Raw genomic sequence first — 144,179 nt, forward strand, 5'->3', positions numbered from 1 at the left:
CTTACCCAGCTCCGGCAGCGCCGTGCATCTCTCACAAGGCACCGCGCTGCAAACAGGCTTAGAGGAGCAGGAGGAACTTGGGCTCTTGCTGGCTCCCCTGCACCCCTCCACCCCGCTCAACTCCAACACAGACATCTAGCTGTTTTCCCGATTGTCACCCCACTGAGCTCCGTAACCAGAAGGGCCCAGGTAAGCACATGCCGGAGCAGGTCACACAATCTGGCAGACGAGACAGCGTTAACTGCTCCTGATTTTAGAATCATAGAATTGCTTGGGTTGGAAGGGACCTTTAAAGGTCATCTAGCCCAGCTCCAGCAGCACTGCAGGGCAGCAGCACACAGCAGCATTGAAAGGCTGGGTCCCCTAAATAGCTGTTGGGCCACTGGAGGAGGAATTGGAGGAGGAATTGGATGAAGCTGTGTGAAAAGGGGTGGGAAACATCAGCCAAGCCTCGGTGGTTTCAAAGATGCCCCATTTGATATGTTTAAGAAGGATGATGAGGGGGAAACAGGCATATCAAATTAAAAAACACAACTTTTCAACATTTCCCTCATTCCTCAGCCCTTTTTAGACAGTGAATGTTTTTATCTTTCAATAATGCTAAAACTTATACTGAAACTAGTGCTTGATGCAAACCAGATGGAACCTAGCTCCTCCAGTGCCTTGTGGAACCTCCTGCACCTGCGCAAGGCAGAGGTGATTTCCACCTTTACATATGTGGTTTTCTGTCCTCGTTAAGGGCACAGCTATGTGGCTGGGTGCTGTAAGGTTGCAAGCGGTGTGTGGAAATAGAAATACCCAGCAATTTAGCAGGGAGAAGTGCTAATGAGAAGGTAGGGCTGCCGCTGCACTGACACTCCAGGTATCGGAAACATTGGGATGCTTGGGATATGAATTCCTGCATCTTTCCTGTGAGTTTAAATGAAGACCCTGACTGGTTTAATTTCTCTAACAACCAGCATGATAGTACCAATACATGTATTTATTGGTTTAATAACATCTCCGTTCCTATTTCACCAAGAAGACTTCACTCAGTGGGTGTGAAGAAAGACAAGGAGGTCATTTAGTATTTCACGTGAAAATAAAGTTCATTGCCCGAAGCAAACAGCAAATGAGGAATAACGTGTACTTGCTTCCTTTACCACCTCCTGGCGTGCTGGTTTGGCTCAAGCTGTAAATGCCAATGCCATTTCAAGTCCTCCTGCTCCCTACCACGTCGGCTGCGGTGGCTGTAGATGGGCTGCGCTAAGATTTTGCCTGCTTTCATCATCCCCACCTAAGCAGCGCCATATTCGAGGAGCAGGCTCTGCATGGCATGAAATAGCATCGCAGAATGCTTTGGGTGGGAAGGGCCCTTTAGAGCCCACCCAGCCCAACCCCTGCAGTGCCAGGGACAGCTTTAACCAGCCCAGGGTGCTCAGAGCCCCGTCCAACCTGGCCTGGCATGTTTCCAGGGATGGGGCCTCCACCGCCTCTCTGGGCAACCCAGTGCCTCACCGCCCTCATTGTAAAAAAATTTCTTCCTTATATCCAGAATACTGCCCAGTGTCAGCAAGAATATAGCAACCTGGTGTTTAAGATCATCCTCCACTAAGTACTTAGAGACCTTTTCTTCCCTAGGCTCCCTAAATGCTTTATAAACATTTATAAACAGGCAGAGTGAAAAATCAATGCAGAGGTACTGTGGGGAGGAAGAGACCGAGCAGGGAAAGAAAAGACAAACTCAATGAAAAATGAAATAGTGCCCACATGTTAGCTAGCATCAGCCTTGCTGTTCCAGCGCTTTTTCCTTACTCCTGCCTATCCCAGGCTTTCTGCGCAGGAGGAAAACAACAGACGTTTTGTAATGACCAACTGAAAGAAACAACGTGGTTTTAATAACGGGACCGGTTTTTCCCCCTCCCTTAAGCTAAGATTAGGTTTGGAATCTCAAAGATGGTTTGAGAGTTCTGCAAATAACTTCATCCTGCAGCCCTGACTGCTCTTAACTTAATTACAGCCTGGCTTGGAGCCGCAGGGCTGCCCCCAGGATCCACTGGGATGTTTCGGTACGTCCTGCAACATAGAATCATAGAATCATAGAATTGTTTGGGTTGGAAAAGACCTTTAAGATCATCCAGTCCAACCATTAACCCACACTACCAAGTCTACTCTAAACTAATCAAGGGTAGACTAGACTAACATTAACGCGAGCAGACATCCGTGAGAAAGCAGCGGATGAACACCGGGCCCGGAAAGCACAACTCGCCGGCTCGCTGGGAAAGGGTGCGCATGGCACAGCTCAGCGCCGAATCGCGTTCCCTGCCTGCACCCAGCTGCCTGCGCGGGCAGGAGAAGGCAGCGTTGTGCGGTGCGGTGACGGACGGGGGCACTGCACCCCCGCGCATCGCCGCCGGCAGGTCCCTCGGGCTGGAAAAAGCAACTTTTTGGAACAAACCATTTGCCCTTTCTGTTCCTTGTGTTTGTAAATCAGTATCATGTCCTTGCGAGGGCTTTGGTTAAGGGGGAGAAATCTGCTGCCAGGTTACTGAGGGCTTTGAGTTCCTTGGTCAGTCTTAAGCAGTAAGAATTCATGATCAAGCAGTGAAAATTAATTTCATTGCTTAAGAAAGGCTTCCACATGTTTATATATCCGGGTGCTTTCCCCGACCTCTAATCGGAGGCTCCAGTTACCAGCGTTAGTGACTTCCCATCAGACATCCACTTCGCTTACTCCAGTTATTTCCCGAGAAGGGGATCCCGGCACGGGGCAACCTTTTGGCTGAGAAGCAACTTCTCAGGGGTGTTTTTTATCCACCACAGAGTATTTCCAGTGCTGAGACTGCTGTTCTGATGCTGCAGGGGGGAGCATGGAAACACGGAGAGGCAGAATGACCCCCGCTTGCGCTGTGGGATGGAGAATGGACTCCAAAAGGGCCGTCTCCCTACACCATCTGAGCCGCTGAAAAGCAGGACTAAGACTCCATGAAATCAGTAGGACTGTACAGGTGTACAACGGAGATAAGATCAGTCAGATCCCGCTGCAGCCCTGTTCTGCTGCCTGCACTTCTCAGGTGACTTCAGAGACTTTTTTAAAGCATCGTAAACTTAATAACCCAGCCATACGAAGCTCAGAACCCCTGCACAACCTGGACAAGGCATGTTCCTGCCCTGACTTAAGCTGCTGGGAGTTTTATTTCTGCCGTCAGCAGGATCAGCAGCAGACCCTGCAACGACACCATTTGCTAGGACCGTGCTCGATGCACCTTGCCCAGGTGCTGGATTCTGTGTAGCCTAACACAAACACTCTTATCTCCCTGACTCTGGCAGGCTACTAATAACAAGTTTATACAGTTCATCTTAAACAAATATTGGGAAAGTCAGTCCATACAAGGTCTGCTAAATTGCAAAGACGTCTGTGCAATTGCAATGGATGACACAGTGTTGAATTATACAAAGGAAGAGGTCAATGCCAGGCAGGCTATTTCTCAGAGCAGATTGCATGGAGGTCTCATTTAACACTGCCAACTCTGAACATGTGCACTGTATAAAGCAGAGCTTTTATTGTTCTATCACAGGTCCCTAATTTGGCTCTAGGAGCCATCTGCTGATTTAATAGGGGATCTGGATTGTTAGGGATTTTTTTTTTTTTCTTTTCTTCATTCTTATAAACACCTAAAGCTTAGGCATTTAATAGAGAAAAATATTGCAGTGAGATAATCCTTTGTGCGGTAAAAAAGGGGAGAAATAAATGTGTTCGGCTTTGTTTAATTTTGTCTCCTAAGCAACCAACATATTGGATATTGTTGGTACCAAACCTTAAGTGTGTGAAAGTCATTAAAGCAGCCCTTCCAAGACTGCTGCAACCGTATTATTAGGAAATTTTAGATAAATTACACTGTCAAGACTGTTAAGTATCACCTTGTGCTTTTATCAGCCACTAATTAAGACTGAAACAGAATGTTAATGCCCGTCTTTACTTCAGCTAAACAAACATAGATAATACACACAACGCTACCTATATTTAGACAATAGGCACAGCACCCCCTATACGCATGTTCTTCCTATATTTTCCCGTGCATGCCTACATGATCATTAAGGCCCCGCCGTTGCTAGAATAAGAAGCCTTGAAAGGGTATTTCACCTACTAGGCCCCATTACCAAGGCTGGTGACATTTCCATTTATCTTCCAAGGCAACAATTTTAAGACCATGCTTCTGGATGAGCACGACGGGAGAAGTGAGTTCAGCCGTTCACCAAGCCCCAGCGCTGGATCTCTCCACACCGATGATCCGCTGGTGTGAATCTTCTAAAAAAACCAGAGCTGTCACAAATGGGGTTGTTTATTCTGGAGAAGAGGAGGCTGAGGGGAGACCTCATCGCTCTCTACAACTGCCTGAAAGGAGGTTGTAGTGAGGTGGGTGTTGGTCTCTTCTCCCAAGTAGTTAGTGATAGAACGAGAGGAAATGGGCTCAAGCTGTGCCAGGGGAGGTTTAGATTGGATATTAGGAGAAATTTCTTCACGGAAAGGGTGGTCAAGAATTGGAACAGGCTGCCCAGAGAGGTGGGGGAGTCCCCATCCCTGGAAGCATTCAAAAAACGGGCAGAGGTGGCACTTTGGGACATGGTTTAGTCTAGTCTACCCTTGATTGGTTTAGTGTGGACTTGGTAGTGTAGGTTAATGGTTGGACTGGATGATCTTAAAGGTCTTTTCCAACCTAAACAATTCTATGATTCTATGATTCTATGAAATGGACACTGGCCCCCAACTTGAACAGGAGCACCAGAGCAAACCCAAGGATTGCACAGGACCGCTCCAACAGCTCAAGCTTTGCAAACGCCAGGGATAACCCCCGTAAGGCACTCCCCAAACCTGTCCCCCCCTCCCTCACTTGGGTACCAGGGCCTGTGCGGTCTGCAGCCCCAGCAGCTCTGCTCCGCATTATTCAACGCGAGCATTTCTGGTAAGATAAATGCCTGCAGCGCACGCTGCATAGCAACTGCTCCTCGTGAACCCGGGCAGTAACTCATGAAACAAAAGGTCTCCTCCTGCTGCTTGTCCTGTGGTGTCCAGCTGTGCCCAAGAAAGGAGTCGGCCAAGGAGCCCGGACCAAGAGGTCTGAAGCAAAAGGCTTTCCTACTGCCTGTGAGCCTCCACCCATTATCACAGTGTAATCACATGAGACTGTCACACCCCCGCTCCCCTCAATAATATTGCTTGCCCCCAGCTCAGTCTTTGTCGACAATTTGCTCCTTTCACAGCAGCCATCTGCTTTTGCTTAAAAACTTGGGTTGTGTTTGCGTGCTGTCAGCCTGAACCGTGTGTCCTGCCCTTCACAGCTGGACGTGCATCATTCATGCTCCCACTTGCAATCAGTGCGGTGCAGTCTTCTTCACTCGCACAGCAGCTAACCAGAAAGGGGAGTAAAAGCTGTGTGAGAGAGGCAGGAGTCAAGCCTCCTGAGATGTCTCCTCCATGCAGAAGTAATGTCTTCCGCCACCACCGTTTCTCCTCCTTGCCTGCGTTTCATCTTTGTAGAAATTGTAGAATCATAGAATTGTAGAATCGTTTGGGTGGGAAGGGACCTTAAATGGCTAAAAGCCCCAAGTCGGTCCCTAACGAAGCTGAGACCGAGTCACTCATTCAACGTCTGTCCATGGTTCAGGTGGACATTAGCTTTCCAGCAGCAGTACGGAGTGAAGGCTTCATCCGATGCAATATTAACGCAGCGCCGCTGAAATCAGCCCACCTTCACCAGGGCTCCAATTCAATCACATTCCCTCATTTATCAAGAGTCTTGAACAAACATTTTATGCAAAGGTCTCGGATTTCTCATTTCAAGGGCTGTGAATCTCACAGGCAATTCAGAGAGTACAGAAACGGGTTAGAGGTAATTACCTTTAGCTGGGTTGCACCTCAATTCCCTTCCGAATCCAGGGCAAGGAATGAGCTGGCAGCTGAGCACTTCCCCAAGACATTTTGCACAAAATCAAAGGCCGTTTCACTAGTCACATGTGTTGAAGCAAGGTAGTATGAATGACCACTGGACGTGACAGTTCACCTCGCCACCAGAATCTCTCGAGATTTACTTCAGTAAACAGGTTTTACCCTTTATTCATGCAGTTGTTTGCAGGTCAGACATGTTTATCTGGGTTATTTCCTTGATTCAAGCTAATAGGTAGGAGCACAAATAAGCAAACAAATTAAAAAAAAAAAATTAGAGACCTAAAGCTAGCATGTTTTTGTTATAGCAGTAAAGATGAGAGAGAAAACAATTTACCAACCAATTTACTGAAAAGCTACGGTACATCTCCTGCTACTTGCATAATGGAAAGTGCTTTGAAAATGGGTTTCCAGATTTCTCATTTGTGGCGTGTTATGAGCACACGTGGATTTAATATCATGGGTGAAATTGTTAATTAGACAAGAAAAAGTGTGCCTTGGGTTCATAATATCTTGCGATCCCATATGATTCCTTTTCATTCCTAGTCTGTGGTTCAGACAGAGAGACCTGAAGCATTTCTGGGGGCCAGGTGGGAAGAGGATCCATCTTATCCAGCACCTGAACACATCCTAGTTCAGGGAAAAGGGATTAAACTAGTGATGAATTATGCCCTGAATGAAAGCAAACCTTTTCAGGTTCACTCAAATGTAAATGGTTCTAACTAAGAAAACCTGAATTTCGCAATGGGACAGGTGTCTCACAAGATGGCTTGGACCTCTCGGATGTGACTGGGAAGACAGGATTTTCCTGACAGCTCTGTCCTGCTCTTGGCCCAGCGACAAAGGGATATAGTGGAAAATTAGCAGGTGACTGAAGGATAAAAAAAGCCCAAAGTAATTGTGCTCATCCCTACTCTAGAATGGAAAGCGTACTCTCCGCCGCAGTCGTCTGGGGCAGCCACAGCCTTAATCATCACTAATTATCCTATAAGGCATCATTCAATGGAGCCGGCAGACCAGCAGCAGATCCCTGACTCCCAGAATATGATTGAAATATTGAGGCCAAAGAGTCACTGCTGCTGCTTTGTGCGACAGCAAAAATCACCCCCTTAGCTCTGAGATAGACACAGCTTTGAGACAGGTCCACGCAGAAAATCCTAAAGCGCTTTTCCTTCTGGTGGTGTGGATTGCAGAGAACATGACCTGGAAAGAAAAAAGGTGAGCGAAGGGGCAAGATGCTCACACTTTGCAGGGGTTTAATTCCTGCAATGAGCAGACACGAAGAAGAAAGCCAGAAGGAGAGGTGGGAAATCAGGGGAGAATCAAGCCTTAGCCTGGCAGCTGGGTCTGTAGGTATGCAGGGATAGACCAGAGAAAGCCTGATGCAAAAGCTGGCACTGCATTCTGGCACTCTGATTGACCTCTTACAGGAGATAACTTAAGAGTCTCTCTGTTTTTGTTCTCTTAAATACACGTACAGTCTGCTCCAGCTGCTTGGCTCCGGCGCTAGCTCATGGTGCCAAGCCAGACATATTTGGCTTTGCTACAAAGTTGGCTCAGCCTTCAAATAAACCACTGCTGTATTGTCGTTATGAAACGGGAGCTCTCGAGTGATTTCGCTGGAGAGGTCTCCGAGCCGCGATACCAGCCGGTGCTGGGGTGCTGAAGGCGGCTCAGGAGCAGCAGCGGGCCAGCCGGAGGCAACAGGCTGCCGGAGAAAAAAACCTTCATTTTCAGCAAGTCGTTTATTCCCCCGTCTCGCACGATTTGTGACGCACAGAAAGCAAGCAGTGCTTGGACAATCTGCATATCAAACGTGACAACCCATTAGAGTTTGGGATCGTTCTAGTTTACTTCAGGATTTTTAGGATAATACTGCCCGAACCTATGGCTGCTAAGACTACAGCTGAGGTCTCTGATGAGCTTTACGCGGGAGCTCTGCTAATTCATTCACTTGGTTAAACTTGCGTCATCCTTCAAGGCCAAGATCAGCAGCCAGACTGAGCAGAGCGATGGGAAGGAGGTCTCTCCTATTGCTACCATTACAGTTAGGATAGCCTAAGCACAGGACTTTGGTATTTGCATTGCGTTCATGATCCTCTCCTACTCTCGGTAGGATCACGCCTTACGCACTGGTAGCACAACTTCTCCCTTCTGCTTGGCGTGTGCTAGACACGAACCATGCTGCGAGCACCAGCCGGCTGCAAGAAATCATGGGGCTTGGGCTCCGGAGAAAGCAAAGCTCCTCCTGGCATCCCAGTGCGGCAGTTCTGCGGAGAGCACAGCTCGCCCCAGGGCATGCCCACGGTGGGAGATGGGAACCTTGTGAGGTCTGGCTGCAGGAGCACCGTTGGGCAGCATACACCAGGAAAGCAGAAGCGGAACAGGATCAGGTTAGAAACATTTGCCATAAGCCAAGAGAGTGATCTTGCTTTCATCTGCTGGCAGAAACTGTGACAGCTATGTACAATCTGCCTGATTTTCTCTAGCCCAAATAGTCTTAAAAATAGTAGTTTAGCTTTTAGGGGAGCTGGCCCTAGAGAACAGAAAGCTTGCTAGACAAAGCAGTGGCCATGGAGGAAGACTCCCCGCTCTCGTTCTTCCCATCTCTTCAGCATAACAGATCCAGAAAAACAAACACATCCATCAGACTGTTCCCCTGAAGATGGGAAACGCCAGGAGGGAGGGAGGGAGGAAAAAAGCGAGAGACATCGTTCTATTTTTAAACACTTGAGAATGGCTCCAGACCTACTGAGAGTGGCACGGAAAGCACTTCGGAAAAATCACCCAAGCACACGTCCAAACTCCCACTGACTCCACCGCGGGCTTTGCACTCCACCAGACCAGGCAGGGATGGGTTTTTTTCTGGTTTTTTTCCTTCTCGCTGGGCTGGCTCACGTCCCCTGCCAGCCCACAACCCAGGCAGGGAATGACACCGGCCGGAGGCTGCCGCGCTGCCCAGCCCGGCTTCTGCTCGCCCCGCTATCTCACCTCTGGGCCCCGTACAGCGACACACCTCCATTGACCCCACCTGCTTGCCCCTCCTCCTTCATTTCGCCTACAAGCCCTGTGAACCTTGCCATTCCTGCTGCAGATTCCCAGCAAATGGTGCGGCAGGGAAAGAGGAGACGGCGGAGGAGAAGGAGGTGTGTGACCGGCAGAAGCCTGGAAAGGATGGACTCGCGCTGTTCTTCCCAGCTGCTCAGGGCTTGCTGGCTGGAAATCAAGGGTAAAATCCTGAGCAATGTCAAAGGATTCAGCATTTTTATTCACTTCCTTATATTGCCAACATTATCATTACAGTCTAACAAAAATTAGGAGAAACTTGTTTAAGATCTGAGAGGAGGCTTTTTGAATCACGTTCTGGGATTTATGCAGGGTTAGGGGCTAGAAATGATGACTGAGTTATGGATTTCATCAAAGAATATTCTATTAAAATGAAAAATGAAATAACTATCCAGATGCTAATATAAAACAGGTGTTAGGCTTTAAACATGATAGCATGTACTGTTTTAGCCACATTACTATTATGGTTAAGACATACTGTACTGATTACAGCTTTAATTTAATAAATGTCAGCGGTGCAGAGCATCGTATCCTTTATTTACACATGGCATCCTTCCTGTGCAGAAGAAAGAAACCAGAAAAAAACAAAGGGACTTCTACCAAGTGAAGATCATAGAATCATCGAATCGTTTAGGTTGGAAAAGACCTTTAAGATCATCCAGTCCAACCATTAACCTACACTACCAAGCCCACCACTAAACCAATCAAGGGTAGACTAGACTAAACCATGTCCCCAAGTGCCACATCTACCTGTTTTTTGATCACCTCAGATTAAAGAAAGCTCTGCGCGATTTAAGGTTTTAACCAAAAACGTGATGCGCTGCTGAACTAACGGCAACGCTGTACTGGGTTCAGTGGGAGTGCTGGGGGGCAGGAGGGCTGCAGTGACTGTCAGCATCTGCATTCCCCTTCTCCATTCCTTTTTTTTTTTTCTTCAGTTTTGGGAGGAACAGGGCAGGAATCATGTTCAAAGGAGAACCCAGAGCTTGTGGAACACAGCGCACCACCCGCTTAGGTCAAGGGGAAAAGGCAAAGACACGAAAATTTAAACGAAAAGGAATGTTCTTTCACAAAATTAGGCAAAAAGGTGTCATGAAACCATGATGCAGTGGATTTAAAAAGAAAAACAAAACCTTGAGAATCCTTGGAAGCTCTGGCAAACCTTAAAATAAAAAATTACATGATAAGAGGGGAAAAAGAAAGAACAAGAGAACGCACAACTACTTTGAAAAGAAGCCAAGTCCTGCCAAGGCGTAAGTTTAATCCTCGGTAGCCTTCTCCATATGTACTGACCCCCCAAATAACGCTGCCGTTTGCTAGCAGGCACCGGATCCCCGCAGCAGACCACGCTAATGAAATCAAGCTCACGTTTACTGCAGAGCCGCTCGGCAGGGTCAGCCAGCCCGCCGCATTAGGGAGAGAGGAAAGGTTGATAGCCACTCCTAATAGCGTTCTGGAAGTAATGTTTGCACAGACCGTACGGACAATAGCAATAACATTCTATTGTCTCTAGGTTTTAGAGCCACTAAGACTAATGAGTTCATTTATAGCCCTGATGGAAGTAATTAAATCTGAAAATCAAAGCACAACATTCTTGTTTAGTGCTCTTTGAAACCAATATTCTAATGGAATGCTATCAACAGCTAATTGAAGCACTAATCTTGCCCAGGGTTGGGCCCATTGCCCGGATGGCTAATATATCATTTTCTAGTCTGGCAAGCAACATACTGCACTGGCTGGCTAAAGCTGCGATTAGATATATCTGTATGATACAATGGAAGCATAAGAACATTTCCGATCAATATTTTGATAAAATTGGCATTTAGTGTCAATCATTCGATAAACTTCTTGCTGAAGTACAAGGACGTGTCCTTGACTTTATAAATAAAAAAACCTGCTGCCTTACGCAGATAAAAGTTCCTACCGACTGCACGGGAATGGCGATACAGAAATATTAGCAAGATAAATACCCGGTGACAGGTATGAGGACAACCGGGAAGCTAAACAGCTTAATTTTCCTCCTGTAGTTGAATAAGTTAACAAAAAAAGGTCGCAATTTTCTGCCAAAACAATGTCCTTTCTGCAAGTTTTTGCATATTGTGTGCTCTGTCAGAGGGAGGGGTGCAGGAGAGCGCGGTCATGCGTAAGGTGTATCTGACAGGGAGGTCTGATCGCTCGTACAGACAGGAGGATTCTCGTCACTTAAAAATCATTAGAAGGTGCCTTCTCCCCCTGTGCTTGGGATGCAATATTCTGCTATTCTCAGAGTTGGAGGTTAAAAGTATCAGGGACCGTGTTACCAAATTTTACATGCAAGCAACATGACTAATGTGATATCAAATTGTAAACAATTTTTTCCTGGCAGGTTCTTAATCCCTTTTTTTTAACTTAATAATGGGACAGTTGTTGGCGTCTGCTTTAGATGTTCAGCAACTTTGGCCTCTCTTATCCTTTTCCCCCCTGCCTGCACATTCAGGTATTTTCATCCAATTGTATGGTGTTTATTCAGCCAGAGTCTCAGCTGGCGTAAATCAGCACAATTCTGCAAACATCGGCGGAGCGGTGCCAGCTCACCCCAGCCTCAAATGGGCTCCCGAGCGTTTGGTGCACTCGGAAGCAGGGAGTCCCTGAAGCAAGATAACGGGAAGGACATCCTTAAGGTGCCCAGTGATCTGTGTCTGCACTCTCTGAAAATGCGGTTTGAACTTCAGCCTTGAACGGTGAATAAAGAACTACTCGCAGCACATGTTTTTTTTCCGGTCAAGCACTGCACGAACCCTGAAGTTTGCGGGCAGCACGGATGCTGTTAGGCTGCTGTGCTTGCGCATGCTGCTCACACAGCGTTTGAACCTGTACAACTGTCTGGAACCTGTACAACTGTCTGTGCAAGCACCCAGTCCCCTCTAGAAAGCATAAATAACCTCAAGAAGATCCTGGTTTATTGATATTTTTTCCAGCGGGCTGGTCAGACAGAGGATTTTGAAAGTTCCAGCTATTTGTAAGTACTAAAGAGGATATGGCTTAATGCCAGAAGTCCAAATGCAGCACTGTCTGGAGCCCTAGCAGGAGGCAGCGATTGCTGCCTATCATGATACAACGCTATCTTACTTGAGAAGACAAGGATCTTCCTTGAGAAGTGAAAGAGAACTAAACAACTATGTTAACCTATAACTTTTTTTTAGTATGTATATCAAATATTTGGTATTTCTGGCCCTCTACCCTTAATACACATTTTGTGGATTTACTTTCTATAATATAAGCTTAACACTTACTGCTAAGCACGATTAAGTATTTTCTTGAGGTGCCTCAGAAGTGGTATCATCCAAGACTCCCTCAAGGACAGGAAAAGAGAGAGGCAGCTTCCAAGGACTGTTCAGCCCATCTAAGATCTCAATTGCCCCTCTCTCCGCCCCTCCCTTTCCCTCCACTGAGTCTGGGAACAGCTGAGGACAAGAGTTTCCCAGCTTACGCATCACTACATCCAAATTCCAGGTGCACTGAAAATAAAGGTTAAATATGATTCTTGACCCTTAAAAACTCAAGAGCCAGCAGGTGAAAGAGTCATGCTCAGTGCACCAGAAGGAAGCTTTTTTTTTCCCCAGTGTATATCTCAGAATCACGTAAACACACAGAAACAGCAGCAAATTACAGCTTTGGCATTTTCTAATACCTCAGACCAGATGCCCTGTAAATCTGGCATAATAGACCCAAGCCAATGTTGTCGGACGGCCCAAAGGACTTCTCGCTCTGCTTGTTCACTTTGTACACGGGTACTTTCCACCACATGAGGGATCATCCAGACCGAAACTGCAGGCAAAGAAGAGTAAAGTCGGCATTAAATTCCCATCATGCGCTCCACTTCTTAAAAAGGAAACGAAATCACGTGCCCACACTTGACTGGGGCAAGACGGGCTGGTAGGGCACGGACCTGATATTAATGACTGCGGAACCATGTTTTTCAGTGTAAAGGAAACCCGAGAACTAAGTGACGGGTTTAGCAGTCAGGGATGTGATCCTGCTTCTTCAAGAGCCCTACGAAAAAGAAACGGAGAGATTAACATCTCTGGTGGATTCGAGCTGCTGGGAAGCCATTTTCAGCAGGCGTAAAAATGACCCCGTAAAGAGTCTTTTAAAATGTTTGCTTTACAATCCATTCTTTTCTATAGATTTAAGAGTGGATGCAGATGCAACAGGTACCCAACATTGGCATCGTTCCCCAGAAGCCTTTTGAAGACGTCAGAGATCCATTGGCTTTTAATGGCAAAGCACGTAATTGTCTCTGCTCTATTTTGAAACACTGTGTTACCGGGACACATTTCCTATTACTTTCTTGTTACCATCTCCATTTAAGTTCTTAATTGGGCAGAATCATTTCACTCAAGCACGGAGAAGAAAACCCACACGCGCTATTTTTTTTTTTTAAACAATAATTAAAAAGCGTGGCGGGCGATCCTTCAGCACAAGCTCAACACAAACACGTATTAAAGCCTGCCTTGGAATCTACGCCATGGGTCGAACTGCCAGGTGAGGTGCGAGCAGGGCTGGTGTTAGGAGCCAGCACGCACGCGTGAGGCTGGGTGAGGGGAGGTGTTGCACAGCCACGCTGGTGAGGTGGCGATGGTAAGCCCCCTGGTGATAGCTGTTAAGAGTAATGAACTTGACCTTGTCAAAGGCCGTCGTTATTGATAATAACAAAGTTCAACAGCATTATTCTAGGATTTCACAACTGTTAACCTTTATTGCTGGAGGGCTAACTGTGACCTTCCTTGTGTCTCCTTCACACCTAATTATGTTTCCCTTGTAAAGAGATAAAAGAATGTTTGTATCAGTGGGGCATCTTTTTCTGCAGCCGAATGAATTCATGAAAGAGTGAGATTGTTAAGAGAGAGACAGAGAGAGGGCCGGGGGTGGGGGGAATACAGAAAAAGGCAGGAGGCATTAATAGACTTTAGAATAAAATCCTGGCAGATTCAAATTGATTCTGCTGCCTGAGAAAATTGAGTGCAGAGGGAATTAGATTTATGCACTGTTAAATGTAACTGCCTGGCAGTATCCATACAGAAAGCTGTTAAAATGGTAATCTTTAGAGATGTATGAAAATTGTGTGTGAATAGACCAATGAACCATCACTCGGAGCATGCCTCTTCTAGCCGAATAACACAAGACAGTATTATTATTATTAATAATGTATTACAAACACTATGCATTATGTATGTAATTTAATCACAGTATCTAAATGTATAAACAACAGCACAGGCACTCGGTAACTTTTTTGTGCTTGTGGTTATGTATTAACTTTGCCTCTTTTAGGACCCCCTGAGGAAAAAGTGAGGGCTGCTGGCAACCTGGTCCAGCTTCTCACCAGTCAAGCCGGGGTCCCTCGCACCCGGCGTGGGAGAGCCTGGCTGGGTGCAAGGGACCGTGATGGGCTGCTCCTGATGGGTGTCAATGGGTGTTTGGTACTGCAAGCGTGCGCTCGGGGCAAGAAAGAATCATAGAATCACAGAATCATTCAGGTTGGAAAAGACCTTTAAGATCATCCAGTCCAACCATTAACCTACACTACCAAGTCCACTCTAAACCAATCAAGGGTAGACTAGACTAAACCATGTCCCAAAGTGCCACCTCTGCCCGTTTTTTGAACACTTCCAGGGATGGGGACTCCCCCACCTCTCTGGGCAGCCTGTTCCAATGCTTGACCACCCTTTCCGTGAAGAAATTTTTCCTAATATCCAACCTAAACCTCCCCTGGTGCAGCTTGAGCCCATTTCCTCTCGTCCTATCGCTAACTACTTGGGAGAAGAGACCAACACGCACCTCACAGCAAAAGGGCCTGAGAAGGGGCTCCTTTCAGCCAGGCAGGCCAGGCAGATGTGGGCAGACAGCCGAAGTCTGTCTGATGGGATTTTTGTTGTTGTTGTTTTACCCTTCTCAGCTAAAAATACCTGGTTGATAAACCTTCTAAAGGCTAATTTCTAGCAAGAGGCATGGACAGCACACCAAGTCAATGGGAGTTTTGAGTTCCCATCAAGGAAGCTGGGAACTAGTTTCTAATAAACATATCCATAGCTCAGACTGAGGGCAAAAATCAAGCTAGAAATAACTTTTTGATTCTCCCATTTGAATTCAGATCTGTGGTTCTTATATCAGGCTTATCTCTGGCATCAAAGCAACTCTGAGTGAGACGATGTTACCACTGATGATAGGGACAATCACTGATTGATCTTTCAAGATCTGATTTAGATTAGATGCTGCCCTAGGCTCTTTTTATAACTCTAATGGCTGTAACTTTGCTCTACCCATATTTGGAAGTGCACTCTCAGTAGTAATTGAGCTATTTCAGAACAGAGAAAGTCGCTCTTTGGTTCGCGCTTCATCCCATCAAGCACAGAGGGCCGTGAAAAGTTGTAAATCCAGAAATACTTCCAGGTGAGCCAGACAGTTACTTCCTTTGGACCTCTCCAGTGCCAAGCTCGAGCTCCTCGCATACTTTCTTCTATTGAGAAAATGTCATTTCTACACAGAGCAGTTAATTCACTAATGCTTTGCAGAGAAGCATAGCCGTTTCCCAGGTCCAACCCAGTAAACCATCAGCTAGTACCCAGGGCAGGGGTCTGAACAAAGCCTCGCACATCCCCAGCCAGCTCTCTTATTTGCCAGCTGCGCGGTTATCTTGAAAGGCGCGCTTCATGTTCGTGTTTCATGAGCACTATTCCAGTTTTGTTCCAGTGTGAATACCAACAGAGTCAGTCATGTGGAACTTCTGTTTTTCAGCCACCCTGATGATGGCACTGATGCACTAGCCAAGAAGTAAGACAGTAGAGTCAACGCGCCAGCCTGAATGCTGTGTCCCTATCCCTGCCTTGCATGCAGTAGCATGCTGCACTTAACATTCATACGGAGTTGTACTGCCAAATGGCTTCTCCAGGTGTTCTGCTTGGAGTCAGTAGGAATCCTCCTTACATATATCTGTAGTTTACACTGCCACAGCAAAACACAGTAAACTGGCATTTGACCAGCGCACCGAGGGGAATCTCAGCACCTACCCATAGGGCCACCACATCCCACACGTGCACCACACCGGTTCCTCTGTGTTTCCCACCCTGTTTGGTGCTGGAGTATCCAAGGTTCACCTCCATCCTAACACTGTGCACAGGCACCAAGAAGTACAGGATAAACACGCAGAAACAGAGCATTTGATAAAACAGCACGGACCAGCTCAGCGTGGTTCACTTGCCGTGACCTCCCAGACTGCCCCCCACCACCTGCACAGCGAAGCCACACAGCCGTACCCACTGCTGAAAAACAGTAATGAGGACAAAGTTTCAGCTACCATGAGATCATTTTCCCTCCCCGGTTGATTTAATTTTCTCTAGTTCTTATCTTCATTCTTTATGAGGCAGCACAGAAAATAACTTGCTCAACTTGTAACTGAGTCACCCACAGCAGTTTTCTTCTGTGCCTTTGAAAAATAGGTATAGCCCTGTGCATTTAGCTAGGAACATAATTCATGGATATCTTTCCAACTGAGCTAAAATGTGATTAATCTGTGTTGCGCTCACGCAAACTAGTAGAGGATTTTAATCTCCAGCAGGCGGGTTTTTCATTCTACTGTGTTTTAGTAAAGGACAACCCTCTCTGGTTGCAGAGCAGTTGTGATATAGGGAATTCCTTTTATGAGAGCTTTCGGAAGCTCTGAATATAAAAATATCATCAAATCCACACATTGGTTGGATATGAACCGAGACATATTAACTTCAAAAGGAGGTGCCTTGTTTTAAGCTATTTAAAGAGCTGGAACTAGTGAAAACACTCGCTGATTATCCGCAAGCGCAAAGCATCAAAGCTGTGCAACAGCCTCCTTTTCTTGGAGAGTCTTACACTGCTAGGCTGGCCCAGCTCCTCATAAGGGAATTTAAAATGCAGGAAGAGCCCTTGATCTTCCCATATTTGAATCCCATATATAATATAGGACTTCAAGAAAATCTAGTCAACATAGGCACATGCATGAATTCCCTGAACTTAGGTATAAATCCCAGGAAAGCCAGTGGGGTTGTTATCTATGATGATTGTAAGTAAGTTCACATTTAGTCTTAGACACAAGAGGAACCAAGGAATACCAGCTCTGGAGTATTAGCCTTGCCAAAACTGATAATGTAAGAGGGGCCTGTGTAATTTTGTGTCTCATCTCTGAAAAACGCTGGCATAAGGAACTGAACAGACGGAAGTAACAAAAAATTAAAAGACCGGGCAACCTGCAGAGAAACGCCATTCCTGCCCAGCTCCCGCCCTCACCCGTGGCTGGAGTATGCCCTGAAGTAAGGCTCTTTATACCCTCCTCTGGGAGAGACAGTACCTTATCTACTGCATCTGGTTCCATTCCAGGAACTCCAGAGTCAACACACTCCATCACGCTTCCTGAAGCTGCTAAGCTAGAGAAACAGGAGTACACTACCCACACTTTGTCAGATAAGGAATGAACTTAATAAGCAAACAGAGAAAGAATTTTGTTTTCAAACGTCTTGGAGGGAGCTATTCAATGTGTATTATAAACACAGAAAACTATCAAAAACTCTTGGTTTCTTACTTCAAAAGTATCCAAAATGCTTTCCTGGTTTAAAAAGCTGGACAAGCTGATAAAAGGCTGTCTTTTATGGGCTATAGACTTGACTAAAGATATATTTTCATGCATATTTGTGGAAAAACTTTTGGAAGAGGACAGAGAATTAGGGTCACAAGTCCTCACAATTACTGGCATTTCCTGCATGGGGATTCTTCGACTCTTAGAATCATAGAATCGTTTAGGTTGGAAAAGACCTTTAGGATCATCCAGTCCAACCATTAACCTACACTACCAAGTCCACACTAAACCAATCAAGGGTAGACTAGACTAAACCATGTCCCCAAGTGCCACCTCTGCCCATTTTTTGAACCCCTCCAGGGATGGTGACTCCACCACCTCTCTGGGCAGCCTGTTCCAATGCTTGACTACCCTTTCCATAAAGAAATTTTTCCTAATTTCCAACCTAAACCTCCCCTGGAGCAGGTTGAGCGCCTTGCTATAGACCTCTGTAAGGTGTTCCGCACAACCGTCCTGCCTACACCTTGGCCAAGCAGCCAGCACTAACCAGGTGCAGCGTAGGTCTGGTGACAGGTCTAGATATGCAAGCTCATTGTCTTGCTTCATTTGCAAATAAAAGGGAAAAATGTCCCCAAACTAATTGCATTAACAGCTTTTCAAACAATCAAGAGCAGCAACATTTTACATGCATTTCAGGTCAGCTAGCAGAAGCAATGCAGCGACCGCTCCATCGAGGCTAGCAGAGCAGCAGGATTTTTAAGGATAAACAGTCAGTTTGAAGGCACAGCTGATGAAGATCCCAGCCACACAGTAGGATGCAGTTTTGAAACCTGAATGCTCACAGCCAAAAAAAAGCCCCAAACCAGGCAACGAGAGAAGAAACTCAAATACACAAACGTGAACTGGAAGTAGATTCCAGAACTGAGGTTAAGACCAAGACATCCACTAAAAGAAAAACTACCTCCACAAACAGGGTGATGGAGTGCTCGCTCAGAGGCCAGCGCGCACTCATTTTTCAGGTGGAAACGCCACTGTTCAGAATGGCCTAGAAAAGGAAAAAGGAGTCGAAACCAAGGTCAAAACATGAGTATAAAGTCACAGTGCAGTGAAAGCTACCCCGTCTCTGGCTTAGAGCATCCTACTCCAGGGCTGAGCACGGTACAACACGGCAAACCGCAGCACAAGAGCATCTGCCCCGTATGTACCACGCCGATGCTCTCACCGGGGCGAGGGCAGCCTCCCCAGACCTTCCCGAAGGCAGGCACAGCTGGATGAAAACAAGCCACAGGGAGGGGGGCATTTTGTTTAGCGTTTCATTTTTGCGGAGCAGATGTTTCCTGGGCACCACAGACTCCTGCTTTAATTTGCCTTGTTAATAATACGGAGCAGAAAACCCTGATTAACAAAATAATTAACAAGCATGTGAAGTCTTTTTTTTTTTTTTTTTTGTAGTATGTTTCATTGTAGCAGATACTCTAAGTTGACTCTTTGAACTGGAGGAAAAATGGGGGTGTGCTTGAAGCACTAATATATCTTGCTCAGCCAAGCTGGCGAAGGGCAGAAATAACTTCAGTCCTGGAGGAGACCCCAAGTCAAGGCAAGCGCTGCCTTATGCAGGAAGAATATTCGGTGCCAGGGGATGGGACAGAAGCAGCCTCTGCCGCTGCGTTGCCACCGAGGCACCCAGCCGAGCTCTGCCACGGCGTGGGAAGCACCTGCGCACCCATCACACGCGCCATGGCCAGAACCAGCACGCGAAGAGCTCCTCAAAGCACCTGCCATGCTGCAGTTCAAGGTCACGAGAACCCAAGCGGACGCTTGGGCTGCCTAAGAATATATGGGGAATAAACTGCCCTTCTCCCCTGCACGTCCCTCCTGGACTCTGGGGTCAGGAATTACCCAGCGCTGCCCGCTCGTGCCTGCCGTAATCCCCACCTCGAATCAACAGGAAAAGCAAGTGCTCTGGGAATGTACTCCAACTGGTTTACTGCTTAAATAGGCATATGCAATAATGTGCTGAGAAAAACGTATGGGGAAAATATTCTTCCGTATATTGCTCTGTGGAGATAAGTATGCTAGCAAAAGCAAGCGTTATGTTTTATTTACCAGGTCGGCTCATTTTCAGGCTAGCTTTCTATAACAAAAGGGTTTAATAATATTGGTGAAAGCCAGAAAGATACCTATAAATAGGACCAGGACCTGTCTGTGGAACTTTTACATGAAACTTTAATGGCAAGAGAAATAGCCTTAATGTATCGCACTTGGCAAATTCTTTATTGCATTTCTGCCTACGCTAACTTAGTGTGAAAGTAGGCAGCAGAATCTAGAAGAGATTTCTTTATGTGTTCATGACTCAGTTTTGTTAAGCCTTCTCTACCCAAAGCCTGGGTCCTAGCCCCTGTATTACCCCTCTTGCTCTGCCCTTGGATCCAGGGAGCGGGACAGCAGGAGAGCTGCTTGCCGACACTGGCAGTCACCTGCGGACTCCGTTGCCATCCTCTTCCAAGCACCTCTGCCTTCCCCTAGGTCAGGGGCAGCTGGACACTCCAGCCAAGCAAAAGGCAATATTTTCTTCAAATGAAAAAAAAAAAACCCAAACAACCCAGCTCACAGCTTTCTCCAGAAGCCTTCGTTCCCACCACAGTGACCAACTGTAGGGCTCACCAACGCTCTGCCTCTGGATGAGGTTCCCAGCAGGTGGGGTTGGTGAAGGATGCAGCTGCCCTATAGAAGCAGAAAAGCCTTACGCCCAAGCCATCCGCTATTTCTGCATTTAGGCAAACCTTGGCCACACGCAGCGGCTCTTGAAATGAAAGACCCATTCATTTCCCTTCATCCGTTCAGGTGGCCCTTGCTGCATCTATTTACCCAATCTCCGGTCTATCGAAAATGCAATCTATCTTCCAAGGCTTTACAGATTTTACCTACGTGCCCTCTACACATATACTGCTACATGAAAACAAAAGGGATTTAATTCTGGGCACTTCAAACGTTGCATATAGCCCATCAGGAATTTCAATTTAAAAAATATTTTTTCATAAGGAACAGTAATTTCTACTACGAATTCCCATTTTAATAATTTCATTTATGTATATTACATATCAATTACCAAATATTGATACCAAGTATCATCGCTTTAATTACTTGTGACTAGTAATTATTTTAAGTGCAATACCATAGACTGCAAAGCCCTTTGTCTCTCCTTCCTCTTCAATCCCTCCCTCTTTAAATCTTTGCAGCGCGTGTAATAAAAAAGCAGCGTGCCTCGCCTGAGATTGCTCAGAAAGAATCCAGACCCGCATTTCTATTACTGGCTGCTGTGCATGTTTATATGGATGTCTGAGAAAGACTATAAATATCCCTACCTTTTAGTCATTTGGCTTCCTAGAACTATACAGGAATATTTCTGGTTGGTGCCACCGCTCATCTGTCAAGCGCCTCAGTCAGTGTCTTTATGGCGTGCGTGTCTCTAGTCCCACAGCTCTCGTCTTCCCAGAGGTTTTATTTTCCTTTAGACGTGCCCCTAGAGAAGGCAGTAGAAAATGTCACATATCCCAAATTGCTTTTACTACTCCACAGTCCTGTAAAAGACCGGAATTTGCAAAGGGAGCCTAAGGGAATTCAGCACCCAAATCCCGCTGATGACAAATGGGTTTGGGAGACCAGAACTCTCAGCCTGAAGGAAGATTGCGGTGTTGCTGAATTCCCAAATATTTCAGAGCAGAACCGATAGCATTATCATGTCAAGTAATAACTAGCAAGGGGAAGGGCTGGGCAAAGCATGTTTTCAGCCGAAATTTTTTTAAATTACACTGGAAAGAACCGTTGCGGAGGGGCTGGGAGGGCTGTTCCAGGTAGGAGCAACGGGAGCAAAGGGTGACACGCTGCCAGGGGATTGTGTATGAGGAATGAGGAAAGGCCAGGGAGGGGGAGCAGCTCCACCCCACCTACGGAGAAGAGACTTGCCACAGCTAATGTAAATCTGGCTGGTGACAGCTCAGATGAGAATTTCTCCTACCTCTCCCTCATTCATGATCTTATTTCAGGATCAGAATTACAGACTGTCACTATGCCCACAGCGTTTAAAAACCAGCTCATGCTTCAAGGAAAATCACCTCCACAGCAAGTACACAAACAGACGCTTCGGATCTCAGGCAGCCTGAGAAGAGGCAGGCGAGGGCGATGGCTTGCTTGGTTCAAGAGGTGTTTGAATCTTGTGGCCAGAGAAACAAACCCCTCGGGTGTCTCTCCGCAGCATCCTCTCTATAGTTTCTCCTCTCAGAGATGACTTAATTCTGGGCTTAAGCTGCGCCAGGGGTGGTTTAGGTTGGAAATTAGGAAAAATTTCTTTACAGAAAGGGTGGTCAAGCATTGGAACAGGCTGCCCAGAGAGGTGGTGGAGTCACCATCCCTGGAAGTGTTCAAAAAACTGGTAGATGTGGCACTTTGGGACATGGTTTAGTCTAGTCTACCCTTGATTGGCTTAGAGTAGACTTGGTAGTGTAGGTTAATGGTTGGACTGGATGATCTTAAAGGTCTTTTCCAACCTAAACGATTCTATGATTCTATGATTCTGCAAGTGCAAAATCACCTGGTAGTTCTTCTGTCCTCAGTGTCTGAGGACTAAGCCACCGATACCTGTTCTCCTCTGCAAGAAGAAAAATCCGGCACCCCTGCCCATCTGGGCACCGCAGCTTGTGCTAACACCCACCCAGTTTCGTTTCCCCAGCCGTTCAGTCAGCGCAAAACCTCATCTGCAGCCCTGCTACTCAAACTCTCTATCAGGTCCTGAACGTCCAACTCCATCACTTCTCGCTGTCACGGTCGGTGGGCGTCTCCTAAACACGGGCTGGTAGCTGTAACAGCCCTGAACCCGAGAGCGCCCACAGCCAGCCTGGGGAATCCGGCTGCTACCCCGACGCCCTCCCGCTTTCGTGGCTTGACAGAAACCTCTGGCTGGAAATCATCACTCGCTGCTACACACCAGGGCCAGGCGGTGTTTACCTAATCTGCAGACCAGGCACATCCACTCAGGGAGAAAAAAAGAAAATCACAGGCAATTTGTCAGAGCATTAGCTGATAATTCAGACAGAAACGTTAGATCTTGAGGCACAGCTCCGGGCTGCAGGGGAAACGTTATTGACTCTGACAGATCCCTGATGACATATCCACTCCCTCTCCCAGGGGCAAGGCTACATTTAGATACACTTAAATTTTCATTCAAATTCCAGATTAACGCTGCAAGTGGACAGCAGGGAAGGAAAGGGAGAGAGGTTGGTGGAGGAAGAGGGAGCTTGCATGGTTGGGGTTCGGCTTTTCATCCCACCTCTGTAATTGTGGCCTAATTATTTCCTTGAAAACTCATTGACTTCACCATGGTAATTATTACTCGAGCTTAGAAATAAATATTCCTTCTGCTCAGAGACAGCCGTTCCTGCCTACTTAATGCTACTTATCCGCTGTAATAGCTCAGATTCCAGATTTAGACAACACTGAATTCTTTCGAGACTTGATCAAATGTTTCACAGCTATCTTCCCATCACCTTTGGCTTCCCAGCCAGCTGCATTTATTCATTGTCTCTCAGGCAGAGATTTTAAGTGCCTTCAGGTTTTGGGTTTTTTTTTTTTTTCCTTCTTACATGTATTCATAGCATCCTGTCTTCAGCCTTCAATGACAGCTGTTAAGTAGCAAATAATAGTAATAATTGGGCTGCAGTTTTCAAATTTGGGAGCCTAAGGAGGAGGTGCATTATCGTTGAGCATTGCTCTGCTCCTAATTCACTCGAGTTGCCTTGAAAACAACACACTTGTGGTCATATTTAAGCACCTAAAGAGACAACTTCAGTTTTGGAGAGGCTGAATATTAATTTCAATAAACCTTGGGCCTGACGCCTCTGAGCGTCGGAACAACTTCTACCCGTCTTTAAACATATATCCTCAATTAGGTGGCTTGCTTGGACATCTGCATGTGAAAATATTGCCTGTTTCTATCTGGAAATGATGTTTATGTGTTTCATTTCCCTTTATCTCTGTTTCCACACCACTCAGCGCTAAACCTCAGTTCGGTGAGTACATTTAATATTTCTCAGCTTTTGCTTCACGATTTCCTTCAGCCAACAATTCTGCCATGAGTGGCAACACGTGATCCCAGATTCAGCTGCTCATGCATCCAGACACATTCCTCCACCGGGCAAGTGAAACACAGGCCACGAACAGCATTCACGCGTGCGACTCGTTTGCTGACCACTGGCAGTAGTAGCAATTTTGGCAGCAAAAGCACACACCTCCGGGGAAGGCTTTTCTCCTGCTTTACCTCAAGATAGGGAGGTGACTAGCATTGGAACAGGCTGCCCAGAGAGGTGGTGGAGTCCCCATCCCTGGAAGTGTTCAAAAACCGGGCAGACGTGGCACTTTGGGACATGGTTTAGTCTACTCTACCCTTAACTGGTTTAGTGTGGACTTGGTAATGTTAGGTTAAGCGTTGGACTGGATGATCTTAAAGGTCTTTTCCAACTTAAACGATTCAATGATTCCATGACTGCATAAATCTCTAAATGCCTTTCTCAGCTTTTCCAGATTGTACTGAACCCGCCAGCTACCAGGTTCACAGGGAATATGCTTGCATTGGTAGTCCTCATGGTTGCTTTTTCATGTGGCTTCTTCCTCAAAAATTCAGGACACTGGCAGTTTTTTATTCAGCCCTAGGAGAAATCTCCTTGTTTGATGGTGGTTTTCTTAACTGGACTTGACTTACGATGGGTTCTGGGTTTACAAAAGATATCTTTTTCCACCATCTCTTCAGGGGAAAAAAGCACCTTGCGTCTGATTCTTCATCAGAATTGGGCAAAGTTTTGCATACAATTTGTTTTTTTAAACACATGGTTTGCCCGCCCACTTTGCCAAAATTGAGCCTGGTTAACATCAAAACTTTGCAAAGTCTAGCATAACCTTCATGAGATGCGCTGCACGGTGGTTCTGATATCACTGAAAGCACCTACCTTGGCCCACCTTACATTTCATCCTTACCATTAGACCAGACTACCTTTCAGCCTGTATATTCCTTTCACTCCTGCCCAGGTATTTCCACTGATCTTGGGAATGTTGTGCATGGATTCAGCTAAGAGCCGCTTGACTTTTGGCAGGTGACCAGACCCAGCTGCTCTGGTGGCTCTTAACGCATTTAAAATGGCATAAAAACTCTGCTGAAGCAAGCACAGGTGCTCCCAAAGCATCACGTACCGATGAATCGGGGCCACAACGAGCACGAGGGAAACAGGATCCCATTTAATCCGGGACATGAATCAAGGCCACAACAAGCATGAGGGAAACAGGATCCCGTTTAATCCAGGACATGTGCAATAATTTAAAGAAGACCCTCTTACATCCCAGCTAGCATACAGGATGCATCTGTTAACTTTTAGCACGCTAAAGGTCAAAGACAATGAAAAAACCCAGACCCCGCGGAGGTTAAATCAGTGCCTCGTTTGACAGGTAACTGTGAGCCATTAACCTTTCCACTGGCACTCGCAACGAAGAGCTGGAAGATAAACACATTGGGTAGGGAACAAATTGGTTCATTCAAATGCTATTAATGTGCGTGCCCTTGGAGGCCACGTTTATGCTTTTGGAAAATTACACATTCACGCATAATGAAGTGAGATATAGCTCACCGATTACCAACAGGGTGCAAAGCCCACAGTAAGGATTTATAGCAGGTGCCTAATTCTCTAAACATTTGCAAATTAAGTATTTACCAGCGTAATGCTGGCTATTTTATTGCCAGTTTAAGTTACTGTCATTTGAGCTTTTTATTTTGCACTGAAACTGAGCTGAGCATTTAATACCTATGATGTGTAATTTATTCAAGTATAATTTGGTGATGTTACAGTGGGAATTAGGGCAATACCCAGAGACCCTAATTATGATGCAACTACAGATAAACATGGGAAGAAATCCTCTGTCCTAAAGAACTTGTACTTAGCTGACAAAAACAGATCAAGATTGTACCACACACTGCAGAGCGGAGAAACGTTGTGAAGAGAAATTTGAATGAAAAAAATCCAGGCCTCCTGCCCTACACACCTGGGCATAAAAGTAGATTCTTTTACCTGCTCATGGATGACGGGCAACCCTGGGCCTCAGCGTTACTGAATACAACCACCAAGTACACCCCAGCTACTGAACTAACGTGTTGCCTTGGGAAGCTGCCACAGCTTACAAGTGAGCTAATGTAAAGATTTCAAGGAATACTGAACAAAAAGAGCATGCATGAAAGGTGAAAGTACAGCTAAAGGAGGCTATGCCAACTAAATATTCCTATTGCATCTGTTTCCCATGGAACATTCAAGGAAAATACGGGGGTTTGCTCTGGGGTGAGTTCATAAGAGAGATTTTGCACAGCAGCAAAGGAACCAGATTTCATGACCCAAGAGATCCCTTTCAGGCTAATGTTACTGTGAAAACACATTTTACACTCTGTGTAAATGAACATAAGCATTTCTGTAAGTCACACAAGCAATTTACACAACTTTTTTCCATAGAAAGACTGTTATTTCATACGGCACCATTTTGCTAAGCTATTTCGATGAGGAAAAGCTCCCGTGACTTCTGCTGAAAGACCACCCCTAGGTCCGAGGTGAAGGATCAACCCCCAGACAACTCATAGCCCCTCCCTGCAGGTAGCACTGGGAGACAACAGGAACAGCCCAAAGCTAGAGAGGTGTCACGGCCACCCGGGTGACCTGGTCTGGACGATGTACAGTGATGTTTGTGCCCAGTGCCCTCATTCATTCCCCACTAGTCGGTGGGGTTTATCTTGTTTAACCATTTCCCCAACGCTGCACCACGCGCAGATTGGTGGGCGTACCTGGAGGAGCACCAGCTCATCCCCAAAGAGGAGCTGCCGGTTCTCGACCAAAACCCAACTCAACGTCTCTAATATTCCCCCTCTCCCACCTCCCGCCGCAGCTGCTGCAGCCTGGCTGGACCACGGGAATGGGCTGTTTGCTTTGGAAGGCGCTCAATTCCCCCCGCAGCTCCGTCTACAGCCGAAGGAGAGCATGGATAGGCGGTTCATTCAGCTGTGGAATGGCTTTAAAACTCAACGTAAATGACTCCCAGGAGGAGGAAAGGATGAAATGATTCACATTGGTATTCTCCTCGCAGGTGGAGGGAGCACGTCTGTTTTTCTCAAAGGGAAGGAGCAGGATCTCCCTCCCTGCCCGAGCAGCCGGTGACATATTCAACCTGTCAACCTCCTACTCTGGATCCGCTGGCCAGCCCTCCGGCTGGAAGCTAAATAATTTCCCTGCCTCTCCCCTTCGTGTTTTGAGGAGCTTTAGAAAGAGAGGAAGAGAAACGGTTACTCATTCATTAAAAATGTGGCTTTGAACCAGGCCTAAAGTGTTATTCCAGGACTCTCGTAACAAAACACGTAAAGGCCGCTGCTTTTTCGCTCTGCTGAGCATCCCTGGCATAAGAAGCTATTGCTCTTCAGGAGATGTCTGCGTGTGCGACAGACACTACTGCACGTCCAGAGCAAAGTTCTCCACTGTGGCACCTGATTCAGCCAGCCCTGGTATAGGTCTTAGCAGAAACTACACGCTGTTAGGTACGTGGAGAATGAAACTGCAGGGCATTTCTTGGATATTTAATTCCCCAGTTAGGTTTCTCTCCTTAGCGAGGTTTCCAAGTGCCCACAGGAGTTTCCCTGAAAATGAACACAGGTATCAGGCTGAAGTGGGCTGTGTGAAGCCAATTCCTCAGGCAACATTTGGACATTACCCGATACAAGCACTCCTTCCACCAGCTCCCACGCCAGTGCCCACTGCTGCTGGATGCCAGCGGTGTCCTAAGCAAATTAACTTAAGGGTCATGACTTAAAGAAGCAGATCTTCAGATATGAAATCTCTCTTGGCCAAGCGCAAACCAAAATAGTAATTGCCTTTTGACATTGCCCAGACACATGGGAAAGCAGCAGACTAGTCTTTGCTGCACATAAATACAGGTCCTGTGAATCAAGGTAGAAAAATCTGACACCTTGCCTACCGTAGGTTTTTTAAAGATGAGGATCAACTAATCCAGATGAATTCATGCCATACCCTGGGAGCCACTCAACACATTAAGTATTTCTGGTCTGCTGGAAAGTGGATAAAATGATATCATTATGGGAAAACTGCTAATGCACAGTGGTTCAGGAAAAAAGAGAGGAGGGAAAGAAACCAGATAGGACTGGAACAACTACCAAGCACTTGAGCTGTTTTCCAGCCAACACTTACTGAGAATGTATTTTCAAGTGTAGCAAGGGATGCTGTTAATAATTGGTGAGTAAGCCCTGATGCTAAGTGCTGCATATAGGTTTAGAACAATTGACATTTGTAGAGGTTAAAATGGAGATTCTTCAACCATAAGATGCTACTTCTTTTTCTTCCAGAGATGCTGAAAACCCATAGCTACAATGACAGATTTAGAAGAGCTGTTAACACCACAGCAGCATTTGAAAGCATCTATTTTCCTGCGAGAAGCTAAGTGGGGAAGCACACATAGGTATCTAATTGTTTTCCTTAAACGAACAGTGCTGCCTTTCCATTCACTGTCATGAATTCCCCTCTCCTGGGAAAGACAGAAATAGAAAGGCAGGCAGAATTTTCAATGTTTGAGTTGAATTTGGTGACAAACGGAACAGGTCAAGGCCGTGTGACTTTGAAAATCCCATCCTTTATCTGGGGCTGAAGCCATGAGAGAAAAAAAAGTGGAGAGATGGAAGACACAAAGTGCTGTTCCACTCTTCTGAGATCAAAACAGATCTCCATCCACTAGCGGAAAGCTCATGGACTATTAACAGGCCTCACGCACCTTCCCACATTGATTCAATATGAAGCATTTCATTCCCTCTTTTTAAATAATTCTCGGTTTGAAATTGTTCTTACGTTACTTCTTCAGACTGTTTTCCCTTCTGAAGGCATTATTTTCACCTTCTTGTCGCTTTTACACGCATTGTAAGCTTGGGATGGTAAGGCACTTGAGTTTTAATTACAGTGTGCTATAAAGACACAGAGAATTCTCTTATCTTCTCATTTTTTCCATTATTAATCCAGATTTTCATGGAACTTCTGTATGAATTCATGAAATCATCTCACTAAACCACAAAACATTGACCTGGGGGGAAAACTTAAAGTTACAAGTGTTAAGTGAAGTATGGGCCATGCATCAATAGAAGAGCTCTTGCAGCGAGGCCAGGTCAGGTCCGACAAAAGTGAAGGATCCATACCAGAAGTGCTGGTGATGGTGTCTGTCTTCACTTTCAAGATCTCTCTTTTATCCTTGCAGTGTTTGAAGATCTTCACAAACCGAGAACACACTGAAGTCGAAGACCTGGTTTTGGCATTATTTCAAACCACTTTTACTTGTTTTACTTTCAGGATAGATACAAGCCCAGATATCCAGCAGTACCCAACAATTTTGCATATTTTCAGTTCTAAAAAGCCTTCTTTGTCAGACACAGGGTGCTCAACACTCGTGACATCCCATCCTGATGAGATGATCAAGTTGGGCCACTGAAATCAGTATTCACTAATCATTTTTGAAAAGCGAAGGAAGATCTTACAGCCAGCACCATGCTAGCAAGTGGAGAAGGAAACTTCCTTCACGCAGAGAGCAAATACTTAAAACTGTGCAGTGTATCGATGGCTACAAACATTTTTATTAAAGCCCTCCTCCCTTCAACTACGTGAGTGTGCAGTCACGGCTTCTCACCTGTACAAATATTATTTCTGAATGTAGTTAAGCCTATGCCAAGACTCTCTTGAGAAATAAGCCTAGAGGAGCCAGTGATTTGTCACGCATGTCCTGGATGTGTTTATAGGGAGTCTATACATGAAGCAAAAGTCATACATAAGCACATGATTTTGCACAGAGATATGAGAAGATGTGGCCAGATACCCATAAAAACTACACCAGACTGGAGCAGACAAGCTCTATAAAACTTCTGAGGAGGTAAGGATGTGGTCTTGGAAAGACTGACAGAAAACTATCACGGAAAGAACCTTTCTTCCTAAAATATGACTTATTTGAGACTTGTGATCATTCTAACCTTCCAGACTAAAAAGATGAGAGCTTTGAGGCTGGCAGAAAACTTGGTCTACCCTGTATTTATTTTCACTTTTTGCAACACAAACCTTTGCCCGCTGAGAAAGATACCTTTCTCAGAACCAGAAGACATACGTTTATTCCCAGTCATGCTGTACTTGGACTTTTCTTGTGCATTTGTTAAAGAAACCTGCTTTTATTTTAGATTACAAAAGCAACCTGAGTGGAGGCGGGACACTCATAAATTGGAGTGAGCGTGCATTGAGGTGATCAGACAGAAAGCACCCTAGGCTGGAGATAAAACAAATGACCTGTGGTGATCCATCCCCACGAGGTTCTGGACCACGATTCCTCTGTGGGCGATCACACGAGAGAGGTCATTCCTCCCGTCCGCAGAGGGAGACAAACACCTGTGAAACTCAAAAGCTGAAAACAAGCTTCCCGTGAGAGCAGAGGGAGGACGGATGAGTCTTAACCCCAAACATACAGCCAGGGAATGCCAGCTCCTGCCACAGCCTCATGGGATTTCTCCATTAGGAAGCAGTGCCCCAGGTTCAACCCTGCTGATGGGAACCCAGTGCCAAGTGAAACTCAGAGCTGCCCAGGGGCCAGGACGGCACGGGGGCTTCACGGGACCTAAGTGCCTCCTCCTCGTTAGCATCATCTGAGATGAGGGCCCCATCACAACCCTCTCTGCTGGGCCTGCTGGCCTCGTTGCCATCATTATTGCTGAGATTTGCTGTCAGACTGTCAAGAACCGAAACCAGGATTGGCTCACCTACCATTTACAATCACTTGGCGTCCCCTCCTTCGGCTGCTTCGTGTTTGCCCCCAGCCAGCACGCTTCGGCTCGGGATAAGGGTGTTGTTTTTAATTGCCATTTTTATTCTTTCGTTCAAAAGCAGCTGAAGGAGGAAGCAAAGTGCTGGTGTGCGCTTCCTCCCGCGGCCGCAGGTCACCAGCCCTGCCGCAGCACACCCAACGCCACTCATCTGAAATGCCTCAACCCCGCTGCCTACAGCGAGGCACAGAACTCAAACACATCAGGGTACAAGGCGGCGCTTAGGAGCGGTGAAAGGCACGACTGACGAGCGGGAGCCCCGCTCCTTCCCAGTGTGCACGCTCCTTCCCCTCCAGCTGAACAACAGCAGAGGAAACCTGTAGGAGCCTGAATGCAAAACAACCCCGCGCCGCTGAAACAAAGCCAGATGTGTTCGTGTGAAACAGAGACAGTTGTCAGCCCAAGCGCGGCTCACGACGGCAGAATTACATCTCTTAATTATTACCAGCCTGGCTCCCCGAATGTTCGCATTTTTTCACAGTTACTAAATAAGTTAATCACTCTATGAACATGGAAATCTGCAGATGCCTTTGAGGCTTTGTTAACATAGTGCCTAAGCCAGCTTTACGCTCTCTTCTAATCCTCTTTAAGACAGTATGAGACAGTGAAGTAGCCTATAATCAGTTTTTAAGGTTATAGACAATATCCCCACTCAAGCTGGTTGCCTAGAGCAACAGTGCAGAAACTGAATACTAGCAATGAGATTGGATTACTTGCCTTGTTTATTCATCCATATATATTTATCCTCTGCTCTGCCTACAGCAGAAGCAGGGATTTTTGTAGCCTGTGCCACACACGTCCGGATGCAGAGCAGAATTTATGTAAAAAAATGCAGACAGGCTTCAAGAATTAATCTCGTTCCATTTCTGATTCTCTCCTTTCCCTCTCCACCTCAATACCTGCAAGTTCAAACCACTCCCAGAATTAAGATTGCTTGCACTGTCTCAGCAGCAATAGCAGTCTTCCCACTGCTTCGCGTCTACGTGGAGGTGGAAAGCCCTCTTCCATGAGCACTGGCATCACCAGCAACATTTAGGCACCCACAACCGCCTCCTGAGCTGCTGCGCGCTCACCGGCAGCCTGGGATTTCACCTTCAAGGAGGATCTGTCCCAGCCTGACCTAGGGGAACCCCCAGCTACCATTTGCATACAGCAAATCGCTCTGTATTTGACATCCACTGGCGAGAGCTCAGCCCGTGTCCCTGTTTCACTCAGTTACAAGCATTCTAACTTCATCTTCTTTCCTTGAAAAGCTGGATTTTCCCTCTGGCCAAAACCCACTTCCCTTTTGTACTTTAAGCTTAAGCATAGTTTTAACCAGAGTCAGAACAACTCGTCTATCCGTTCTTGCCTGCAGTAGCTCTTGAGATTGACCTGGTGTAACCGGTGTTAAATCCAGGGTCTTCCTTAGAAAACAAGGCGATACAAAAACCACGTTACAGACGACAGACGCATAGCAATGACGCTAAGACTGCAGGCAGCGACTGCCCAGTCGTTACCAACAAACTTCAGAGGTAGCAGACGGCTCAAGAGTAATTCAAGCAGCATCCTGAACACAAACAGCCTGCGGGCTTCCCCACACCTACAGAAGGTGCAGTGCAGAAGTTCAGAGCAACCTACAAGAAGGTCAAACCACGCTGCTGTGGACTGGCTTTCAGGAAGACTGACTCCTACTGCAAGAATAAATTTCAGTGGGGCTTTTGGTATTCCATCAGCCTCTTTGAGAATCCCAAAGTGCACAGAGAAAGTATATCCTAAGACTGCCACGCTTCTCCTTATCCGAGTCTTCTTGCAGTTCACACCTTCTGTATCAAACTTAACCAGTCTCTCTTATGCATAGGCAAAAATACCTTCTTGGAGCTTTCTCTAACCTCAGCCACTACAGAAACCTCAAAATCAGCCATTAACAGTAAATCTGAAAGGATCTTCTTCACCTCTCGCATTCCCAAACTTCCCTGGAGCTCGGCTGTGTTCAGTGGCCAAGCCGACCTACAGAGCTGACCTCTGCTACGCAGTGGACATTGTTTATCAGAGTAGCCTCTCAAAGAAAAAACACTTCACCCGATTTCCTTCCACAACTGGAGCATCGCATCCTCAGGCAGCCCCGGTCCATGACAGCTATGCTTTATTACCCCTCAGCTCACGGGGGCTCTGGCGTTTCCAGCTCTTGAGGGACGAGGGGCTGTGGGAAGGTAGACCAGGTCTCAGGGGAACCGCCACACATTTTTTTAACGTAATCTGGGACGTGTCACTTTGTAACTCAGTTCTTCACCAGTAAAATGGTGTATTTGTTCAAGAAAAGAGATTAGAGGTTTGACAGATAATAAATTTGCTGAGAAACTGAGTTTTAAAGAGATCTCGCTGAACGGCAGATGAACTTGGCAAATGGTTGTTACTGAAGCCAAGAGGGTGAGGGGAGGGAAACCTAAAAAAAGAGTTCAAGATATTGCATTTCAGGACACTCTTAAAATGAAGGGCCTCACTTTGGGAAGGATGAAGTGTATCCCTTCAATATTTTCAAAAAGAAACTTTATGGCTTTTCAGTTTGAAGTTTGTTTTTTTTTTCTCATATTAAAAGTCACCTAAATTAAGAGGAAAGAGGAAAAACAGGAGTTAAAATAACCCCAAATAAAGCCAGAACATTTCCTTTTGGACCTAACTGGACATTTCAGGTTGACCTGAAATGAAAGTTTTGTGGTTTTCGTTTCACTGAAAAAAATGAAACCAAAAATATCAGTCTCAAACTGACTCGAACCGTTTCTCCCCACACCTCCTGCCTTGAAACCCATCTTTGGTTTCTCAGCTAGCAGAAAAGACGAGTAATTCTCACACATTATTGCTTGATTTCTTGCACTCTTCATCCAGCTGGTGACACAGAGCCTAAGCTATTTGGGCCCCTCTACCACGGGCCTCTACAGTGTCTCCCACGGGGGGATCCTACGCCGCGTACCATCTCTCCGCTTTTCCCAAATCCTCAGAAAACGAGCATCGAACGATGGGAGACCCCCTCCTGCCCCGTGCCCCCCGCAGATGGCACTACGAGAGCATCCGAGCCCCCCGCAGCCAGGAGGAACCTCCGCATCCTCGGCTCCCGGCGTTATCCCCTGCACTCAAATCATTTCCTTGGCCTACTTTCTACTTGTTTGGTTTGGGTTGGTTTTTTTTTCCCTCCCAGAGAAATTATTTATCGTAGGGATTGCCAGCGCTTAATAAACATCCCTCCAAGAATAAATTTGTTTATCTAAGGTATTTTATTATGCTGCCTCAGATAAAAGAGAGGGGGAGAAAAAAAAAATCCTCCCCAGAATATTTTTGACTGTGCAAACAGTGGAAGAGCAGTGTCCTTGAGCACAGTTTTCAAAGGGGAGGTTTGTCAGAAGCCATTTCAGCTGTTAAGGAATGAGTTATCTTCCAAATGAACAAAAAGAGGTGGTGGCATAGGCGCCGGCAATTGATCCAGTGTGACAGAGACAGATTTAGGAACCTCAAAGCATTTTGTTCCAGGGGCTGCGCTGGCTGTCCTCCTGTTTCACCTTCTGTTGTCATCCAGACTCGGTGGCGGGGGGAGGAAGATGGAAGCATTTTAAATTCAGGTTGCACAGGTTCGAGCAGCAACGCGAGACAGCGGGTCACGGAAAATCAGGACTTCTGTCACTCAATCCCACGGCGGTTTCTGCCTCTGCCTCATCCCCCTCCTTTCGCTGGCAGAGGAGGCTATGTCTCTGTGCTGATGAGCAGCGCACGAGCTTGCAGATCTGCTACAGCAGTCAAGCTCCCCACGCCACAAAGTCATCGAGAAACACCAGCTGGGTCCCTGGCACGAGCAGCCCTGGGCTGTGCAAAGAGATAATGCAGTGAAAGGAATGCTTATTAGAAGCAGGAAGCCTGGCAGTAGGATTTCTCATCCCAAACACAAGGTTTGCAGCAGTGTAAATAATGCATGTCTGAAAATTAGTTGAAGTAGGTTGGGGGGGGGCGGGGGGGGGAAGAAGGAAAAAAAAAATATCACACTCCAATGCTCTCCATTCAAGAGGAGTTAGCTGCTCGTAATGGGCCAGTATGGAAAGAGGGGCCAGTAATTAAAACCTCATCTTCTGTTGCATGAGACTGTCCTCGCAAGAGACAGAATATTTCCCAAGTTGTTGGACCCAACCCTTCAGTTTCTTGCCCAAACCGCATGGCGTTGCCCTGCCTGTCACACGTATGGCAAATCCAGTACCTTGGGTCAGAGCAGGTCACCCAAACGTGCGTTGGGCTCTCCCTCCAAGAAGACACCTGGAAAACTGCTGCCCTCTGCTCCCAGGGCTCCGCGCCTGCTCGGGACGGGGCAGCGCCGGCCCGTTTCCCGGAGGATTCACATCATTCCCAGCTGGCAAAGCCCTGCTTCGGGTGCTCCAACCACTCACAAGTCACAGGTAGGGAGCAGGAGGTGGTCTGCCAAAGCTCTGAAAAGTCTTCACTGAATGGGCGCTTTCAGCCTGCAGAGTTCTGAAAATCTACCAGACCTGGCCACTTCCCCCCTTGGTGACTGATGGAGGGGAGAGTCCTCGGCTGCTGCAATCACCCACAGCAGCCCCCCCGGGGACTCGCAGCCCAACCCAGCATTGCACGCCAAAGCCCTACAAAGAACCCAAAACGCCAGCAGACGTGCAGGGAAGCTGCCCGTGCTGAGCTGGGCAGGCGCAGTCCTGCGGGCACCGAGGAACGCGGCCGGCAGCAGCACACCCGCCACGGAAACGCAAAGGGCGGGCGTGAAATGCAGCGAACTCACGCGATCTTGAGGGTTTGCAATCGGTTTTGTCTCTCTTTTGGGTGATGGGATTTGCCAGTGAAGTGTTATGCCCCGAACGTCGCTGCTAGGAACCTACTTTACTTTCCGCGTGTTGTTGCTGGAGTATAACCAACCTACAGCCTAAGCAAAAACAATTAAGATGGAGCCTTTTGAATTCCCTATCTCCACCCAATAGCAACCTGAGCACTGTAGATATAATCAGCGTACCGGAGGCCAGTGGCTCCCTCTGACTAGTCAAAAGCAATTTCATTACCAGCAGCAATTCAAGCAATGAGTCGTCCCCTTCAGATCTATCCAAATTCCAGCTCCCATTGAACTCCCCCCTACCTCAGCTGCAATCTTCCCCCTAAATCTAATAATAATTCCACCAGCAATAAAACACAGCCACGCTGGTAGAATGCTTCCTTGCTAAAAAGCCTCTGTGCACATCAACGATGATCTCTGTGAAGCTGTTACAGTGAAAAGAATATCCTAAAGAAAAAGAATTCTGAAAAACCTGCATCTTTTTCCATTTAATTTTGATCACCATGGCTGACTCCCAGCTCCTCTGTCTGAGTGCACGGGCCTTTGGAAAACACTAGATATCGTGAAAAAATGGTCCCTAAGGAAAGCTAAGCACTAAGCCAGTGATTGTCTCAAATAATCACCGTACGCATGAAAACATACATCTTTCTGCACACGGCAGCAAACCTTTCACTCCTGCTGGACCACACATACGTCTTCACAGGAGTTTTCCAGGAACGAACGCCCATCCAAACACGCAGGATCCCACTGTCTGCTCCACCAGGCAAGAACACGTCTTCAACACGGCGGCTGGTAGATCTGTCAGCATTACAGGAATTAAAAGCTCTGACTCCATCGCAGATGGGGCCTCCAGAGACTAAAACTCCTTATAGCATGGGAAGCAATTTGACTCAGAAAATACAGAAACATCCCCATCTGGCTTCCTGTCTATCCTGACCCAAACTTTGGATGCCATTCAAAAACACATCAGGGATCTAGAAAACTGCTGGAGCTGCCTCTTTCACATTGAAACAAAACGTCCATTCAAAACATGGCACTTCCAGTGCAGATCCTGGGAAATAAAACATTATCCCATTTTTTTCTAGAGGATGAAGTTCCATGAAAACCAAATGGGGCCCAGGGAGCTTTTTATTTAAATGAGAAACCTATGTTTTTCCTCTTTAAAAACTGAAAGATTCAGCATAAGAAAGGAGAGAGGTGTCGCACCTTGTAGGCAAGGCAGAGTATCTTTCTCCCACACTAAGTTATGACCACTTTGGCTTTTTCCCTGGCTGTACGTGTTCACTAGATCCCAATCCTTTTTGCAGCTAGATTAAAAGTATTGCGGTTGGGAAGCTCTTTTCAGCGGGGTCACATCCTCTGTGGAGTTAACCCATTCAGGCTGTCCTTCTCCTAAGGACCGAGGAGCTCTTAATGAAGACTGCATAAAAATGGGGCAAAGCCCCTCCAGGTTTTGCTGTACGTTTCCAGCCAGAAAGGAGTAAGTCATGGAGGCAGAGGATGCGCCCGATGCCAGAGTCAGGCGAGGGTTACGAACCAGCTTTTGTATTTTTCTGAAGGATAGCTGGACCCTGGCGTTAACGTATGATAAATGTTAATGAATCCGATCAACAGAACTACCCAGTCCATCAGCCACACCAAGCACGCCAACGTGAGACATCACAGGCACCGGTATAAACCAGCAGCAAAAATACTAACTAGAATACCAAAACCCCTATGTATACAGCTAAAGAGAAGCACCTGACTTAGCTCTTCGACTGAATCAAGCCCCATAAGACTTAGCAAGGCGAAGGCACATTTTAGGATGTATTTACTAACTTCCCTAGATATTTAGATTAGTCTTGAACATGCTGCACTTCATACCCTTCAAGTGAGGCTGCACTGCATTTTGTATGGCTTGCATCACGAGGCAGAGCTCCCTGAACTAAAATTAAATCCACACAGAGCCCTTTGCAGTCTCCTCTCCCAGGGGGGTTCTATTGGGATGGGGACTTTGCTTGTGTCTCGTTTTTGAATGGCACTCAGCATAAGGAAGCCTTTTTCCAAACTGGAGCTTTTCCTGGGCAGGAAAGCACCTGGATGGCATCTCAGGAGGCTGCATTCAATTCCTGGTTACCTCAAGCCTCCCAAGCAGCCACGAGCAATTTTATGTCTATGTTACTGCTCTGTAAAATAGCGGGAATAGCTCCTCCCATGTCCTTTGCTCATTTCTGTTAAGACTGAGCTGTGCCTGGCAAAAAGCATCTCTGGTGATGGGTAGTTACAGCATCTGGAACAACTCACCTCCCCCACTTCTGTTGAGATGCTTTTAAGATACAACTGAATCGCAGTAGCGTAACTGAGTTCATTTTCCACTTAAAAGAGAAGTCTCTCATCACAATAGGGGAAAGCTTTGTAATGAATGCGCTTCCTATGCTATTTGATAAAAACAGCGCTCAGGGAAATTCGTATCATAATAAATACACGTGTTAAAATGCCATTTATAGTTATTTTGCAACGAGTTCAAAAGCAGAGATTCTAGCATTGGGATCGGACACATTTCATAGCGTAGACTGTAGTTAACGGAGTTGTAATCAGAAGATAATTTTGTGGGGTTTGGAAGAGAATATGGCTTACCTCCTACAGGTAAAGAAGGAACAAAACCACCTTAGTTTGACCGTGTCCACCATCGCCAAACAGCCACCGTGAGCTGAGCAAGCTCTTTTAAGTTTTTTTTCCCTTATTTGCTTCGGGAGCCTGGTCTGAATTTTTGATTTACAGCGGTCAAGTGCAGATTTTTTTGCTTAAGCAGAACAAACAAAACAGTAATCTGAAAATTGCTCAGTTAGTAGAGTCTCGCAGTCAGCAGAGGTGTAGGATTGCTCCTCGTTCGCTGCGGACCGGTTGCCTTACATGCCCCTACAGTGCTCTGTATTGAGTACAGTAATTACACCGCTTCCTTCCCATCTGGGATTCAGGCCAAAGACATTTTACCAAGTAACAATGCTTTCTCTATTCGCCCTCTTCAGAACGGAATAGCATTGTTTAGTTTAAGTGGGCTTCCAGCCAGAAGCAGGTCAATCATAACAAAGCCCTGACATTAAGATAAAGGCTAAAACTATGCTTTATGAAAAGTATCCAACTCTTGACAGTTGGCACTTGAGTGACAAGTTTGCACTGGGGGCGTTCCATGTACTTAGCTTTTGTAATTTGGGTAGTGTTCGATTTCACATTTGTGTTTATTTATTGCAAACCACAGAATCACCTCCAGGTTTTCTCAATTTTCTCTCAAGGAAAATACAATGTTCTATTGCAATTAAGTAAACAAAGTTGGTTTTAACATACACTTTAAAAAAACATTGGTTTTGAAGCCTGCCAGTGGCTCAGCTTGTTTACAGTTCGCGGTCTCAGGCATTTTCCCTGTGGTTCTCTATATGGTAATTTTGCTGCAGAAAATAGCTGGCATTGTCTAGTCTCCTTTTTTGGTGATGTTTGCAAGGAAAGCTATCTCTAATAAAGCTGTAAGGGTGAGACTGTCCTGCCAGCTATCACACACCTACAGATTAATACCGCTTCTTCTATTTCTATTTTTCTTCCCTAAAACAGCCCCCCTTGACATTTGGTCTAAATTACCCCTCGTGCTTCCCCTCTGTGCTTTGATACACACTGCTTTCCTATCAGTTCTCCAAGTCTCTGATATCTACCCTAGTATCCTCTAGAGCACCGGTTTCAAGTTCTGCTGTGTCTCATCTTTCAGGCTTTCCATAACTGAGCATTTTTTTGCTCTTTCAGTGTAGGACTAGATAACCCTTCCTGGCTCATTTTCCATCCACTCTGATATAATGGGTTTCGAATCGAGGTCCAAGAGAGGAGGACAGTTGCGTGTTTAAGACCCTAGACTGGAGCTGGGGAGGTTCATAGTCCCCACTTTCTCATTTAACCTCAAGCACATCACTTGACGACACCGTGCTTCCATTCCCATCTATAAAAGAGGACAATCCTTTTCTTTATGCCACTTTTCTTGTTGTTGTTTTCCTTTCTTGGCTATTTAGGAGGTAGGGGGTTATACAAAGCCCAGCACGGTGGAGCCCCAGGGTGATCTGCGGTTTCCAGCCGGTAGTGTAATAAAACTAACACAGTCCACTTGCCTCTTGCATCCTTCCACTGATGTTATGTAGCTGTTATGCTTTCTGATAAACACTCTCGCAGACAGACGGAGCTGTGTCAAGTTAAAATGTTCACGAAGAACGCCTCCTTCACTGGTTACCACGTTGTCACTACCCTCCTATTGCCAAAAGGGCTTATCTTAAGAATCAGTATATATTTTTGAAAGATGAGAAGAAGATTTTGCGATACACAGCATACTGGCCAAATATTTAATATATCCCTTAGTCAAAAATTCCTCTGTTGCCTCTCATATAATCCACATTTAAGTATTCCCTATGCACTACATGGTCTAATTTTTCCCTCCACAGCCAGTAAAGGAAGAATTAATACCTTGACGTGACAGTCAAAGACACACTGAGACCCAGATTGCTAAAAAGTTTAGGGGCAAAGTCCTGCTGATGTCAACTGTCTTGCCCAAGAGCTGCAGCTAAGCAAGAAAATGGTAACAGCTCCCAGGAGTCCCCCGGACCGCCACTGCACGGCACCTCTCCTGCCCCTCGGCAGTTCTCTCTTGAAATATTGCAGGGTCTAGTACTCAAACCAAAGATGTTAAGGAGAGAGAGGTACTGCTTCTCATTATGACGAGACGGGAGAAAACAAACAAACAAATTTCCAGGCACCGAGTCTGTTCAGACCTGTCAGATAAAGACATTTTTGTGAGCTTGTCAGATTTTGGTAACTGCTGTCAGCTGATTTAATGCAGGACGGTATGTTTCCCCACAAACCTCACATCTCTTATACCCTTAAACCACTGTACTAGTAATTCACGTTTAATAATTTATTCCTCCCCCTTCCTGGAAATCTGGAAACATATTAAAATATTCATTTGAAGTATGTATGTTGAGGGAGGGGGGAAGAGAGGAGAGGAGGATGATCGTGTGTGCACTAGGGACATCAGACAACACCGGGAACTGCGGTCTTGGGAGAATTGCACTTTCCTGTCTTGCACGCGTCTTTCATCAGCCATATCATTATCATCAACAGCCTTTGCACAGCCTGCCGCGCTGCCAACGTTCACTAGTCTCTGCTTGCTCCCAAGCAGGCACAAATCTTCATCACAGAAGTCACCCTCGTACTAACCGAAAGCCCTATTGACAGCATGTGCTACACGCAATCTAGAGAAATCAAATCACCCTTCATCTCTGCGTACGGATCCTTCCAGAGGCTGGGCAGGAGCGCGTTAACGAGGTTGTACGTGATGCCTTGGATGACTGCAGCTTGTGGCACACTGCGTCTTGTCTGCTGGCTTTAGGCTCTAAGCTAGTTCAACTGGTTTCATGTGTCAGAACTAAAATTAACTCACGCACGCTCACAACGTTATCTTAATTTGCTAAATTCTACAGTTCAACCTAGATTATCCCAACTTCAATTATCCCAAACTCCCTGGTATTCAAAACAGGGTCAAGTCTCTTGACATCCGTTAAGTACATTGAAAATTCCCTCAGTTATCAGAGACCTCATTTATATGAACACGTTCCATATCCCCAATGGTTTTCATATAATTGAGACTGAATGTCAGTAAGGTTTTGATTTCAGGATATTTTCACTGATAATTGAAATTTCCAGAGATAGCAATTATTTCACTCTATTATTTTTTGCCTCTTTTTTTTTTTTTTTCCCCTGTCCTGAGAAATCTATTTTATTAAACGTTCACATTCTGACTAAAAACTCCTTTTGACATCCCACCAGGCACTTCCAGACCTTCGACATCACCTGATTGCAACACACGGCACTGCAGGAGCTCCTCGAGGCCCTAAGCGAGCTCGGAGTGAAGCGCAGAGGAAGACGATGCCTCGAGGGACTCCTCAAGCGCTCCTTCGTTGGGCAGCGAGGTGAGAGTTAGAGGTGGGCTCAGATCCATCACAAAATTTACGGTCATACCCAAGCTCAGTCTAACTAGCTGACTGCACCTTGAAGCAACTTCAGCTAAGCACCAGGGATGTAGTTAAGGTCTCAAACGTAGGTTTGATATTTGAACCTCAACCCCTGGAATATTAGGCCAGCGCCTTGCCAATGACCACTCTTCTCTACGCTTAACGGAGATGCTACCCAGTGTGAGCAGAGGGTAATGTCTGACTTCCATCTCACATTCTGAGCAGGAAGAGATTCCACGGATGCCAAAACAATTTTTCTGCAGGTAAATGTGGACAGAGTCCACCTCTGTGTTTTTGACCAGTGAGACAAATTTCACTGGATATATATCAAAATGTGTCCAAAGCTAAAATCAACAGCAAAAAAAAACCAACCCAACAATTAATATGAAATTCAAATACTTATGAAATACGAGGCTTACATAAATATTGCAAATCAACTACTTTGTATTACAACTTATTAAAATTTACATTCCATGCTTATTTAACTAAAATAAGATACATTGCAATCAGTATAGGTAATGCAAAGCCTACATTTTGCACAAAATTCAAATGTTTTCAGCTGGTTTAGCATTTCACTGTTGCAACCCATTTGCATAATGCATGAACTGGAGATATTGATGTGGTGAGCACGTCCCTGGCAGGACTTATCTGTGAATGTGAATTTTGGAGCCGCTCGCAATGAGCAGAGCACGTCATTCACTGAACTACCCCTGCTCCTCACGCGTGATGCCATCAGGCCCGGGATGGGTCTGCAGAGCTGTGCGTGAGCACGATGCCAGTGCCAGGGAAGGGTTACATGCAGGTTTGAGGAGCACCAGCTCTTCACCATTTCCTCACCTACATCCCTAGGGAAAGAATGGGTGCTGTATGGATCTACCAGAATTAGAACGGGCGCTCCCTCTCAAACCGGCTCATGATTATGCAGACAGATGCCTGTCTTCATAACATATCATACAGTCTTTTTAGGTTTCCAAAGCTCTGAACACAACAGCTGGACATCTCTGAGCGAACAGAAAGGCAGTTTGACTTGTAACACACAGAATTCAGTACAAAGACCTCGCACGTGGCGCGATGCTGTCCTGTAGCCGTTCAAGGGATTAGGCTGTATCTCCGGTCATCCCGCGCAGAGCCTGAGCAAGCCCACTAGGTACACACCACATGCGAAGGGGCCGAGGAGGACCACAACATTGCACGGGAGCTATAATGAAACTCCTGAATACAGTTTATAAACTATTTATATAAGGAAGCACAATCTAAAGTGCTAACAGATAACTAATGGCTGCAGTAATACATTCTTAGTCAAAGTTCCCAGACAGGTCACAAGGCAGAAGATGCACGAGGTTGCTCATCAATATTCCTTCACCTCTACCTGCAACACCTGCTCCTGATGCTTAGAGCACACGCATTGCCGTATCTGTAAACGTTATTATTCCTTCCTCACTGGGACCTTTAGCAGTGAGCTTAAGCATTTGGTGAGTGAAAGATTGCCATAATTATTGGGATGGAACTGTGCTCTGGAAACTGCTTTTTTTATTGCATGCTGTGTGCATGAAAAATATGTTCCACAGCAAACTGAACTATAGCTCCAAATACCAATTCATGCGCTTAAACATACACATCTGTGTATCATTTAACTAACTGCTAGCTTTAGCAGAAGCAACACGGTATTAAGATATAAGAGCTGGTAAGAGAAGGTACTGGTATCTCAACATGAAATGATTTGGTGTGCAGAGCACAGACCGGAGGTGATTGCGCAATGTGCTCTAGTCTACCCTTGATTGGTTTAGAGTGGACTTGGTAGTGTAGGTTGATGGTTGGACTGGATGATCTTAAAGGTCTTTTCCAACCTAAACAATTCGATGATTCTATGATTCTATAAGAAGTCACCACCCCTCTCATCCTGATGCTCATTATTTGTTGGTCCCGTATCCAGGTTGAGAAGGGGTGCAAAGAGCGGAGGAGCAATGCTGTGCAATCTACGAACAGTCTGGGCTATCTTTCAGCTCACAGCAATTCCAGTTGATACGAAGTTAGTACCCTATTGACAACCACAAAGAAGTCCTCGTTAGCAGTGTTCCGGAAGATGAGTGTTCTTCTGGCTTACAAAATCTTTGGTTAAACATGGCTGCCTCATCTAAGCAAAGAGCCTTGGGATAGTGAATTTGCTTGCCCTGTGGGAGGACAGCTCATCCTTCAGTATATAAAAAAAAAGAACAAAATACAGGGACGAGAAAGGAAGCAATAAAAGCAGAATATTAACAGCAACAATAGAAAACAGACAAGGAAGGTTGAAAAGGTCTCATGAGGGACTCAGGCCCAGGAAGTTTGGGGAAGGAGAAAAAAGGACTGGCTGCGCTCTTGTGACAATCGGATCCCTCTTGAACATTGAGTCGACCAACGTCAGAAGAGACAAACCATAACGCGTCCTGCTTCTTGGGCTTAAGATATAAAGCTGCCTTTGGGCATCTTCCGTAGATTTGTCTAATTATTGGATTTCTTATGCTTTAAATAAAACCAAGATATATTCAGAAATTCTTGGAAGGTCCATTTAAAGGATCCCAGAGCTACACTTGCAAATTGACTTCTTCAGAAGTATTTTGGGAGAAGGTGTGTGTTTTGGCGTTATCCTGAGGAGTTAAACCTGGATCTCTGAGAGGAGGAAACACCAGAAAGCATCCTTGTGAAGTTCTAGCAGCTGAGAATTCAGACTTCTGCCTTCATCATGTACCCAAAGTCACAAATTTCCAAAAAGCAAGTGATACAGAGAAGAGAATTTTCCTAAATTTGCACATTTCAGACAACACGAGACATTCATTACTCACAGGGGGAAAAAAGCCTTTTGGATGATTTTCAAGACATGGTGTCAGGAGGGGAATCCCAATCTGTCCCTTTGAACTGGAAAACACCCATGCATTCAACAGCACTTGACTGGAGAAAGAATTATAGCAACAGATCCTGGCAGACAGCAAATCTGGTTTGGATACAAATTACACAGCAGGGTGGCCAGGGAGGAAGGGATACTTTCCTCCACCTTAGGTCAATCTTCAACACCTTGCCCTGATAAAGCTAAAATATATCTTGAATTGCCTGCTTTCATAGGTTTTATCAAGCAAAGTTATTTTCCGCCAATCCGCAGCTGCACCAGCAGGAAGTGAGCAGCTCTCCTCACCGGCCCCATGTGCATGCCTACAGTAACCACATTAACCGCAAAGCATGTTTTTATCTTGTTAAGCCGCTAAGCTCTGAAGTGTTCCGTTTAGTATGGTAATAACAAGGCTGAGTGATAAAGCTTTTAGTGGGTAGAGAAATACCAGCCAAGATCTCCTGTGAAGGGGACATGCAGTGTTTTCTTTACACGGATTCTTCTGGACACGCCAGCACAGAAATAAATCAAATTCCATACGCTAGATAACACCCTGGCTATGAGACAGACCAACAAAAGCTCAGAATTCAGCATTAAAGGGATGCTGTTAAGCAATTTAGGCCAAGAAGTTGACCTGTCAAACCTGATAAGGATTATCATCTAGATATTAACCAACCAATAAAATAAACCACGCTATTTAGGTACTCGGTTGTTTTTAAATAAAGCGAATATATTGTCAGTATCTGCAGAAAGAAGTTTTTTTTTCCTGTTTTGGTTCTGCATGAGTAGTCCCCTAACGAAAATAGAGCAGTAAACGCACCCACCCGATGTTCTGCCCCCACCCTGCTCTCTGCCAGACGCACAAAACAGTCATTCTATCTACCCAAAATACTCTCGCCATTCAAATTAGGAGACTGGACAAGATCGTCTCACTATAAGGGTCTTTGGGAGGATCACGTGAAAGAGTTTGGGGCTTGAATAACTTCAGTGGTGTCGCTGCCTTTCCCGGCGCTTGGGCAATCCACGTCAGTCCTCTGCTCCTCCGCTCCTCCTGGCTGCCAAAGATCCACCTCCACTTTTCTTCTGTCTCCAACAATGGTGGAGCAGGTTGCTCTTCAGGATTCAGATCTGTCTACTGGTCTCATCAGTGTAAACTGCTTTTCATTTTTTGAAGGCCTCACTGATTGGAAAGTCCCATTATAGATCAAAGCTGATGTTCACTTGAGACCCAATTTAAACTAATGGAAAGTTATTCAAATATCTACAGGTGACAGAAACCAGACTTTAATAATCACTTCTATTGCTATCGCACCCCTCCGCTTCAACTAGCCTGCTTCATCCTGAGGCAGCTACTCGCAGACAGCTGTAGATCAGGGGTTCATTTTTCATCACCACACAAGCGCGTTCTCTCTCCAAAAGGTAGTTTCACGTCTAACAGTCTGCTTATGACCGTGGCCTGCACTCACAGAGCACTTTCAAACAAAGTTTAAAGGGACAATTTTCGTAGTGTTTCTTTGTTTTGATCACATGCAATAGAAAATAAAGTTAACAAGGGAAAAAAAAAAAAATCACAGAAAAGGTAGAGCTCTGGTTACCAGCTCCTAATCCTTACAAACCATGGGATTTGTGCTCCTCCAGGCTGCTGCGAAACGGCATCCAAACCAGCCATGTGCATGAAAAGACTGAGCCCGCTGTCTTTTCTGCCGTTAGTGATGGGACGGTGTGCGCAGTGCCTGCACCATGCAAAGAAGATCTCACGAATACTCCCCTGGGCAAAGACCCTTTTATTTTGCACAGTGGAGATCTGAGGACCATGATGGTCCCAAGAGATGCACAACCTTGCTTCGCATTCCTGCTGCAGATTGAGTAAGGAATAAGATCTTTAAGAGCTGAGCTCTTAGCACTTGGAATCAGCTCCAGGCAGTCTGCATTTTGGTTCATTAATGCCTCGCTATCTTGTCACAAACAGCAGCATCAGTTGCTAATTTGCAGATAACTGGTTCCGGTCACAGAAGCCAATGCATTCCATCTCCAATATCATTGGCCTCTGCCTTTTAAGATAAGAGAAAGTATTAGGTTTGTTTTTTTTTTTTTAGACTGTGAAACAGTCTTTTGGAGACATAAATTACACCACCTCTGACTTGCCAGCTTTCTGTTCAATGCAGTTTTGCAGCAAGGCACATGTCCTCTGTATCTCTACTCCTGCAGAAAACAGAAGTTTAAATAACAAAATGGTGGAAATATCTTCAGATTTAAATTAATCACGTTCTCCCGCAGACAGTGGAGCTCTCATCAAGTACATGGCCTACTGCTTGCCTGAACTTGCTTCCCAGAAGTAGAAGCTCTGCAATACCAGGGAGTGAGGCTTAAAAATTCCCTATTCACATCCTTAGAGGCCAGGAACAAAGGAACTGGGATCTGCTGTCAATAACTACACCTGGCCCCACAGATCGCATACACGTACCTGCAGAGCATTTTTCATACAAACAGCGTGAGGTGCTTGGTGGGAAACTGGAGTTCACATAGTGGGGGACTTAAGTGAAGAAAATTAGGTCTCCCAGTATAGGCTCGTTCATGTATGTGCTTCTGCCTGATGCTTTTCCAGACTTTATAAAAAAAACGAGGTTTGACAGCCCTCAGCAGTCTGCCTGCCAAGACAACTGCCTATTCTGCCCATGCCTAGTGCTGCCCCTGAATGGCAGGAACGGACCAGAAGAAACAAAAAGGGAAACCAGAAGAACATCAAGCAGATCACCAAAGCCAGGCTCTTGCTGCAAACACGTGCCTTAAAATTGTCACGACTCTTCAAAGAGTAGCAAATCGGGGGCACGCTCCAAACCAAACGCTCCAGTGGTGGAGCAAGGCTTGGGGACGTCACCGCTCTCTGCCATGCCGGACCAAGGATTTGGCTGCTTTGCAAATCAACAGGATGAAAACACTCAGAAGGGTCAAGTACCTTCATCTTGTTTGTCAAGTGCCATAGGATCTCTGGCTGAAAGCAAAGGGTGGGATGCAAAGACCAAAAATAGCAGAGAATAAACTAGGATTTTGAAATTATTTTTTTAAGGAGAATTAGGGCCCACAAGCCCCTTCAGAAACCCATCAATAGTGCTGCCCCTCAGAGCTGTAGGCACTTGTCTGGGAGAGCAGCAGCTGGTGTCGGACTCGCTAAGCTTGAATTATCGCAGTCTGATCGGAGATTAGGCTGGATACCAGCTCAAAGCCGTATTTGACTATTAGCGCTCACAAGGGGCTGCATCTCTCCAAAGTGGCGTGGCTGGTACCTTAGCTGCGGACAGCCATGGATTAGACCCTGCAGAGTCCACTCAGCTACCTAGGAGATAACTTTAATCTCTAAGAAAACTGACTAAGCGCTTGGAGCGACCGCGAGAGAAGCCCGCGAGCTTGGGCTCCACAAGGGGAGCTTTCAGGCCACCTTGCAGATGCAGACGTGGGTTTCCACGTAGAAGCAGGCAGGCTCCATCCTGCTGCAAGCCAGCTGGGTGAGGAAATGAAATCTCCTCTGTCTTTACCAAGCACAAAGAGTCAAAGTGATTTCCAGCCTCCCCGCTTCCTAATTCCCCCTGCAAAACTGGAACTAGAAAAATAAAGAAAACCACCGATCAACGCGCCATCCTCTGCTGCAGCAGCTCTAAGCCACTTCTTTTGCATGCAAGGAGTTAAGCAGGAACACAGCGGCCCACTGCAAACCACCTCACGACAACTTCTTCAGCTGCACCAACGAGTAGATTTGCAGGTGTCTCAGCTCCTTCTGCGCACTCACTACTGCTCCGTGCAAACGCCTTTTAGCAAACTGTGCCAGTGTCCTTCTGCTCACCCAACAGACTGTCCAGCACCCTGACTCCACGCTCATTGAGACGGGTGCAGAGGCAAACACGTGGTGACCAAGTTCTGGACCGCAGTCTCTTCCCTGATTCCCAGTGCCTGACACTCCTAGTAGTTTTATTAACCAGCTCTCTTTGCATGTATCTTTTTAATTTTGTTCCCCACAAAATATTATTGTTTCCATTCCCTTACTATTCTTCTCCATCCAGTTATCTCCACATCACATATTTACTCTTTCTGACCTTGCCACCTTGCACCCTATCTTCTCGGCATTCTTCCAAGCATACGCTGCTCTCCCGAGGCTGTATTTCAAAGAGCTGTGAGTTACTAACAGTAACCCATGCTGAAGTTGCAGAGGAGCTTATTGCCATCACCTAGGGAGTAGCTGACAGCAGATGACAGACTGCAGAAGACACTCTGCAGGTCTCCAGCACGGTTCCACTCCAACCCCTGTCCAGACCAACACCTACCCACTTGGGCTGGGAGAGCTTACGGAACAAGGGAACACATTCATCAGCTTGCAGAAACAGCAGCAAGAGACATTCCTGTCTCACATTCCCCCTTCATAAATGACACCTTGAAGCTTTCCGCCCACTCTACGAAGGAGCAAAGGGGCTGAGGCAATGAGCAGTAACAACCTCTCCATTACCTGCAGCAGGTTTGGATAAGGACTACCCTGAAATAACAACCAGAAAGTGAGTAAAACCCCTGGGCATATTATAAATTCTTAAACAGTAACTTTACAAACAGACTGTAGAAGAACATTTCGGCGCCTGCAACTTATGAGGCAGATATTCCAGTATTCTCTTTTCCATAATGTTTTAACTCCCCTTTAAGCTCACGAGAATGCCTATCCCGCCAACGCAAAGCACAGAAACAAAGGAAACAAGCAGTTCAGTCAGTCAAGCCCCAACTCCCATACAGCCACCAGTTCCCTATCGTAACCTCAATTACCTCCCTCGCACCACCCACAGCCCACATCTCCCCACCCTTGCCCCGAGGAGCCGGCACGCTCGCTTCATTCCCCTCACAATCGCTGCCTCTTACAGCTGCTTAGATGCGAAGGGGTTGACGTGGCTTTCTTCAATTAGGCGGTAGAAAATTAGGGTTGCCTCGTACAAGGGCGACACAGAACTAGGGTTATCCCTGATGAGGACTGGATAGGGTTGGACATGGATCGCTCCAAGAGCTTCAGGAAAACCTCCAGGCTCAGTATGTGAAGTCCATCAGGAACTTCAGCCTGAAAGGAATCTTACGGATGTGATTTTGGCTTGGTCTTTTCGCGATGACTGGGCTGCTGCAATCCAGTGGCAGTCTGTAGGTGTTCAGCTGCTAAGTCTTTTAAAAATATGAGTGTCTGGTGGGCATTGATGTCACGATTGAAGCCTTGCACAAATCAAGCGCTCGGCTAAACCTCGGGGGACTCACACACTGCAGGGCAGCGTGGATTTGAGAATTGAAGGCAGCAACGGAGAGTGGAGAGAAGGGAAGCGCGGAGGAGAAATTAAGATCTTGGGCATTAAGATTTGACTAACTGGATGAGACAGAATTATTAAAAAAGGGGGATGGGAAGGCGGGGAGAAGCAGACGGTTTTCCCTAACCTGCCCCATCCTGCCATTAACATTTAAATTAAAATGATGAATTACTGAAATAGCCACGGTCAAGGCCTCTGTACCCTCCCCCATAGTAAGTACCATGATGCATTGTCATGTGCAAACAGCTCCTTCGTGAGACACCAAAAGGCTCTTAATAATGGATATTACACTTCTGCAATGATCGCAGTGGAAAGCACCCAAAATTACCAGCTTTCTTTGCAGAGTAATTTGTTATTTTAATGCTGTCAACCTGCAGAAATAGATTTATTGTTATTAATAATAGTGATTTGCCACATTTTGCTAGTTAAATTACAGTGCTGTATAGTTAGTTCCACAATAAAGGACTGGAAGTGTGCCAGGAGATTGCTCATAGCTCAGTGTAACAGCAGTTGGCACTGTTCCCATTAAGGCATTAAAATTTGAGTCAGAAACATAACAGATGCAAAACAAAACATGAGGTCGCTCGCGGGGATTATATAAAAACAATTAAAACAAATTAATTACCAGTTATGTTAGTGTTGCTCGGTGTACACGTAGAATGATTACAAATCCATGCAGAGGTCTTTTAAAGACCATAAAAGTCAATAAGGATCCCTGAGGGACTACGAGGGAACTTCTGGTTTCCAGCATAGCAGTGGGTTTAGGGAGATGAAATATGGGGAGGAGGCACAGGCTGTGGGACAAGCCCAGCTTCCCGGGAGCAGAAGCAGCTTCTGGAGGCTCCCGAGGAAAAGCGGGTACAGGGTTACGAGTGGAGAACAAGTCACAGTCCCTTGGTGCTACAGGTGGTAGAGGAGCCCAGGCACACGAGGCTGCGAGCTCTTTGGGGCAGCCCTGCCAAAGCACCTCGACCCCAGCTCCAAAAAGCTGAGCTGGAGCCAGGGAGGTAAACCAAGGGTCGAGGGGATGCTCAACAGCACGCAGTGGGGTAGACTTCATGTAAATGAGCAGTCTGTGGAAAGAGGTTGATTTTCTCCCCGTCTTCCCCTAAGCAAGCCTGAAGGTTTCTGGTCCTTGCAGAAAGCTCACTGGAAAGTCTCTGTGGAGAATTCCTGCAGGAGCCCGCCCATCACTATACTTGTTTTCCAGCCATTTGTGCCTCTCTTTGCAAAAAAGGGAAATTGTTTTTAGTATGTTAATACTCTTCATCATTACCCTGCAGTCAGGGGCAGAAGTTGCGGTTTCCTGAAAAAGCAGGGATCAACCACTGCCGAAGACCTTCTCCAAAGCCCTGCCTGTCCTCCTGCTACTTCAGAAATAAAACAGTAAGGGAACCCTGAGGGCCTGAACTTTTTATCCCTGTGCAGCCCCACCGACTTCAGTGTTGTTGCTCCCAACAGTCCCCGTCAATTTACCCCCTCCGTACCGTCTCCCCGCATCCCACCACAGCTCAACAGAAAACAAGTAGCAGAGCTGTTCGGCTGTCCTTTACGTCCTAAACCTGTGACATGGTTGTTATAACTCTTGTCTCCCTGAAATCAATGGGGAAAAAAATTGCCTTTGAGTTTCCTATTCATTCTTTAGCCCTTGGGCAGTGTGATCTCAAACCACGTCAGCCCTCTCCATCCCAGCGGCACAGGTAGAAGATGCGTTTTCTCAAAATGACCAATTTATCTGGCACCCCAGAGTTATTTGATGTGGTCTGACCAGCAGAGACACAATCATTTTGCCAAATTCTAGCAGCTGAGTTTGAATAAAATGTCCCTTAAAACTAAAGCGTTGAACATGGTGTACGCTTCTGCCTTCTCAATCGGATTCTCAAACCATTTGTCCATCCGTATGGATGCGTGCCGTGGTTTTTACCTATGGAATATCTTGTCTCCCTCTTCTTGTGAGCGTGGAGATTATTTGCTTTTTAATACATCCAAAGCTAAGCTTTTCCTTTGGAATATTAACTGGTATTTTGTGAAGACGTAAGCATCACGTCAGAAACTCCAGGCACACACAAACCAGAAAAAGTAGTAGAGAGGTACAGATTATCTTAAGAGAACCAGGACTTTCTGGAAATAAACATACAGCAGCTGCAGCTTTCAATTATACCAAAGTTTCCAGAACTGAAAGAAGCCTTCTTGGGCTGCACATGAGGTGTTACCTTTCTGGTTTGATTGTTGTTCCTAGTTTTATATTACGAGGGAAAAGAAAAAGTGCATTGGTATTTTAGCATCTGACTAATGGTGTGAAAACATTATGTCACTATTACTCTCCGAGGGGTGATTTAGTTCATGTTCTATTCTTTGGAAAGAAACAGTTACGGAATGATCACACTGACTGCTTATTGTGCATGTATAAGATCTAATATTAAAGAAATCAAATTCAGCCTCACTACAGGCCTCTCCCTCTGTCCCCCATGTTTGCACATTCAAACGTCATTTTTCTTATTAGTTCTTTGTTAAGCATCATTTATATGCTTGGTGCAGTACAGGAGAGTACCCGGTCCCTGCCCTCAGGAGCACAGCTCTCTCTTTTTTCAAGAGATTTAACAGCAGGCATCAAGTGTTCCCGTAAGCACTGATCCTGGGAGGGGGTCTAGATGCACTGCCAGGATTTAGGCCTAAAGCCACTTCCCTTGAAGAGAGGAATAACCTGATTTCTTTCCAACACGTCTTTGAATTAACCCATAGAAACCTCTTTTTCTGAACCATTTTAATTTGCACGAATACTGGGAAGGAAGGAGAAAAAGAGGCGACATACAACTCTGTGGCACGTAGACCTCCAGGTGATGACAGACAGGTCAGCAAACATCCTCCACCACCGTTTGGTGGAAACGTCCCCTTTTTCCCCCAGATCTCATCCCTGGGTGCAAACTAGGCAGCAAGGCAGGGAGAAACTACATTTGGTAAGGAAGGAGGAAAGGTACGTTATCACCTCCTGCAGGACACTCGGGAAGGGAGAAGGGAGACCAGAAGTGGTGGTTCCTCTCCCACTTCTCTCCTTCATTGCGAGGAGGCCGTGGCCAGCAGACAACCTGCCCGTGCCCATTTCCCTGATGGTAGAAGGACGCACAGGGAATAAACTGTGGCTTTAACTATAGACCTTCCACTAACATTTCGCTATTTGACTTCGGAGCATTGACAGAGAGGTGAGCAAAATGTTTCTCATCCATAGAGAGCACTTTCCATCTTATTTAAACAGTTTTCCCCTAATAATTAGAAAGGCTGAACCAGTCTGGATAAAAGTAAGGCCTAACCAAGCAACTTGAGGTCTGCAACGGGAATAACGCACTTCCAGCAGGGATTACAGTCCCTGCCCTTCAGGATGCATTAGCGGGAGATGCCAGAGGGGCTCAAGAGGAGTCACAGAGATTTATGTCCCTTCTTCTCACCTAAGTAGCACAGGGCAGCTTGTCACGCAGCCCCGCGCCAGGCACAGCACCCTTCCCTGCCGGTGACATCCCTCTGCACCCAGCCTTTGCCCACGCAACATCAGCACACCGTAGCACCGCCATACCCAAACCAGACAGAGCAAGCTGGCTGCCCGGAGCAGCCCTGGCAGGTCCCGAGTCAAACCCAAGTGCTTTGCTCCAACTTGCTTCTCAAGTAGTAGGGAATTTGCAGAGTCTAACTCCACCCTCTTCAAAAGCGCCTGGAAGCAGTAAATCTTGATGGGTATCACCAGATGTCACTGTTGTACAAAGCCATCCAAGTTGCATTTCTTGGAGAGCACATGGTAGGCTTGAAAAGGCACCTTAGGCTTTTCCCCTCGCCTGCCCCCTTGGCCTCTCCTTGCCCTCAACAGGCCAAGAAAAGGTTCTACAAGAGGAGCAGCAGCAAAGTTTGCTCTCTGGCATGGATGGTTTTAAAGCCAGCTTCTTAAAGAAGAGGCATGCTAGGCTGTGATTTGGGCAAGGAACCACAGTGCGCCACGACAGCTTTTGTTTCAGGTCTGACACGTTTATATCGAGCTTTATTTTCTAGTTTTGTTCCAATATGTTTCTTTCTGCTGGAAGGCTAAATTGCAGGGCTGCAACCACTGCTATCAACTAGCAAAGAGATAACAATAATTAATACTTGGTAATATTGAGCCTAGAATGTCTTTTGCATGATGCTGCCTTATTAGTTTCAGCAGGGATTCTCCGAGATAATCAAACCCAGGATTTTAGAGTTCATTTGCTTAAAGTCTGTTTCATACAGATTTTGATGTACTTCTAAGATGGCTCGGATATGAGCATTTGCTTTCCAGTAATAAAGTGTTGTTCCCTATCTGCAAGATATCTATCGGAAGAGCAGAGCAGCAGCTAGACGAGCTTAGGGTTGAACAAGATATGCACAGCGCAGTGTCCTTTCAAAAGCAAATCTGTTGAGGAAATAATTTCAGCTAAGAAAATAAACATAACTGGCACTGCCTCAGAAGAGCAGCACAATAACGTTGATCTGTAAAGGAATACACTTGATGTTTTAAAACAAAACACATCTGTGCAAGGAAGCGCTTGCTTAAAATATGTGTGTATTTTTATTCTTCAAGACACACATAAAAACAAAAAGAAGACAAAACATACACGCCCATAAAGCCCCTCAGCCCGAGCGTGCTGCTGCCGGTTTGTTATGTATCGTTAGCTATTCCCAAGGTGACAAGTGTTATCTGAATGCGGTTTGTGCAGTAATCCAGAACCAATTATGTATAATAGTTCTTCAGCAAAGTACATTGAAAAAATAAAGAAAACATGCTGATTGACAAATACACTTCTCCGCATTCAGGTCTCGCGGTGGCACAGGCTCATTCGGTTCCTTGCACTCCCCCAGCTCATGAGCAGCACCCACAGCCGCAGCAGTGCTTGTGCTGGCAGCGGGGGCGAGGAGAGGTGGCACCGAGGGGACCCAGCACCTGAGGAGCGGGGGGACAGCCTCGTGTCATCCCCCAGCCCACTGAGGAACGCAGGTGCTGGCGTCTTGCTGAGGTTAGGAGAGATGGGGATAGCTGGTCCCCACCGGCACCACGGAAGCATGGCCAGAGAGACTACTCAAGTTATTCCTAGGGCAAGCATTAGGATCATAGAATCCTAGAATTGTTTAGGTGGGAAAAGACCTTTAAGATTGTCAAGTCCAACCATTAACCTCACACTACCAAGTCCACCACTAAACCAATCAAGGGGAGAGTCATAATTAATTTCATGTCTCCAGCTTGGTGGCTGGATTATTTTTTAATGAAAGTAAAACTAGGAATCATTAAGATTGGAAAGGACCTCTAAGATCATCAGTCCAACCATCAACCCAACACCCCCATGCCCACTAAACCATGTCCCCAGGTGCCACCTCTGCCCGTTTTTTAAAGACTTCCAGGGATGGGGACTCCACCACCTCTCTGGGCAGCCTGTTCCAATGCTTGACTACCCTTTCCATGAAGAAATTTCTCCTGCTATCCAACCTAAACCTCCCCTGGCGCAGCTTGAGCCCATTTCCTCTCGTCCTATCGCTAACTACATGGGAGAAGAGCCCAACACCCCCCTCCCTGCCCCCTCCTGCCAGGAGCTGTAGAGAGCGATGAGGTCTCCCCTCAGCCTCCTCTTCTCCAGGCTGAACACCCCCAGCTCCCTCAGCCGCTGGGCACACACGCTCCACGCTTCTCAGTAACAAAGTTTTCTACCAGCGTAAGGCTCGTCCTCCTCCCCGCAGCTGGGCGGTCAGGGGTGCACGCACCTATTTGCTGAGGCCGCACCACAGGCACCCCGGCCACGGCCATATCCCACGCCTTGCCCCGGCACACGTACGGCACCCACGGTGGCACCGCCGCTGTCCGCTGCTGCTCCTGCACGACCACGCCGACACGCAGCCAGCGATCAAGGGGCAAGAGTCGCTTAATCCAAAGATCACAGCATCCGAGCTGTGCTGGATTGATACCTGCAGTACTTATCGGCATTAACACGAGCCGTCCCCTCTCCTCACCGCGGTGTTTTCACATTAGGCTGTTTTACCCCACCCCTCATCTCACAAATGTAGAGCAATTTTTTTTATTACTCATCAGCTTCCAATTTGGCTCAGCTACACGCACCTCCATCCCTGTTTAGTGCTGCTGTAAGCGTAATGAACAAAGGAAAAATAAGGACCAAAAATGCATCAGCTTGAAGGGAGATACTCATGGGATACTAAGGGATTTGTCTGTAGCCTAGTACAATTTAAATTGTTGTTATTAATGTGCTGAAAGTAGAGCACAGAGCAAAAGGTACGGGAATTAAATTCGGATCGTTCCAGAATGAAAAGTGTTGCAAAAAGAAAGAAAAGAAAAATAACAGGCCTGGGGAAGTGCATAAAATATGAGCATGAGGTAGCAAAATGATATTCCAGCCAGAAAAACGCAGAGCTAATGCATGCTGTGGAGGCTGGAGGAATAAATCTCATGTGCAACAGTTTGAGGAGAAGGAAGATGCTCGTGAGGCACCATCGGGGGAAGGCTCTGGGCTGACAGCAAGCCCCTTCTCTCCAAGGGGCCAGCACAACCCCGCTGCTTAAGCTCTCTCCCTCTTCCCACTATCCCCCCGCTTTTCCAAGGGTCACACTGAGGGCCGCGAAGGTAGTTTAGACTTTCAACGAGAAAGCGTAAGGCAAAGCACTTTGGGAGAAAGACTCCTTGTTTGGGATATAAACCAAGAGCAAAGTACCCGAGGTGAGGCGGTAAGCAGCCTGCCGCCGGGCCGTAATTGCCTGCTGCAGGATTTCTGACATTTTCGTCTTATACAGCTGGTAGCACAGCGGGAGACAAAATATTGTACTCTGATCCAGTCCATGAGTAGACTTAATCTCTCATGCTCTCTCCCCTTGCCACCCTTCGGTAGTATTTTCCAAGAAAATGGAAGCACTTGTGCTCCAAATAAAAAAACCCCAATGCTTAGTTTTGAAAGCCTCAAGCCGAAGCTCGGTGACGCCAGCAGCCGGGGTCAGCTACAGGAACTCTCCCAAGGTCACCCAGGCAAGCCGGGGCCGAGTCAGCAAACCAAGCCAAGCCTCCTAAATCCCAGCCCTACCTGCCTGAACTTTTCCAAACTCTCTCTCAGTCCGACTTTTTAACATTTCTCAAGGGCTCGCTGCAGGGCAAGTGTTGCTGGCGCATTGGATATCTGCCCCCTTCCCTCCCTGGAGACCAGAACCCAGATGAACCCAGCCGGCATGCGGGATGCTCAGGGCTGCTGGCAACGCAGCTGGATGCTCTTCCTCCAGAAGCACCTCCGTCACTTGCTGCGTCCCTCCTGTCCCCACCTCCATCCCTCTGTCCCCACCTCCAACCTGCTGCTTCCTCACACGCCCTGCATCACCAGACCCATGCAGAGCCTCTCCAGCTGCTGTCCTGGGAAATTAGCATCATCACCATCGCTAAACACAGGGGTGACCTTAGAGCCATCCTGCAGAGGCACTGGCAGATTCCCAACTTCAGGAGGAACCTACCAAGCACGTCTCAGCCCAGCTGCCTCCCACTCCCACTGACTCACTGCCGTCTCAGTTGCCAGCTCTCGGCAGGAATGACACCAACGAGACAGGGAAGAAAAAAAAAAAAAAAAAAAAAAATCACAGTGGAGGAACAGAGGAGAGCCCAAACCTGAAGAGGAACAGCCCTTCACGTTTGGTCTCGTACATGTTGCAACGCATCGGCCTGCAAAGGGCTGGGCTCACAAAAGCCTCCATGCAGAGGGGAAAAGAGCGAGCGTGACGAGGTGGCATGCATTAATTTGTAAGCCCTTTTTGGCCACTTCTCCGACTAGAATGACACAGACGGATCTTAGACTATGAGATCCCAAAACACAGCAAACACAACGCAGTGAAAGAGAATGCTGCATTTTCACTCTTTACGCAGGCAGGGGCTCTTTTGAAAGGGTTAAACTTAACTGCAGGGCCCTAAAGACAGAGAGCTGGGTTTGCTCCCTTGTATCCATACGTTCAGCTGCAGAATTGCTAGTGAAAAGTAAGTTCGAAAAAGCTGAGCAGAAATGCGGGACATCACGCACAAAAGCTCAGCCGTAACATGAAAATCAGTCCTATAGGAATCAACAGAAAAACCCGTTGGCTTTGAGAGGATGAGAGTATATGCTAGACTGCAAAAAATGCCCCCCCCCCAGCCATTTCCAGTTCACAGGCAGGTATCGGACTGACAGGATGAAGGCACCGCATCCAAAAAATGGGAGACACTCAGCAGAGACTCCAAATCGCTTCAACTCTCAATAGGCAGCAGCCTGAAAAAATCCCTCCAGGCTTTCCCCCAGCTCCAAGACACCTTCTTCTTTAGGGCACCCGCTCCCACCTCCCGCTGAGGGCCCTCCCCAGCATCTGCTCCGCAGCACCGAGCATCGACACGCCAGCGCTCGCGGCAGGTTTGGCTCCGCAAGAGCACGGGCTGCTCCTGCCAGCGGAGTTGGGGCAGACGGGCAGGAGGCTCTTAGCTCGGGACATACGGCAGGGAAATTAGAGTACGGGGCAGGGGTAGGAAGGGGAAAGAGGGAAAAGAACCGCCCTTCCTAAACGCTTGCACGCAGGAGAACAACGCTTGCCTGAAGCTGATCTTTGAAGCAGTTTCCCCCCCTGCAACTGCGCAGGTTTTCTTTTGCTCTCAAAAGAGGCCACTCAATGCCAGTACAGACGAGCAGCACAAGTTAAAAAAAACACTAAACCAAGAGAACACAGCAGCAATGCTGCAGACTCCAGCTGCACTGGAGGGTTCCTAACAACAAATGGGTATTGCAGAGCTGGAGCAGCTGCTCGGCTCTGCTCCTGCAGCCTTAACCCCTGCGGAAGGTTGGGAGAGCAACTGCAGCCTTCCCGAGCCGGCGGCCGGACCCTCCGCTGACTGCCTGCTCCCAATTCCCCTCCCTGACATTGCAACCAAAACAGCCCCTCCAAAGGAGCCCCCAGCCTCGCCGTCCTTACGAGGCACCGGGGACAGCTTGGCCTCGGAGAGAACAGCCGAGTGCTGCTGAACGGCTGGAGCACTGGCACCGGAGAAACGCTGTCACCAAGCCAACAGCGGAGTCATCGGGGGCTAAAGAAAAGAGCAAACGTTTGTAATCAGAGCTGCTGCAAACTTACTGGTTCCTTGCTAAGCCCTAAGAAAAACAAGGAGATGAAAAGTTGGCTTCTGCTCTTCTTAGTAGGCACCGGCAGTGCCTTGGCTTGGTGCGCACCCGATGGTGTTTACAAAGCCTCCCCATCGCCTCCTGCCTGCCTTCGCTCCGTGAGCGGCTTCTGTTTACAGGCAGCAGGGAATGGGATCTCTGTCCATGAAAATGGATGATGTCAGGGTTAATTAATCCGACCTGAGGTGACACGGCCAGGAGCAGCCACTACGGCTCCCGGTTGGGAGAAGCTATATATAGTTCCGTGGCATGATGAGACATATCAATCATGGAGCAGAGAAAATAAAAAAAGCACTTTGATTTAACAACAAATTCTGCTTCGTGGTCGCAGGAAGGCTGGCCAGCTGAAACGGTGCATGACAGTTGACTACTATGCAAAATGTATTTTCAGATGTGGCATTTACTGGTAGCGATTTGCACCTTGAAAGAGGGAACTGTTAGAAGACTTGCGCATCTTTAATGGGGAAATTTCTTTATTAGCCTGGAGGTCACAGCTGTGCAAAACACCCAGCAGCTTTGCTTCCCGAGGGTATGTGAACATTGCGCCCAGTCCAAGCTGCAGACTTTGTCTCCCCCTAATTTCTCTTGCAAATCTGTCTGAGCCCAGAATGCAAAGCAATATTCAGTCAAATACCCAGGTAAAGCAACACAAAGCTGTGAATCTCACGTGGTTCTTGGTGGGAAGCTATAAATCCATCTGAGCTTGCCCCCAGACATCTCCCAAACCTTCAGGGGACTTTGCAGCTATTTATTTCTGGGATTTCAAACACAGGTCACAGCTGAGCTAAGGTGACACTCTCAGGGTGCTGGGCTTGTTCCTGAGCAATTTTCAGAGCTGATGGGAAAAAACAAAAGTCCTCTTCACTCTCTCTTCCTTCTCACCAAATACGTGGCCATAAATCCAACCCACTGATCAGTGCCTTCAGGGGCCATTTCAGGAATCGGTTGATGTTGCTGTACAAAACAACAGCTAGAAGAGGCTGACATTTCCCTTTAACGCAACACAACGCGGTTTCCCTGCGTGCGCTGTAGAGATCCCCAACAGCCCCAGTAGGTACCATCAACCAACACCAAGCAGAGATGACCACCGCCCTGAAAGCCTACAATCCAGCACCAAAGGACCATACTGAAAAAAATAAAAACAAAAATAAAAAAAAAAAACAGAGAGAAAGGGCTGGCGGCAGCAGAAAAATAAAGCCTGGAGCAGCAGTGGCCGCAGCGTAACGCGGGGTACGCAGGCGTTAGCTTGCTCTGGGTGCAGATCCTCTACAACACCAGCACGCTTGCAGCCATTTGGCTCAGCTCTTACGGCGCTGGCCAAGAGAAGTGGGAGCTCGGACGCGGTCTTTAGCCCCCAAACTGAGCAGAGCGCCAATGCAAGGTGCAGGAACCGATCGAGGAAAGAACGGCTACTCAAAACCGAGGGGGTCCTCACAAGGCGGCGGCTTTGCTTTGGCTGCAGGTTGCGGCTGCTCTCGGGGAAGCAAGTTAGCAGCTCCGAGCAGCGTTTTTGAGGAGCAGCCCGTTGCGCTGGCGTGGGATGCTCCTGCAGGGAGGCAGCCTGCCTGCACCACGTCAAGGGCTAGTAGACACCTTACATTCAGACAAAATCCCACCGAGGAAACGCCTGCCCTTGCTGCTGGTCCCTGCTCCAATCAAGAAACCGATTGCCGTACCCTGAACTGCAGGCAGGATGGACAGCGGGTGTGATTTGCTTTGCAGTGCCTGCAGGCGCTGGCTGATGCCGCTTGGCAGCCTACGGAGGGCAGAGCAGATAATGATAAACGCTCCCTCTTGGCCTTCAAACAGATTAGTCTATAAATATTGATAGCCCTGAAGATTTAAGTGCTCTGTTTATCCACAAAACAGGTGAAATCTTGGCAACAGCCAAGTATCTTCCTGGAAACGGCTCGGTTTTATGTGCTTTCCCAGCCTGGGGAGAAGAAATCTGCAGCGTGGTGCAGTTACCGGGCTACACGGAGATTGCCACCTAGCAGGAACGCTGCTGCTGGCTACTACAGCTAGAGCAAGATGAACAGCCAATGCGTGTTACAACAAAAACAGAGCTGTGGGATGGGGGATTTTCCCGCCTCGGCTGAGGGACAAGAAGGAAAATTATTTAAAAAAAAAATTCAACAACCCTCTCTCTCAAGTGACTGAGCACGGTAATGACATAGTGCAGGTGCAGCAGGGATTTGTCAATGACAAACATGTGCGAGAAGAGTGTATGTTTATCCTGTACGTACACTGTGAAAAATATAGCCCCGCGTCGGTACCACGCCTGAGCGCAGCCCTGCTCAGCGCAGCCCGTGCATCAGGACAGGCTGACAGCTGGGTATTATTTATGGCAGCTTTTCCAACTAGGTAGGCATTTACAAATCAAAATAACTGTCATCTCTGTTGTCTGAATGCAATTTTTGGTGTGTTTTATCCTCTGCTTTCCCCCCACCTAGTGTATTATTAACAGCCCTCGGCCTCTCCCTGCCAATCTCCGTCTCCCTGCGGATGCGTTCCCAGCACGCCGCAGCCCCCGGAGCAAAGCCCCTCGCCCTGCAGATGGCACTCAGCAGCACACAGGAAACCCACATGCTTCCAGAAATCCCTGCCCGCCGAGCAAATGATGGGCTAACTGAGATTTTGTCCTTGCTGACACCGTCTCAGGGATGCCAAGCCCGAGGGGCTCCCCTGGGGTGCAGGTCCCCGCTGCCAGGAGGGCTGCTGGACACGGGTGGGTGCCGTGCCGTCACCCCAGCCCCTCCACGGAGCCCAGCTGGCGCGAGGGGATGGACACAAAAAAAGCAAAAAGAGCGCATCAGCCCACGGCATGCAGCTGCAAGGAAGGGAGAAGTGGGGTGAATTTTGTACCGTCCTTTAAAAGCTGCCAAGGCAGCCGAGAGCGGAGGTGTTTTTGCCGTCTCATCACCAGGTTTGTGGGAACAGTCCAGCTCACGGCTGCCTGAGACTGCTTCTTCCCTCTGGGATGTTTTCCCCACAAAACCAAGCATGGGGTGGGGCGTGCTACAGACCTGGAAAACGCCTGCAGGGAATGCGCCCCAGGAGCGGAATGTGGCCGGCAGCCTCTCCGGAAGGGAGACGGCTTCCACCAGCACATGGCAGCCGGCGCCGAATTCACCTGCGTTATCCCCCTGGGTTTTCTCTGCAGCAACACGGGAGCGAGACCCGGTGAAATGGGCTTAAGCTGCACCAGGGGAGGTTTAGGTTGGAAATTAGGAAAAATTTCTTCATGGAAAGGGTGGTCAAGCATTGGAACAGGCTGCCCAGAGAGGTGGGGGAGTCCCCATCCCTGGAAGTGTTCAAAAAACGGGCAGAGGTGGCACTTTGGGACATGGTTTAGTCTAGTCTACCCTTGATTGGCTTAGAGTAGACTTGGTAGTGTAGGTTAATGGTTGGACTGGATGATCTTAAAGGCCTTTTCCAACCTAAACGATTCTATGATTCTATGATAACGAAGCAAACTCCACCTGCGGTTCTGCTTTCCCCCCGTGGCAGTTTCATTACGGGAATAAAAATAAATAAGTAGCTAAATAAATAAAAACCCCTCCTCACCTCCGCTCCCCAGAGGAATGACCGCCAAAAAGCTGCACAGATTTATTTTTATCCCTTCACCGCCATGGGGACGCGCACGCGTTTCCTAAAAATCGCATCCCTCACATCGCGGCCCACGGCTCGCGCGGTGCATGGGGGGGGGGTACGCGGGGCTGAGGGGCTGGCGGGGGGTCGGCTTAACGAGGCCTCACGGCGGCCACAGCCCTCGCCATTAGCTCTCTATCCTGTGCACTAAGAGCAGCCGTCCCACTGTGCAGCCCTTCCCATTCCCATGGAAACCGCTGGTGCATCCAGCTGGGAGTATAAATAAACTTCTCGGCTGAACTTCATCCTCCGCGTTATTTTACAAGCGTGATGTCTAACGCCCTTATTCGGGGCCGCGGGTGCCCCTGCGTTCGCAGTGCACCAGCACAGTGCTCTCCCCCTTCCTACTTAAACACAAACCGAGCGCGGACACGCAGGCAGAGGCACGGGAGCCCGAGGAAGCGAGGGACCGTACCAGGGAATGCAATGAGACACGGTCAAACACCGCAGCTAACAACCACGTAGAAAAACCAGTCCTACCATTCGTTTTAATGGTCCTGTGTGAATGTTTAAAGTGACAACAAACACACCTAAAATGCATATAATTAAGGAGCCATGCAAAAAATAGCCCAACGTCTTCCATTCCTAGTGTGCTTCCCACGCTTTTGGTAGGGGAGCACAGGCTCACCTTGAACATTACAACTCCTGTAGATGCTCAAGACTATTGGGAACATCTGCTCTGAGCCCACCCACGATGCGAGACAGGGACCTTCGGGCAGCGAGTCTGGCGCTCACCCGTAAAGCTCTAGCGCTCAGTGAGCAGTTTTTGCTTCATTTTAAGGGAATTCGGGGTAACTTAGAATCATAGAATCATGGAGTGCTTTGGGTTGGAAGGGACATTCAGAGGCCACCCAGCCCAACCCCTGCCATGAGCAGGGACAGCTTTAACCAGAGCAGGGTGCTCACAGCCCCGTCCAACCTGGCCTGGGATGTTTCCACAGATGGGAACTCCACCGCCTCTCTGGGCAACCTGTGCCAGTGCTTCACCACCCTCATTGTAAACAATTTCTTCCTTATGTCCAGTCTAAATCTATTCTTCTCTAGTTTAAATCCATTACTCCTTGTCCTGTCACAACAGGCCTTGCTAAAAAGATTCTCCCCATCCTTCCTGTCGACCCCCTTTAAGTACTGGAAGGTACATACTTGCGGATGATTTAGAAAGGTCAAGTCCTGTGGGACACACAATGCCCTTAACTCTAGTTGTAGTGGTCCGTCTTTTATCTACACACATTACCTGCTCACATAGACACATGCCCTTTCCCGTCTTCCCATAACCATTTTTTGGGGGGAAGGGGGTCTGTCCAAACAATTTCCATGTTTGCTTTATAGGTTTTTCAGATTAGACACTGCACAGTATACGATCACCTGCTGCTGCACATCAGGATGAAAACTGCCAGCGCTATCAGCTGCCAGGCAGGACTCCTCATCCCGGACTCCAGCCCTTACACACAGGCAGAATTAAATATTCAAAGGAATGGAAGCAAAGAAAACATCAAACTCTTCCCCCCGCCCCCCCCTTTTTTTTTTTTCCAGGTCCCCAAAGCCTGCCGCCACCTCCACTTTATCAATTATTCTTATTATCGCTAATAAGTATCAGATTAAACTCCATGTGGAGGAACTTCTCCAATTAATTACCACCAGAAATCATAACAACAAAAGCATTGCCAGACCTAGATCAGTTTGCCAGACCTAGACCTCCTCGATGTCTCCGTGAACCTGCGTTACAGCAGCGAGCCTCCGACAGCAAGGGAAAAAACCCTGCTTGACTTTGTTGGAGTAATTTTATTAACTCTGGCTGGTTCTGTTAGTTGACAAAGTGACAGGATCCTGGAGAAAATTTCCCTGTGTGTTTAGTACATCTTTGGCAGGTGTCAAGGTATATTCTCTGGCTTGTCACTCACCGTGCTGCCCTTTAGATAGTTATTATTTCATGTAATTATGGTTATTACATGCTGAGATGCCACCCTTACGAATAGCCTCTGGTTGCTGTCACTCACCGCGATGTGATGCGAGAGGATGAGTTGTCAGGGAGGAACTGCAGGGTATGAAACTGCCACATTTCTCTGTTTTAAAATAAATAACCCCACGTTTTTGCTGGTCATCCCATTCCATTTACCGAGCGGCACGCTCAGGACAGAAGCACTTGGGCAGCACGGACAGAAAATCGCCTGCTGTGAAGCACCCATGCCGAGCCACGCAGGAACAGCAGCCCTAGCCCACCCACAAAATAATTGCGACACGGAGCTGCCAGGAGAAGGAGAAAGGATAATAACCCTTGAGCTGCACACCAGTGCTGCTTGCGAATTCTCCGGGGCATTTATCTTCCAGAGATGCTTTCTCTTCACTGCTTGATTCAAAATAACCTCTGCGCTTGCCCCGTGCCTGACCTCCGGGTGAGGTGCAGCAGAGCACCCCAGCTTCATCTATCCCAACTGCATGCATTTACCGAGAGCGTGTGGCCCACACACCGCCGCCTACAGAGCGGGCAAATTACACGGGATTTCACACCACCGCCTCCAAACCCAAGCGTTCAGATAAAATCCTCAGTTTTGCAAAGGGTGGGTTTCTGTAGCAGACAGCAATAATTCCTGCTCTGGGACTATTTCATGCAAACCAAAGCATTTGACTTGGACTCCGTCAACTTTGGTTCTTTTCCAGTCTGCTACAGACACTAATGGACATTGGGCAAGTCGTTTTGTACTTCTGTGGCCCTGTTGTAAAATGGGAGTCACGGTATTTTCCGAAAACTCTTTGGACCAAGCATTCCTTCGTACATTATGCCTGAAAAGCGCAGTGCAAGAAGGCTGCGGTCTTGACTAAAGCCTTTTGGAGTAACTGCAATATTAAAAAAAAAGCACTTTGTCAGTCGATTTCAGATACCTAACATTTCGTACAGTACACAGCTTCCACAGGGAGATATTTGCAATTACAAATGGATCGATATTCATAAATCATCTTCCTACAACAGCTGAACAAATCATTTGTAACGATTCATTCCCTTGATGAATTTCGCCTCTTTTTCTGTTTGCAAATTACGTGTGAACGGAGTGGGATTTTCCAAATTGATGTTTTTTAAGCCGTTTTCCACCCCGTGTAATTTCTGAGAACAGCTTTGAGCCTTAGAAGAACTCCAGACCCGGTGTTCTTGCCTGCCCAGAGCTCACAGACAGACCACAGCTGTCGTTAGCAGCAACCAACTCATTACAATCACGACCACCCTACTTGGTTTAATGGCACACATGAGCTGCTCAGCCACTCGTGTTTCTTTCCAGGATGAGTACAGCGGTGAGCAACAAGTTTCTAGTGCAATTACTTAGAATATCTAAGTTTGTGGTCCTCTTGGTGATGAACATGAACAAATATTTCCCTTCCCCGCGAACGCTCCTGTAAACATGCTCGCTAAAATATTCACAGAAAGCTAACACAAAAAGGACAAAGCAAAGGTAATCTTGAAGCCAGACCTGCTGAAGCATTTGCTCAACTTAACACCTGGTCCAGCTCAGATGCAACTCTCCCTGCTCAGCTCTTTTCCTGTATCTGGAGCCACGGACGATACGCTAAGTGTCCCAACTCATGGATGCTCCCCTCAATGCTCTGAGCCATCTCCGCGCATCGCTCCCTCCTCCCCGGCGTGCAGAGCCATCGCTAGCCACAGCAAACTTGAAAAGGACGAAGAGGCATCTCTCAACGCTGCAGTTAAACATTTGCATCTCGGCCAGATTTATCGCTTGAACAAGGCCTGCGACCTAAGACCCAAGGAGCAATAGACTAAAAATAACAACAGAAAAACGCCATCAGCTACAATTCCAGACCAACACAGCACAGATACGTCCGCAGCGCAGATATATCATGGAATCACAGAATCATGGAATGCTTTGAATTGGAAGGGACCTTTAGAGCTCCCCCAGCCCAGCCCCTGCCATGAGCAGGGACAGCTTTAACCAGACCAGGGTGCTCACAGCCCCGTCCAACCTGGCCTGGGATGGGAACTCCACCGCCTCTCTGGGCAACCTGTGCCAGTGCTTCACCACCCTCATTGTAAACAATTTCTTCCTTATGTCCAGTCTAAATCTATTCTTCTCTAGTTTAAATCCATTACTCCTTGTCCTGTCACAACAGGCCTTGCTAAAAAGATTCTCCCCATCCTTCCTGTCGACCCCCTTTAAGTACTGGAAGGTACATACTTGCGGATGATTTAGAAAGGTCAAGTCCTGTGGGACACACAATGCCCTTAACTCTAGTTGTAGTGGTCCGTCTTTTATCTACACACATTATCTGCTCACATAGACACACGCCCTTTCCTGTCTTCCCATAACCATTTTTTGGGGGGAAGGGGGTCTGTCCAAACAATTTCCATGTTTGCTTTACAGAAAGGATTAGACACTGCACAGCCCTTTCAGCACTGAAAGGCCGCACTAAGGTCTCCCCGCAGCCTCCTCTTCTCCAGGCTGAACAACCCCAACTCCCCCAGCCTGGCCCCGTAGCAGAGGGGCTCCAGCCCTCGGATCATTTTTGTGGCCTCCTCTGGCCCCACTCCAACAGCTCCATGTCTGCGCCAACAGCTCCATGTATCTGCAAGCGCGGGGCACGGCGAGCTGCCGTTTGCACAGACGCTCGCCGGAGCCCTTCTGGCCTTGCCCACCCAGCCGGGACGGCAGCACGGGGCACGTCCCAATGCTGGCTGCACCCAGCCGCCGCGGCGAAGAACGCCCGCCAAGGGGCAAGGGCGGTGCGGGCACACGCAGCCCATGAGAGTTGACACCACGAATAAAATGAAGAGCGGCGGCGTAGACGTGCAGGCTGTGAGCCCAGATGATAAGGCTCCCATCTTCCCTCTAGTGCCAGGAGCCATTTCCCTCCCCCTGCTTAGCGAGCCCACCTCCCTTTCTCTGGAGCATCCTCAGGTTTATTTTAAATCCTCGCCACCCCAGCCGTGCTGCTGGGGTTACCCGGCTCCCTCCAGCTCCGGGACCCACTCCCCGGCTGGCTCTGCACCTCCCGCAGCCGTCCGGGATCCTGGCTCCCCTTCACCGGCTCCGAGATCCGCTCTGTTCCGCGGGGGCAAGGCGGATTGATAATTAAATCCGCTATTAAGATATTCACATTCTGTTCCCTTGCCATCTAAGCAGACATAAAACATTTTATTATTCTGCTGATTTAGGAACCTGAATTTAAATATTAGAGTATTAAAGCAATACTTAATTAGTTGACTGAATGTTCTCCCTTTTATCAGTGTTGACAGATCTTAATTATAGCACGGGCTGTGAAAGCTGATAGAACAGCTGATGGCAGCAGCACCGCCAGGAATACTAAAGTGTGTCAGAATTACTTGTCTGTTTTCCCTCTTCCCTCTTGCTCTGTTCTTCAGGCATGCTCTGAAGTCCTTGGCAAATAAAGCCGATGCCGCAGCCAAGCCTGAGCAGTTTGGCATTTACTCTCAAGGACATGAGAAACTGCTCACCCTTGAGAGAGCCAGGATAATCCACAGGCCCAGACTTCAAAAAAAAAAAAAACCAACCAAAAAAAAACCTAAGAAACCCCCCAAATGATGGGAAATTATCTCCCGGTTAATCATTTTCCTATCCACTAATCAAGCTGACATGGGGATTACCATGGAACAAGAGTGCTGATGTTACTTATTCCCTTAAACCTTGCTTTAAAATGCAATTTAGACACATGGGAACAGTTGTCCCAATGAAACCTGGCCTGAAGGTTTTCCGTTGCCATCACCCGTGGCAAGTCCCTGCTCCAGCAACAGCAAGGGTGGCTCCAAGGACCGGCCATGCCAGGTAGATCAGGGTCCCCCCAGCTCCTATCACCTCAGCCAAATCCAGTCCTCACCGCTCACCAGCACAGAGCCACCGCGCTGGCACCGCGCCGTTTCGATGCCACCCAGACGAGGTTGACAGCTCAGTCTACTTATTCACAGCCGCGGGCTGCGCTCCTTGCTCTGCCGCGCCGCAGGGATGGATAGCTCTGGCAGGAGGTCTCTGCCGGGGTGAATTACATCTCGCAGCAGCACACCCTTCACCTTCCTGGGATAATAATAAATGTCCCACCTTCGAGGAAGGTGGCTGGCAGCAAGCGTGTCTTGAAGAACATATATTTTACCTGCCCCCTGCCGAGGCCAAGACATTCCCTCCGAAGCAGTAGTATTTAACACCACTTTGCAGCAGTGGCAGTGACAAAACACAGCAGCGGCGAGAGGAGTGAATCATAGAATAGAATCATAGAATCATCGAATTGTTTAGGTTGGAAAAGACCTTTAAGATCATCCAGTCCAACCATTAACCTACACTACCAAATCCACACTAAACCAATCAAGGGTAGACTAGGCTAAACCATGTCCCCAAGTGCCACATCTTCCCTTTTTTTTTTGAACACTTCCAGGGATGGGGACTCCACCACCTCTCTGGGCAGCCTGTTCCAATGCTTGACTACCCTTTCCGTGAAGAAATTTCTCCTAATTTCCAACCTAAACCTCCCCTGGCACAGCTTGAGCCCATGAAGAAGCGGGAACTTGGGTTTGGGCTACGAGCCCATGAAGTCGGGCTAGTCACTTGTCCTGGATTCCCGACTCACCAGCCCACTTGCCAGCAACCCATCAAGCCTGGCCTAAGGCAACACCAGTACCCGACTTTGATTCTCCTTTCTTACCTATTTCTTTTAACAGGAATTAGGAGAGTGGCAGCTTTGCTTAGATCCTGGTGTCCCACAAGGCACTAGCAGGAAAACTCCACGTCACCCAGGAAAGACGTTCAGCCCTGTTCAGTCCCCAAATGCCCCGAGCACAGTGCATGCTGTCCCTTAACTGCTCGGGCGGGGAAGCACCACCGTACCCCCGTCGCATTTCTGCAAGGCTGCTCCCTTAGTAACTAGCATAATAGGGTCTGCTTACATTATGCTGTTTGCAGAAAAAATTGCGGTGAAAAATGTGAAGGAAACGAGGTAGAAGAAACGTGTTGGAGCCAGTTGTCTAATCAACTAAAGTTACAATCCTAAAACAGTCCCCAGGCACCAGAACTACAGCATAGTTCTCCAAAGTGCTGAACGCTGACTACATTTCAGCTCTGCCTCCCCACCCAGAATACTTAAGGCTTATTAAATTACCCAGATCCAATTTTATTCTGGGAAAAAAAAAAAAAGTGGTAAAAATAGTGAATAAAATCAGCAATTTTCATCAGTTTGTGTATCCTGCCTTTAGCTCCTTCCTTTTAAGGCTGCAGAGGAAGAGAAGTTTAAATCCCTATGGTACATTGATGCTTTATAAGTTATTCCAGCATGAATGATCTCAACCTCAGGAATGATACATGCAAATGCTGCCAGAGTGGAGAAGACAGGCACGGAAGAAGAAACCCTTTGTTGTCGCGATTCAGGCACGTGATGGGCGGCGACACCTTTTCCCCGAGTGCCATCCATCACAGAGCCACGCTACTGCCGCGCCGAAGGAGCGTTTGATTTCCACTGCCAGCCGCAGCTGGGAACAAGCCCTTTTCCTACCCATTACTGAATGAGGTAAGAAATTACTTCGCACTCAGTATGCGCATCACGCTGCACAGGCAGAGGATCTCTGCGCTGGCTAAAGGCACCTCTCTGCTGCTTTATGTCGTGGCCACTGCTCCTCTAAGTGCACTCACGTCCCATGAGGACGGCAGGACACTTGTCCCCTCGCCGGCGATGGCCAACGCTCTCCGGGAGCTCAGCGGAGGATGCTGCATGCACCCTGGGCTCCAGGGGATGCACCATCAGCAGGTTCCCAGGAACACCCATGTCCTTTGCCAAAGTAACAGGGGATTATTGTACTCAGGCTGGCAAAGAGCCGAGGCACAATTATTTTAAACAGCTACAACAACCTAGCCGTTCCTAAGCCGGCCACCCAGACCGCATCCAGGAAAGCAGAGACTGGGAAATCTGGAAATTAGCAACTAGGGAAAAAAAAGCGCCGAGTCCTTTCCATAAGACTCTTTTCCATTTAGCGTTCAGCCCTAATAGGAACGCTATTCTTCCATTACTTGCGTCACAAGCCCAGCAAAGCAAGGAACGCTGATTGCTCTTTGGTAACAGCTTTAGAGCAGCCTAGCCAGGGGGGCAGTTTTGCAAGAGTAGATGTTCCTTAGACAGGGCTTCTGCCTTCTGCCTCTGATGGCGCTGGAAACCCAACTTCTTACCTTGCAGTATTTTCAGCATTTCTGCTGCTGGCTGGTACCCAAATAAACTAGAAAATAATGACTTAGAGGAGAAGGGAGATGTTTACTCAGCTTCTACTAATAGTCCCCAAAAGTTCAAGTGGCAGCTTTGACTTGAAGCCAAATGATTTTTCCAGACCGGGCCTTCCTCCATCAAGGAGTCAAAGCTGGCGTTTGCTGTTTTCCTCCCCTGTACCCACAGCTAATTCCAACCTCAGCTGGGGCTGGGCTGGGAGAACACCACAACACAGCGAAACATCACGTGGAGCGCTTGACGCAGGCACGTGTTTTTTCTTTCAAAGGCTCCTTCCCACCCCTCCCCAAAACCCTTGCTGCTAGTCCCTTTAGAAAACCCAGGAGTGTGATAGTAGGGAAAGGTTTTGTTCTTGCCAAGGGTTTTTTGGGTTTTTTTTTTTTTCCTTCTCCAGCATCATTACATCTAATCACTCCGGCCTTTGCCTGGGCCAAAGGAGCACTGAAACCAAAGCAAGTTCATGAACTTCTGAGAGCAGGTGCTGGCTCCCTTCACAGCTTTTCCATCCAGACGAGCTGTGCCAAGAGCCCATCGTGGAGCACATTGTTATTGTCAGCAGCAGCAGCAGATGTCAACAGCGGCGTGACAACAGCCGGCCAACTGGCTGGCGAACCGACCGCCGTGCCTGCGTCCAGCTTCCTGGAGCACGTTCTGCGCGGAGCGGCCACGCTCGGCTCCCCCGGGAGCCCCACGTGCCGCTGGTCGCTGCCCACCCAAAGAGCCCGCACCCTGCCCTCCCAGCCTCTGGCATGCTCTGGCCTCCATCCGGCGGCGCAAAGCGATGAGCCTCTTGCAATTAATTTAGTGGACTTTAAAAAAAAAAAAAATTATCCTGGTAACAATTCAGTCTGCGGCACGGTCCATGCTAGAGGAGGAATTACTCTGCGATGGCTGGTCCCGTCAAAAACCCAGCACCTGCCTGCACCCTGCCCGCTGGGGCAGGCAGCTCCCTGCACCATGGCATAGCTCTGCGTGTGAGCAGGGACCACCGGGGCCGTTCCTGACCCCCGACCCGTCCCTCCACCGCATAGCAAGCGGCTGCTCTGCCACCCTGGGCCATCGCAGAGGCAAAGCACGTGCCCCCAGGGAGGGTACCGCATCCTCAGAGCACAACATGCTCCATCATCACAGAATCATCGAATGCTTTGGGTGGGAAGGGCCCTTTAGAGCCCACCCAGCCCAACCCCTACAGTGACAGGGACAGCTTTAACCAGAGCAGGGTGCTCAAAGCCCCGTCCAACCTGGCCTGGGATGCTTCCAGGGATGGGGCCTCCACTGCCTCTGGGCAACCCAGTGCCTCACCACCATCATCGTAAAAAATCATCACCATGCTGCATCCAGCAAGGCACGCAGCCAGTCCTTGGACCTGATTTGCATCAGGCTTTTTTAGTTTAAAAGTTAATCTAGCTGGGAGCAGAATTACCCACGCTGCATGCCCCTGCCACCGGCTCGGCTCCGGCAGCAGGACCGGATCAGTGGGGCCCTCCCGGCTCCTGGCCTTGCCTTTATAAACACACTTAACGATCAGCAACGATGTCTTGGCGGCTTCACCCGCTTACACTAATGCCCATGTGCTAGAAGGGCACTTTGCCTGCTCGCAAACAAGCCAATCCCATTTAACAGGGCAGAGATTTAAGAGAGGCAGCCCGCATGGCGCAGCCGAGTGCCAGGCAATCTTCTCCCCGCAGCAGCCCGGCTCCCTGTTGCCACAAAGCTTCTTCGCTTAAGGAACCTGCCTCTCCCGGGGAGGGCAGAAGGCGTCGAGGAGAGGGAGCATTTCGGGAGGTCGGCTGATGCTGCTTCCCAGCAGCCCTTTTCGGCAGGCGAGGAGGCACGTCACTGCCTCTCCTGCTCCTCCACGCAGCGACCGGGACGCCGACCAACAGCGACAGGCGACGAGTTTGTTTCTCTATCTAGCAGAGGTTTGCAGGGCTAAATGCCACGGTAGCATCCTGCCCGGACTATAAATCCACCCACGCTTGGATTCAGCCCACCGTGCAGCGTACCCAAGGCAAGAAGCAACCAGCAGGCAGCGAGGGAAGGGGTCTGCCTGCCCTCCAGCCCCCCCGCTCCACCACGGACACCCCAACGCTTAGGTGCTGCCCTCTATCAGTTCCTCGGCCACCCCCAGACTGGTAAAAAGGCAGCAGGAGGCAGTTACACCTGAGCTGAGTTTGTTGGGACCGAGCTGCCACCAGTTTGCGTTGCCGGCACGGGAACTCTGTTTTACATGGGCTGTGCCCCTCTGCAGTCCCCCGGGTTCGCTTGCGTGAGAGCAGCCTCTACCCTCCTGCCTGGAGGATGCTCAGCGAGCGCAGCTGCTCCTCGGGACTTCCCTCGAGCAACCCAGCCTCGTGCGCTTCAAAGGAGAATGGCATTTTTCCTCCAAGGTAGCCCATTACACAGACATCCAGAGCAAATCTGGCGTCTTACAGAAGAGCACGTCTCAGGGGTCCACACACCTGGGCAGCTGCCCACAGAGGGAGGAGAAGGAATTGTCTCAAAATTGGACTGCGCTTGACAAGCCGTCTCTCATCGCTGACCTCAGCGAGCTTTTCTCCCACCGTCAACGTTTTTCTGCTGCTACAATTGCTCTGAATGAGTTGTAGCTTCTTCCTGGTGTACATTGCCTTTCCTTGGCCACCGTCCAGTGTTTGCCCCACAAGCTCCCTTTCCGTCTCCAAGAAGCTGTCACAGATGGAGCCACAATAAACGTAATACACAGACCACAGCTTTCCAAAGAGTTGGCAGGCACAGCCAGCAATGATAAAAGATCAACGAGAATTTCAAGTGTTGTTTTAAATGCCTGTTAGGCTGCGAGCTCCCTACCTTTGATCACCAGTCACGCATGGCAATTTTTTTTTTTTTTTCTTATTTAATTTACACACAGACGGTGGCCAAGAGGTTTAGTGATGAGGGCACTAGAAACAAAAAGTGCTGCACGTGCAGTCTTTCCCTCAATGATGTACAGGCTGAACTGGAAATACAGAGCAGGCAGATCAATGAACAGGCACGGACTAAACAGGCTTCTCCACAAACCCTAGAAAGAGAACGTATACTGAACAAAAACCTCCGTATTATCGCACAAAAGAAATGCCAACGCCTCTTCCTCCAGATCTTTTGCACCTAAGACAGTATTTTTCTCCGATATCCATCAAAAAAGAAGGAGCTGCACCCAATTTTCTCAGCACGCAGCCTGCAAGTGTGTCTGTTAGTGCAAAGGACTCCCCACCACGTGCAAAACGGGCCAGATCCTTCCGCTGCAGCTCAGCGGGCTGTCGGAGTTCAGCCCCAGGCAGCAGCTCAGCACCACGCAGCCATCGCTCGCTGCCCTGCCCCGGTGGGATGGGGGAGAGAATCGGAGGAGTGAGAGTGAGAAACACTCCTGGGCTGAGATAAGAACAGTTTAAGAATTGAAATAAAGTACAATAGTAATGATAATAATAACAATATAATAATGATGATAATAATAACAATATACAAAGCAAGTGATGCCCAATGCAATTGCTCACCACCTGCCGACCGATGCCCAGCCCATCCCCGAGCAGCGATCGCTGCTCCCTGGCCAACCCCCCCAGTTTCTATACTGCCCATGACGCCGTATGGTATGGAATGGCCCTTGGGCCAGTTTGGATCAACTCTTCTGGCTGTGCCCCCTCCCAGCTTCTTGTGCCCCTGGCAGAGCATGGGAAGCTGCAAAGTCCTTGACTGGCACAAGCAGTGCTGAGCAACAACTAAACCATCAGCGTGTTATCAACATTCTTCTACTAAATCCAAACCACAGCACTGTGCCTGCTACTAGGAAGAAAATTAACTCTATCCCAGCCGAAACCAGGACACAGACCTGGGCGAATGCCGGCTGGTGTGGTGCTAGCCTGGCTTACGCCAGCTGAGGCTCTGACCCCTTCTTTCCAATTGCAGCTGGCATTTCTCAGCCTCCCGCTGGCATTGCTCTCAGTGAGCAGCGATAGCTTCTGCAACACCGACGTTATGGGAACCTCGCTGTCAGAGGACATAAACCAGTTTGCAGCCGGCTGCAATATCACTTTGGCAAGCAGCACAATAAATCATTGGCTGTAAATTAAGTATTTTGTTTACGCTCCACACAGCAAGGCTCTTCCCTGGATGTGAAGCCAGCATCAAAGAGTGCTGCCCTTGGATTTCATCGTATCCAGCCTCAGCTGCGCCCGGATTTGCTGCACGGCCCGTCAAGCGAGCTGTGCCACGCCGTGAGGTATCGTGACACGGAGCTGCCCATCCAAGGGACTGCTCCCGTCCTGCTCCGCTCCTGCTGCGGGCAATAAGCAGTTTCCTGATGGCTCGCGCATGTTTCAGCGCTGCCTGTGCCGGCTGGAAGGCTTCCAGGGATGGCGAGAGGTCTGCCGTTTCCCTGCCTCTCTCAGCCGCCCTTGGGAGGCGATAGGAAAGCAGGCAGGATCCCCTGGCATGAAGCAGCAGGGCAGGTAGAAAGGAGGAAGGGGAGAAGCTTCTGCCATCGAGGCCCACGCTTGCTCAATGTCACTGCCGAGGCTGCCACAGACGAGACACTTGCCACCGCCATGGGACTAGTGCCCCCCGGCCCGTTCCCCAAAGAAAGGCTTTCAGCCCCGGTTCCCCCCGCCACGCAATGATCGTAGAACCATAGAATCGTTTAGGTTGGAAAAGACCTTTAAGATCATCCAGTCCAACCATTAACCTACACTACCAAGTCCACACTAAACCAATCAAGGGTAGACTAGGCTAAACCATGTCCCAAAGTGCCACATCTTCCCTTTTTTTTTTGAACACTTCCAGGGATGGGGACTCCCCCACCTCTCTGGGCAGCCTGTTCCAATGCTTGACCACCCTTTCTGTGAAGAAATTTTTCCTAATTTCCAACCTAAACCTCCCCGGCGCAGCTTGAGCCCATTTCCTCTCATCCTATCGCTAACTTCCCCTCGCTCCCACCCTCCTGATGTGTGAGCGACGAGCCCTTTATTGGCAGTTTTTTACGATCTCCTGGTAACGTGTGTATGTCTCCCTTTGGGCACTTTATTGCAGAGGTGAGACTTCAACTCCTATAAACCACCAACACCAAGAAGTCGAACAAGTCCCTCTCCCCACATAAATGGCACAGAATAAGCACGGCAGTAATTCACCCACACTTTCAGGGATTTCCCACCACCCCACCCCCCTTCCTTTTCCTTTCATTTCCTTTCCACTTTCACCCTCCCTCCCAGTGCCCAGCTCCCCCATCCCACTTGTGCTATCCATGGCATTTGCTGGCAGGTGCTGGATTCAGAAAAAAGCACGTCAGGAGCTTTGCTGCAATTGCCCATCCAGCAGTCCGCCTCTACGCAGTTTAAGCATTATAATCCCTGCTTCTGGGTCAGATGTGACTCCAGTCACAAAGACGACAGGTTTGAAAGATCCTACACAACTGCTTTAAGCTAGAGCTTTAATGGCATTTGGGTATCAGAGACGTCAGAGGACCACGGTATGAGATGCTGCATTGACCCCAACAGTGGTAACCCCAAAGATGCACTGTGCAGACGCACACGGGGACAGGCTGGGAGAGAAAACAGAGGCAGAAAAACGAGGAGGGGAAGCAATCTACACAGCAAGTCGGGCGGAACGACACCCCAGACACAGCTCCGACAGCCTGGCCAAAAGTCGGCGGGTTCCTTCAGCCTAGCAGAGAAGTGCCACGTTCTGCTCTTCTCGCTGGGTGAAGGAACAAAACCATGCCAAACCGAAGCGCCGGCCAGTGCTACAGGCAGCAGGTGAAACACTGGCATGTGGGCACGGCTGTACCTTATTGCCACAACAGGTTGTTGCCTGGAGCAGACGGTGGAAGGAGGGTCGGGGGCTGATGCTTTGTGCCTTGCCAGAGGCAAGAGCAGCTGCGCAGCCTCCTCGCAGGGTGCTGCGGACAAGGGGAGTTAGCGTGGCGAGACACTAACACACCGGGATGACTCTGCCTCCTTCCCCCTCTGCAGAGGATCTTTTGGACATGGGCCCTGCAGGCAAAAGCACTCGTGAAAATCAGGCTGCTGTAGTTTTCCCACTGAACTGCGGGCTTATCTCTGGACAAGCAACCCTGAAAATACCAATGGATGCGATTTGTCTTTCTCCTGCACACCGGTCCAGGAAGCATTACTTGTAGCCTTCCCCAGCCATGGCTCGAAGGTAACTTGAGCAGAGATAAATGTTATTCCCCAAATCCCAGGCCGGGGAACGACAGGACTGCAGCTAACGCACAGGCACACGCGGCCGAGCCAGCCGCTGCTCTGCCCGTTCGGCTGCGTTGCCCTGGTCCCCAGGCCTGCTGCCTGCCCGGGAGAGTGAACGGTGATCGATGGCCAGTTAAAAAGGAGATGGAGAAAGTGAGGTGAAGAGGTCTGCACACACGCTTGTTTCTTCTGAATGCCCATCCCTGTGTCTGCCTGCAGTGCACATTAGGATGGCAAGACTAAAAGGAGTTGTTTCTCCTGCCGCTGACCCAAAGCTGGTCATCTCCCCCAAGAAATAGGCAAAACACCGTTTGCTGGTAACTCAGCCATGCAGCTCCTTCTCTATGCTCAGGAGATGGCTGTATTTTAACAGCAGAGCAATCCCTGCACTTATTTGTAGTTAGCACAGTGGTTGCAGATCCTTTGGGATTGGGTACATTACGTATGTGAATGACAGCAATATTTCAGAGGATGACAGTGATAGCCAATATAGACTGTTGAGCTCCCTGTGAGGAAGTATTATGAAGCCCATAAAAGCTGCAAAGGACTTTGCAATTGCCATCAATTTAATGGAGAAGATGCTGCGGTGATCGGCAACAGGTAAAAACCCGGAAAGAGATTACCCAGCTGAGACACGAGGGAAATGGAGCATCTCAGCTAAAGACCACAAGAGGAAGGAAGCGAGCTGAGAACTGAACACTGATTCCTGCATATCAAATCGTGGCCATAGGCAATAACGTGGTAAGATTTCAAAGGGAATTCATTCAATAACTTATTGCAAGGGCTTTGTGGGGGTTTTTTGGTTTGGTTTTTTTCCTGTGGACTGTTGAAAATTGACTACTATATAATTATTCGTGAACGCATCTTTTCCATATATTCAGCAAACTCCAGCTCTGAGGTGGCAAGAAAGCTACATTAACTCTAGTTCAAGTGCTTTGACTCTCAGCAGAGCAAGCATGGAACAAGTCCCCACGCCTCCCAAAGGGCGTGCATGGACCACTCTGAACTCCTCGAGCCCTCTGCAATATCAGCCCTCGAGTGCTCCTCGCATCCCAGCCGCAGCGATACAGCTATGCCACTTCACGCGGGCTCAGAAAAATAACGGGGAGCCTCTAAGCCTTTGCTCGTATCTCAGATAACGCTTTCATTTCACACTGAGGTGGGTACAGGTACCCTGGGATGAATTCAACTGTACATATTCAGAGTGATTCATTGTTTGGCTTTTCTCTCCAATCTAAATAGTCGGAGCTGTCAAAATTGATCTGAGTTTTTACGGTACAATACTTTAGAGAGAGAACAAACCGTGGATTAAATTTGCTGTTGTGGCCCAAAATAGCTTTCAAATATCAGCACAGGCAAGACACACATAAAAGAGACTATTTCCTTGTGAAGCAAGGCAAGTCCTCACATCTCCATTTAACTGTGTCTCTCCCTGGAGGTGCACAGCAGAAAACTGAATGTCAGAGATGCCTCCCTCTCCCCTTTCCTATCGCTGGATTAACTGGGAGCCATAGAAAAATCTCTTCTGCTCATGAAAAGTCCCTGCTTGGGCCCAGCAAGCTGTCCAGGGTGGGAGCAGAGCTGATAATAAGGAGGAGTGGCCCTTGCTCTCTTATTATATCATTAATGTAGTGCTTATCAGAACAAAAGATTATTTTTGTTCAGCGCGTATAAATGCTCCGACTTCTGTTTCTGTATGCTACACCCTCCCTGCTCCCCAGTAAAGAATAAAAAGGAGTATGGAGCATCCAGCTCTCAGGCGCAGGGATGTTCATGGGTTTGCACGCCCCTTTGCAAGCGCACAGCCCTCCTCACGGCGCCAACGATCCTCTTGCCCCTCTTCCAGTAAAAGGGCCTGACTCTGCTTCCCCCTCCGTCGCAGGGAAGCTGCAGACACAAGAGACTGATGGCAAATTGGAGACGAATATCCGTAACAAGGGGGAAAAAAAAAAAAAAAAAAAAAAAAAGAGCTGCTTACAAAAACAAAGAACGGGTAAAATGTCATCTGGTAATTCCCAGATCCCCAGGGTCTGAAGTGGCGAGTACCTCCAAATGATTTTCTTCTGAGGTTGCTACAACACCTCTGTAAGGATACACGTGCACTGGCCATATTCCGATGGGATGCGTCACTCATGTCGGGGTTTAATCCTGAGACACTGCAACTGACAAAATGCTGCCCCACCGAGTCTGTCGGGGTGGCATCGATAACTCTGCTGCCACGACCTTTCTTTGGGATAACCCTTTCCCCAGGGATACCCGCTCCCAACAGATCTCCTCTGGCTGCAATTCTGCGACAGGCAGCAGGCAGACAGGACATGCTTCATCACTTCACGGCGAGAAAGGAGGACAACGATACAAGAAAAACCCTGTCCAGAGGGAAAATGCTCTAAAGTTAAAAAGACAGAAGAAGAAAACAATTTTTTCCAGCTGGAAAAAATCCATGGGTGCTTGTCACTAAAGCTGTCTAAACGTGAGCTACTGCTTAGGTGAGAAGCAGTCAAAAATACGGGTGGTTACTCGTTGTAATTCAAAGCAGTCCACATCCCACTATGAGCACAGAAACATTCCAATTACCCGAAGTGCTAGAGGAAAAGATAACATTTTCTTTTGTTGGTTTCACTTAGAAAAACAGAACAAGGCAGTTTCTTGAAAGAAGGCCAGCTTTTGCAGGAGGCACCTTCCAGCATTTCATGCAAAAAATTATCAAGCAAGCCACTGTGAGGCGATATTATATTGAAAAAGTGAAGAAAAAAAAAAGAAAACAGCAGCATTGGCAGGTGAAATTTTGAAATTTTGTGGAAAGGAAATTAAGAATTCCTCACACAAATATACCACCTCCATCAGCTCAGGGGTTGTGGGAGAGCAAAAAAGGACCCAAGGAAAGAAAAGGCCAAAGAATGCAGTTTTTACAACTATGTTTCATTGTTCTGTTTGGACATCTCCTAGTACAGCTTTTTCTTTGTTTGAGGACACAGTGAAAGAGTCACCACATGTGCATTTTGACCTCTTAATTCCAAGATTAAGCTCAGTGTTGGAGTCACAGACTCCACTGCGTGACTGACGTACTTGGTCAAAACAAGTGAGCTTTTAAATCGGGTGAGCACACGGTGCTCCTGCAAAGGTCGGGGGCGCAATCTGTGGTTGGAAGATCAGCAATGATTGTTTCGAGGTAAGCAGATAAAGCAATTAATGTTCATTACAGACTGGAGATCTGAAATAAATTGGCCTTCACCCAAGACACAACCATGTTGCAGGTCAGACCAAGAAGTATCGGTGCAGCCAATGTGATCTACTAAATATTGGGCATGGGAGCAAGAGATGGAGCAGAAAACCTGGGTGACAACAGGAAGAACATCAGCCAAAGAAAGAGCTCTTTAGGCCAGCCGTTGGCTGAAAGAGGCCTGGAGCCGTGAGCAGGGAAACACTTTCCAGTTTGAAACTGTGGTGAAAGAAATGGGACGTGGTGCATCTCTGCTAAAGAACAAGCTGCGGCAGTGACGCACCTCCATCTTCAGACTTCCTCCCAATGACCAGGACAAGCTCTAACTGAAAGAAATGCTATGAGACAATGCTTCTTGCACCTCCATGGCCTTTGTATCCACGACAGTAACTCTGTGCCTCAGTTTCCCCCGCACAGGATCAGGCTATAGCCTTTGCTTTGCCTGATTGCTCTCTAAGGCAAAGAGTGCCTTTCGCTGTGGGTTTTTGCACCGTGATGCACAGAGCAGGAGAGGTGCTACAGTGACACAGTAAACCAAGAACACCGAGCAAACTCCCTGCCTTGAGGCTGCGGTGCTTGTGACCACAACCACATGGACACAATACTATAAAGAGGCATTTCCAAGGGAGAGAGATGGACACATTTATAAAAAGAAACCTGGAGGCAGGAGGAAGGGGCCGCTTCCCAAAGCGCCAGGCTACTCTCCAGAAGCCATGTTGCATCCCGCTGGACTCCCAGCAGCAGACAATTAATAATGTAGTGGCTGCCTGCTCCTGCAAGGGACCCGGGGGAGGCAGGCCAGCAGCTGCCTACTGCTCCATTATTGAACAGATCGGAGACAAATGTAATCTGTTTTTCCATTTACTTTCCAGGGATTACGGCATGCTGTCTTTGTCTAGAAGCTGTCTCCACTTTGCAAGCCTCCTTCCATCCATTTGCATATCCCTGATCAATCTCTGGCTTCATGGCACACCTCAAGACCTCAGACCTCCTAGCCAAGCCATGCTGGAAAATTAAACCATGAATGTCCAAGAACTGGGAGAGGGGGACCCAGTTTCACAGGGTTCCTCTGCAGAGCAGATGAAGAGGAGAGGAGTTCTAGGTGCAACAATTTGGGGAAGGCTTGGAGATACAGTCTTGCGTTCTTTAAATTAAAATCAAACAACCCAAAAGACACAGGTTTGAATTTATCATTGGACCACAGCCACCTCTGCTCACAATCAGTATCAACCGACAGGAGATGGTCCCACACCATGAGATGCAGGCATGGCCCCAGTCAAACAGGGGCAGAGCTGTCACTTTGCTCACTACTGCTTTACTTGCCTTCCAGTAGCAGTACCCGAGTCACCCAGGAAAGAGGGACACTTGCCTTTTGATTTGCCCAAGACTGCATGCTGTAGCAGAGCTTCTCTAACAACTCTCAGATCACAACTGCAAAGTAAACCCCATCTCTACATGTATCCAAGAAGGGTGGGTGGAAGAAGACAGAATCTAATAGGATCCCTCTGAAGTGGCTCAGACCAGATCTCTAGCACCAAGAAGAACAAACATCTTCCCAGCAGGTCATCTTCAGCTGGATCCTGATGGCTGTCCCACTAGCAGATCTACAGAGCGGTGCCGCTCCTGCAGTTTATAAACAAGGCTGGTCAGAGCAAGGCTCAGATTTGTTATTGCACTAAGGACAGATGGATGATAAGGGTGACTAATCCCTGATTGCCATCCAAGAGGCTTTTCTGCAAGATGTGGAGCAGAAACATGAAATTACCATTCCTCAGGCTATTTCTACACAGTTCCCATTTGCATCTGTCAGCAGGTGGCATGGGAAAGAGAATCTCATCTCTGCTGCCGGAGGCAAGGAGACCATGGACAACTCATGGATACAAGATTTTCTGACAGCAATCTGTAACTTTTAGGTTCACTGGGTTTACCTCAGTCTCCCCAGTACTCAGTATACCTTTTCTACATGAAGAAATAGCTTAAAGTGTTGTCATGAGCTAAGAGACAAGTCTTAATGGGTCTGCACATCACTGCCCAACCTGCAGGCAAATGTTCCTCTGCATTAGAGCAGGGCTATTAGAGGACGAGACACCCTTTGGAGTATCAGCTGGCACTTCCAGCACCAGATAACGCTTTCCCTGCAGACAGATGAAAACTTAAGAGGAGAGGAGGAAGAAAAACAAGATGAGAAGAAAGAGAAGAAAAATAGAGGGAGTCTGCCAGTGTTGCAAGATGTGCTGGCAAGTGGGCAGGCAATTTCTTCCCGCTCGAGAAAGGATGTGTTATCACAAGTTCAGGCCTCAAGATCTTGGCTGTTGTATCTGGTAAGCACATATTCGCTTTCCTAAAGTTACATGGCTTCTCTGAAATCACTGCTGGCTGCCAGTATTTCACTACAGAGTTAAGTCTCCATCTAAGGATGTTCTGCCCCATAAGAGGACCCCAGCGTTATGGTAAGGTGCTGTTTCTTTCAGGTCTAACAGCAGAACCGAAGGAGCCAGAAGAGCTTGTTTGCCAATGACACACCAGAGACCATTTAAGAGTTACTCAAAGAGGCTTAGTAAAGGCCAGGGCTGAGAACAAAAGCCCTTTTGGTACAAATACGTGACAACACTAACGTATATTAACCCACGGCACACAAACCCTTTAAACAGCATGAAGAAGCCATTAAGCAAAACCCATCAAAAACATATAAAAGCCATGCTCACAGAGCAGGAAAGGGATGGGGAGAAATGTACAGTGCTTTCTGAGTGTCTGGCTGGGGAGGAAATTATTGCAAAAAGAATGCAAAGACCCCAAGGAATCCATTAAATTCAGCACCACCACAACGCGTTGCTAGTGTGGAAGGCCTAATTACACTCTAATCACAGCCTCTAACCCAAAGGGCAGACTGCTTCGCTGAGATTTGTACCTGGAGAGGATATGCAGTACTTCTTTTCAGAGATATTTGCCTGCTACAACCTCTTGCTCTAACACAAGAGGATATTTGATGCCCATGTGCAATGCACTGAACCAGAATGCAGTCCCATCTCAACATCTTGAAATAATTGAGAGTCCTTGGAGCCAAACACAGAAGTGGCTTAGCAGCCATAAGGCAGTAGCACTTTGCTCCCATGCTGTGTGTTCATCTGAAGACCTCAAAGGTCTTTAAAAACATCACAGTGTCACAAGGACCTTGCTGGAGCCATTATTAAACTCATTTAGCCAAAATAAACGATCCTTCCGCTCAAGATTGATCAGCTCTGTAACGGCAGCCCAAAACAATCAACTTAATTTTCCTCACTTATCCCAAACACTTTTCTGTTCCACTGGTAAGGCAAGGGGACATTATTGCAAGCTTTTCCCTCTCCATCCCCATCTGCTTTGAGACGGCAGTAGCAAGAGAGTTACCATGGCTACTTTTACCTTTGTGCTGCTCAGACAAATGCAGTCACAACTGGAAAACTCCACTCTCAATCTATAATTGTCATGGGCAGAAGACCAGTCTGTAGCATAACAACAGGTTTTGGTAAGCAAGAGTGCTTGGCTAGCAAGGCTGGATACATAGAAGTAATGAAAAATTTGAGCCATCTTTCTGCCATGTTAAGAACATTGATCAATAAAAATGCTATAGTGAACAGCCTAATAGAGTTATTAAAGATCATTGCTGCTTCTTTAGCTAACAAGTCAGCTTCTGAAAGAATCAGTTTTATATGGAACCTAAGAATACATAGAAACATTGGCTGAGATCACCAGTGGGTGTAAATTGATGTAGTGGAATTGCCTTGATTTAAAATCAGCTTCGGACTTGAGCATGTAGTATTATGCAGTGGTAAATAATACCCATAAAAATTAGGCAGAGGGTGAGGGGTCAGACCAGACTGAAGCTATTTGCTGTCTTTATTCTCCATGCCACTCCCACGTCATAGAAGTCTCCATGACACTCTGCTTTCAATATTGCCAAGATACTCAGGGTCACCTCTAGGGTCCTAGCTGCCACCACTGATCTGTGAGATTGTATCTCATGAATCAGGCTGTTTCCTTCAGACTGAAAACCAAGGATGACAGTCATGTAATTCCCCAGTTCAGAAAGGATCCCCCACTCCTGTCCCGCTGAGCCAACCTTTCCCACCTGTCATGGATACCACACATTCAGTCTATCCCATCACACCATGCAATTACAGAAGAAACAAGCAAAAATGGATGTGCTCTGGAATATTTTATGACCTGCATTCATAAGCAAATATGGGACTTATGGTGGTTTCCAGGTTTTTAGTTAAAAAGAAAAAAAAAAAGAAGTTGGCTATTGAAATAAACTGAGGACTGCTACCCAACTGCAGAAGTCCTATCCCAGTGGAATGTGCGTGGAAGGAGAGGGCCCTGAGCACTTGCTTATGCTCCGTTTCTCATTATGAAAAGCATTGGTAGCCTGTGCCCAGTCTCACTGTTCTCCCAGTCTGGCTCAGCCCCTTGCTTCAGGAGAACATCAGTGCATTGGTTGCGATGTGAGGCTGACCCTCTGCGTCAGCCTTTCTGACGGCTGCTCTGTCAGCAGCCAGCGTGGGAATAAAAGGATCTCTTCTGATCTCGGGAGCTAAGTAGGGTCAGGTCTGGTCCGTACTTGGATAAGACACTGGTTAGGAGCACCAGGTGCTGTTGGCTTGGGACCTGATGGGGTGCATCCACGGGTGCTGAGGGACCTGGGAGATGTCACTGTGAGGCCTCTCCATAAGCTCTGAAAGGTCATGGCAATCGGGGGCAGTTCCTGAGGATTGGAAGAGACCAAATGCCACTTATATCTTCAAGAATGGCAAGAAAGAGGATCCAGGGAACTACACCTTGATGTCTGAGGAGGTGGTGGAACAAATACTCCTAGAAACCCTTTCCAAACACATGAAGGATTTTCTCTCCCTGTATCAACCTGCTAGAAAAGGTATGGGGCAAAAAGGAGGAAAATGCAGGCTTCCTGCTCTTCCCATAGCTCCTGGTATAAACCCAACTGATTCAAATCAGAAGCCCTGCTGCAAAAAGGGCTTTATTTAAATAAGTATGGCCTTTGTTAGGAGCAAGAAATAGGGTCTGCTTTCACAACTCTTCGTGCTTCCAGAATTCTCCACCCTGATCCCAGGAAGAGCCCCTGAAGGAGGAAAAACCTTCACCAAGATAGCAGGCCCCTCAGGGACCATGTACTGGGGTGGGCATGGGTGCAGGTTCAAAAAGCCAGGGTAGCTTGCGAAGGAAGCACCTGCTATGCACGCAGCACCAGCGATCTGCATCGGATCTGATCCCTAATCTGAAGCCCTAATCTGATCAGCTCAGATTAAGCCCAGCGAGATCATTGAGATTAGCAGGATTCCAAGTCTTAATATCAAGCTGACTTCCCACGGGAATTAGACAACTCTGTCTTTTATATCTTCCCCTTAGGCTCAGGCACTATATTTCAGCCGCCGCAAGCAAACAAAACTGGAGAGAATACAATCAACACAACGAAAAACAAGTTAAAAAAATGGAACAATTTCCTGCAAAGTCCCCCATACGCTTTGCCTGGAAGGGGATTCTGAGGACATAAGTAATACCAATCGCAGAAGGAAAAAAGAAAAGGCAATGCGATTGCAGCACAGAGAATGAAAGCATCTCCCATGAAACACCGTGGGGAGGAGACCAGCGTCCCACACAGGAGCACGCTGCGTTTGCAGGCACGCTGCATCAGCGCCAGCAGCTCTGCCCGTGGGCAGCCGAGTTGGTACCACCCACCCAAGGCAGGTACTTTGGTACCAGCCCAGAGGTGAGAGTTTGAGCTCAGATTCCTGCCCTCAACCTCGGCCAGCTCAGCTCTGCGTGCACGGCTGGTCAGCAGGCTCAGGAGCTAAAATTGCCCTCGTTGCCCCTTCGGGCACCATTGGCTCTCACATATTGTCCTATTTTAACCCCATGAGCCCCAGGGCTCAAAATAGGCTTTTTCATCTTCCAAAGGAGGAAACCACTCCACCACGGAGGGCAACAGATTAGAGGGGGTTTTATCAGGGCCTGATCCTTTATACCAAACAACAGGTAAGTGGGGAGAAAGACTTCTCCCATCTTTCCTATCTATTTACTTCTCTAACCACAGCAGACATGTCTCCAGACTCCTCTGTGGCTGGTGCCACCGAGCATGGCAGAGCAGACAAGCTCCACGCAGCACTTGGCTGGCATCGTTTGCTGCGCTGCCTTCCAGATACTTGGCAATCGGCGCCTTTCCCAGCCCATAAATCGTGCAGGACTCAAAATGAAGCCTCCTCCCTGCTCTCCTGGTTTCTTAACCCCATGAGGCATTAGTGGACCTTTTAGAAGCAGAATGACAGCTAAAGGGAAAGGTAATAAAGCAGAAGTGGCTCCCAGACAAACAAGCTTTACTCCCTGCAAAGGTGCTTTTGGTCATATCTGAAACGTTAATTCTAGCTACGGCTCTGCCACCTGCCTGCCTCATCTTCACCAGCTCTGCAATAGAAATGCACTTAGTTACCAGCAGCTGCTGATTTTCTAAAGACCCTGGCATGACCTTGAGGGAACAAGCAGCAACACACCATGTTGTCTTCAGCAAGACATTTCAGGAGCATTTGTGCCTTGCCCACAAAGCTCAACTCATGTCTCTGATCCAACACCTCTGAACACCTCTCCAGGTGCTGGGCTGCCAAAGAAGCCCCCTCTCCCTGACTTTTAGGAGGAAAACCTCCAACAACTTCAAAGGCAGCAGCGTTTTCACCTTATGCAAGCACCAGCTGCCCAGGTGCAAGACAAAGATGTTCATATCAGCTCATACCACTTGTCACAGAGCACAGCACATGGGAGGATCCGGTGTCACTCCTGTCTCATTCCAGTTAGGGTCTCCAGGTAGAGAAAAGCACCGCGACACCCCGACCGGGGCTCATCCACCTCCTTAGCATCAGAGCCCCATCAGCGCGACGACGACAAGGGACGTTACAGAGACCTGTATCGCTAATAAGCTGCAAGGTCTCGGCATTTCTTCACCTGGCTGCCCCTGTCTAGTGAGTGGCATAGCACTAATCTGCTTATTTCGCCTCGCCTCTGCCTGAAGTTTCCAGCCAACAACAACAAAACCCATTCTGTGTATTAGGTATGCCTCTGATCGCAATCACTCAGCCCCGTGTTACATCCCGCTCCCTGGAGAAGAGAGTCTGCCGTGTTTTCCAATGCCATGCCCCAATCTTTTTAGGCAGATTTCACAGTAATTGTAGAGCTGAGCCACCCGGATCGCACGCAGCGCCTTCGCTTCAATGTTTATCCAAGGTGCCTCAGGTTTCCAGCTGTGATCTGTCAGCGATTATTTCCATACCCTTCACTTCACCCTTGTATGCAAGCATGTACCAAGGAGCGAGCAGTAATTAAAAGAATTGGGGTCTATTTAATTACCTTCTGACACGATAGCGCAACGGCTGCCTTCAAAGCAGCGCGACTCCCAGCAAATTGAATCTAACGGCAGTCGAGCAGCAGCGTGGGACCTGCATCGCATTAGCACAGGTTGCCTCTGTTTGCAGGGGGGGGGAAAAAAAGCAGCAAGCTTCTCATTTCCAGTTAGGAAGGGAATGTGCCACTTTCAGACCAAAACCTATCGCAGAAGATAAGGAAATTTTAAAGGGGAAAAATGAGTGCAACTTTTAGGCTGTGGCTGCTTTTGGCCCTGGCAGGCTCAGGGGGGAGCAGGCTGGGGTGATTGCAGGATGGAATCATGGAATCATCAAATGCTTTGGGTGGGAAGGGACCTTTAGAGCTCATCCAGCCCACCTGCCGTGAGCAGGGACAGCTTTAACCAGATCAGGGTGCTCAGAGCCCCGTCCAACCTGGCCAGGAATGTTTCCACGGATGGGGCCTCCACCACCTGTTCCAGTGCTTCACCACCCTCATTGTAAAGAATTTCTTCCTTATACCCAGTCTAAATCTCCCCTCCTTTAGTTTAAACCCATTACTCTGTGTCCTGTCACAACAGGCCTTGCTAAAAAGAGGAGGTGGGGTTGCCCAAATCCACCCACATGAGCCAGAAATTGGTTTCCCACAGATTCACGGTAACTCATTCCTCAAGCAGAGGAGAGGTCTCATCCCACACAACTTTCCCCTCACTCCTCAGCAGCAGTGCCTGTTTTTTAAGAAGCTAGTAGCAGCCTGGGAAAGCAATGGGGAGAGGAGATGAAACCTGCTCCTCCTGCAGCCGAGACCCTCAGAGGGCTCTGGGGAAGGATCCAGACTGTTCACCCACAGCCTCTTCCACAGGAGAAATGAACTATGAACGTCTACCATAGTGCAACCTCAGGCGAGGCACCTCAAAGCTCCACAGCATGAATGGTCCCTAAAGGAAACTCCAGTGGCCCACAAGACCCAGTGTGAACTCATGCACTGGGATCCTGGACTGAGCAATTCCCCCTCTGCCTGCTCCCAACTTCCCGTTGCGTCGGGACATAACTGCTTCTCCTCCTCACCCCTTCACCCTGCATCCCACAGGCTGGGTCTAGGTGAGTTTGCACTCATGAAGGTCACGGTCCCGCAAAAGGCATCTTCTTTTTATCTGCAGTTCAGGCAGAGGGCACGGAGCCACGGGGAACATGCGTTGACTTGGGGTGACCTCAACCCTCCTGCTGAAGGAGATGGCTTTCAGCAGCTCTTCTTCCCTAACAAGTCTCACCTCTGAGCTGTACCCTTGATCCTTTCACACACCTTCTGCCTTAAGGAAAGACATAATTATCTTCAGAGATCTTTGGAAATTCAGGGAGCCTGAGTGACGGCTCAAACACCCCTGTGCCAGGACCACCACAGCAGCTGCAGGCTCTTTCAGTCCTGCCTTTGGGGATACTGGCTCCCCACGCCAATCCGTTACAAACCTGTGGTGAAGAGACAGGATGTAGAACCCACAAACTGTTCCTCTGCAGAAAGGAAATGAAAACCAAGTAAAAAACTCTAACCACACGCTCTCAAGCTTGTCAGGAAATGACCAGAAAGAAAGCAAGGAAGGGAGATGCTTCAAGATGACGGCAGAGTCCCTGCCACCAGCCTGATTCACGCCAACTCCAGAAGGAGCTGCAGGTGCAGAGCACCTCTGAAGACAACATGCTTTTAGTTTAAGTCACCTAGGAACTCACAAATACAGCCCAAATGTTTCTTGAGAAAGACATGCTACCATTTCCTCCTTAAACAGAAAGCCCTTCCAGAAACTGTCAGGTTAACAGAGGTTTTTTCATTACAAAAATTGAGTTAGGTGAAAAATCTCTTCCCCATAAACCATTCAATGAATTCTGTCCCCACTTCTCGTTTGTTTTTACTGGTGCAAAACAAGGGAGGAAGATGCCTGTCTTATCCTAAGCTGCTTGCTGGACGTATTCAAAATACAGGATGTTCTGTATTTTGATGGATGTAGGAATCAGTGTCACGTCTCTGTTCTGCAAAGGGCAGTTGCTCTCACACCCCAGTGAGAAGAGACACATTTATGACTTGAAATTCATTCTCTAGAAAAGTCCTCTACGCTTTGTTTAAAATTCATTGTTTCTTGTAAACTCATTTGCTAGAATATTAATAGAAAGAAAACATATAAAAGGAAGAAATGCAGCTGACAGGAATTTGGTTAAAAATTCAAACCAATGTTCACAGGACTTTTCAATTTCCCAGCTCTGGGTTGCATAATTTTCAATGCACAGGCCCTGAAACAGGCCTGAATTCTAATGCTATTTTGAAAAGAAAAGACATGATGAATGTTTTGGCAGATTCTTGATTTTCTTTTTAGCTCACTGTAAAGATATGATTGAAAATGCAAAGAGACATCATGAAAAAAAAAAGAAAGAAAGGAGATGAAGGACAGAACGTTACGCAGGAGGAAAGAGCCTGCATAGCCAAAGAGGCCAAAAATTGTGTTTGTCTTAATACAAGTTTGGGTCCAGAGCAACCACAGTCAAGACCAAAAGGTGCAGAAAACCACTTGCCTTTGGTGGTGCTCCACAGGGGTGAGGAGAATCCTAAAGGAGACCACTGATAAGACCGGTGGCTTGGAAAACGCCCATGAGCTCCTCTCACATAGCTGTGATTCTCATTTGACTCCATGCTCCGGTGGTGAATGACGACTGTCCCAGTGGCCAACCCATCAAAGCATTCAGATCCGACTAACTTGCGTACCATTGTATATATTTCCATCAGACAAAATAAATACTTATGATCTACAGTAACATCATGCCAAGTTGCAGAATAAGAGAAATTGGTGGGGAAGGCGGGAGGGAGAAATGACTGAAGTAGTTGTTAATGAGGAACTACCCTGTAATTACACGGATTACCCATACCCCATCAAAAGGCAGCAAAACCACACCGAATTAGCACCCAAACACTTCCAATAGGCATGAACCATTTCAGAGCCAGAGCTCTCCTTACCACGGACTCTGCAAGTAGCAGAAGACTTGGCCTCACAGATGGCATCTGCTCTCCATCCACCCCCTGTTTCTCTCCAGCCATAATTGAGAAAATCACCAGCAATCAGAGGAAGTCAGCTGCTCCCAGCCCATAATGAAACAGGGCTGGAACAGCTGTGCCACGTCTTTTTACAATTATCCTTCCTCCACCTCTCTAACTAATAACAGTTTCATGAAGAACAGACCTTGCTGCACCTGAAATACTTCAAAATAAAGGGATGCCCTGGCTCTGCTCCATCAGCAGCAAGGAGGGGACAGCACCAGAGCAAGCTGCCTTGCTGGAACTGTTCAGTCACTGCTATGGGTGTTAAAAGACCACCTGAAAGAGGAGGCGAGATGTGAGCTGGCAGCACTGGTGCAGAGGAAAATACACATACCCCGAGAGAAAAAAAAAAAAAAATAGCATATAAGACAACAAGGGCAGCAAGGTAGGAGCAAAAGGAGAAAGGATTTTAGCAATGCACCCTACTCTATAGGAGGCATCACATTATACTCCAGGACCTCCCTGAATTATTGCTTGAATTTAAGGTAGGCAGGGAGACACATCAAAAGATATTAATAAGGACTGAAGTAAAGCAAGCAGTGTACTAAAGCTATCTCAAGGCAATTTCATATGTAAGGAAGACAAACTGAGGAAAACCGGTTGCCAAAGGGAACCAAATGACAGAAGAAGGACTAAGTAACCAAAAAACATATTGTGAGCTGCAAAAAGAGGCTTTAAAATAGTTGTTTCTCCCTTCTGCGCTTTGTAATGTGAATACAGAGGCTTGATATGACTGTCACACCAAATAAAGGAGACTGTGAGGAAGAGTATCGTGTGTTCCCCGCACAGACGCCCCAAGACCATGTAAGAAAACCTGAAAAAAAATACCCACAGTAAACAACAGTAACCAAGAAAATAAATAGCAGAAGATATTTCACTTGGTCTTTATCCAAGGACAAGCAGTTAACCAAGATCACTGCAACTGTTTTGGGGCTGGAACATGACCCACAGTAATTAAGCTCCCCAGTATAGGCTAGAGGAGCGAATATCCCTCATGGAAACTGCAGCTGCAGCTTCAAATGAGCAGAGCACAACCAGCTGCACTGGAGTCTGGCTACGACAGCTGTGTTTCAAGACTTCTTCAGATGTCCAACATCCTTTTAGCCAGCTTTCATCTGCCGTGCAAATCCCCTCCCAGAACTCAGCCCCTTGTGAGAATACCAGGAAAAATGAACTGTCGAGTGTCGACTTAATGCTGGGAAAGAGCGGAGCCAAATTCAACACCATCCTCCACGCAGGGCACGACCAGAGAGGTGCAGGTCGAGGGCATTTGGTGAGCTGGTCCAGCAGTGCTTCCCCCACTGTGTAAGAGAGCAAAACTGAGGACCACTGCAACCCTCTCCCTTCCTAGCTACGGCCCCTCCTTACACGTGGGCTGTGGCATCTCATATCATCCACGTCCTGGCACTCCCCACCCTTCTGGTAGCATAAAGATGAGCACAACAAAGCAGCAAGACGGAGTTCGCCCATAGAGCGCTGGGCCACTGCGGTGGGCGGACAAGGCTGGGCCAGCAGTGCCCAAGCACTCCTAATGCTCGGTGTTCACAAACAGCGGCTCAAAGCGAGAGCCGGCATCGTGCCACACTAGCAATGGACGTGTCGGAGCTCCAAAAGGACGTCGCAGCGGTGTAAAATACTACCCAGAGCAACGTTTGGCGCTGTTACTAAATGAGCCTTTTGGCGCCATCGCCATGGTACACGCCCCCAATAAGCAGAAGTCCTCCCTTCTGGGCTGACAGCAGCATCGCTGCGTGGATCCCAGTGGAATCCTCCCACCAGAAATGGGATCTGCGTCTCATTCACTCCCCCCACCCCGGCCGCGTGCACACACTGCTGAAAAAGGCAAAACGCTCTTCACGGAAAACCCCAGAATTGCTGTCGCTTTAGTTGTGGGCTTGGAGAGAATTCTTCACTGGTGAGACGCGTTTCGCAGAGACTCTTTCCCGGGATAAAAATGTGCCAGCACAAACTGCACGCTCCCCAGCAGCTAAAATCCCCATTGCCATGCATGGTGCGCCTCCGAGCTGAGCGCAGACAGGACGGGCCCCCAGGTACCTGTCTGCATCAGCAGAGTGAAGTCTGTATAAACCACAGAGCCATTATCAGGGGTAAAATTAGCTCCTGTTACTGACAGCATCTATCACTCATTCCTACTCTAATCTCTACCAGGGGAAGGATTTACAAGCAACAATGATGAAAGAGAAAAGGGAAGGGGGGGAAACAAAAAAAAAAAAAAATCAAAGCGATACAAAGGGGAGAAAAAAAAAAAATCAAAGCAAAGATAACGAAAGCATTTGTGAGGCTGGAAGAAACAAACTACATTATATTACAGGGACCAAGGGATCCTTATCAGGCCCAGATAAGATTTTCATTCCATGTATTGGGATTTTTTTTTTTTTTTAACTGCTTAAGAAGACTCAAATACATTGCCAGGTACCTCCAGGTCTATAAGAGTTTTGTTTTAGCCACGCATCATTGCAGCAGGTCACCTCAATAAAAATCCTAGGGAAAAACATGCAATGGGAAGCGCATCAAAGGGACGCAGATGTTGTAAGAATGTTACTGAACAAGTAAAAGAACTAAAGGTGGGAAAAAGATAAAGCTCAGATTTTATGGCAACGTTACTCTTTAAGAGGTTTATTAGCCCTTTAAAAAGGGTTTATTAAAAACCCATTAATTGCAGAATAATCAGTTATGATGAACCTAACCCATAGATCAATGGATAGTACACTATTAGATAGCACGTATTAGTAAATGACTACGTAATGCAGAAACTAATGAGCCATTATGAAAACGATTCTTAAAATAAAATATGACCAGGAGAAGAAAGCAAACTACCACCAGTGCTGCTTTTTAGCTCCCAAATAATCTTTGCTTTGCTTGCCCTTAATAAAGCTCTTCGTTTCTTGGCAGAATTAATCACCGCAAATAAATGAAACTTCTGGATGCACTGTTCACTGAGCAGCCTACGGGGCAGACCTCTTCCCTCCCTGAAAGCGCGCAGCTAACGCTAACTCCACTGGAGTCGAAGGTACCTCAGTCACCACCGTCCAGAAGAACAGCGAGATTAAAATGTGCCTCTTATGCACGGGTCTTGGAGCGCCTGATCGATAATTATTAATGGAGCCGTACAGCAATGCATTCACACAGCTACTGCTGAAACTGCGCTGCTCCCTTCGCCATCGCTGCGCCAGGAGAGCTAGCTCTGAACTTCCAGCCTGACTTCATGTCACATAGCCAGCTGGAGGTGTCAGGGTCCTGTCTGAACCAAATTATAAAGGAGAAGACAAAAAAATAGTGAGGAGCCTGCCCTATCTTTAGAGCTTCACCATAGGCAAGTCTCCCATGAGGTGAACCTCATGAGGTTCAACAAGGCCAAGTGCAAGGTCCTGCACCTGGGACGGGGCGACCCCCGGTATCAGCACAGGCTGGGGGATGGAGGGATGGAGAGCAGCCCTGCCGAGAAGGACTTGGGGGTGCTGGGGGGTGAAAGGCTGGACATCAGCCGGCAATGTGCGCTGGCAGCCCAGAAAACCAACCCCATCCTCGGCTGCATCCCCAGCAGCGTGGGCAGCGGGGCGAGGGAGGGGATTCTGCCCCTCTGCCCCGCTCTGGGCAGACCCCCCTGCAGCCCTGCGCCCAGCTCTGGGCCCTCAGCACAGGGACACGGAGCTGCTGGAGCGGGGCCAGGGGAGGCCACAGAAATGCCCCGAGGGCCGGAGCCCCTCTGCTGCGGGGCCAGGCTGGGGGGGCTGGGGGTGCTCAGCCTGGAGAGGAGGGGGCTGCGGGGAGGCCTGAGTGCGGCCTGGCAGCGCTGAGAGGGGCCTGCGGGAAGGGGGGGGCAAGCTTTTTAGCAAGGCCTGTTGGGACAGGACACTGAGTAATGGGTTTAAACTAAAGGAGGGGAGATTTATGCTGGATATAAGGAAGAAATTTTCTACAGTGAGGGTGGTGAGGCACTGGAAGGGGTTGCCCAGAGAGGCGGTGGAGGCCCCATCCCTGGAAGCATCCCAGGCCAGGTTGGACGGGGCTCTGAGCACCCTGGGCTGGTTAAAGCTGTCCCTGGCACTGCAGGGGCTGGGCTGGGTGGGCTCTGAAGGTCCCTTCCCACCCAAAGCACTCTGATTCTGTGATCCTCTAGTATTATAGGAGACTTCTGCTCCTGAGCAGCCATTTGGATGGGAACCCCAGCAGGACACAGGCTAACGGGAGCTGGCAGGCAGAGAGCCCCGTGCTCGCAACACCTACCCGCTGGAGCTGCTGCCATGCAGGCTCTCAGGATGAAGAGCCAAGAGAGAGCGTGGGGCTGTCTTGCCACCCGGTAGGGTTCCCCTCATTCCTCTCCCTCCCCTCCTGGCAAAGGGAAGGCATCAACATCTCTCTTGAAACAACACTGAAATGAATGTGAGGAAATTACCCATTTCCTAAGAGAGGCTATATGTATGCATATGTGTTTTGGGAAGTCTAATTTGCATTTCTGGGCCTCAGAGTGCCCCTAATAGAATTTACAGTGGGTTGTGAAGATTGCCATCGCAGCTAATCAAATATAATAAATAGCTCTGACTGAGCAGATGACTCTCCTACAGCACTGTGGTTATCAGAGGGATCGGTCTTAATTTGAGACTCCATTCATCAGCCCTGCTAACAGGATTGTGCAAAGAGTGATATTTGACAGAAGTGTTTTCGAAATTCCTAAATGGAGAGGGTACATTGAGGGAGACAAGATGGATGTTTCCATTACAGCGACTGTGCAGGATGTCTCGCCGCCCCCCGCTTCCCACCGAGTAACAAATGACAGACGGACACATGCCATTATGGTGAATATGGTGGCCACGGATTCCTCCTCCTTTTGTTTATCTAGATAAAAATAATGAATTCATTCTAGGGATGAAGGGTGGCAGGAACCTATGGCTGTACATCACGCTGACACACAGCTCTGAAGCTCTACCTGGAGAAGGTGGTGAGGGCAGGAGAGCCCCGAGAGACACGTACACATGGGGAGTCAGCCATGAGCAGCACCTTCCTGCAGCCCTGGGCAAAGGGGTTATTAAGGATTGAAGGCTAGAAAGGACCTCCTGATTTAGCAATCCATGTACCCTGCAGGCAGAAACATCATATTATCCCTTTCTCCGAGTTATCACATATCACCTTAAAGCCAGTTTGGTTTTTAGACTCCACCACTCTCACCGGGCACCCTCACCACTCCTTGTTTTTTCTTTATCTTAACCTGCACAAGTGGTTCTCCCCCATGGATGTTATCCTTCACCATATGTTCAAGCAGCAGCAGTAACCCCTTCCCAACATTTGCTTTGCTAGGCTGAACATCCCAGGCTCTTTAACCTCCAGTCATAATAAAAACCCAAGTGACTTCATTTTGCAGCCATGCCAAACTGAGCTCATCTTCCTTGGTCACCTGGGGCAACATCTTTGTACAGCAGCTGCAGTGAGTTGACCCCATCTGGATACCAAGTGCCCACCAAAGCCACTCCATCACTCCCCTCCTCAGCTGAACAGGGGAGAAAACGTAAAAAAAAGCTCATGGGTCAAGATAAAGACAGGGGGATGTCCCTCAGCAATTACCATCATGTGCAAAACAGACTCAACTTGGGGAAAATTAATTAACCCCTGTAGCCCCCCCCCAATACCAAAATCTTGCTACACAAACCCAACACAGCAGCATTAACACATCTTTGCTCCTACCAGAACACCACAGTGGATATTTCAGATTTGCATCGGCACAAACCCCCCTTTGGTAACTCTTCCCTACACCTTGACAATCCCCAGGTTCATGAGTGGCTGTGGCAGCGAAGGGAGGGATGCCAGTCTGATTTACAATGCAGAAGGACTCGGGTTGCGTGGCAGAACATGACCATGGCGCAGCATGGGTTTTGGCACAAGTCCTGTTGCAGGTGGGTTTATCCTGTGCCCTTCCCCACCTTCTCAGGAACCTCTAGACCACTGGAGCTCTCTCCAGTTTGCCTCCACTTCATAGGGACACAGGGGGATTCACTCATGCTCGGAAGATCTGGGATGAAACAAGCCGTTTAACAGCGAGAGGTAGAACTGGCCCGCAGTAACGCGGGCAGGTCAGATGTGTTTGCTTTGAGAAAGCTCTCCCACAGCAGATTAAGCCTGTGATGAGGGGTTAATGAAAGATGTGGTAATTATCATCACCACCACCCTAGACCCGCACAGTTTTTGAGATGTGGTTGAGAACAACTTTCAGCACAAAAGAAAAACCTCTTCCATTTCCTGGGAGGAGGATAATGCAAAGCCATTTTTCCTCCTTCTGTCAACAGCATGGACTGAGGGGCTGATCCGATACAGCAAATTGCTGAAGGGCAGAGTGAGAAACCCTATTCCTGGCCCGGCTGTGCAGCGGGCAGGTACCCAAGTCCCCATGGCACATGGGGAGCAGCAAGCGCTCCTCCCTGCCGCAGCCTCCTCTCTGCTGCCTTGGACCCAGGGGGCCATGAAGGTTGGTGGCTCCTGGCAAAGGGCAGGGCAGAGGGGCAGAAAGGAGCAAGACAAAAAACAATGGAGGGAGGAAGAAACAGGAATGAACAAGCTCTCTCAGACCCATCCATCCAGGCAGAACATTTTGCCCCAGATTTTGTAAACAACACAGTAGGAAAATGGTAAATCATAAAAGTTAAAGTGATCCCCTGTGTTCTTCCCACCTTCCTTTTTGTTCTGTTCATCTGGAGCCATTCCCTTTGGCAGAAACAAAGGGCATGTTGAACATGTTGGAAAAGGCTTCTCAACTCATGCCTGCCTGTTCCAGCAAAAACCTTGAACTTGCAAAGACCAGGGCTGAGAGTTGCTGTCCCAGCGTGAAACGAGGATCACCGTGAATCCTCTTCAGAGACAACCCCATGCTCATGGGACAAAGGGGAGCAGGGACAGGTCAGCAAGGAATAGGGCAAGGAAAAAAGTACTTAAAAAAATAAAAGGAAAGAGGGAAACTTATTCTGCAAGTCAAAAACAGTTTGGCATTTCCAAGTCAAATACAAGCAAAGCCTTTGTCCGCATGCTTCATTGTAACACTGTTGCTCTAAATCCCCTTTTATCCCTTTAATTATGCATGAAAAAACCACACGACCTCCATGCTCATACGCTCAGCCGAGCAGTGGCTCACAGTGCAGAAGGCTCATTATACAGCTTTAGCGGGGCTGAGTGCTCTGAATTATTTAAATCTCCATTAAGCCTCCACTATGGCATATCTATGTGATAAACGGATCAGGTGCCGCTGGATTTCTCCCCTGGCCAACCCGTTCTCCATTCTCCTTCCCCCTCTCTCTCCTTCCTCCTGCAAAACTCAGTAGGAAGGGAGATAATTGCCAAGAGGGAAGGAGTTTGCACTCATGCTATCAAGTGTTTCGTTGTCATTTCAAAAAGGCCAACTGAGCCAAGTAATAAAGACACTTAATCAGGATAGCGCTAGAGGGCATGGTAAGGTGGTCAATGCATAACTCGTTTAATGGCCATTTTATTGTTTAAATTAAATAAAACTTAAATCAGTATGTTTTACTTAAGCAGTGTGAATGCCCTGTCCATGTTCCCGCAGCACCGCTACAGAAACACGTAGAAGAAATGGGGTACTGCCAGAGATGGAGGTAGTTGTGATGACGCGGCCCAGTGTACCCAGCGTGGGGGGTGATCTATTTTGTCCTCCCTGTCCCCTTTTCACATGCCCGCTGTTCTACAGGCCAGCATCATAAGGAGAGCAATGGTCCAAGGAAAAGCAAGGAAAGGTGGACTGAGGGATCTCACAGCACAAAGTGTGAGGGATTTGTAGAACAGCCTTCTGGCTCCAAAAAAGGGGGAAGAAAAAAAAAATCATCCCGGTAAAACATAACCATTCCCTAGGAGCAAGGGAGATCATCCCAGATCAAGGAGAGGCCCTTAATCCCTGTGAAGAGAAGGGGAAGATCAGTTCTCCTTAGAGAAAGTTTCCTGCTGCCCCAGACCTCTTCAAGCACGAAGGGATGAGGGAGAGGGAAGCAAAAACTCATCCTACGGCTCTTAAGAACACCTCTTCATGCACAGGCAGACCTACCAAACAGCACCCCAAGGGCCATGGCAGGAAGAGCTCAGGTTAATGCTTTTGTTTTCCTTGGTTTTTTGCTGCCAGGGACAAGCAGGCACAGGTGATACCAAGTCTCAGCACCTAGCAGCCGCAAAGTTTGGAAAAGAAATTACAGAAGTCTCAGGTAGAAACGCTTTCAGAATACTTTTGGTTTGGGGGAAAATTCCTTTTTAATGGAAAACACTGACAGCCCCTAATATACCTCTTTGCCCATCACAACACCGGGAAAGAGGAAGGATGCCATGGTCCTTCCATCACATAGAATCATAGAATCGTTTAGGTTGGAAGAGACCTTTAAGACCCATCCAGTCCAACCATTAACCTAACCCTACCAAGTCCACCACTAAACCAATTAAGGGGAGAGTGATAATTAATTTCATGTTCCTGGCTTGGGGGATGGATTATTTTTTAATGAAGGTAAAACTAGGAATCACTAAGGTTAGAAAGGACCTCTAAGATCGTCAGTCCAACTGCCAACCCAACATCCCCATGCCCACTAAACCATGTCCCAAAGCGCCACGTCTACCCATTTTTTGAACTCTTCCAGGGATGGTGACTCTCCCACCTCTCTGGGCAGCCTGTTCCAATGCTTGACCACTCTTTCCATGAAGAAATTTTTCCTATTATCCAATCTAAACCTCCCCTGGCACAACTTGAGGCCATTTCCTCTTGTCCTATCACTTGTTACTTGGGAGAAGAGACCGACCTCCACCTCACTGCCCCCTCCTTTCAGGCAGTTGTAGAGAGCAATAAGGCCTCCCCTCAGCCTCCGCTTCTCCAGGCTGAACACCCCCAGCTCCCTCAGCCGCTCCTCACAAGACTTGCTCTCCAGACCCTTCACCAGCTCCATTGCCCTTCTCATCCCATCCCTGGAGACCAGGGCAAGTTGATGATGAGCTTGGTAACCAGTGGCCTCGGTACCCGTGAGGGTCCATCACCACAGCACATTCAGCTCACCAAGAGCGCTGCAGAACCTATGCACCATCACAAGCCACCGGCACCTGCCACCTGAGGTACAAACAGCCGCACAAGCGCACTCCAGTAAAACAAACCTTCAGAGCAAGTCAGTCCACAACGGTTGGTAAGGGAAGTGACAACCTGTCGTGGTTTAGCCCCAGCCCCAGCTCAGCACCACGCAGCTGCTTGCTCACTGCCCCTGCCCCGATGGGATGGGGGAGAGAATTGGAGGAGTAAGAGTGAGAAACACTCCTGGGGTGAGATAAGAACAGTTTAAGAATTGAAATAAAGTAAAATAGTAATGATAATAGTAACAGTATAATAATGATAATAATAATAATGATATCCAAAGCAAGTGATGCCCAATGCCATTGCTCACCACCCGCTGACCCATACGCAGCCAGTTCCTGAGCAGCGATCGCTGCTCCCCGGCCAACCCCCCCAGTTTCTATACTGCCCATGGCGCCGTATGGTATGGAATGGCCCTTGGGGCAGTTGGGATCAACTCTCCTGGCTGTGCCCCCTCCCAGCTCCTTGTGCCCCTGGCAGAGCATGGGAAGCTGAAAAGTCCTTGACTGGCATAAGCAGCACTGAGCAACAACTAAACCATCAGCGTGTTATCAACATTCTTCTCCTACTAAATCCAAACCACAGCACTGTGCCTGCTACTAGGAAGAAAATTAACTCTATCCCAGCCAAAACCAGGACACAACCCAAAAATACAGTTATTGCATCAAAGTCACAATTCCCTACTCCACCCCCCTCAAAAAAAAAAAAGTGAACAGGATTTAGCTCCTGTTCAACCACAAGTTTCCTGAGAGAGCATGAATAAGTCCCAGATCTCCACAGCCTTTGGCTCCTGGGCTGCATGATGGAGATAAGAGTCCATCTGTTAGCCCTCAGAGCTGCGGCAAGGCTGGAGCATCCGAGGGGCTCGCGGAGGGCGGGATAAATGGCTAGCTCTCCCCGTGGCCTCAGGAAGCGCTTGCTGAACAGGGCAGGAAGCAGGTGGAGACAAGGAGGTGCGTTAAGTTATTTAATTGTGAAAGCAACTGGAAAATGTGCTGAGGAGGAAAGAAAAAACCTTTGGTGTTAAAAATAACCTCTGCCGGGGGGGGGAATTAAAGGCCTCTTATTTTAAAAGATTCTCTTCATATTTACTGGAGATAAATGGAGGCAGCACAGTGGCAGCATTTTCTTAAGACTTGAGAAATAGCTGGCAGGACTCTAAAGACAGGTTTCACTCATATATCATTCCCTTCCCCTCCCAGTCTCTAGGGGACACGTGTTGCCGTGACATCTTTTACTGAGATTTACCGAGCAGTCATCCTGTCAGGGATGCGAAGGCAGCCTTGCTGCCACAAAGCTGCTGTCAAGCCTGCACCATGCTCGGGAGCCAGCAGCTCACCTTGCTTTCAAGCCGCGGTTTCTACCTAGAGAGGCAATGGAGACAAAAGAAAAACCCCGCTCTTGCCCCACTTCAAGCTGCTTCTGCAAGGGGACTATTTGCTGTCTCCTTACACCAGCAGTTTTTAAAACCAGTATTTATTTTGCTGCTCTGGCAGGGCTTATTTCTTCAAGATGCAGGAAAGCGATTAGAGCTGGGCATCCTGTTCCCAGCTCTGCTCCTGGTTCCCTCTGCATTACCTTTGGGGACGACGCCAGGGAAAGCCTGGCCTCGTCTGCCTCGGTGGCAGCGCTGGGGCTGCCCTCGCCCTCCCTCCGTGCCTCAGTTTATCTCACTCTTGCCAACTCCCGTCTGTATTCTTAAAAACAGCGTGAGTCAGGCACGAATCAAAGTCCTAAAATGTAAGGAACTGGCTTTATATTCAGGCTATGTTTTAAAGAGGAAGATGGTGGGGTTTGGGGGGTTTTTGTTTGGTTGGTTGGGTTTTTTTATGTGAAATCTCCAGCAGTGACCTCCAGGTACTGAAACTTCCTTTCAGAAGTCCAAGATTGATAGTCCATATACAATATTTACAAGCATCCATCATCTAGGTTTACACAATAAGCATCCCTTTTGCTGACAACTCTCAAACTAACTTATCTATATCAAGACAACTTTTCCCAGGGAAAAATAAAAACAACATAAAGCATTGCCTCCCATTAATAATAAAGCCGGGATAATAATGACTAGGCCAGGAGGGACACTCAGACCCCGGGGCTTCACGGGGTGCCCCCAGCCGTGCGGGCTCTCCGGACCAAAGCTCGGAGGTTCCACCACCCCATCCATCCTCCTGGGCAGCCAGTGTGCCCATGTGCCGCTCCTGACTTCCAGCGACCGATCACACGCAAGTGCCTCGAGATGGATAACCGGAGAAACTTCAGTATTAAAAGAAAACCACTATCAGTTTCTAATGCAATTAACAGCCCCCTGCCAAGAGAGCCAATAAGAGCACTTCATCAGACCATTATAACCCTGGAGGGTATAGAGAGGCTGCCACGGTAACTCCTTTAATTGCCCTTAATGTTTCATTAAACACAATTACATTTAAACCTAAACTGTGCCATTTGTTGTGGTTTTAATTAGACAAAGGGCAAGATAAAAGGATTGGATTAACCCTCCTCTTCCCTCCCTCCCCTCTACCAGGGGCCGGCAGCAGCCTGAAACTGGACGGAGATAGGGAGAAAAGCGAAGAGGACCGAAGGATGTCCGCAGACCCACAGGCAGCGTGGGGAACGGCCGACTTCAAGGAGGCAAGAAGATGACACTGGACTTGAACTCCCCGGGCTCTCCCCGATGGGGAAGATGAAGCAGCAGATGTGCCCCTCCACAGACCTCCAGCCCCCATCCTCCTGCTACCAGGGTGCAAGCCACTCTGGAATCCCAAGGTCCATCCCAGCTCTGCCACGTTTGTGCCCAGGTTAGAGAGCAGCGGTAATTTACTTCAGTGGGTGCAGCTCAGGCCGGGTGCGGGGGCTCCCTGCTGCAGCCAGACCCGAGCTGCTGTGGGGCAAGGTGGAAAGGAGAGTCTTGGCATGGCAGGGAGCTCCAGGTGGACACTGGCCTGAGGGAAAGGCATCCTTGACTTCCATAATCACATCGCTGAGAGCGAGCAACGCTCCTTGAGCTCACGTAGGTTGTATTTCCCCATTTTACCCGTTTGAAATCACTTCAGTCATTTCCCTTGTACACACCCCAGTTTACACCTCTTACACCATTGATTAAAGTCTCTCCAAGATTACCAGCTTGTTTCCATAACCTGCTCTGGTAGCCTTAGCAGGGGGAGCTGGCAGCACTCCTTTGCTCTAAGCCTTTCTTCCAAGTCCAGCGCTCCTTGCTACAGTTCCAGACTTTCTTTAAAATTTAAAAAAAAAAAAAAAAAAATTTTTTTGTTTTTTTTTTGTTTGTTTTTAAATACAATCCTGCAGTTTCTTCGGCACAATCAGTAACTCCCCTGGCTGCACAGACGCACTTGTTACTGGCACCTTTCCTCTGTTTGGGAGATGTGTCAGCCCAACACTTCTGAAGAGAGGCTGCTATGCCGGATGTACACTCAGTCCCTTATGCTTGTAAAGCCATTCTTGAAACATACAACAAAAAAAAAAAGCATGCAAACACTTATTTTAACCTTATAAAAAGGAAAACCATTTTTTCCTTTACAGAATTTATTCAGTACTTGCTTAAATATTGCTTCTACATTAGGTCTAAGGCTTAAATGCTCTGCACCCCTGTCTGATGCTGCATACAGCTTTGGCAAACCAGGTTGGCTTCTCCATCTTTTCTGAGCTTTTCAGTGACTTAGAGGAAAAGGAAAAGCAGATTTAGCTGCAGTGCCACATACCCAAATCAGAATAAACTGCTGAAATGCTGCTCCGTTCAGAGATTTATGATACAATTAACATTTTACTTTGGTTTCTAATGACTTCGTTCTTCCTTTTTGAAGCTGACAAGAGAGTAGGAATAGCCACAGGGTATAATCAGACTGTCTGCAAGGCGGAAGGGAAATGAAGCAGAGCAGAAAGGGACCCTCTGAAGCAGGCAGGTATCATTATTATCTCTTTGTGGGAGCATTAGCACCATTGGAGGGCACTCAGGCACCACTGGAACAAGAGCAGCATAAGAACTTGAATAGAACCGAGGAGAAGATGAAAAGAATGAAACAGGCACTCAGTGACAGGTCTGAATAGTCTCCTTTATGCCACGAGACTTGCTGAGATTTCGCTATCGCTTGACAAGTGCCAAAACTCCACAAGTCTGATCCAAAGACTACATGTGTCAACAGGAAGCCTCCCATTAACTTCAGGGAAACTTAGCCCAAGCCAAGGTGTAATAGATCATGTACCACCGTTACCGGGAAATAAGTGAAATCCATCTTAGAATTCTCTCTACTAATTTTCAGTGATTTTTCACAATATATCTCATCACCACAGTGTCTACTCACACAATAAATCAATGCCTTTGCAGAGCTGCGAGTAAAATGAGGGGATGGTGCAGATGAGAAATGTGGTAGAGAAAACATGTGCCATTGCTGAGAAGGAAGTAATTGTAGCAGAAACAAGCTCCCCTTTGGTCCATTAACACAGCTAAACGTGCTGCAATGGTGCGCAGTGGCCCCACCAGTTGTAGAGACAAAGCCTTAGCATCTCCACTTGAGAGGGAACCGAGGCACGGGCTAGGAGGTCAACCAACATCGCAGCAGGGCAAGAGCTGCGCACACAAGCTGGGTCAGCTCATACACAAAGCAGAGGTGGGAGACTTGGGGTGGGAACCTGCCTTTGCAGAGAAATCTTACTATCTTACTTACCAATCTTACTAACTACTGGGAGAGAGAGCATCATTGCACAGCATGGGGGAAAAAGGGCCACCAGAAGCAAAAGAGATCAGAGTAGCCCAAGGAGGAAAAAGCTGGGCTTCCACTCTGAGGTTGTGGAAGGAGCAGAGCACATCGGTCAGGGGACCGGAGTGCTATGGGGTAGAAACACGGGGCTTTGGAGCAGTCAAAAATGGCAGAGCAGGTTGCAAGCTGGCAACTCCCCGTTACTAGATGTGCACTTCAGAGCTACTGAAACAAAGATTCACAGGGGAGACGTATATTAATGTGGCATTTCCAATTTACTCGACCATTCTTTTAATTTTCTATTTGCCCAAAAATAAAGCTGAAAGTGGACTGGTTAGAGCAATGCTGCCTCTTCACCTCTCTGCAATCCCCGTGGCAGCTCCTTTCCTCTCTGCCAAGGTACAGAGAAAGGAACATCTCTTCTGACCGTCGCCAGGGCCAAGACAACCCAACACTGGCATGACGCTGTTGCTTAAAAAAAAAAAAAACTGTAGGAGTAGGGGAATCCTCCATCAGTGGAGGCTGCCTGCCAATGCTGAAGCTCTGCCCAGTGCCGGGAGAGCACGTGCACATCGCTGCTTCTACCTCCGGGATTAAGAGGTGACCCTCAGGTTTGAGATTTGGGGAGCAAGAGGGAGTGAGGGGCAGGGGGGTACAAGGGAGTGGGGAGAACAGCTGTTAAGCTCTTAGAGATAATAAATTGAATAGCTCTGAAATTGGACCCACAAGGATAAAAGTGGTTTTAGTGCCTATAAGCCCGACTATAAACTCAATCTGTCAGACAGCAGCAGCTGTTAAAGATAATGGTCCTGGTAAATTTAACTTCCGAACTGCCACAAAGGGACTAGTGTAATGTTAAGTTTCTCTCTTCTTTGAAAGGGGGTGGGGGGAAAGCATCAAAAAATGCAAGATCTTAAACATGCATCTCCAATCAGCTAATCAAAAAACCTGCTTTGAAGAGCAAGGATGGGCTGTGCCCCCATGGGGGAGAAGAGATCCTCCGGAGCCTTTTAGGCAGATGAATACCTCTGGGCTGCTTTGATAGGATTCCACAAATGATACCAAATATTTGCTAATCAGCCAAGGTCAGCAGGGAAAGAAATGACTCTCTGCTCCAAAGCCAGGCATCTCCTAATTATTTAAGTCCACGCTGTGACTTTATGATAAGCTCTAGGCAAAGAAAAGCGTCTAGCTGGACTACCGCCAAGCAGATGGTGACTCAGAAGCATTCCCTTTCCCTCCGTCTTCCCTTGCCCTGGAAGGGAACAGTCCTGCACCGGCACCAGACCCCTTTGGGGCTGACGAGCCTTCCCCCAGGAGCTGCCCTGCTCGGCCCCGGCACAGGGTGCAGCAGGACAATGTGAGACCAGCCCCACCGAGGCAAAGCCCCGTACGCTCCAACTGCTCCTTGCCACGGACGCACTTGCCAGCTCACAGCAAAAACGTATTGCTTACACCAAGCATCCCACCAAAAACCCAGGGAATTTTATCACAGAAACTGGCGGTGTCTGGGTCTGGCCCACAGAGATCAGTTAGAAATCTCTAGATTGGCAGCATAATGCTTCAAAACCTATTTTCCCTGCCAAGCAGGTAATACAGCATGATTGAGAACGTGTTTATACAGGTCACTGTTCCAAACAAGCTATTCGCAGCGAGTGTTTTTAATATGACAAATCAGAACTACTTAGGCAATTTTGAAAAGGCAGCAGGATTTGGCTACAAGAACAGAAGACAGTCCAGTTAGCTTCACCTAGCAAAGCAACTGTTGCAACCACATAACCATCATCAACTTTCTACAGAATAAAGCAAACAAGACCTGCATGGTCCTGGTGAGAAGCGAGGAGGAGGACTGGCCTCTCCGCACTTCTGCCTCATCCCTGCCCAGCTCCATCTAACACCACCTCCAGCACGGTTTGCAGCATGGCCACTTCTCCAGCCCCAGCCCTTCCCAGGGCACGCCGCAGGGATGTGAACCTTTCCTTAGCACATATTCCCAATATCCTGCTTGCTTCAGGATCAGAGGAGGGTTTCATCTTGAGAGGATTTCTTTACAGCTCATTTTTCAGCTGCCTGAGCGGTACTCTTGGACTCTTGCCACTCTGAGGGAAACCTACAGGTGACCTTTACTGAGGAGACAGGGAAGAAGTGGTTCCTTTGGAAATGTTTTTTTACCCCAGTGGGGATGAGATTTCTCATGCACTTAGCATAACATCTGTGCCTTGATGGATTTGGGTTTCACTGGAGTGATGGATACGGTGTCAAACACAGCAAAGTTTCCAATCAAGTCCTTGGGAGAGGACCATGCAACTACTTTGGAGCAATATCCTAGAGTTACTTTCCAAGGCAGGGATATTTTTCAAGGGGTTGGAGGACTGACTCCTTTTGGATGCGTTTCAGCAGTACTCATCATTTCTAACCAGCAGTTAAAGAGTATTGAAGGTCTCAAGTCAGAAGCAGAGCAATGAAAGCTACCTTTAAGCTACTTGGAGATTAAAACTCCTGATTTTATTCAACACTATGGATAATTTATCATTGTTGTTATTACCCACGGATGTAAGAAGAGTCCAATCAAACTTAAATACACAGAATATCTGGGGGGAGTTTACAGGTACGCTAATGAAAGAAGAGTGCAACCCCAAACCCCAGTGTTTACACATCTCATTGCCACCAGAAAGCCCCGATTCAAAAGCAGCTCCTCCAGCCTTTTTTCTCAGCAGCGGTATGTAAGGACAGCACAGAAAGGATGTAGGATTAACCCCTGTGAAATGATTTATCACTGCAACCATGTACAATACAGCTTCTGTCACCATTGTCCCTCACTTGTCAGCAATGAACCTGGGAACTTTATTCCCAGGAACATCCAAGTCTGCAACTGGAGTCCCCCCTAAGGTGATTCCCCAGCCATCAGCAGCCCCCGTGCACATGGCACATACTGGTGATCTCCCTCCCTGCACATTTCTTTGTGCTCTCAGAGGGAAAAAAAGAAAAAAGGGGGGGGTGGAAAAAAAAAAAAACACAAAACCAACACAACCCAGCCTTTCCAGGCCTCTGGGTTAAACTGTGACCTACTTCAATCCACACTGCTGTCCATTATTACCAATCCAATTATTCCAGACAGGTTAACTCAGCTTTAATTTATGTCAATCCAATTACTTTTTTTTTTTTTTTTATTAAATGAAAAGATCTCTTCATGCTTCGGATGATTTATGAATACTGGGTCAGCATCCCAGGGAAAGGACTTGGGAATGCTCAAGGTCAAGGTTGGCCTCATGCAGGAAATCCCTCCCAGAATTTGTGGGGAGAGCTTTACTCACCTCATCTCTTTTTTTTGTATTTTAATTGGATCTCTCACACAAGAGCCTATGGCTTCCAGGAGTCTGCTCAGTAAGCAGGAATGGTATTCTGATTGCAAATGTTTCAGCTGAAGTAAGAGGCACTTAAATTAAGTAGATCTCCTTGTCTGCTGCAGTATAATGGGACAGCTGAGCACAAAGCTTTCCCTTCAGGGGAAAAAGGAATCCAGGAAGGAGATTTTTCGAAGGCACAAAGGGGAGTCAGGTATTTAATTCCCACAAATTTCCACTCAATTCCCCTTTGTCAGCCTTCTCCAGAAGTCAACAGCAGGGGTGTTTTAAACAACCCTGTCACTACCTTCACTCCTACCTTCTGCCATTGCCAGGGTTCTGGCAAACTCCTCCGAGCAATCAACTGGCTTGTATTAGGGTGGTGGTAAAACCTGCTCAGCAGTTCCTCCTCAGCTGGGTGCAAAGCCTCAGCCTCTCTGCCACCAGTGCCGGGACTGAGGCATCACGAGATGCTTTGTCTGCTTTCCAGCACCTTCAGAGCTGAGACATTTTCCACCTCCCTCCAAGCAAGGACTCCAGACGGCTCGGTTCAACTCCCACTTCTGCCACTAACCCACCCTACGACCTTGGCAAACTCTGTTTGACTTACGTGCCCTGGTTTCTTCTACCACAGAGCCGCCCACCCCGCTCTGCCTCCTACCCACACGCAACTCGGGCCAGTCACTACAGCCCCTGCCAGGGAGCAAAGCCATTTGAGACCCAACAGCCTTTTGACAGAATATCTCCCTGGCTCCTAGACAGGCCATGAGCAGAGCTGGTTAAGTCTTTAACATGTATTTCTCAATTATTTTTCCCCAGTGTTTCTAATTAGGATGAAAAAAATTTTGCTTCATGTGTTTTTTTTTTCCCTGTCCAGCTAAGCTTTCCAGCTGATCTCAGCTGCCATGGCAGCAGAGTCAGTTCTGCAGATAACTTGGATCCCGGACCATTTCCAAGGCTTTGAGTTAAAACCTTGAGAGGTACCTTGAAGATAAGGGGCAGTTGCTGAAGTCAGTAAGACCCAGTTTCCCAAGCCCAATTCCAGCAGCCAGGAAGACACATTCTATACAGGATGGCGCTTCCAAGGGAGCCCTGGAGCAGAGTCCTGGGGGTTAAGGCCACAGAAGCATGCTGAGTCACCAGGAAGAGGATGTAAAGCCTAACTGCATCCAGATGGGGAAATAAAGGGAAGAGGGATTTCAAGGATGAGCACTAAAATCACCTCCAAACCACTATCTTTCTTTTGGAATAAGAAAAGGGAAAAAGCATCTCGAATCAAGAATGCAATTTTAAGTCTCCTCAAAGTGCTGCCTTCACCTCCTTACCTGAACGAACCAAGGATTACCTACATCTCATTCTTAGCTAGACAGTTGGACAACAGGGCTATCCAAAACCACCTCTGTCAAGGCAAACAACAAATCCTCTGCCCGAAACAATGTCCAGACATCCAAACACTGAGTCACTTCAGTATCCCAGCCAATGTGTCCTCAAGGGAGAAAAGCCAGACACTCAGCTGGGACACCCTGCAGTGCCAGACACCCTCCTCGGGGCAGAGTCACTTCAAAGCAATGCCATTCTGAGTGAGGATCCCTTGAAAAGAGGTGAGATGTCACCTCACCCATTCTCAGTCTCTCCCTCTTGCCTTTTCATCCTCACGCTACCCAGTGACTCCAACAGCCTGGGCAGCACCCGTTCCCCATCCCTCCCACATTACCTTGGGAATAGGAATGTCCCTTTTCCCCCAAATATAGCTTTTTAATCTAATATCCTAAGAACAATCATCTGTGTGCACACCTTGTCATTGTCTAGATATTGCCATCCTACCACAATTTTAGATGAGGGCACAAGAACAGGTCAGTAGGCTACTAATAGAGTTCTCAGTTCCCAAAGACACCACATTAAGTGGCGAAGGACTTTAGAACTTGTTTAGTACAAAGTTAAATGCTGGGTAAGGAAAACACCAATACGCACAAGCCTATTACTTTATTTCCTTCCTTATCCTCAGGCTGTGCCATTAAGAAAGTACATGAGGAACTGCAATTTTGCTGTACAGCTACAATAGATGTCCACATGCTTCTCTTGAGGACTTTTTGGATACTGCTTTGTGGAATGCACGGCCCAAAGTCATTGTGTTCTGAAGCAGTTGTCGAGTTGTCTGAAAACAGACAAATGAAAACACAGCGCCAACCAAAAATAATAGCTCTTGCAAAGAGGGATTTCTGAAATTCAGGAAATGCATTACTAAAAGCCAGAGAACTTAAAGCTCCCCTTTTGCATGCCACCAAAGCAACATGGATGGGCTTCCTTGGGTGGGGGGGGGGAAACACCACAAATACCAGAACAAAACTGAAAAGTCCATGCCCAGGGAGTGGCTTTGAAATTTCCATCCCAAAGACCAAGATGACCCATTGGGCTGGGACAGCATTGTCTCAATTAGCTCTGCTCTGCCCAGCCTAATTGTAAGAGTTGGAAAGAGCCAACGTTCCCGAAGGGCCGCAAGCTCTTTCTCTATTGTTCTAGGCTCAGCATCCAGAGAGCAAGTGAAGGAGGAGTAACAGTGACAAACAGGAGGGAAGCAGCTGCATTCACTCTCCCTAGGGTTATTTCTGCCAAGTCTTAAAAATAATACTGGGCTCCTTCACCCTCCTCCCTCTACCCTTTCTATCACAGAGGCCAGCTTTCTCCCAAGTTGTCTGTGACCTGGCACCGTGTGTCCTAAATGGCATCCCATCTGATAAAGGCAGGTGAAAGACAAAGCCTCGTAGCTCCTGCAGTGAGAAGGCTGCCTTTGGGTAAATACAGGGAAGAGCTTGCTCTCTGCAAACAAGAACTGGAAAAATTTTCAGTTCCAGCCTGAGTATGCGCTGAGGGGAACCAGTCCTTCAGGATCCCCTCTCTGCCCTTCGCTTTGAAACCAGTCCCTGAGCAGGCGCCAGCTCAGCACGTATTTTCATTTCACTCCTGACACGTGCCAGTATTGGTTTTCTGCCCACCCTCTTCAAAAACAAGAGAGAGAAAAGGAGACAAAAAAAAGAAAGAAGTGTAGCAAAAAATGATGCCACTCTCAAGAAATGACACTTTAGGCAGTCTCCACTACATCAGTAATGACAGTCAATAGTGCCTCCAAGGACTTGCTTCCTTCAAGTCAATACTACATTCTGACAGCCAGTTTATTCCTGGGATCCATGAGCCTCTCTTCCAGATTCAATCTTGCTCAGACAACCATTCCTCTGAGGCTTTTATCCAGCTTACAGATAGTACAGCGATACGAGAGCCAAACTGTGAAGACATCTTACTGCTGCTCTGCAGAAATGCACCTCTTTACTAAGTGGCTTTTCTTACCTGCCAGGATCACCCATGGCACTACGGAAGGCAGAGGTCATTAGAAATAAAGCAGAGATGCTTAAACAAATACCTCGTCCTGGATTCCATGCGGCTTAGGCTCCAGGCGATCCTCTCCTACAGCTTTCCCTCTTAAGAGATTTACCACTATCCTGGCTTGCGTGCACACACACAAGAGGGAAGTGAGGCAAAAGAACATGACCTGCTAAGACGACACCGTGATTTCAAGTCTGCAAAGCTCATTTCACTGACTTGGCTGCCTGAGCCAGAGCTGGGATGGTACCCACTGACATCTATCAGCAGTTCTGGTGTCTCAGCAAGGAAGTCTCCATCTTTGTTAAAGAACTGCCCACCTGCATCACTAAAACATCTTTAGCGGACAGCCCTTTGCCTCAGGCACCAAGGAATAAGAACATAGTCATCTTCACAGTAGGCTTAGAGAAGAGAAAGCACATACTAAAATAATTCAGTGCAGCGAGCCCCTGGCCTTCACCTGCAAAGACACAAGCATCATTGCAATATCAAACAGACGCATGAAAGGCCTCCAGGACATAAACGGGTTTTGCAGTAGATCAACAGCAAGGTCTGTGCCTTGGTGAGAGCAGCCTTAGCAGCTTCCACACCAAAAGGTAGATGCTTTGCGTTCACCTCCATCACTGTCCCAATTTTACTCGCATCTTTGTATTTCAGGAAAGCCCATCTCTGCTTTAAATCCTGGGTAGAGCCTTGTTTCTAAGGCGCATTCTGCAAGGACTCATTCCTGCTGCTCCAGAAGTTTGGTTTTAATGTGCCTGCCTGTTGTGGGTTGCCAGGAGGAGCCAAGGGATTCCTTGCCAGCTGGTGAGCAGCATGGGCAAAGAGAGAATCACAGTAAATTAGCCCGCTGCTCCCAGCTTTGGAAAACCACAGTGGGAATGTCATGCCACAGAGTTGCAGTAGTGTCCTTGGGTGCTGCTCCTTTCCTTTCTTATATGCCAAAAGCCTTTGATGAACTGAAAGCTGTGTATCAAAGAGAACCTCTCCCATCAGCTAAGCTTAGCTCTGCTTTATGCATCACCACAGCCTTTGCCCTCCTCCCTGCACATCCGATGCATGGAGTGACGGAGTTAACACGAAGCCCACTTGTGCTCCAGCAAAGCCCCGCAGTTGATGATGTTCAGTGAGTAGACAAGGCCGAGGCTAGGAAACAAAGTAGGAGGGTTTTTTTCCAGCACCCTACACCTTAATCCTACCTCTGAGGCACCAGTAACAGAGCATTACACTCCCGAGGGCAAAACTTTCCAGTGTCACAGAAAGTCCACCATCTCAACCTGAGAATTTTAGACACTGTTGGTGACTAATGAGGTCCAGGGAGGTATGGATTACTGCTGTTTGTACAGCTTTATGGAGGAAGCTGTAAGAATGCTCTGTAGATGAAATCAGTACATATTTGGACATTAATGTAATTTAACCAGAATTCATTCTGTCTTTCAAACCTCTGGAGTGGCAGGGAAGACCCATGAGCAAACAGGCAAAGAATATCTTTATTGTAGAAAGGCTAAGGTGACAGTTTATAACGTGTCAGATAACTAAAGCTAGCAGGAGGCTGTAGATCCAAGCAAGAACACAGAAGATTGCAGAAATACCTCCAAGGCATTCTCCACTACACACACAGAAAAGGAGAATTTCGCCTGGCGAACGCAGTTAAAGCCGTATAAACTTACACAGTCACAAATAACTCATTCGCATGGCTGTACTCTTAGAAGGAGCTGCTTTACCAAATACAGATGTTCGCACAAAATCCCCAGAGGCTTCTGAAAAGCCCCTGCAGTTAGGGGCTGCGACGATCAGTATTTTGTATGAAATAATGCCAAGGACCACTCACCTCCCCACAGGGCAAGGCCACTCTTTTAGAGATTTTGTTACCTCAGCCTTGTTCTGCTGATCCAGGACAGACTCACCTTGCTGGCCCAAAGCAATGTTGACAGGTCAACGGTACTGCTTGGCTTTGTACCAGCTCAGCCTGTCCTTCCACAGATGGTGCAGAAGCGGAACAAGTCACTCTGGTGCTCCAGCTAACTCAGCAAATACGAGTATAGACTGGGTGAGCTTGTAGCCCACAGAGCCTCAAATACCAACTGCAGACCCATGACCTCTCACAAAGCCTCCGTGGAGGTGGCCCTCCAAGTGCAGTCCATCTCCAGCCCAGCCATGGCCACCATATAGCACGGACGCGCTCTGAGCTGGCTCACGCACTGGTAGCGAGACGGGGCTCCATAAGGGCTATCCGTGCAACCCAGGCAGGCACTCCCAGCCATGCCGAGCTCCTTGCTGTCACGGCTGGGCAGATCCCAACATGATCTGGCCCAGGTCCCCAACCCGCTGTCATCACAGCTCTGACAGCATGACTCCAAGCCTTAACCTGCCAGCTTTGCCTAGCTGGAGTTAAAGAAGGTCTTTAATAATAATAATTAATAATGTGGTAATAACAAACATGGCAGTCCTAAGAAGGGAGTGAATCAGAGCAGACCAAGTAGCGGATAGAACTGGGTCAGATTGGATAAACTCCTAACATAACCCACTTAGAACCAAGTTGCCTCTGGAGCACACCTTTGTCAGCAAGAGGAGGAGAGGGAAGGAAAAAAAAAAAAAATAGCCTGGGAAGTGATTAAGGACATTGCTAAGGAAAATGTCATGACTTGCAGGATTTCTCATCACACCTTCAGGGTGAAACTGCACCAGGCAGGACGCAGAGCTTTCCCCTACACAGCCCCTTCATTCTGCATGGCAGCCTGCGTGTGGGGAAAGCGCTCCTCCAGCTCTTATCAACCACAGCGCTTCTGTTACCTAGCTTTTTGACCACAGCTACCCAACTCTGGGAATCCAGAAACTGCCTGGACCACCAGCACCTTTTGCCGGGACCCCACCAGACTCTCAGATGGGCAGCATTCCCATACGCTTGTGATCCTGCGCCGCTCCCTCTGCTTCAGACACTGTTCCCATCAGCTGGAATACAGGTCGGTGGCCAGCGGATCCACCAAAGTGAGGGAAGCACGCTGCTTCCTGCTGGGTTGACCGCAATAAAATTACACAAGGAGCTTCAGTGAATATAAGCAGCCGCTGGTAAACACTGCACAGGCTTGTTTAGCCTGTGGCTCTTTACACGCACCCACCAGACTCTTTAGATGTTCCAACATAGCGTTTCTTATGGAGGATGGAGTTATGCAAGGCTGAGCAATGAAAGCAGAGATTGTTACCAGCTTTAACAGGCTTTGGATAATGCCAAGAACAAGTCCCACTCTGTTTTAGTTGCTTCAGTAAGATATCCCACATCTTTTCTATAATAATCAGACGCTCCTACACTGCAATCGGGAGCAGAAGACAAACGACAAGTAAACAGACAAGCAACAATCTCTTTAAAGAGCTGAGAGTACTGCCAAGGATATCTGTAATCTGATTTCATCCCTGCCTCTTCGCCTTCCCTGACCTGTCGCTGGACCTCGGTGTGATCTGCCCGGTGGTTTTCAGGCTGTGGCACATAGATGAGTTCTGAGTGGACCAAGAAAAGCAACTGATTGGCAGGCTGAGATTCATTACAGACCTACATCACTGACCTACGCCAACCCATTAGCTCATTTATGAAGGAGTTTCACTTCGTTACAGGTCACTGAAAAAAAAATTTAGTCTAGACAGGTGATGTATTTATTTTAGGAAACAAATCCACTTAGTAGACTCTGACCTGAGCATAAGTTCCCCACTATCTACAATGCCAAAGACATACTTGAGACTGAAACAAACTCCTAATCATTTCTGTGATGTAAAGAGACTTCTGTTGAACAACATATTGGTGGTGCGGTCCCTCCTGGACCAAAAAAGCCTATTTACCATTTGCTGTCTGCCACAGCGGAGATGAACTGTAAGAGCACAGTGTGCTCTGCTCTGTGCAGGAGAGCGAGAACTGCAGCCACTTGTCACCTCCTCCCCTGCTAGCTGCAATTCCAAAGTGACACATGCAGCAGATTTTTTTTGAGGCATGTAATATAACACACACACAAAAAAAAGCAAAAAGCAATCAGTCTAAGCAAAGGGCTTGAACAGCATGCCTCACTGGGGAAGAGAAACCCTAGGATATCAGCTTGGGGAACCAAAATAATAGCTAGCACGGAAGACTGGCCCACGAATGGCCATCCAGGAACCCAGCTGCTATCTACGCTCCTCCATTACGTCCAGCTTCCCAGATCACCGTCCAGGTTTAAAGGGACATAAGTTTGCAGGGGCATTTCTGCTACCCCCACTGAAGTGAGTCTGGTTCTGCAGCTGAATAAGGTCACCTCCACCCTCATTTAGGGCTCCAGGCTGCTGTTCTTGGCAAACTCCGTGCCAAATCAACCATTTCCTTTGAGGTTCTCCTAGGCTGACTTAGCTCTCTTTCAGAAATGGCCAATGGAAAAGAAAGGAAAAAAAAAAGTCATTGCCCACAGATGCAGCCCCAGTCTGAGCAAGTGCTGTAAAAAAAAAATTAATGACATGGTACAGCAGGGTGCCTCCTGCTCAGGTACTGCTGTTAAGATGGGTAGGGTCAGGGTGAGGAGGGAGGTCAACAAAACAGCTCCTGTAGACCCGCCAGTTAGTTCATACCATAGCTCTCACACGCAGCCCTGCCGCTACCACACACTTTGTACCTACACCGAGAGTGCACAGCGCAAAAAGGCTTGTGAGCGACAGGAGCCAACGGGGAGGAAAAGTAGGAGGCAGAAGGCAAAGGGTTCATTTTGTAGAATGCTTTGGGTGGGAAGGGACCTTCAGAGCCCACCCAGCCCAGCCCCTGCAGTGCCAGGGACAGCTTTAACCAGCCCAGGGTGCTCAGAGCCCCGTCCAACCTGGCCTGGGATGGTGCCAGGGATGGGGCCTCCACCGCCTCTGTGGGCAACCTGTGCCAGTGCTTCACCACCCTCATTGTAAAGAATTTCTTCTAACTTACACCTCTCTGTTGGAAAATAACTGGCTTTAACAGTTTCCTGCAGGAGATGGGGAGGAAAAGGGAAATCTGCCATGGTCACAGCACACCGAATGACTCCTACACCTCAAAGGCTCTTTTCCATATCGCTCCAAACCCAGCCACATCCATGCACTGATAAATACAGCAGCAACGCACAATTTAAATACAATTAGAGGAGACTGCTCCCTCCCTGAGCGCTACTCGGGAGTCAGGCTGGGTGGTGGTACGCAGCTGCGCGGGAACAATCCCCAACACACACAGGGAAGCTGCAGCTTGACTCCAGTAAATTCTGGCAATAAATTCCTCTGCTCTTACCTCTGAGGAAGGAGGTCAGACCAGCTGGGAGGGAACGCAAAGGAGATATAGCTCCAGGCCAGGAGGGATTAATTAATTAGGCAGCACTTATTACAGTGAAGCAAAACTGACTTCACTTGGCCTGACTGCTTAAGGCATAAAGAGACGAGAAGGCCCGTCCTCTTGGGCAGATTGCCACGACCACACAAAACAGCCAGTTCCAGAGGGACTCAGCACAAAGCCAGCCATGCAGCCACGCAAAAAGCCAGTCCCTGTCTCCGTGGGGTTCTGCTGCGGGGTTCGAGGTCCACAGGGAGAGATGGGTGTGGAGTTTCCATCCACTGCCCCCCTATGTTCTTCCAAAGTTGGGCTTTCTGCTCCTTTCCTGGCACGCAACTGGGAAATAAGTTCATAGCAAACTTGTTCGATTCCTTCCCGTTGTCCCTCAGAGCAAACATTTCCATGAGCCTGGACTGACACTGCTCTTCTATTTGGGGATTTCCTCTTTGCACAAGGCAGTAACCAGGGAAATTTATAGTTCCAGATGAGGCAAACCAAAATGAAAAGAAAGATTTTTTTTTTTCTTTTTTTTAAAAGTTAAATTAGAAGAAAAAAACCTGTCACCATGATGTACTCAGTTTTGGTCTTACTGTGGTTCTACCTTCAATTTCAGGAGGGATAAACTCACAAATGAAAGGGCATAAAATTAAAAATAGAGTCTGTGATCTGTGGCTCATCCCCAAGTAGAAAGTGGGACATTTCTTTCATTGCTAGAGACTGGTGGATGCTTTTTGTCCCTTCTCTCTCCAGAAATGAGCAATCATGCCACCCCTTGAGCACACAGACCTTACTGTTAAGAGGAGACAGAAAATGGTATAATCTTCAGAGACGCGAGGGAATTGCCATGTTCAAAGAGATGCAACCACCCCAGGAGGAACATCAGAGAACCTTCACAAGAGAAGAGAGCGCAAAAAGAGCAGAGGGCTGGATATCCTGCAGTACACACACTTCAGAAAAATCCCAGCCTTTAAAGCCTCATGGAGCCCTGCGACTAAGCGCAAGCCCGTGAGCAGGTCCCAGCAATTGCCTCTCCAGGCCCTTAGGCTGCTTCAGATGCAGAGCAAGCACAAGACACTGACAACACAAGTCTTTCCTCAAGCATTCAACCAAACCCCACAATTTCTTCAAGTTTCTGCTCCTCTGCTCCCTAGTGGGGAGTAGTCAGCAGCCTCCCAAGGTGGATACCCATGGCAGAGTGCACCCCAATACATCCATGTACAGGACAGCTTCCTCCACACAGGCAAGGCAGAGAGACAAAAATCAAGAGGTTCCTACAGGTAGATTCCACCCTGACCCCCCAGCAAAGCTACTGCATCTGTTCCATGATGGTTTCAGCTTTAATTCTGCTCACCACACTTTGTCCAACAGGTTAAGAACCAAAAGGTGTTTATTAGCAGTCAGACAGTCAGACTCCATCACCATCATCTTCCCCTAGATTTACATCTGTATGCCTATTCTGTATTGAATGTTGGTGCTTACTTTTGGTTTTAATCTACTGGTAAGAAAGCAAGAGACCACGACAATGCCCCATGGCTTTATTTAAGTATTAGAAGAGAGCAAGCAAGCTACATAATGAACTCACATGGCAACACAATTCCAAGCTAGCAGTCACAGTACTTTACATTTAAATTGCTATTTGGCAAAGAAATCATCCCTTGGTCAATGTAGGTCATCAAGTCAATCAGGCACAAAATGCCCCATAAAAATTAGCAGTTCCTCCTTCCCAGGAGCTTAGGAAAAAAAAAAAAAAACTATCAGCACACACTAACGCAAACATCTCAAAAATCTGGTTTATGTCAGTACAACACGTCCTTCATGACAAAGACAGAGGGCATGCAGGACAGAGTACCTGACTTTGTTGCTACGGCATATCACACTCTGGAGAGACAGGACATTATTTTGGAGCCAGGGATGTGTAGTGGAAAGCAACCACCTTGCTAAAGGAAGACCTGCGTCTTCAGGTTTTGGGGCAACATTTCACCTTAAGTGGTCTATATTCACTTCGGAATAGCGTGACAAAGGGTGCGTAACCTTTGAGCGAGAGAAGCCCCAGTGAAATACAAAGGAGAGGCTCTGCAGCATCAGGCAGAGTAAGTGCATGCAAATCAACAAAGCAGAGAAAGCTTTTGATAACCTTATCAACTAGTAAGACTCAGTGAAGACTGGAGTTTACCCAGTGCTTACTAGCCCAAAAAGACCTGTTGAAGAGTGAAAAAATCTGATTTACTGAAGACACACCATGATCTCAGTGGCAGCACCCTGACTGTCTTGCCCTGCACAGGATTCCTCTGCTCAGCCAGGGACCTTCTCTAATAGGATGCGCAGTAAAACAGCTGCAACAAGTGACTCGATGCCTTCAGATGGATAATATTCCTGACAGTAAAAATATGAAACCAGCACAGCAGCTCATGCTCATTTACAAACAAGACACTGCACTAACTCATGCTTGTTTGCACGTGAAAATTATTTAAGCATTTACTATACATTGGGGTGATCAGAACAGCTTTGGAGCTGCTGTTCAGTGGCCATCATACCGTACAATTAATGAGTAATCCCATTACTCATTCCAGGAAAAACATCCACAGTTGCAAGGGAGAGGCTGAAGCGGATGACAGGAGTGTTACATAAATGTTATTGATTTTGTTTCTCCAAACGCTCATGAAATAAGCCAGATAAACATGCCAACCGGTTTTGCTCAACAATATAATGCATCATTCAGCCTTTCAGCAGAACATATCGAACATCAGCTGTGCACAGCATGTACACTTGAGGCTGCCACAAAGGACGGAGGAAGGGGGAAGTGGTGATCAGATAAAGCGTGCACATTCACTCCTCCGGCAGCGATGCGGCAGCAGCTAAACCCAGAGGCGGCAGAAATGCAGTGGTATTTCTTATATAGACCTCACATTTTAAAAGATGTCTAAAAATCAGCCTATTTCTTAGCAGCATCTGGGATGGCACAGGGGTCCTGTTGATCAACACAGGAAGAAAAGTCTCCACCCTAGCTCTATAATCCAAAGTAGTCATGACAAAGGAGCAGATATCTTGTTCTTCCCGCTTTACAGATGGGAAGTGAAAGATCCAAATGCTTAATGTGGTCACACAGAAAAAAAAAAAAAACAACCAGCATTTTTTTTCTTAGAGGCAGGAAAAACAATGCTGGGGAGGAAATATCACCAAAAAGCGCAGCAGATACTTATGGGCAGATCATCTGCAAGAGAGGGTGTTCCAAAAAACAAACCAACCCATTTGGCCAAGTACAGGGATAATGTTGTCCTCATTTCACCCACACCTTCTTTCCCAATATGTCTCTTTCTTCATCAGCTAGAGATCTCATTAAAATTTTACATAAAAAAGTAAAATGATGTAACTCACAATTCTCCCATCTGCTCAGTGCCAGTTAGTTCCCAAACCATGTAAGCATTTTAACAGCCATGGCAAGGGGTGGACGGACACACAAAAAAGCAGCTACAAAGCCCAGCTTTGGTATGCAGACCCTCTTGGTGATGAAGAAATCTGCTGCTATATGTAATTAGCTTTTAAAGCCTAATGGTTTGGTTTACTTTTTTTGGACAGGAGAAGAGGATGCTGAAGACATGAAATACTAACTGCTTTAATTTTTCAAGGGTTTGGGAACAGAGTTTGCTCTTTGATACATCTAGTTCCATAAATCTCAAGACACAAGGACAGAAAAATCAATGGGTAAGAGAGATGGATCATTCACCTGAACGGAGAGAAATGAGTCAGCTTGTATCCGATTTGCCGATGATGCCTAGGCAATCTGTCAAAATGCATTTTTCAGCGGGAATAATCCCTTTAACCAGGAGGAAGAAGCCACAAGTACCACAAAGGTGAAAACTTGATGGGGGAAGGTAAGAACTCCCAAAACATTTTAGGCGATTTTTTTATTTTAACTCTAAAGTGGTGTTCTTAACTCTTTCACTCCATTCAAAAAGGACAGGCAGCACAGACATGGTACAGCTTCACTGCTGCATCGCACGCCAAATGGACCCCCCTGTGGTTAACCAAAAAAGACACCCCTACATTTCATCTGTTACAAAAGGTAGAACTCGGCATCAGTAAACGAAAGGTCAGAACCAGCATCAGGGTTTCAGATCTTAATTACAAGAGCTTCTTATCCAAGCCTTAGGGTGGAACATTCAAAACCATTTCATTTGCTCCCATTAAAGCAGACGCAATTTCATTCCCGTATTCAGAGCTTTTAACACGGGAACAGACTGAACCCTTGTCCTGCTCTGGGTGCACTTAGCAGTTTTTGGGAAGAAAAAAAAAAAACAAAAACACAAAAAAAACAAAACAAACAAAAAAAACCCCACCAAACCAAAAAAACCCAAAAAACCAAACCCGCCCATACTTGAAGACCCATCAGGTTCCTCACATCAAGCCAAGGGACCCAGCAAAGGAAGAAGGAAAATGCCACACAAGCTGGCCAGCTGTCTGCAGCAGCCACCTCTGCGGGCAAGGGCCGGATGGCACGTCCTGCAGCGCTGCCATCCAGCTACGCAATCCCAGCTGTTACCCGCCCGGAGAAAAAGGGAACAGCAAATGTTTTGGCAAGTCACACTCAAACCGTTTACTTTCGGTCTCCTTCATGGACCACATGTAGCTCAAGTTTCCCCCCTAGTGACTCAGCTGCCTCACCCTCATATATTTTTAGCATGCTTGGTTAAGATTTTTCTGCTATTTCCTCACACCAGAATTTCACCTGTCACATCCTGCAATCCATCTGGGTGGGGTGTTTTTCTCTCTCATTTTCCTCTCAGTGCATTTTGTGGGCAAGCACCTGCTTAGATGTGGGATGGGGACCACAAGGAGGGAGGAGAAGCAGGTGGTGAAGAACTGGAGATGCTTTTCCTTCTGTTTCTTCTGTGCTCGCAACAATTACTGAAATGCCACACCAAAGCCACCCTCTCTGCAAAAACTTCAGCGGGTACAAATGCAGCAGCCCATCTGCTTAGCAACACATGGTGCCAGCAAACTGTTTCCAAGCCTCAAGCTGAGGTTTGCAGATATGGCGAAGTCACGTTGGGTTCCCAACTCCGGAGACGGGCCTTCAGACAGCGGGTAGGGCAAGAGTGGCCTTCCCACAGCAGGCAGGCGTGATCAGCAGGACACACCTTTCTTTCCCTTTTGGCAGCATCACACACCAGTAACAACCTGCTTTACGATCTCTTATCTTCTGTAATGCTATCCAGATGCACCTTCCTCCTCTGCTCCTTCAGCACAAGGAGCCTCTGGCAAGCACACCTTTCCTAAAGCTCAGGAGAAACATCTCCAGTCAGACACTAGCTTCTCCCTCCTCTCCTTCTCACTGGCCATCCAAAGCATATCTTCAATTTTCCCAAATGCATTTTGACACCCGACCTGCTCTCCAAAAACAGCTCCATAAGAAATGAGCCTCTGTGACATGAGCTACACCTTGCAAATGCCCAGTTGCTGGGGTTCTACCCGATTTCATGTTCTCCCCCTTCCCATCATCCAGTGATGATCCATTCGCCTTTCTTAGCATCAAGCTGTCCCCAAATGCTCAGCTCACAAGAGCTTTACATCTTTTTCCTGGAGCTTTTTTGTTGTTCTGGGCCGGGTATGAGGCTGCGTTGGCCCACACCAGTACTCTGCTGACCCGACGCGCTCAGGGGAGTGCTGCTCATGGTCACGCGTGGGACAATGAGGGCTCTGCCATGTCCGACCGCTGGGCACCAGCACGGAGGCAGGCACAGCACAGGCTGACAGCACTGCAGAGAAGGAGGTGGGCAGTGGCTTTATGGGACCTGCGGGATTTCTGGTGCAGGTCACCCTTGATGCCAGCAGCTGCAAGAATTCACCGCATTAGCAAAACACGATGAAAGATGCCCCGTGGGTCACCCTGCAGGTCAGGATGTTGTAGCTGTCTTGCATAATGTGAGTCAAAGCACACAAGGGAAACCTAGTAGATTAACTTTGTTTGAAGACATGCCTTAGATAAAATCCCACCCTAGGAACACGGGCTGAACGCTTTGCTCAAAAATCCACCCCCAGGACAGATAGCCTAGGTGTAGCCCTGCTTTGCCCTGGGAAAAGGCAGAACTCTTGACCAAGAGAAATCTTGCTTTTTGACATTTCAAGCACAGATAGGGATCAGTCAAAAAAAAAGAAAAAAAATCAGTATAAATAGATGCAACTGAAGTCAAAGGAGCTATGGCTGCTCCTGCCGAGTCCCAGGTTGCTCTGCATGGCAACTGAGTTCTAGCACTTGAAATTCTCTGTGGGTCAAGTGGGACTTCAGCGAGGTTTCGAAAAGAGAAGAGGGAGACGCTTGGTAGAAAGTTAACCAGAAACCTGCAGCAAGCATTAGAAACTGGCACAAAAGGCCAGAGAAAGTCAAGAACAGGCAGGAAAAAAAAAGACAAAAGGGACCGTTAGAAATGCTTGAGTGATCATAAGGAAACGATGTTTTGTTATGTGATCCAAAGGCCTCTGCCATTGGTGCCATATAAATAATTATTAATTATGTTGTTGATTATCTGTGTGAGCAATAGAGCTAATGAGCTGGTTCTTACAGGAGATAAATACGGCTTCTAAAGAGCAGGGCAGCCATTCTGCCAAAGGCAAGTAATTAGAAGCATTTCTTCTCTGCTGAAAGTTTGCCTTTTTTTTTTTTTTTAACCTGAGGACAACCAATACACACTGTAGATATTTGCTATTAAAAAACCCACTCCCTTCACAGTCCCAGTAGACATAAACTGAATTTCCCTTAATGACTGGGCCCAATTAACTGGAACCTAGAGCTCTACTTTGTAAGCAGCAGGGTTCCTCTTCGGAGGCTTGGCCCCAATGGGCAGGAGACATCCAAAGGTTGAGGATTAAAGCTGCTTTGTTTCACTAAGCATGTACACCATATTGCAGGATGGTTGGCATGGGAACACAGCTATGGAGGAGCCTGTAGTGCACAATAAACAGGCTCCATAAAATACAGAAGCAAATAACTGGGGAGATGAAGGGTAAGCCCTTCACCTATCATCTGGGAGAGCTCAGCAGATGGAGGAAGAAGGAGCAGCCCTTCCAATTCATGGTTCTTCATCCATGCCTGAGAAATGCCCGCTTGCAGGATTTTTGTTTTAACTTTACTGCTTTAAGCCTGTAGCGCACCATGTGCTCTCAACCCATTTCACTGCCTGGTGCCTGAACCAAGGGGATCCGAAAGGAAGTTCCACTTTAGCTGCTGTCACCATTTGTAGCCTTGAATTGCAAAGCCTCAAGGTGCTGGTTAATCCCAGGACAGAATCTGAGAAGAGGGCTGACGTGAAGGGGCAGGATTGGATTGTCGATATTACATGGGTTTCTTTGTGAAAGCTGTCAGCAAAACCCTAAAACTACTTTCTGGCAGTGGATGTTCAGGCCCTGATCCAGGTGACTAATTAGAATCACAGAATGCTTTGGGTTGGAAGGGACCTTTAGAGATCATCCAGCCCAACGCCCCTGCAGTGAGCAGGGACAGCTTTAACCAGATCAGGCTGCTATTAAAGACAAATAGTTCTATTCTAGTCAACAGAAGTGCTTGTGCAGGTTAAGGAGGTATGTAAGTACCCGTTTGGCTCAAGTACTGACCAAGCAAAGCAAGAAATGGTATCAGGCTGCCTGACCAGCCAACGCCATGCGTCGGATAGATAAGCGCAGGTCCATAGATACCATCACATCTGCTGTGGGATTTCATCTGGCCGGCCGGGCAAACACCACATCGGTTATAACACCTCACTCAACACCACCTAGCCCTATGTTCACCAGGCAATATGAGATGGCCCATCCAGAGGTGACCGGCAGGACAACCACTGCCAGCCACCACATCTGCAAGCAGGGGGAACGGTGCATGCTAACCCTGTGGTCTCAGCCCGGGTGCCCCATAAGCAGGCTGGCATGCTCCAGACAACATCAAGTCCTCACTGCCGTTACCTCACCTCACCTTGCAGACGCACCAGCTGGAGACACCAGCCATTTCCTCGGGGACTGCCTCCTAGCACCCCTCCATACGCCACACCGAGACACGCCGCCGCGAGCAGGGAGCGCCTTACAGCCAAAGCGGGTGGCTTAGGTTCAGCCAGCGTTGCAACCTCACTGCGGGCAACCACCCAAAACTGGAAAACCTGGAGACATCCGACTGCCTGTGTTATGAACTGGAATTTAGCTCTGCCAAGACTGAGCTCTGGGAATGATCTCCAAACATGCCTGGCTGCACAGACAGCCGCCGCCTCCTCCTCCTCCTCGTCGCTGGAAGGCAGCCGCGTTTGTGCAGCAGGAGAGCAGGCAGCGCCCGGGCAGCCAGCACACCACGCTCGCTCCAGCGCTGGAGACTCGCGTGCCGCCGGTTTAAACTTCCAGCTGAATTTCTGTCCAAGTTTGCACATGACCCTAACAGGGCATTTGAGTTACAGCTAACGATTAGCACCTTAGTACCAAGCAAAAATAAAAATTAAAAAAAAAAAAAAGCAGCTCTCTCAACTGCAGTCTTCGCTGAAAAGCAGCGTTAACCCCCTTCAGCTCAAACCAGGCTGTGATTCATTCCCCCACACAACCCAAAAGCGTGACACTCATCCAGCCCTCCTAGTACATCTTTAATATAGTTGCATAATGATTTAAGATACAATTTTCCTATTCCACATGGAATAGAGTTTGGTTATTTTACATGTTTCAAATGATCACTACGCAGTAAATATTAAAGAGAGCATTGTCCCAAAAACTAGGGAAGTCACCCAGATGCCATTTTGCTGGTGCAGGACAAATTCTCCACCCTATCTACCTTTCAAGCACAAAGCTAGTTTTCCTTTACTTTCCGGACATCTCTAAACATCTATTGATAAAACAGAAAGGGTAAGTTTCCTCTACAGAAACACACTCCTTTTTCTCAAAGTCACAGATGTATATTAAAAGCAGCTGGACCCCAAAGTCACTGACGTACCCCCTGCCAACAAGCGCAGTAGCAAATCAAGAATAAAACTTATAACCCTGCTTCTGCATAAGAGGGGAAATGGGGGGAAAGGAAGAGGAGGAAGATGATCACAAACTTTGGAAACCTGCAACGTCTCTCCTAACACTTCATTTTGCCTCTTCTTTTACAGCAGCATGATTTGCAGATGAAACACCACAAGCATCTTCCGGAAGTTCCTTTTTCTCTGATCTCATCCAGCGCTGTTGTTCCAGCATGCTGACCTTCAATCTGTAGAAATTTCCTGATCCCAACTGAAACACTAGATAAAACTTACAAAACGCTGACCCTGGGGATTTGCTCAGGAGACAGGAACGCAGAGTGTCAAGTAGGCAAAGCTGGAATTTATGGGCTTGCTGGAAGTCTGGCTACGGGATGGACACTGGTCTTCTGCAAGGGCTAGGAAAAGTCTTTCTTTGTTACAAGCAAGACAAACGAGAACAGACAGGATCACCTGTAGGCCCAAAACTAAGAACCAAAACTAAATACCACCTGTTTCCCTACCACCACCCTAGCAAAAGCAGAGACATCTCACGCCAGCCTAGCCTGAAGGCCTCCTGCTGCAGCTTTGTCCATGGTTTTGAAGCATGCAGTAAGGAATTAGTACATTTGTAGGCCTTCAGGGAGCATTTTTTTCTTAGTTTAAAGAAGAAAGCCCATGGTGTGCTAAAATAGGAACTTTAAAAATGTTGCAGCTTTAAAAATTAGCACCCTGGGCACCGACCTACACAAGCTGCTTCACTCAGCCAGGCCATCCACTGCTTTAGTAGACGTGACCCAGAGTGCCTTGCATATTCCCCTACATTTTAAAGGGGTCAGACAAGAGGTCCCAAACAGGCTTAGAGCTGCCAAAGAGACCTTGCTTTTTCCTCCCTCTTTTGTTCTTCAGTAGTCATGTGCTGGGAGCAGGGCTCTTCCTCCTGAGGTTATTGCAGATTTCTGTAATGGATCCCCACGCATAGTTAACCTAGCTCCTTAACGAATTGATGCGAAGGAAGAGTTCACTGCAGGGGCCAGGAACGCAAAGACACAGGCCTACAACTGAACAAATAAGTCACTTGTGCGATATTGCATCCTGTGTCCTGCTAGTGACACATGAAATCACCTGGCACTTCTGCCGCTTGTTCTCCATCCCCACCATTATAAAAGGGTCTCTTCTCCCAAGTAGATAACGATAGGAGAAGAGGAAATGGGCCTAAGCTGCACCAGGGGAGATTTAGATTGGATATTAGGAGAAATTTCTTCATGGAAAGGGTAGTCAAGCATTGGAACGGGCTGCCCACAGGTGGTGGAGTCACCATCCCTGGAGGAGTTCAAAAAACAGGTAGACATGGCACTTGGGGACATGGTTTAGTGGGCATGGTGGTGTTGGGTTGATGATTGGAATGATGATCTTAGAGGTCCTTTCCAACCTTAATGATTCCTAGTTTTTACTTTCATTATAAATGATCCAGCCACCAAGCCAGGAGGCGTGGGGTTGCTACTCTCCCCTTAATTGGTTTAGTGTGGACTTGGTAGTGTAGGTTAATGGTTGGACTGGATGATCTTAAAGGGCTTTTCCAACCTAAACAATTCTATGATTCTGTATATGGCAACTGCTTTTGCCTTCACAACTACTTATTTGTGGAGGTCTGGTGTTATTCCTTACAGGCCTTTTCCATTTGGAACTGTCACCTTTCTTGTTCACATTAAGGGAGTTTGCGATTCCAGCGCTAACTTTTGCAGTGTTTGAATTATTTGGATTGCAGCTAGGGACCACAGATCCACCCTGAGGGTTGTTGCCGGTCTGCAAAATCCCCAGACTATGGTGTTTGTTTGCTGTTGCTGTCCACCAAGAGGGAACTGAGTCTGGAAACAGCTGCCCTGCGCTGCTAACTGAATATTTCCAGATGAACCCAGGAACGTACCTCCATTCTCCAGCACCGGGCGCTACCTTGTCAACAAATGCCCTTATATAGGTCTGTGTGGGCAAAGTTAATTATCTCCAAATAGCTTCCAGAAGCCTCAAATCAATTTATGACAACAAAAATTAACTTTCCATATAAACATAATTACAGTGAGACAACAGTATCCAGCCTGGTGCTAGTGCTGTTTTTGGAAGCTGGGCAGAAAGCCAAATGAGTTCATTAGGCAGTGTAATTAATAATGGTTTTCCCTTGCTTTAGGAAGCCATTTATGGTCCTACGAGGCAAAAGGTACTGGGGAAAAAACCCACAGCTGACAAGCTTTAAAAGGTGCTTCTGCAACAGTGTTTTATTTTAGAGCCTCCCTGTGAATATGTATCATTTAATGAACATAAAAAGAGCAGAAAATAAAAATAACACCACAGCAAGATCCATTCACTCTGCTCCAAAAGGTGCCTAGGAAGGCTTTTCTTGAGAAGGACCCACCAAGTTTCTCCTCAAGAAATGAGCATCACCCGCTTTACAACACAAGAGGAACGAACACAGGGCAGGACCAAGCCAGCACTGCTCGACCAGCTTCCCCTGCTCAGTCCCCCACCTCCCCTGTGCCATGAGCCCGGAACAGCACAAGAGCCTCAAAACGCGAGGGGAGCCCACAAGCAAACACCGTTTTGCAGTTCTGATTCCAGCAAAACACTGAGAAGAAGTTTCTTTGGTTTTTAAGCAAACCTGATTATTTCCCATCAGCTCTGAATATCATTCTCTTATTCTCAGGCTACAGACAGACACACGCTTTGCAAGCGCTGATTATTTTGGCTGTCAAAGCGCTTACTGGCACCGTGCAATCTGAAATGGAGGTCTTCCATGTGTGAGAAACCCACAGCCATCATCCTCTGTCCCCACTGAGCCCAGAAAGCTTGCGCTGATGCTACCAAGAAAGTGCCAGTCAGCGTTGGTAGATACTGTGCTGGATGATAAAGATGTAAGAGCACAAGAGTCGAGCCACGTTTCACTGTGCAGTGATTTCTGTGGAAGCAGAATGGCGGTACTGCACAAATCACCAAACACCTAGCTGGTGGGACAAATGAAAAGGAGATAAAGACAGCGCCCATCTCATCAGCAATATCTAGATGCGTAGCCTTCTCACAGCACGCCCTAAATGTGTTCAAAAACGGGTAGATGTGGCACTTGGGGACACGGTTTAGTCTAGTCTACCCTTGATTGGCTTAGAGTAGACTTGATAGTGTAGGTTAATGGTTGGACTGGCTGATCTTAAAGGTCTTTTCCAACCTAAACGATTCTATGATTCTATAAATGCTATTACCTTGCTCTACAATTCGCTATGGCAGGAGCTCCCCGGGAGCCTCGCACAGCTTGCAAACCAGCATCACGCAGCAGCAAAGAGGTGCTGACTCGGCAGCTGTCAGGTCCCCAGCTGCTCTGCTGTCACCCATCTAGCAGCAGCAAAGGCACCCTAACCCACTCGTGCAACGGAGCCGCAGGATCTCCGAGTAACCACTGTCGCTTCCCACCTGCCAGCTATCCCTGGCACCCCTTCATCCCCGTCTCAACTGCGGCAGGATGCATTATGTGCCATGTAAAGGGAATATTTGGGTACGCACGTCCTGAAACCAAGGAGGCTGGCAACCCTAACATGCCAACTCAGCTTCTTGCTCGGTTGCTCCACTTCTCTATAGCAGAGGGGAAAAAAAAAAAAAAAAACAAACCCCAGGATGTATTGCCTGGTGGAATACACAAACCCACCACTCAATCAAGCAGCCCGCCTCGCAGCAGAGCAGTGTAATCTATTTATGAATGACAGCGGAACCCCTAGATTGAATTACAAGGCAGGTATTCAATCAGGCAGGATGTGTAGCTGCTTTCTAACAGACAGGAGGATTAAGAGAGCAATAGAATACATGCTTTCCTTCCACATGACAGCATCTCCCACTTCTCCCCTCCCCAAGCAAGAAACCAGCAGAGGCTGTACTTAAAGAGAAGAGGATTTGCAGCACTCGGGACCCACAAGAAGGATTAGAGAAAGGTTACAGAGAACATGCGTACAAAGACAGCTCTCCTGTATCGGCCCCAGCAGAAGGATTATAAACCAACCGTCTGCGCAAGACAGGGCAAACACACCTGAGCTACCAGGAGGAGAAGATGGTGCAGCTGGAAGAGCTGGCAGCTGCTTCATGCCACGCAGCCAACCGTTTGCATAGCACCTAGCGTAAGCCACTGGCAGCACCTGTTTTTAGCAGAGCTCCAAGGCAAGCTTCACGATTTTTTAAAAGGCCCGTGCGGCGTAGAGAATTGCAAGCAAGAGAGACTGCAGTCAGCTATTTTTTTTTTATGCTCCAGTAACACCCAAGGTTTATTATCTCCAAACTGCACTAAGTCCTGCACAGGCAGGAGACAGAAAGAGCCCCGGCTCCAAAGAGCACATCACACGCAGCGCGGGGATTCCCACTTCGCCCATCGCTACCGCTCCTAGGGACGTACGTTGTAGCAGAGCGTGATGCGGAAATAAGAGTTTATTGCTTCGAGCCTAGAGAACAACAACAGTGCATGAATGTGAAAGTCATCTGACGGAAAAAAAGACCGCAGTCTAGTACAAGAAGACAGAGGACAGTGTTTCACATGATGTAGGAAAGAAATTCTCTGTCTGATGCGGCAGGATTACATCATGTCTGACGGCAAAGGCCCATTGTGCTCTCACTTGTAAAGGAGGATTACTGTATATCTGATCTGCGAGAAGGATTATTGTGTTTGAAGCGGGTCGAGTACAATCAGGATAAACTGCAAGGCAGTCATACGCTGGTGGAAGGTTTCACTGGCTTGGTGACGGGGCAGATGGAGAGCAGCATGTCACAGGCGTCAGCGACGATGCATCCACACACCACGAGAACGCCCCGGACCTCCCAGAGAGGATTTCAGCATGTGATACAGGTCCACTTCACACCAGCCCCCAGCTCACTTGACAGGTTACTGAACAAAACTGATTTTGAGTTTGAACACAGGTCCATACAGTTCTTGCAAAAAAAAAAAAAGCCAACCTCTCTTCATCCTCCTCTCGATTTCAGCCCTCTTCTGTCCCATCTGACCCAGCGCCTATTTTCAGCCCAGCCCCTTGCACATACTTTCCTGTGCTCGAATGACCACCTCTTTTTATTTTTGTTAAAATCTTAATTGAATTTGACAGTGACAAACATGCAATGTATGCTTTAATGTCTTACAGTATATTAACTCTGATACATGTATCTATTGCATTCTCCGTTATCAATACTCCAATAAACTTCCCATTAAACCTTGTTACAAGAAAATTGAGTTTTCATTGAAATCTACAGGACCAGTCTATTACTGCAGGGATCATATCAGGGAAGACATCGTAGCCACCCTCACACAATGCAAGCCAGGCAGCACGTAGCACACCGGATGGCATTTATCAAGATACTGACTATAAACCGTTGCAACTGGAACTGCAAGAGAAGGCAAAGCATAGCTGCCTGTCGGCATCATGCAGGCCTTATTTTACTTTATGCTGGGTCATTCCTGAACTTGTGTTCAAGATTTTTTTTTTTTTTTAAATACCATCCCATCAGCAGGGGAAAGCTCTATGTCTCACCACCTGACCTAAAGGTTTTGCATTAGATACAACTTTCAGCTGATGGGTGAAGGCCATGGGGATTTGGCAAGACCCATGCCAGGTACCGAGCACACAGCCTATAGACTGCAGACATTCCTCGCGGCTCCTCGTCTGAGCTACTGGGAGGTTCACACTCGGGTTTGGCACAAAAAGGCACCTCTTGATTAATATTCTCCCACAAACACACATTTCATCCTTTCCTCTTTCTCACCAAATCCTCCTGCTAGAATCCATCCTTCAGGACAAAAAAAAAAAAAGAAATTCTGCAGCAAAGCAAGCAGATTTGCTGCACACTCAGTATATGACAGAAGGGAGAACAGATTGGGACTCCGTGAAGAGTGACTCATTATCAGCAAATAGTTTTAAGTGATGATTGTTTCATCACCACCCACCCAGCTCTCCCCTCTGTCTGCAGGCTAGCGCAGAAACTCGCTGCAAGAGGATGACAAAAAAGAAAAATTAGGCAGACGACCTTACCTCTTGCTTCCTCTCCCAGGATCGAGAGAACTGTCTAAAAAGGAAATGCGCAACAGGCTCTGAAAACCTTGGGTTACAGATCGGGGGCTTAAGGGTTTTCTTTTCTTCCAAAAGCAGTATGGAAGATTGCCTCCCTTCTTCACCTATCTAAGAAAATGTTGAAAAACGCTTTCAGATATCTGCCTTTTCCCTGTGCAAACATATGCTGAGCCTAACCTTTAGGGACACTAACAACCTTGCAGTCATTTAGCAGATAAGCCCTCGCGGTAGGATCAAAGCTGGGTTGCAAGGTGCCAATTGATGTTGCTGTAAATGAGCATTAGCGCGCTGGGGATCCAGCGGGACTGGTGCCTGAAGGTGAAGAATCCCGTACTTCCAGTCAAACGCATCACAACTCCATCAATAGCAGGGTACAGAAGGTTACGGCAGCAAAAGTGCAACCCTTGCCGCATCACGTTGCTCTCAGCAACTACTTCCAGCAGTGAGCTGCGTTTAGGAGAATAGCTGCAGAGCAAATCTAGAGAGAGAGGAAGAGAGGAAAATCACCACACACACTCTACCTAGAGAGGATTTTTGAATCGAGGTGGCTTGAGGGCAACGATGTAAGTAAAATGGAGTTGCCTTGCTCCAGGCACGGTAGCCCGACTTCTCCTGTCGCAAACAGAAGAAAAGGGAGAAGGCTAGAGGCGGGAGAGAAGGCAAGAGAATGGGGCAGCCCTCCGTGGCATCACCCTCCCACCCACACAGCAGCCTCTGAGCAGAGGCACCAGGTTGACAGACGGGGCTTTCCCAGACCGTGACCTCTTTTGTCCAGCTCTCCATGCAACAAAAAGCTGCTTCAGGTTCCCAAATGCTCTCAGAAGGACCCTCTGCAGGGAAACCTGCTCACTGAAATGCTATTTCCACCACCTCCCCAACCCTTGCCAGGCAGAGGCACATGGGGAGTTGTGTTATCAAGAGATAATCACATCCCCGGGGCATTACCAAGCCTAAAACGCAGCTGTGCCTCTGATCCTCTGGGTGCAGTTACCTGCTCATAGACCATGCTCCCACCTGCCCTAAAGCTGCCTTTGGTGCTATTATAAAATTGTTTGTACCTCTACGTTGCTGTAAATTATTGAGCAGTATTTGAAGCCCTGGAAGGCATTACTTTGCATATCCAAAATTAGTAAACAAACAAAACCACTTTCCATCAGAACATCCATTTAGACCTGGATATGCCAAGAACAACAAAAAATTGCCACAAAGTCTTAAAAAATTCCCTGCAACATTAAACACCAACCCACACCATGAAAAACGGCTCACAACTCCTATCATTTGAATATCCAGATGAGCTTGCAGGCATTTTGCATCTCAGCTACCAGCGTAGGTTGTATTTTGCAGGCTTCCCATGGCTACCAAAGCTGCAGACAGACATCATTGACTAGTTTGCCAAGCAGCCATACAAGCTTAAAATATTCTTCAACTGCTTTTTTTTGTTCTGAGGGCTACCAGCCTCATCTAGTTTGACCAGTGAGACTTACATCTTTTGCTTTCTTCCAAGACTCTGAGGAACATAAAACCAGGTACAGTGGAAAGGAAGGATTTTGCATATCGTTTCTCCTGCAGAATTTAGTGCTAGGAAGAATTTAAAGCCAGATGGGTTTTTGAGATGATGCCAGCAGTCCATTGTCAGGCAGGAGCAGATCAGGTGGTTAGCTCCCCATCCCTCCATGACCTTCTTCAGGATTTGACCAGAAAAAACACATGCCCTGCTGGCACTTGCCACCACTTTGTCCAAAAGGGACTTTACAGAACTGAAGATTTAATGACTTTCTGTTATTAGCTCTCTGCCACTATCCCTTAAAACATCTCTACAACATGGAGGTAGGAAGTGAGGAGAGAGAAAAACCGCAAAGTGACACAGCCGACCTCCCTGTCTGACAGAGGTAGAGTCTGAAAGTCTCCATTATCCAACAGCTCAGCCTGTACAGGGTCACACAAGTCACCACACAGGCCAAGGTCACCCTTAATCTCCATTAGCATTAGCCCTTGTTTATTTTCCAACCTTTACTCCCAGGACGTCAGAAGCCCAAAGCAGAGCAAGAGGTACAATTCCTTTACCCAGGACATTCACTGCATTATTAAACACGGATTTAAACAAGGTTTTCTATCTGTATGCTAAAATGTCTTTTTTTTTTTTCCCCCACCCTCCCCTCCCAAAGACAACTTTGCCTGAGGGAAACCACTCTTTGTTTTGGCTTAACTGAACACCCATTAATTTTATAGGAACGGGTAGGGGGAAGGGCTCTGTGTCTCCACAGATTTATAGCCTTTTCATGCCAACTGCGAAGGAAATTCTCACATGCTTGTGTAGCATCAGACTTCTCCCACAAAGCTCATATTTACAGAAGAATGCAAAGTTCCCCAAGGGAGTCTAGGAGCTGATGAGACTATGAGGATCTGTTATTTATATTATAAGAGTGCCCAAGATTTTTGGACATTGCACACATTCAGGGGAAGACGCAGCCCCTCCCCAACAGGGTTCACGCTCCCAGCAAATTATTCACTTTCATGGAAATCAGCAGGAGCGTCACGTGTTTTTCGGGAACAGAGCTATTAGTTCACACCACCCAGAGGCAACCCGATGCCTACGTCTGGCCACTCCAGCAAACAATGAGCTACTCATTCAGACCATAGTTGCTGTGCCCAAACTTGCCAAAACAGCATTGTGGTCGAGCACCAGAAGAGCCACGCTGTGCCAGATACACCAACGGACCCTGTAAGCCACTCCAATGGAGTCACTGGAGCCAACGGTGAAAGAAATTTGTGTGTAATCTGGCTGATTTTACAAACTTGTTGAATTCCTGAGAGTATGCTGGATCAACCAGCTGCTGACAGAGCTGGTGTCATCACTTCTCCTTCAAGCCACAAGTGATTCATCGTAGTTAACGTAACCTGTTTTCCACTCGCATATGCTGGGGGCACAGAGCGAAGAAAGACTGCAGCATGGCTTGCCCTAGAGCCAGGAAATTTTTTTTTTCATAAGAAGTCCTTTACTGAAGGCAAACAACTTGTTTCACACACCTGAAGGCACCGACAGAGCCTACAGGGCCTTCCAGAATGAAAAAGGCTTATACAGACCTTAACTTTGCTTTATTTCGCTTTGGATTTGCCCAGAGGTGTCTGGTGCAGGTACCATGACAGCTTTCTAAAATGTCTACCTACAAAGAAGGGGAAAAAGAAAACAAACAAAAAAAAAGCACATGGACTATTCAGTCTAAGGAAAGGACCAGGATGGGTGGGGAAAGAAGAGAAAGGCCCAGTAAGGGTCAAATGCAGGCTGGAAAGCTCTTATCCTATCTGCAATGTGTGTGCAGACCACAGAAGTGATGGATTTCCGATTAGAAAAAAGAAAATACAGGTGAGAATTAAGAAAACCCTTTCTACCAGAAAGAACAACATTTGTGAATAGGAAGGATGGTGGCACCTCAGCTTTGCAGGCCTGCAAAGCATTGCTCAAGCGCACATGGCCCCACACAGGCTGGGAAGAAGGACTAGGCAGCTTCATAGGGTCCCTTCCACTCCTACAATCAACGGGGAACTCCTGAAAAAAAGTAGTAAAGAAATTCAAAACATTTCCTGACAGTAGAGCCTTGGGCTAGGCACATGGGGAGTGTCACCCCTACACCCAAATCCCTCAAGCACGTAGCAGACAGGCTGCATCCGAATGCCGGAGCTCCAGGAGGCAGCTGGAGCCTGCTCAGGGGACCAGCAGAGCCTTCCCGTCCTATCACCAGATTTGAGTACATCTGTGTCACGAACACAGACCAGAGGCAGCACAAGCAGAAACAACTCTTATTTCCCAAATCTTGCCTGGGGCAACTCCGGCACACAGGATTTAGCTAGAAGTGCTCTCGCTTCCAGAACAAATCTTCACACAGTTCAGGTTCTCCTGGAGGTGATCTGAGCATCCCTGCCCTGAGGGCAGCAGACGAGTGCCTACCAACTCCCTTTCCACATCAGTTTTAACTTTTAACTTCTGATAGGAAGCAAAGCCTGCTGTCATACAGAGGTTTGTAAGTGATGAACATTTGTCTTTCTGCCTACGGAAAGCTGCCAAATCATAAAGCTCCATCCTGTTTGCAAAGCAAGCCCTGGGGTATTATTTTTCCTAACGTCAATGATGTCACAGAAATACTACTTGAAAACAGAATCTAAAATTACACTCCTGAGTGCAACACATTCTGGAGTTTTTGTTGGCACTGCTAAAATTGTTCTGTTGTGTTTTTCTGGCACAGGCCATAGTCAGATAATTGCTTGGGGCTAATCTTGAGAAGGCAAAATATACACAACCAACACAATTCCACTTCTGCTCCATCTTCTATTAAGAAACAAATATTCTCCACAGCATGAAGTCGGGATATCTTTGCCAACACACTCTACTAAATGGAGCAGAGTGAATTTGGGGAGCGGGGGTAGAGAGTGCAATTTTGGCAGGGCCAAAAGCTTTTGTGAATTATTACATGGCCAAATTGTTACCTTTTTTTTTTTTTAAAAAAAAGAAGGGGGGAAGAGAGGCTATATCAAGCGGTCAAAGAGTTTTGTGCAGTCTGAAAGATTTCCGAATTGTTTTCCCCCGAGAAATACATGTGAATGAGGGAGAAAAGGGGACACCGAGGCCATTTACCCTGCTCTAGCTCCAAGCAGAATTTCGTAACTGTTCCAGACAAGATCAATCAGCCATTTAAAGACCTTTGGACCTCCTAAATTTACTGGGTTATAAAAGACTTGCTGCCCAGCATTATTCCACCCTATTTCCAATAGCAGAAACTCAGTGCCAAGAGCCAGAGCACACAAAGCCGTGGTGGTGAGGTGGTAATAAGCAGTGCCAAGTCCTGCTGTCAGGAATATGCTTGCAACACCACCAACGTGGTTGGGCCAGGTATTGTGCAATTCAACCAGATATTCACTTTACCATATCTGGCAGAAATAACCAACATTCCCACTGGTGTTTTCACCTTGACTCTGCTGTTGAGTGAGCTACAGCAACTTGCTGTACTTCCTGTGTGCATCCAGATATTCCTTCACATTGGTATCTTAGGATACATGGATGAACAGCCTTGCTTCAGCTAAGCAGCATATGCTATTTGATTCAATCTATTGTTCTCAAAGGTTTTACAGAGGTTAATAAGCCTTTAAAAGCCCAATAATTAGCCTCTCCCTGTGAATAGATATCATATGGGAAGAACAAAAAGGTACGTATGACCACCAAACCAAGCTATTGCAAGGGTCAATCAATTTGAGAACCAGAGCACCTAGCTTGGATCAGAAGAAGTCATCCATAGTATTTAACTTGTCAAAACAATACAAGCTGAGACTGCTGTAAGAAAGGCCAACCTCCTGGACTTGGGGTGAGAAAAACCAAGGAGTTTGGCAAAACCTGGCTGCTTAATACTCAACATGGCAAAGTGCACATTCCTTTTTGAACAGAAAAGCAAAAGCCTGCAGAGGAGAAAAGTTGGAGAAAAATACAGAGGATGCCACCTTCATTTGTGCTCAATATCACAAGATGTTTCAGTCGGTGTGTTTAATATCAACAGTATTTTCTAACATAGGATGCTAACTTGCTCCAACTTCTGTAAGAATGCCGAACTAGCCCGAGAGTCCCAAACCCAAGCAGCCCATTTTATGGGTGGTAGGCCAGCAAATACCAGTCTTCAGCATAAACCCTGCAGCTGGGAAAAGACACTCCATTCCTACATCCCCTATACATTAGCACAATAACAAACCAAATTCTATAGGGGGAAACAGCAGGATTTAAATTCTGCTTATTTAGGTGCACTGCCAATGCTTCCAGTGAAACCACCCCATCCTCCAGGCAGCTAAGATTTTTAATTAGAATATGAGGAAATTCAGCTTCAGCTGACAGCAAGATGCTTGAAATAACCACCAGCCATGGCAATTTTGGATTCTGGTTTCTGTCAGCCCCTGCAAAGCTGACACTACAGTATGCAATTTCTGCAAAGAAGGAAAGTCGAGTTTGTTCAAGATAAGGCCCTGACACAGTTTATTTATTTGGAATCTTTAGGGACCATTTAGCAAGCTCTAGAAATAGGCAGAATAGAGTTATATGATGGATTTCAATGATTTAGTCCATCAAGGAGAATTTGCACCCAAACCCATCTTCCCAACACAGCGCTCTTCAGGTAACGCTAGTCAAGGTACAGCCAGCACGGGGGGAAGCCTGCTTAGGGCCCAGAAAAAAACAAACAAAAAAGCTGAAAGCTATTTTTAACAATAAGCACTAGACTAAAACCAAACAACAACAAGAAAAAAAAGTCAGCTTCCTATCCATCAAGGAATGCTGTCATAATTTAACTCGGAGAAACGTTGCTTTTCTTTTGAGGCCCTTCTGGCATTTTGTTTGCAAATATTCTAGTAGTGCAGTGATGTATGTTTCTTAAATGCCAATAACTATTATTTAGGTTTCTCCTGAGCAACATCTCTATGAGCTGGGATCTTCCTTGGGAGCCGTGACAGATGACATCTCTTTCAAAGCAGTACAACTCAGTGGCTATTTCAGTGTCTCTCCAGAGAGAAGCGGGAGGGGGAGAAACCCAAAACTTAATGCATGTCTTCCTCAAAAATTTATCTAAGTGGCCCAGTGCCTCCAAGACAGAGATTAATATTTCAAATAAAGCCCACTGATTATCCTCACAGAGCTTCCCAAAGGAGCTGGAAGGAAAAAGATGCTCTGCGCCGATCTCGACTGCTGGATTCCTTCAAGGCAGATTGTTACACCATGAGGTAAGAAAACACTCCAGCTAACAACAGGCCCTCTTACTTTCCTATTTTCTTTGTCAGGCTTGGAAAAGCCCAAAACCAGCCACTCCTGCTTTATTTTGGCACCTTTGCTATTGATCCCAGCTGCAGCCAGATACCACAGAGCTGTGAAAACATTAAAGACAACTGCACCACACTTCATCAAAACTCATACCCCAAATCTTCAGAGTTTGGGCAAGCACTCAAGTCAGTTTTGTTTCAGCTAAAGGTTGATCCTGATTAGAATAAGCAGATGCGTAAAAGAAAAAAAAAAATATACGCACAGCCTGAGCGTGCAGACACTGAGGGAACACAGAGGTTGGGATTCAACCACGCACTCAATTGCTTGTTTATTTTTGCCCATCTTACCCTTCTGATTTCAGGTTGGGATAGGAACACGATGCTGAAAATAAAAATAAATATCTGGAGATCAGCCTCAGCACAGGAGCAGAAGTTTCAGGAGCCTCCCAGGAAAGCCAGCACTCACATGCTTTGGATTCCCATCCTCCAGGTTCAGATCAGCCTCTGAATTTGATGCCAAACCAAACCAGAATCCCAGGCCTCCAGGGCTAGTTCAAGTCTAGCTTATATTATAATATAGCGCTTATCAGCTATATTCATACAGGTAGTCACCTAGGAGTTGCTTTGGTGGACCTTGGTCAATAGCAGTCAGGGTTGATGTTATTTAGATTATCCCCGGAGTAGCAAATGGCATCAAACCAAAGGAAAAAAGCACCCATGAGCGTGGAGTATGTGTCTCCTTCTCCCAGCCTGTTCAAGGGTACAACCCACTCTCTGGCTAGCACGTGTTACTGTTGTTCCCTTAAAGCCCGGGCTAAGCACTGTATTCAGTGCTGAGAACTTATTTCCCCAGCGGCGCAAACTGGTAAATCCCAGGGTGCTGCAGGTCTCGCTTCCCTGCTCAGCCACGCGCTCCCAGACACTGTGCAAGGAAGGTTTCCAAACAGGGGCTGCAAATCTCGAGAGGCCACACGTCCTTTGTGGCACAGGTTGGAGAAGAGGAGTACACAGCAGTTTCACGGATGTGAAGCACCTGGAGTGCTCCCTGTCCTCACTGGAAGGGTTTTAGAGGTCCTCAAAGGACATAAAAAGGTGAAGGGAATACGCTACTGTAGTATAGCCACCTAAAACTCAATGAAACTGAGAAAGTGAGCTGGGCGTCCCTGCACCAGCAGCTCACTAATATCTAAAAGGGACAGTGAGTGCCAAAAGTTGGCTCCTGAATTCCCTGGGGCCAGGGCGTATTACACAGAAAGCAAAGAACTTTTTTTTTCTTTTTTTACTCTCTCAGACAAATAAAACGGTCTCGCCTTTTGCCCGTGGGCTATGCTGATAAAAGAGCTGTGCTTTGCAAAGCGAACAAGCTGCCCTGAGGCTGACAGATGCAGGGAACAAGGCAGCTCAGGTTCATCCCAAGGGGGCTGGAGGACTTGGTACCCCAGCCAGGGAACAACCTCAGCCAAGGCGTAGCACCTCGTCTCCAACTGTGTTCACCACCAAAGATTGGACCAGCACTACTTACTGGGGCAAGACGCGGCTACGAGGCAACGCCAAGAGCCCCGTATCCTCCTCCCTTCACCTCCCTCGCTCCCAAAGCACATGGTCAGCGTGGGCATCATCTTCAGTTGCGTTGGGGCTTGAGTGCTTCAAAGAAGAAGGGAGGCGAGTGGGAAGAAGCCAGGAGGAGCCTTTTAAGTGGAGGAAATGCGCTATGGATGACGTTGACGCCTTCACAAGGCTGGCGTGCGAGAGTCCAACTTCAAAGCCAGGAAAGCTGGAGGCAGGAGTTCTCAGAGCATTTCAGCCTTTCATGGAGAGCTCCCGTTACCTGCACATCACTGCGCTGCAGTCCCACGTTCACGTTTCCTCCAGCATTAGACGGAATTTCACTGCATATGAGCGATGCTTTCAGAAAGACAGATGTGTGGGAAGGCTGCATAAACAACTTCACGCCTCCACTAGCGAAGTCATTGCTGTTCCAGGGGCACAGATTAAAGCAGCTCACAACCTTTACTCGTCCCTCACTCCCACAGTAGCCAGAAGATGACAGACAGCAGGAAGGTCAGTGCTTTTGCCTTGTAGTTATAGAAGACAAGTAATGGCAACAACCTACATGCTCAGCTGCGGCGGGTCAGGAAGTCTGACCACTTTTTTTTTTTTTTTCATTGCAGTGTTGTTTTATAACAATCAAAACTTTGCGGAACAGTTTGAACAGGTACTAGAGTTGGCAAAACCAGAAACCTGTTATCCTCCCATAGGGCAGCCTACTTGTCTCACTTCTCTCAAAGCAAGGACTTGAACCCAATTCTTCCAAATCACTGGCAACCACTGTACACACTATGCACGCTGAAGTTGACACGTTCATGTGCCTTACAGCGTAACTTTATTTGGCAGGTGAGAGCCAGTAGTTAGAAAAAAGTGAGCTGTGTGAAGAGCCACAACAGGGGATGAAAACAAGAACCTCCTCAGCCTTTGTATAAAAGCATCCTACCCCCTTGTCTCCATCGAGCCTTAGTGGGTTTCTCCAAGATGAGCACTGTGCTACAGCCACCAAGTCCTCGCTGAGAAGGTGAGGTAGGAATTGGTGGTCGCCAGGGTTTGCACAGCTAGAGCAGAACTAGAAGTCACCAAGTGAGGGCTGTAGCAGCAACCGCCATCTCCTGCTGATTCAAGTGGGTTACAGTCGCTTAACACCGTTTCCTCACCCGCATCCCAGGGGAAGTTGGGTCACAGTCAAGCAACAGCCCTGCCGACACGGCAGGCTTGCGTTGCGCAGGGAAGGCTGGGCAGGCGACAGCGTTCGAATGCAACAGCTGAGTTTTAGCACTGCCCTGAAGCCCCATGCCATAGATAAGAGCCCTGGTAAACCTCAGGCTGTACAAATACAAGACAGCTCCAGGCTCAGGACACAGGTTATTTCAGCTAAAGATGAGGCAGCAGGGGAACAAAATAAGTACAAAATGAAAGCGGGTAGCATGAAAGGAGCAGTCCTAGGATACCAGCCACTTATTTGCAGATTGCATCAGCTCAAGAATAGGTTTAAATCTGAACTCTCGCTAGTGTCAGAGATGCTGGCCTCACTACATCCCTTGGAACAACTCTAAGGCTTGTGCAACCATTCACTGAACAAAAAAGAAACTCAAACAAAACATCCACTCCGTCTTCTAGCACTAAAGTAGCTGCTGGAGAGGGACCAGAAATGCAGAGACATGCAGAGAGTGGGAAAGCTGCTGCAGAAGAGTTTTGGGTTTAATACTGCGGACAAGAGAGGTGGTCCTGCAGGCATTCGTTGGATGACAATCCTGTGCCTGAAAGCAAACGGTGAAGATGTTCTACTCCAATGTGGCAAACAGGCAGCGAAAGCGGCAGCTCTGACCAACAACAGGGAACGGCAGCAGGTAGAAAAGGGGCGAGAAGGCAAGCAGTTTGTGATAGAGGATTGGAAAAAGGTGAGGCAATCAAAGTAACTAGCAACTTTTTGCAACAACATCTGGACACACATTTGCTGAATGCACTGGTGACTAGGGTGGAAATCCCAGGGAAATGCAGGGAGCTGGAGCAGCGATGGAGCCATGACATCTAATCTGGGGTGACATCTGCCGCTGGCTAGAGCCACGGGATTGGTTTTGCCGCTATTGGAAAGATTGCTGTAGTCAAGAACAGAGCTGCTCAGGGAAGGAAAAAAAGTAGTAGTGTGGAGAGAAACACAGTATTATTCCAGTATTATTTGGAAAGCTGAGGTACAAATTAGACATGTAAAGAGTACAGAAAATGCTAGACTATGATCCTCGTGGGTAACACATAGTGACTAAGGAAGGAGGGATACAGTTCGGGGAGAAAGGCCAAGTACCTTTTGTATATTGTGCTGATATTCAAGTTGTGGTAAGAGCCACTGGGCACAGATACGCTCCTGAAGTGGGAAGATGCAACTGCAAAAATTGGAGACCACTTCCAATAACACAGCCTGCAAGGTGAAAAATCAAGAGAGAAGGAGGATGGGCACAAGCAGAGGCACAGAATGAGCAGGTCAGGTCATCCTGGGCTTAAAACGCGAGACACCTTAGAAAGTCAAAATGAAACATGTCTGTTTATTGATAGATCTTTGAGCTAAATTTAAAAATCAAGCACACTCGAAAACGAAACATTCTGCAGAGACGTGGTTATTTGTACAGTTTTGGTTAACACCCTTCCTGGCAGTGAAAGGCACTTTAATGTGGTAAAGGCAGCGCAAGAAGAACATTGCTGTCTTCTTCTCACCGTGCCTTACACAGGTTAAGCTCTACAGCTTTTTGCCCCGTGCGTCTGTGCAGCCCCATCCCCACGATCCGTGACCCTAGAAGGTTACCCGAGTACCGGAAGGGCTAAATCAACAGTTGCCAGCACTCCTTTACATCCCAACCACCACCCAAATCAGAGCAACCAGAACAGCCTGCAAAGCGTGGAGACAGTCTCAGAGCTCCCTCAGCATCACCCAAGCCTGGAGAAAAAGATGCCCCTTGCCAATAAATCCCAAGCCTGCCATTGCAGAGGGTCAAGACAGGCTCCTGAGAGAGTCACAGGCTTCATACTGTCACTCATATTAATGATGCAATGCTTTATTAATTGGCGTTTTCCTGAACAGCGTGTGTAGTATCAGTGACACTCCTAATTAAATAGGCAGGCAGCATTTTTTTTTTTTTTAAATGAGCAGAGAGTTAATTGAATTCTGGAGTCCCTGTGATCAGCTGTGAAATTTATACCTGCAATTTGTGCAGGCAGCAAGAACTAGAGCCTTTGGGGCCTTGTTATTCATCAAAAATAGGCTGATTTATTTGTGCCAAGTATCTCCGTAGGAGGCTCTTGGGCCCGATGTACAGTCACTTTCCTCCAATTAACCTCCCTGGCCTAGAGGGAGAAGAGAATTAGACATCTGCTAAAAGCACAAACCTAGTCTTGAGAAAGTAGGCACATTTCAGTGGAAGCCAGCTCTTATCCGAGTTAACCTCTGGCCACCAGGAGCTGAGGAGTTCCCAGCAGGAAATAAGTCAAGAACAGCCGAGACGGACTACGGAGCTAACGCTACTCACAGATAATAGGAGGTGGAAGGGACCTGGCGTGAGTCAGCTGGACCAGTCTGCTTCAAAGAGAGCAGGCTTCACAGTGATCTTTTCTGTGAACATCTCTAATGTCTGTTTTAAGGCTTCTACTGATGTCAGATGTTCTACTCATCATCTACTCATTCTGCTCATCTACTCAACTGCTACCCCTCCAAACACCCGATTCTTTCCTTTCTGTTGGCTGGCCCCACATCTAACCTCCACAGGCATACAACTGGTTTGCAAAACCGGTTCATCTTTATCATCTGGTACACGTTGCTTCTCATTTTATTTTTGGCACCAGCAGTGGTTCCCTCGCTGCTATACCCTGTGACATACAGCTTACGTAGCCCAGACACCTATGCCTCAGCCAGTATTTGGAAAGTCAGTTTTAGCTCCCGAGTACCAAATTTTGGGTTGACTTAACAGATCGCACTGGATCCCAGCAGGGACGTAAAGGAGGTCACAGAGATAAACAGAATCAAAGGTGCTAAAGCCGGCAAGCTCATCAGCAGGCAAAGAGCCCCAGTACTCCAGACCTGACAGGGCAGGGGGTCCCTGGCTTAGGGGCCAGCTCCTGAGACCCCTGCTTTGGCTAACAAGTCCTATAGTGCAGGACAGTAATTCCTCTCCTCCTGTTTTCTCTCTCATCTGTGAAAAATGCAATGAAAAAATGAAAAATGCCACCTTTCTTTCCATTACTGCTCAGTCTGGGTAAGTCTTTGTACAAGGACTGGAATTGGTTCACTTTTTTTAGGTTCCTTAGGTTGAGGCTCAGCACAGAGCTGCTCGGCATGGTGAAAGCAGGCGTTTCTTAGCGTGAAGAGTTTGTACACACTTTCAAGAAACTTTCCAGCCACAGGCTGCTTCATGTCAGTGTCTCAAGGACCAGACAGAAGCCGAGCAGAGGTCTTGAGGACTGAAGTTGTATCTCCACGCTGCATAAGCCCTTTTTGGACCTCCTCTTAGGACCAATCA

The sequence above is a fragment of the Pelecanus crispus genome, chromosome 11 (genome assembly GCF_030463565.1).
Source record: "Pelecanus crispus isolate bPelCri1 chromosome 11, bPelCri1.pri, whole genome shotgun sequence".
In the NCBI taxonomy this organism is placed as follows: domain Eukaryota; kingdom Metazoa; phylum Chordata; class Aves; order Pelecaniformes; family Pelecanidae; genus Pelecanus; species Pelecanus crispus.